The sequence below is a fragment of the Panthera tigris genome, chromosome C1 (genome assembly GCF_018350195.1).
Source record: "Panthera tigris isolate Pti1 chromosome C1, P.tigris_Pti1_mat1.1, whole genome shotgun sequence".
In the NCBI taxonomy this organism is placed as follows: Eukaryota; Metazoa; Chordata; class Mammalia; order Carnivora; family Felidae; genus Panthera; species Panthera tigris.
The window spans coordinates 20,248,241-20,358,567 of record NC_056667.1 but is presented as its reverse complement, the minus strand read 5'-3'; the positions used below and the strand labels follow the sequence as shown (position 1 = coordinate 20,358,567).

The window sequence follows — 110,327 nt, the reverse complement described above, 5'->3', positions numbered from 1 at the left end:
CCCACATCCCCATCCGTCCCCCATCGCTGTTGCCCTCCCAGGAGTCAGTACCGGCCCAGCCTCTTCTGGAACCCTCCTCCTCCCTGCCTCCTGGCCTCCATTCAGCTTCTCCAGCTCTGCCTGTGCACACGGCTGTCAGAGGACCCTTTTAGCACCCCACTTTTATCTGTCATTCCTCAGCTTTGGAAGGTGCTGGCAGACAACCAGGGTGACCTTGTGGCCGGTTCACAAATGTGCTCCCAACCGGCCCAGCCTCCCTTAGACACTTTGACTAACTCTTGGGCTGTCCTCCTCAGGCTGACCCCCAGACACCCCACTGTGATGTCTTGGTCTCCCACATCCTTAGGGCCCTCCCCAAAGACTCTGCTTCCTGTCCCTTCAACACCCCGGTCTGCTGGCACGCCCTGGTCCCCAGCTGCAGGAGTGGTCTCCCCACTTGCCGCCGCTGTCCCTCCAGGGCTCCTTGCCTCCATGCTGTGCTCTGCACTTAGACTGGGCAACTCCCACGGGGAAGAGGCAGGGGCCTGGAGGCCAGTGGGTCTGGCTTAAACTTCTGGCTCTGCCACATGGTCCCCAGTGGACTTGAATCAACGACAATCTCTTTAAGCCTCACTCTCTGCCTTTATAAAACAAGGGCAATGACAGCAGCCATCTCAGGGGACCGCTGAAAGGAGTGTCCCTTTACTCCATTCTCCTTTTTGATCATAGTACCCAGCCCTTTGGAGAACAGCCCCTCCCTACTTTACCCCTTGTGCTCCAGCCAGGACATCTTGTGGGGTGGCTCTGGAACCAGGCTACTGAGCTTGAACACGGTTCCACTATTCCTACCTCTGTGCCCTTGAGCAAATCACTTTACCTCTCTGTGCGTATTTCTTCATCTGTAAAATGGGGACCATAGCACTGACCTCACTGGGCTGTGGTGAGGATAAATGATACTTTATTCCAAGGCCTAGAGCACAGTAAGCACTCAATAACTATTGGTGATTTTTATGGCCCCTTTATATCCTGTTTTCCCAAGGCTAATTTAAAGTTCTGCTGGGCTGGAGCAGGCCTTACAACTTTTTTCTGTTTTGCTGTGGTTGTCCTCTGTACAGGAACTCCCCCCCCCACCCCCAACTCGCAGATGGATCCCAACATGCAAAATGGAGTTTTGAAAATGCAATTGCTCTCAAGTGGGGAGGGAGTGGCTCTGTCTTGCCCTGGAGAAACCCCAGCCCTGCAGGGTCAGGGATGAGTTGACAGAGGCCTCCAGGGCCCTGAGGGCCAGCAGCTAGAGCTGCCCTCAAGGTCATCCTCAAGATGAACACAAAGGGCCCTCAGGATTCAGAAACCAAATCCTTGGCTAGTTCAACTAAAATGATAGATGCCATAGAGCAAGTTAGGAAAGACGTCACTAAGGAAGTGGCTTTTAAGCCAAGCCTTGGCAAGGAGGGCCGTAACTTCAACAGGAGGAAAGCAAAGCAACAGAAATGCTGCCATCGTGCTGGAGAGCAGGGTCCTGGAGGGCCCTGAGAAGTGGGGTGCCATGGGGCAGGGCGGTGACCTGATCGCTGGGGGTCAGCACGAGGAACTCGGCGACATGACCGATGGCTAAGGTAGGGGCCAAGGCTGGGGTGATTCCCAAACTGTGTACCCCTGGTTGCCCAGGGCGCTGGTCTGCACAGCCCCACCTGCCAATCAGTACTCATCTGCATTGAGGAGAAAGCCCACGGATGGTGGACACGGGAGGGTGCAGAGCTCCCACAGCCCCGGGCAAGGGCCAGGGGTACTGGAGGGAGGCGGACATGCCTGCCAGCTCTGCATGAGGTAAGCACTGGACGAGGACTCCACCACGGCCCTGCCAACCAGACGGCTCTCCAGGGGGCAGGACAGCAGGGAGAAAGGAGCTGAAGGGGCAAGAGACCACTGAAGGGAGAAAACAAGGACAAGACACCTTGGAGTCTGGAGTCAAACTGTTTATTGCCCTGCCCAGGGAGCCCTGCACAAGGAATCCACGGAGCAGGAGTGAGGGGCAGCACGTGCCCTTTCTACAGCTTGAAGATAAGGGAAGCTATGGCAGGTGGGAGGACACGGCTCCCCTCCCGCTCCCTGATGGCACTGGCTGCTCTGATGGCTCCCCACATCCTGGATGCACGGGGTGCCCTCACCGATGCGAGGCCCATACCTGGGGCTGGAGCCCAGTTCTCTTTACATTGCTCTGGGGTACAGGGGGTCGCTCTGGACATGTCAGCATCACGCTATCTGTCCAGGAAGGCTGGGGGAGCCCAGGCCCCAAACTGCAGGGGGAGATGGGCTCAAGTGCCGGGAAGCCCAGGGAGAGTAGGAAGCAGGGGCTGCAGGGGCTGGAGGACACCAGGAGACAGGGCACAACCTGCCCCTGGTGCAGCTTCTGGCAGACAACTGATTGGGGGCCCATCCAGCCCTACTAGACCGTTCTAGAGGCTAGTAGTCAAGGTCCCAGAGCAGCTTAGCTTATGAAGGTTTCTCGGTGTCCTCCACCCACCCTGGGACCAGAGTCCTGGCAGGCAGATGTGCTCCAAATCCAGCTCTGGCCCCTTGTGCTGCCTTGTCCGGTGGTCCAAATGTGCTCCCCTCCCCACCGGGCACTGGGCTGAGGCAGAGGGAGCCCCGCAGGCAGTGGCAGGAGCAACGCTACAGAGGGAAGCTAAGGCTTTTCCAACAGATGAACAAAGAGGGTGCCTCAAGGGCGGGGGTCACAAGCCTGGGAAGGAGGGGACAGGGAGCTTCTTAGTGACCAGTGAGACACAACAAACACCCCCGCCCCATGCTCATCTTCAGCCCTTATTCCATCCCATCCAGCCCAGACCCCTGGGTCAAAACCAGCAAACCCATCCCTGCCTTTTGGGGTGAGAAAGAATCTGGAACCAAAAGGGGTGGCGACTGCCTCCTCAGGAGTGTGGTGAGTTCAGGCCATGAGGCAGCCATCACCGAAGGTTAAAGACGAGGCTGACAGTTAGGATGATGCCCAGGAGGAGGACGAAGGGCAGCCAGGTCTTCACGAAGGCCCCGACACTGACGAAGAGAGGGGAGTCAGGATGGGAAGGGCCCGATGAGTGGGAGCACTTCACAGAGCCCTGTCCGGGGCTGCTCCCGCTAAGGAAGCTCCTGGAACCACGACTTAACCCCCAAATTTGGTCAGGTAAGGGAATGGGGCCAGCCCAGCTCGGCACTGACTACACAGGACCACCAATCACAGTCCTATGCGGGGGCCGTTCCAGGTTCCTGGCGGACACCTGACACCTCACTGGGCAGGCGTGTCTACCACCTCTGGGCCTCACTGCTCCATCCACAATCACCCCTCTCTAGGGAGGCCTTCAGTCTCAGCGTGGAAGCCAGGCTGCCCTCTGCCCACAGCCCTCAGAACGAGGCCCACTGGGAGGGAAGGGATTGGCAAGAGTTAGCATAATGTTGTGGCTGGAGCTGAGGGATTGGGAGTCAGGGCTCTGCCTCAGTCTCTGTGTGACCACAGTTATGGTCTTCTCAAGGAGCCTCTAAAAGACTTTTGGACTTAAAAAAAAAAAAAAAAAGACCCCTAAGTGTCTCCTTTTTAGAAGCTCTTAATGATGAGTGCAACTACAGGAAAGCTCAGAGAGGTGGCCAGGTGAGCCCAGGTGAGTGCTGCCTCCCAAGTGGGTGAGTCGCTCAACTTCTCTGAGCTCCCTTTACCTGTGAATTGGAAAATTGCCTTTGACCTTACAGGTTGTCAGGCTCTGGTTTCAAAGGTCCTCCCAGGCCACCACCGAGGCCCACCTGCCCAGAACCCTGCCTCTGCTGAGGGATGGGGGGAAGGGATCCTTGGGGCAGTTACCACACCCTCCTTTGAGGGTCTACCTGTTCACCTGACCTCAGCAGGCTCTGTGGACTCACAGCCTCTCCCAGGAGCCAGAATCATGATCTCCATTTTATCAAGGGGGGTTACAGCTTAGAGAGGCCAAGGCAGGTGTCTGAGATGTCACGGGTGGGACCCAGGTGGAGGTGAACTTCAGCAGAGTCACCTTCCTCTCCACCAGGAACTCAGCTAGTCGCTCTAGAAATTTCATGGCTCCAACCAGCATCTGCTTTGTCCCTGTTGGCTACAGGACTCCACAATGGCCCTGCTGGGGTCCTCGGGAGAGAGCAGCCCCAGGGGTGAGCGGTAGGTGGACAGCTCACCTGACGTACTTCCCATAGAGCAGGCAGAAGAAGCAGAGCGTCACCATATTCCAGTTGGTGCTGTTGTTATAGCGCATCAGGTTCAAGGCCAACGCCACATGTGAGTGGCAGTTGTCACAGCAGAGACTGTGCTAGAGACGCAGGAAGGGCTGGGTCAGGCTGGGCTGTGGGGGCCTTGCCACCCTGGCTCCCGCTCTGAGGAGCAGCTCACCTACCATGCGGTGCTTGTACTCCTCAGAGGCGTCGTGCACGGCGGTGTCCCATGCGTTGGGCCCACTAGCGTAGACCTGAGCGGGGTCCAACTTCCAGTACCTGGGAAGAGAGAGGGAGTTCTGGGCACTGGCTCACCTCTCTTATGGTCACTCAGCTTCACAGATGTTCCCTGACGCCTGCTCCGTGCAGGGCCCTGAGCTGGGTGCTGAGGCTGTAGGGGTGAGGCGAGTCCAGGGAAAGAGCCACACGGTGGACAACTGTAACCCAGTGTGACATGCCCAGTGCCATGTGGATCCTGGGGAAGATACGGACTAGCTGATGTGGGGGGTATGAGAGGCCTCTGGGGTGACATCTGAGTCTAGTTTGAAGGAAGAGGGGTTAGCCACGCACAAAAGAGGAAATGAGCATGCTGGCCAGAGGAAGGAGCTTGAACAGAAGGAGAGGCACAAGACTGTGCGGGGTGCACCAGGAATTAAGTGGCTGGGCACTGCTGGGGGACTCACAGGAAGAAACAGAGCGATGGGACGTTGGAAGGTGAGTTGGGAGATGCAGGTGGGGCCATGTCGTGGGGGACGTGAATGTCACCCTGAGTTTATTCGCAAGCAGCATTCTCCTAGTCCCTCCCTCCCCCAAATGCCCGACGGGGGTGAGGGGGAGAAGAGCCCGAGGAGCTGAAAGCTCACAGACCTCAAACTGAGACCAGCTGTTCCAAGCAAGGGAGTGCCCAGAGGGTCTCAAGTCAGGAAGTGGTGGGAGGGCAGGGTGCCCTCTGGCGGTTGTGTGGGGAATGGCTTGGTGGAGGAGCCTAGAGGCAGGGCACGGACTGGGGCTGCTAGGAGGCTCCTGTCTGGGAACGGGTACCCTGAAAATTGACCTCGAAAAGCAGCCTTGCAGCAGACATACAGCCCAGAGGTCCCTGGCCAACATTTCCACCTGCCTGAGGAAGTAAGCAGGGGTCAGGGAGCCACTTTCAGGCTGCCTCTGCTGTGTGGGATACCAATTCCTCCCTGGGACCTGACCAACCGGGGGCAGCCTCAGACCATAGGGGCTGTTCTGAGCATACTGACTGAGGCACTGTCACTAGGCCCATAGCTGAGGTGGGCCCCCAAGACAGAGAAAATAAAGGGGCGCCTGACTGGCTCAGCTGGTGCAGCATGTGACTCTTGATCTTGGGGGTTGTGCGTTCAAGTCCCAAATTAGGTGTAGAGATTACTTAGAAAAGAAAAGAAAAGAAAAGAAAAGAAAAGAAAAGAAAAGAAAAGAAAAGAAAAGAAAAGAAAAGAAAAGAAAAGAAAAGAAAAAAAAGGAAAGAAAGAGAAAAAGAAAAGAAAAGAAAAGAAAAGAAAAGAAAAGAAAAGAAAAGACAAAGACCCAAAATCCCAAGCAAAGTATAGCAATAGCTCCTAGAGGACCTGACTACTTTTATTTTCTGTAACCAGAATTCCAAACAGTGCCTCCTTACACCTTAAATGGCTTGTTCACTCCTGAGGGGCAGAAGAATCTAGATTTTGGAATGAGACACCTGCGTGTGAGTCTCAGCTCTGTTACTTCCTGTGCAATCTTGACTAGACCTTTGTCTTTCCTCATCCTTCCAGTGGAGCTGAATATGACCTAGCAGAGCTGAGACAAAGTCTCAGAGTGTAGGCAGAATGTAGGTAAAGGACCCAGCCAGCGACTGGTGCAGGAAGACGCTTGGCACTGGCTGTATGCTCTGGTGGGGCCTGGCCACCCTTCCCCTCGCCCCCTCCTCAGGGGGCTGGCTCCTGTTGTGTCTCAGAAGGCCTGCCCTGCTGCTTCGTGCAGGAGCCTGGCCCTAGGGCTAGTCACACGGGTGCTCTTCACTTACTTGGCAGGCTTCCCAAAGGCCATGTTGTCTTCCTGTTGAGGGAAAAGTGCAGAAGTCAGTGGAGAACGCGCATCTAGCCTGGCAGACAGACCTGGTCAGCGGTGGAAGTGCAGGGACTAAGAGGGGGTATGACAGGCGGGCAGAAGTGGGGCTGGGCTCTGCTCTGGGGCTGCCACAGCAGCTGAGGTGCCAGCAGCAGCTTCTCTGTGAGAAGACAGCGCTGTGGCAGGAGTGCACAGAAACCCGAGACTCGGAGTGGCCGCCACAACTGCCCCTCTGTGCGGCTCCCAGGCAATTTTCTCTCCTTCTCTGGCCCTCATTTGCTCCAAGTTCTCCGGTCAACCTCTGACTGATCACAGGGAGGCAGTCCCCTCGGGGGTAAAAATGACAACACCCCCTGCGCTCCTGACCCAACGGTGGTGGCCCACGCAGTGGCAGCCTGCCTGCATTCAGAGCACGACTAGGGGTTGGGGAGGGGGCCTGAGAGGCTTCCTAGGAGGGACATGTTTCACTCAAGTCCTGGACCTGCCGCGTAAGATCTGGGTACGGGAGTTTTGCGGGGACAGATGATGGGTTCAGAATCAGGAAGACCAGCTGACAGAGCTGGTCAAAGATGAATCGCTATAAAAATATACGAGTAAAAGACCTATGTCATATTAAGATGATCACGACAACTATTAATATAAACAGCTTGGTACCACCACATCTCTTCATTCCAGCCCATAACGGAGATGAAGCTGCCACCTGCCAACAGGCAGGATGCTGCCCACTCATCTGGAGGAAGCCCACCGTACCCATCTTGGGCACATCCCCAGGAAACAGACCTAAGAACACAGCGGGTTCACTCTACAAGCCCCACTTCCTCTTCTCCGTGGCCACACCTGGGGAACCATGTCAGCCTCCCCTGTGCCCCCACCTTGTGACTCCCACCTTCTGAAGGTCCAGAGATGTGCTTCCTGGATGATCTGACTCTCCACTCTTGCCTCTAACCCCTACCCATGTCTTGGTACCCCAGGGGTGGGCAAAGGACTGGGTCAGTTAGTTAAGAATCCTTCTGGCCACAGTGCCCTCCTGGCCTGTCCTGGAGGCAAGAGAAGGGGGAAAGGGGTCAAACACTGGTGAAGAGCAGAGGGCCAGGGCCAGGACTGTATGGGGCCTGCATTCTCCTGGGCCTCGGGGAGACTGGAAGGCTGCTTCAGGCAAGACAGGCCATCCTTCCTCTTAAGCCTTGGAGCCCACCAGAGGTGGGCAGAGTGGGAACTCACCGAGACGAAGTAGGGGCCTGCAAAGTCCCGAATGACTCCTGTGGATGTGCAGATGCCCATGTGGCCGATGATGGGGAAAAACCACCTGTGAAAAAAGGACAGGGAAGGTACAGGGCTTAGGGGGTTTTCCAGCTGGTCAGACAGACACTGGGGACACTACATCCGGTGTGAGAATATGTGAATATAATTTTATATAGTGAGTGCCAATTAGGGTGGCCGGGGGGACTGGGGAAGCAAGAAAAGAGGGGCAAGTACAAATGAACAGCACAATGGAACACCACTGCACGCCACGGAATGGCTGAACCCAAAGGACAATCACGTGGAGTGTGATGAGGGTGGGGGGTGACCGGAGCTCTTCTCCGTTGCTGGAGGGCGTTTCTACTGCCTTCAAAAACTGGCAATTAGGCTATATGCCTCAGCAATCCCACTTCAAAAAAAAATTTTTTAACATTTATTCCTGTTTTGAGAGACAGAGAGTGACAGAGCATGAGCGGGGAGGGGCAGAGAGAGAGGGAGACACAATGTGAAACAGGCTCCAGGCTCTGAGCTGTCAGCACAGAGCCCGATGTGAGGCTTGAACTCACGAACCATGAGATCATGACCTGAGCCAAAGTCGGATGCTTAACCAACTGAGCCACCTAGGTGCCCCTCAACAATCCCACTTGAGAGCATACACCCAACAGAAACAAATCCTTATGTCCACCAATGCTGTGTGCATGAACATTCATGGCACCTTCATTCAAAATAGCTGGAAACATTTGTCAAAAGTCACTGAACTGCACACTTAGAATGTGTGCAGTTTATTGTATATACATTATACCCCAATAAAATGGATTCCCCCCCCCCCCGCCCAGTTTTCATTTAAATTCCAGCTAGTTAACATATAGTGCAATGTTAGTTTCAGGAGCGAGATTCAGTGATTCATCACTTACATACAACATCCAGTGCTCATCACAAGTGCCCTCCTTAGTCCCCATCACCTGTTTAACCAGCCTCCCTCCATACCTCCCCCAATAAAGTTGTTTTTTTTTTTAGTTTATTTATTTATTCTGAGAGAGACAGAGCTCAAGTGGGGCAGGGGCAGAGACAGAGGGGGACAGAGGGTCTGAAGCAGGCACTCTGCTGACAGCAGAGAGCCTGATGAGGGGCTCGAACCCACGAACCGTGAAATCATGACCCAAGCCAAAGTGAGATGCTTAGCCGACTAACCCACCCAGGCACCCCAATAAAGTTGATTACCAAAAAAAAAAAAACACCTAGAAATAATCCAATGTCTAACAATACTAAAAGGAGTAAGTAAATTAGAGTATAGTCATAAAATGAAATAGTATGTAACAATGAAAAAAGAACAAACTTTTACACACAACACATATTCTCAAAGACATTAGGCAGTGAAAGAAACCTTACATAAAAGTACATGTATAAGAGGCACCTGAGTGGCTCAGGTAGTTGGGTGTCCAATTCTTGGTTTCGGCTCAGGTCATGATCTAGCAGTTTGTGAGTTTGAGCCCTGTGTCAGGCTCTGCGCTGACAGTGTGGAGCCTGTTTGGGATTATCTTTCTGCCCCTCCTCTGCTCACTCACTCACACACACACACACACACACACACACACACACACACTCACTCTCTCTCTAAATAAATAAACTTTAAAAAAAAGTACATGTATAAATCATTGAGCCATGTACTTAAGATCTGTCCCCTTTATGGTGTATATCTCAGTAAAAAGGCTTTAAAAAAAGTGGAGGGCATTTAAACCAATCTGTGTGCAGGTTTGGGGCGGGGATTGGTGGGTAAGGTTTTAGGGAAGGCTGCTCTACGGAAAGTAACAGTAAGTGGAATGATAAAAGATACGGATAAAAGCATGGTATATTCCAGGAACTTTTAAAGTTCAAATTTTTTAAAAACCAAATTTCAGTTGGACCCCAATATGCAAAACATACAGGAACCCCTAAGCGGTCTGTAGTGTGAGAACCATGGTATTCCGGGCTCTACCTGGGTGCTGGACCAACTGATCCAGTTTAAGGACTCACAGGGGACAAAACAAAGGACTCGTTACAGGGCCAGTGGCCAAGTGCTGGGTTCAAAGCTGCACCTTGCTAGGGAGGTGGAGGCCGAACCTGGAGGGAAGCGATTATTAGGGGCTGGGGCAGTTAGCAAAGACCTTCACGGAGCACGTCACTTTTAACCATGGCCTGTGAAACGACAGGATGTCAACAGGCAGACGAAAGCAAAACTCCAAAGCAGCAAAGTGCTGCACGTGTCTGGAGAACGTGAGGGGACGAGAGTGGAGGGAAGAAGCGTGGCCAGTTCAGAGGCTATTCTGGAATATTGGCCAGAAATGAGATGCTAACTAGAGTATTGCTGGTAGGGTGGTGAGAAAAATGGATTCAAAAGGTCCTTAAAAGGCACACTGGGCGGTTTTATGACTGATGAGACAGAGGTCTTCCTAGGTCTGCAGCCCAGGCATCTGAAAGGGTGGTGCGGCCAGAGTGGTCTTTTGAGAACATAATTCAGGTTCCATCATTCCCTTGCTTAACACCCGTTCATGGCTTCCTATGACACTTAACATGCACTTAAGACTCCTTCCGACAGTTTGGCCCTGCCTATCCCTTGAAATAACCTCACTCCTCTTTCTAGCTGCTGTCTGCTTCTGGTTCCTCAAACACACCAAATCCTCCCACCTCAATGCTCTTTTTGCATTTGCCTCCATCTGGAACACTCTTCCCCTAGATCTTCACACAGCTGGCTGCCTCTCATCATTTAGGCCTCAGCTTAACTATCAACTTGGGAGGGCTTCCCTGGCCAGGCCTTCTAGAACAGCCATATACCACCCCAGATCTCATTCCTCTGCTTTAATTTCTTCACAGGATCTGCTGCTACCCGAAATCATCTTGTTTGCTTACATGGTTACTGTCTGCCTCTCCCGTGTATAGAAGCTCCAAGAGAGCAGGGATTTTCTTATTTACTATGGTCCCCAGAGCAGTGCCTGGCACGCAGCTGGAGCTATGAATTCATTGACTGATAAATGATGAATAAATCAATGTCCTGCATTTAAGAGTGGAGTCAGGCTCTGACGGCAGAGCTGGGTTGCGTCTTTGTTTTGGGCAAGTTACTCATTCCCAACTTTGTCAGTGAGAGGGTGGAGAGGAATAATTACCTCAATGTGGGGCAATTGTTGTGAGGATTAAATGGGCTATGTTTGCAAAGTGCTTGACACACTTCCTTGCATTTGGTAGTTGCTCAATGTTGTTACCATGAGGTGTTTATGATAAACACTTGCTATCTAATTGGCCAGACTGGCATAGAGTAAGTTGCTGAACAGCCACAGTGGCCACAGGATGGACACTGAGAATTCCGGGAAAGTAGCTCCTCTGGCTTCTCAGACCCTGATCTCACCCGCCTAATTCTTTCGGCCAATTCCTTTCATCTGGTTTGACCAGTACCCCACATACCACAGCTGTGTCACAAATCAGAGTAGAGGCTGGAGACAACAACTCTCCAAGTAGTTGTCTGTCTGGAAGCTCCATGAAGGCAAGCTCCAAGGTGGCTTTATGGACTACTGTCTACTTAGACCTAGTACATAATAGACCCTCAATACTATTCATGGAAGGAAGGAAGGAAGGAAGGAAGGAAGGGAGGGAGGGAGGGAGGGAGGGAGGGAGGGAAGGATGAATCAGGTATTGACCCTAGAGGGTTCTACCTGGTAAGGTAGACTGTCTCAGTGGAAAAAGCCCCATACTAGCTTCTAAGCCTTTATTTCCTCATCTATAAAACGGGGATGACAGTATCTATTTTCATTAGGTTGATGTAAGGACTGAACGAGATAATGAATATAAAATGTTTAGAATAGAGCCGAGAACAGAGTTCGTATCCAATCTTAGCTGCTTTTATTAGTAGCAGCAGCTATCATCTGGCTTTTCAGGCAGAATTGTCAACATCTCTGAGGGGGTGGACAAATCTTTGGATTCAGTTGCCTCCTTTCTGATCCCTCTTCCAAAGACACATGACGGTTCCTTGTGCCACATCTATTCCTAGCTCTGCACTCTAGGTCAGCAATCATCACAATGCACTACAATCGTTAGGTCATCTCTCTCTCCCCCTCCTGCTGGAGGTTTGACAGGGAAACTATGGCTTATTTATCTTATGAACGCATGCATATAGATGTGAATAAAAAGGGGGTGTGAGCTGCTTCTAGCCGAGATGACTGGGGATCATGGTGCCTCCACCTTATGTTGCTATCAGTTCTCTGAAGAGCAGAGGACTCTATGAATGTGTTTCTGAGAACCGAGAAAAGCCAAAGAGATCTTAAGAAAACAAGATGGGTTTCAGGGGATGCCTGGGTGGCTCAGTTGGTTGAGCATTCGACTTTGGCTCGGGTCATGATCTCGCAGTTCATGGGTTCAAGCCCCACATCAGGCTCCGTGCTGACAGCTCAGCCTGGAACCTGCTTCAGATTCTGTCTCCCTCTCTCTCTGCCCCTTCCCCTGCTCGCACTCTGTCTCTCTCTCAAAAATAAACACCAAAAAAAAAATAAATAAATAAAAAATAAAAAATAAAAAACAACAAACAAAACCAAGACAGGTTTGTAGCAAAACCAATATATTCCCTACCTCTTCCAGTTATTCTCATGTTGCCATTTTATTTTCTTCATAGCACTAATTATTATCAGAAGTTCTCTTATTAGCTTATTGTTTACTGTCTATCTCCTTCCACCATGATTTAAACTCTATGACAGCAAGCACCATATCTGCTTTGTCTCTTCAAATCTTTATCACTCAGAACTACTCTAGGCACAAAGGGGTCACTGAGCAAATGTGTTACAAGCACACTCAATGAATAAATGAACACTCTTTCTTAAAATTTTTATTTTTAAAGGATTCAGACTTGGATGCTTTAAACAAATGCATAAGCAGTTGAAAACACAAAGCAAGTGAAGCATTTTAACGTGATACAGAAATCAAAGTCATTTTTGGATCAGCAACATATAAAGCCAAAAAACCATCCCTTCTCCACACCACCACTTGGCTCTTTATGATGGAGGGAACAAATTTTTCCTCATCAGGTGAGGGGAAGTAGTCAAAAGAGAGCATGTTGTGGAGTCAGAAGATTGAGTTTGGGATACCCTTGCTTACTGGCATGTGAACCTGATCCAGACCTTTAACGGTGCAGAGGAAGCCCAGCTTCTTCATCAGAGAAATTCCCACCTTAGAAAGTGACTGTGAAATTCAGAGAAACTGTGAGGTTTTGTGTGGTTTTCATCAGTTGTCAAGGCTGAAATAGGACGGCAAGCCAGCTCCCCCCCAACCCAGAAGCTCCCCCACTAAAACAGGCGGCAGAACTACAGGAGCACCTGCTCTCTCTCCTGACAAAAAACGAGGCCACAGAAGGAACACTGCTTTGAGAGGCAGACACTCTGGGACCTAAACTCGCCTTAGAACCGAAATGGTATGTGATCTCCAGGCTCATCATCTTTGAGACAAAGGGTTGGACTCCCAGATCTCTGGGGGCCTTTTCAATGTTGACATCCCAAGAAGCGGTGTGGTCCCAACCACACTCCCACTCTCGCCTCGGGACTCCGTCTTCTTGCGTACAGGAAGTGATCAGCAAGCATTTGCTCAATGAATGAACAAAGCAGTGAATGAATGGAGATGTCTCCTCAGACCAGGTAAGGGGCCCCTCTTCTGCACGCCCACAGGTCCTGAGCTTCCCAGCCACGGAACCTTTCCCGCCAGTCTACAATTGCCTCTCTCCCTGGCTAGACCAGGTGTAACGAGGGCGAGGAGCGTGTCCCATCCGTCAGCAGAAACTGGCTCCGCGCAGGGGGCGAGGAGTGCGGGCCGGACCCTAGAGAAGGGCTTGCAGGGCGTCGGAACCGGAGGCTGGCCTGGGGCCGCCCGACACTCCGCGTCCCCGGGTGGCCGCCGGGGGGAGACTCACGTGAGCACCGGGATGGGCGTCCACACCACGCAGTAGGGGAAGCGGCTCCGGTCCACGTCCATGGCGCTGCTGCCCGAGCCGCTGAACTGCTTCTTGTCCGTCTCGGCCGCCGTCGGAACCTCCACTTCCGCCATCCCGGGCGGGGGTGGCGGCGGCCGCAACAGGAGCGGCGAACTCCCTTCCGCTTCCGCCATGCTGCGCGCCCCGCTCCGGCAGGCCCCTGCTCCGGCGCCGCTCGCCCCGTGGCGTCACTTCCGGCAGGTGAGGTCCGCTGGCTTCGCCTTCCCCCGGGGAATTGGAACCGTATCCCTCCGGGCCGGGCCCGCCTGACTCCCGGTCTCGGCGCCCGTCAGCCCGGAGTGCTTGCGCCTACACTGCACGGCTGCGGAAGGGATGCCCTCAGGCAGCGCGGAGTCTAGCGCGAGAGACTGAACAAGGAATTCATAATTCAGTACGCTGAGGCCTCCCAGGAGGTGTGATATAGTCACTATTTATTGAACACTTCCTAGGTGCCAAGCACTTGACATACAAATGTTTTGTTTTTAATCCCCATAAACTGGTCAAACATGCGAATTTGGGTTATTTCCCTCAGGTTACAAGTGAGAAACTGAGGCTCATGAGGTGAGGTGAGTGGCCACGACTCAAACTCAAGGCTATCTCCCATGTCCTTTTCATTGTGGTCTCTGATGAGGTAGTGGTAGGGTAGAGGAAGGACAGACTAAAACGCTGTGCGTGGTGTGTGTATAAGCAGGGGAGACTTGCCGGGAGATATTGGGAGCTGTCTTGATGTTTGCCAGGTGGCACGGGGGTGGGGGTGCAGGGATGCGTGCAGCGGTGCAAAGAAAGAAAAAGGCTTTGCAGAGCGCAGTGTGCAGGAGTGTGAATATCACCTTGGCTGGAACAAATCACAAACCTTAGATTTGATCCAATCCCTTCATTGTGCAAATGGAAAACTGAGGCTTAGGGAAGTTAACCAATTGTCTGAGATCACACACCAATATAAAGAAGATAGGCTTAAATCATGGATACATTGGGCTTTTTAAAGATGCCAAGATAGCCAAAGAAAACGGAATCTGCTGGGATGGGAAGGGGAAATGTAGGGTCAAGAAGAAAGGCAGCAGCTAAAAATCATGCTAGAGGGAAGTAGGGACAAAATCAGAAAAGCAGGAGCTATGCCTTTTTGGGAATGTATTTTTCTTCCATTGAATTACCCCCCCTCAATGCTGATCTATAAAAAGCCTGCTATCCTTCCTGTTTCTAACAGCTAATATTCTAATACATTTTGGGGGTTATGTCTCATGGAACTCTAAGGTCCTGATTTCAATGAGCTAATAGAGTTTCTAGTACAGATGTCCACTAGATGTTTATTGATTTAATGATTGAATGGGTGTTTTATAAAGGCCTTACAGGGGCGCCTGGGTGGCTCAGTCGGTTAAATATCAGACTTGGTTTCCCCTCAGGTCATGATCTCGTGATTTGTGATATTGAGCCTCCTGGAGCCTGCTTGGGATCCCCTTTCCCTCTGTCTGCCCCTCCCTCACTTGCACTTTTTAAATAAATAAACACACACATTTAAAAAATAAATTAACAAAAAAAGGCCTTACAGAGATCACAGCTGATGATGATTCTAACCTAGTAAAAACATTTTGAGTGGGTTTGTGCTTCTCCCATGATCCACGTGTAGTGTGTGATCCTTGAAGAACAGCAACCAGCATCTAGCACAGAGTTTGGAATAGATTCAGTGTGCAGTATATGTTTGTTGAATGAATAAGTTACACTACTTCTTGATTCAGTCATTATAGCTAATCTCTTCTGGATTATAAGCTCCGAGGAAGGTCTTTGCCTTATACATTCCTCCGTCAGTGATGGTGGGTGCCCTTTAATCATTTATTGTACATATGGAGGAATAAACAATCAAAGAAGTCTTTCTTAGGGTCTGCCACAAATTTGATAGCACTAACACAAGTACCACATTTACACTGACAACCTTCAGTGGCTTCTCATTGCACTTAGGCTAAAACACAAATCTCTTACCGTGGCTTACAAGGCCCCGCGTCATGCCCTTTGTCTTACTTGTTCACTACACTGCAGCCACCCTGGCCTTTTTTTCAGTTCCTCTCATGTGCCACACACTTTCATGCCCCCAAGGACTTGGCACACATTCGTCTGCTGAATGTTCCTCACCTCCTTAAACTGGCTAACTTCTATTTATCCTTCAAGTCTCAGATTAAATGTGGGTTTCTTGGAGAGTCCTTCCCTAAATCAGAAAGTCCCTGTTAATCTCCCTTGGAATACCCTGTTCTTTTCCTTTATAGTACATTTGTAGCTATGTATTGCTGGATTCCCCCACTAGGCTGGAAAGTCTTTGAGGGCAGAGACTATATTTGTCTTGTTTACTTCTGTAAACCTAGTGCCTAGGAGTGTCTAGCACATAGCATTTGCTTAATAAACATTTGCAAAAAATGAATGAATGGCACACACAAGCTTGGTATCATAGGCTGGCTACAGACAGTCCCAGGGCAGGAGCCTAGCTTATCACCTGCTACTTTTTGGTGTCCCAAGCTTCTTAAAGAGGACCATGGAGGCTGCTGGGCACGTAGTTAGGAGTAGTGTCTGATCAGCGGTCCTTAGCTCCTTAGCCTAGGCAGCTACAGAAGCAGAGTCATGAAGAGGGCCAGGTACCTGGAGGAAGAAGCCAGCTCCTATGATTCCTTTGGGACGTCTCTCCCAGGTTTCTCCCCCAACCCCTCAGCCTGTCCACAAGGCCCCCTCTCACATGCACACATCACTTGGGTGTTCTCACCCAATAAAAAAGCCTCCCTGGCCTGTGACTTGCCTCCCTTGCTGCTGCCACCTCTATCACCCACAGACAGATGGGAAATCACCATCAAAGACCAACACTTCCTTCCAGGCTCAGAGGATCACAGCAGGGTCCTGGAAGAAGCTCCTCTAACAGACAGCTCAGGAAAGGATTGACAGGGCTCACAGCTGCCCCTCCCCTCAACACACACACCGACCTAAAATAGGAATGACCATCTGGATCCACTTACAGGGCTGGCTGGGGGAGGGAAGGATAGTAGAGCTGGAACTGCCAAGCTGGGAAATCTTCGAGGGCAAGATGCTGCTTGAAGAGTGAACTCAGGGCACATTCTCTCGGTGGGAGTCACCCACCCCCTCAATTGGCCCCATTTATGAGTCCCCAGGGCTCACATACCACCTCCCTCAGGCGACCTCACTCCTCATCCTGGCATTCAAGGCCCCCATGGTCTGGCTCTAAACCCCAACCTGCTTTTCAAGCCTCATTGCCGTCTCCCTTGGGACTTGCTTGGAGTTAACCTCACTGGGCTGCCCTTCAGAGAATGAGCCCAGCACGTCATCCCTCATGGCATTGCTCACACTGTTCTTTCGGTGGAATGCCCTTCCCCTCCTCTCCTACACTACTTTCAAGGTTTCTGGCAAATGTTCCCTCTTTGCTCCCAGAGCACGAGAGCTGTGTTTTCTACCTATTGAATATTCATGTGTACTTGCATTAGCATTAGCTGTTTACATGTCTGTCTCCCCAGAGAGACTGTGAACTCCTTGAGAAGGGTTCTGACTGGATTTATTGGTCCTTGTAGCCCAAGCACAGCACCCAGCAGATAGGAAGTGCTCGTGAAATGTCACCATTGCTATCCGTTGACCATAGATGGTCTCCTTAAGGGCTCTGTGGAAGAATCACCTCAATCAATAATCCAGGGGAGCAGGGCCAAGCCAGGGGCAATCACTTCTGCAGGCTGGAGTTTCTGCTGGGCATGAGGCACTGTGCCTGGCAGGTGGAAGGGCAGAGTCCTCTCTTCCTCAGTCTTCCTGCTTCTGCTCCATTCACTACCTTCTTTGGCTCCTAGAGACAGGGATCCTCCCCATTAAACCCTAAACTGTCTTCCAGGATGGCTCCAAACCGTTCCATGGTGGGGAGGGGACATCCCCCCCCCCCCGACTCTTCAGACATTAGAGTTTACAAAACGACTTCCTTCTCTGTTCCATTTTATAGATGGGCAAACTTGCCCAAGATTATAGAAAGCACAGCCAGGACCAGAATCTAAGTCTCTTACTTCCAGGTGGCAGTAAAGCACAATGGTTAAACATGAACTCTGGTCAGCCAGCAAGCCCCGTGTTTCAACTTAAGCTCTGACGGTGATTATCATACCTTAGGGAGGTAACTCAGTCTGTCGGCATCAGTTTCCTCATCTCTAAAATGGGAAATGATAATTCACATCTTACAGAGTTCTTGCAAGGTTTATTTGATAGGCTATACCTAAACCATTCCTGGTCCCAAATAAACACTCCATGTTAGCTATTATAGCAGTGAAAACCACACACTACCATTGTAGAATCCTTACTCACTTAAAAAGCACTTCGATGCACCTAATCTCACTATGATTTGGGGCCTTCTTACAATGTGGTAAAGTAACCAGAGCAGGTAACAAGATACTCATTTTACTGATGAGGAAAATGAGCCCAGAGAGGTTCAGGAACTTTTCTGAGATCTAAGCATGTATTAGACTGAGTTGGGGTTTTGACCTTGATCCTGGTCACCTCTGCTGGTGACCCCTCTGAGGTCTACTGACGAGTGATGAGGCTGAAGCCGGCCTGAGATTCTGTAAATCACCACAAAATTGGTGCAAACTACAACCTCATTAGGACCAGGCTATATATATATATATATATATATATATATATAATGAGCTGGGAGCAGGAGAACAAGACTGAACAATAGAATGCCCCCATGCCTGCCCTCTGTCCATCAGGATGCTTTTCTCCCCACATGACCCCTGCCAGACAGAGCACTCGATGGCAGGATGTACAGGGGAGGACTCATGATTCCCAGTGGAACCTAATGTTCAGGGACCATGCACACTCCACATTTCTATTCCACATCTTTCAGATAATGTAGAGGTTCCAATAGGGCAGGAACTAGTCTGTTGTGTGCACTTTCATTAAACCAGTGCTAGGCACATGTAGGAACTCAAAAAGTATCACAGCATTTAAATAAGAAAATGATTTTTAAGGACTTGGACCATGAATCAGAGATTAGGGATCCAGTCCTGGTTTTGCTTCTAACTCACTGGGGTCCTTGGGGAGCCCATTCTTTTCCACCCCTCTTTAGAACTGATTGTCTCTCTTTAGAAAATGTGGAGATTAGGGCTAGATCAGTGGTCCTCAGTTCTGGCCATGCTTAGAATGAATCTGGGATGCTTAAAAATAATGGATGGAGGGGCACCTGGGTGGGTCAGCTGGTTAAGCCTCTGAGTCTTGGTTTCGGCTCAGGTCATGATTTCGCAGTTCGTGGGTTTGAGCCCCATATCAGGTTCTGTGCTGACAGTGTGGAGCCTGCTTGGGATCTCTCTCTGCCCCTCCTCTGCTTGCTCTGTCTCTCTCAAAATAAACAAACTTTAAAAAATGGATAGGTATCTCAGATCAATTAAAACGATCTCTGGGGTGAGACCTTGGTAGTTTTTAAAGGATCCTGGGTGATTCTGATGGTATAGCCAGAGCTGAGAACCTCTGAGCTAGATGCCTTTTAAGTTCTGCAGCCATATTTTAGTACATGCTGAAGCAAAGAGATGGGCAGCAGGCCTCTAGGGCCATGTCTGCCCCCACAAACACAGGAGGTCCACTTCTAATGTGTTTTGCTATACATTCACCGGGCGGGCTTATCTGACTCCAGCCTCTCTTATCAGCAGGGCTGGTGACAGCTCTGGGTGAGTCACACATGTGGAAACATGTAGAAAATGGAGCACCATGCAATCTTTCTTACTCTCTCTCTAGTTTTCTCTTTTCCAGAATGTCATATAGTTGGAATCATACAGTGTGGCTTTCAGACTGGCTTTTTTCATTATGCGATATGCATTTAAATTTCCTCCATGTCTTTGTGGCTTGATAGCGCATTTCTTTTTATCACTGAATAATACGTTGTGTGGCAATACCACAATTTATTGATTCACCTTTTGCAGGACTTCCTGGTTGCTTCAGTTTGGGGCAATTACCAATAAAGCTGCTACAAACATTTGTGCACAGGTTTTTGCATGGACGTTCAGTTTTCAACTCATTTGGATAAATAGGAGAGCGACTGCTGAATCCTCTGGTAAGACTATTGAGCTTTGTAAGAAACTGCCCGCTGTCTTCTCAAGTGGCTGTGCCATTTTGCATCCTCACCAGCAGTGGGCATTCCTGTTGCTCCACATCCTTGTCAACATTTTCGATATCTCATTTTTGACTTAATTTGCGATTCCTTAATGACATAATGCAAGCATCTTTTCATATGCTCACTAGTCACCTGTAAATCCTCTTTGGTGAAGTATCTATTCAGATTTTTTGCCCATTTTTTAAATTGGGTTGTTTTCATACTGTTGAGTTTTAAGAGTTCTTTGTATATTTGGGGGTACAAATCCTTTATCTGACACGTTTTGCAAACAATTTCAGTCCTTGGCTTGTCTTTTTCATTCTCGTAATGATGATTTCACAGAGCAGAAGTTTTTAATGAAATCTAATTTATCAATTCTTTCACGGATTATGCTTTTGATGTTGTATCTGAAAACTCATCACCAAACCCAAGGTCACTCAGATTTTTCTCGTTTATCTTCTAGAAGTTTTATTGTTTGGTGTTTTACATTTGGGTTTATGATCCATTTTGAGTTAACATTTGTGAACAATGTACAGTGTTTAAATCCAGCACCATTTATTGAAAAGACTATCCTTTCTCCATTGGATGGACTTTGCTCCTTTGTCAAAGATCAGTCGATTGTATTTATATGGATTTACTTCTGGTTCCTCTCCTCATTCCATTGATCTATTTGTTCCTTTGCCAGTACCACACTGTCTTGATTATCGTAGCTTTATGAGTCTTGAGTTGGGTAATGCCAGTCCTCCTTTGTTCTTTGACTTCGTTGGCTATTCTGGGTCTTTTGCCTCTGTATATCAACTTTAGAACCAATTTGTCGATATTCTCAAAATAACTTACTGGGATTTTGATTGGGATTTCACTGACACTATAGATCAAGTTGGGAAGAAATGACATTGTAATATTGAGTCTTCCTATACATGAGCATAACGTATCTCTTCATTTATTTTGATTTTCCTTGATTTCTTGAATCAGAGTTTTGTAGTTTTCCTCATATAGATCTGTACATATTTTGTCAGAGTTATTCCTAAGGTTTTTTTGTTTTGTTTTTGGTGCTGAACAGCTGGAGCACAGGGGATTTCTAGGGCAGTGACGCTATTCTGTATGACAGTGTAATGGTAGATACATGACGTTATGCATTTGTCAAAACCCACAGAACTATACAAAGACTGAACCTTACGGACTTTAGTTAATAATGGTATATCAATATTGGCTCATTAATTATAACAATGTACCATGGTAATGCAATAAATTAATAGCAGGGGAAACTGAGCCAGGGAGGGGGTGTATATGGGACTCTTTGTATTATTTGCTCAGCTGAATGTAAGCCTAAAACTGCTCTAAAAAACAAAGTCTATTAAAAAAAGAAAAAGAAAAAGGGAGTACCAACTCCAAATGAAAGGGAACTCCTGGTGAAATCTTCCAGTGACTCCTCCTTGCTTACAGGATCAAGTCCACAGCCTCTCACCAAGCACAGGGAGTTCTCTACAGTTGGACTGCCCCTTCAGCCCATGAGCCAGCCTACCCTCTACAGTGCAGCTGAACTGAATCACTCAGGCTCCACGAGGGAATCTGGGACTTTACACTACTGCCTTGGCCTGGAACACTGTCTCTCCTTTGCCTGGTCTGCAAGTGTCTTGAAGAAGCTTCTAGAAGACTTCAGTTTGGACACAAAGAAATAGTACCAGTCCAAAGCACCTGCTTCATAACACAGCCTATTGTGCTTCTGTTCCTGGTGGGATCTCCTTCCAGTCTCCTGTACTAAACCGAGCATGCCCTGCTGCCTCTCCCTCCAACCCCCCACCCCATTCTTTCCAAATGTACAAACAGAAGAATCACAAAATTCCAGCAGTGAAGCTATTGTTCCCACAATATTAAACCACAGTCCTGAAACTTCACCAACACACCTTAGGGTGCCATAACAAGTTCATAGGGGGCACAGTAGGAGATTTTAAAATTTGAGAGATACTCAACATCAGTTGCTACTGAGAGATCTACTAGCTCAAGGTAGTTCATTGTTTCATCATTAAGTTGTGGCACATTCCTTTGATTATGTCATCTTTGAGAAGCTGGGTTTTTAGTGGTTGCTGTGATAAAAAGCAACTGAAAGTCAATGTGGAATAGGAAATGAGGGTGGTAGTGTCTAATCTGATTAGAAAGTTTGACAAGTTTTATAGTGCCCAACAAGCACACAGATCCCATTAGTTATTGTATTTAAAAATGAAATAGTTTTTTCTAGTTTATATGTACTATTTTTTAAAATGATGACTGACTTGGTAGGACATAAATTCTTATAATGTGATTTCGGTTTAATTACTTGATAAATTGAACTGTTAGGTATTTCTTTTGGTTTAGAGACTCCATGGGAAAATTACTGAGCCACTAATGCTGGGGTGAGAGTGCTGTGAACTGAGAAAGTTTGGGAATCTGGTCTAAGAAATCCTCTAATCCAGAGCACATCAAAAAATTGTAGGGTATAGGGCACCAGGGGTGGCTCAGTTGGTTGAGCATCTGACTATTGGTCCTTGGCTCAGCTCATGATCTCACAGTTTGTGGGTTTGAGCCCCAAGCTCTGCACTGACAGCCCCAAGCCTGCTTGGGATTCTGTCTCTCCCTCTCTGTTCCTTCCCGGCTTACTGCGTACTTGCTGTCTCTTTCCAAAGTAAATAAACTTAAAAAACACACAAAACTGTAGGTTGTTAGGGGTACCTGGCTGGCTCAGTTGGTGGAGCATGCGACTCTTAATCTCAGGGTTGTGGGTTTGAACCCACATTGGGTATAGAGATTACTTAAAAATAAAATCTTAAAAAAAAAACAAAAACAAAAAAACTGTAGGTTGTGAAACCATTTAGTGGGTTATGGCCAGCATTTCCTCTCCTTAATAAAATAGAAAAGTAAATATGGATGATAAATAGAACATATTGCATGTAGCAAGGGTAATAAACATTATTGTATAAAACTTATGTTCATTATATACATAGAAATAAGCATGGGTATCTTGGGTCACAATGTAAAATGTGTATTTCTGGTTTGGGTTCTGATTTTAGAAGTCTGAAAAGCCACTAAGACTTCACCTCCTTATTTTAGAGTTGAGAAAACAGCCCGGAGAGTGAAAGCTGATTATTGCAATTCACAGCCACCAGTGCCAGGCTCTGCTGCGCTTCGCCCTGCTAGGCTGAGTGGCCACTGCTTCACAGGGATCCTCCAAGGCAGGTCTCATTCTACCCAGGAGAGGTATGGTTACTCAGAGTCACATAGCTACACAGGTGAGGGATCAGGTGCCCTCACTTTGGTCCCAAGACCCCCTCGCACCCCACAAATGCCAGCAGCCACACCTAGAACAAAATGGTTTTAATCAATTGCGTCACCCTCACTCTCCTGGGAGCGGAGCAACAAAAAGGCTCGGCTCCTGCCCCCAGAGGACAGTAAGGCTTAATGTGTCTCTCCACACTGCAGGGCCCAGGCTGGGCAGGCTGGGGGAGGGAGGGGGGGAGGGGGGAGGCACGGAGAGAGGAAATGGCAGGTGGCTCCAACACAGGAAAGCAAAGGGGCCCCTGCTGGTCTTTGGGCCCCAGGGCCCAGCCCCAGTACTCCTGCTTTCCCCTCCCTGGCTGGAGAAAGGTCATGGAGAAGAGACAGGGGAGCAAGTCCCAGCAGCAGGAAAAGCAGCAGCAGCTGTTTCCTTCACCAATAAATATACTTCATTACCAAGCTAGAAGAGAAGGGCGGGAGAGGGGCTGGGTGGGGAGGAAGGGGGAGAAGCTGCCACCTGTGTTGCTGGGATTAAAGCAATGACGAGATGGTGCCAGACCCCCCACCACTATCCTCACCCCCCTCCCCCTGTCTTCTTAAAACTGTGAAAAAGCTTTTAACATGGCCCTCCTGTCTCCAGGGCTGATCTGAAGCCTGACTGAGAGGAGGCACCTGGCAGAGACCAGGCGGAGGGAGGGAAGGACAGAGGGAGGGAAGAAGGGAGGCTGCAGCTCCCCAGAGGCTGCAGCTGGAGGGCTGGAGCCAAGTAAGCACTGAGGGGAAAGGGAGGGAGAGGGAGGAAGGCTGAGCAACTATGAGAGCAGCTCCCAGCTGAGAGCCAAGGGGGCAGAGAGATGCTTGGTGAGTGGTGGGGTGACTGCTGTCCAGTGTCAAGCTTGGGCTGCTGAGGAGGGAGGGGGCTGAGTTACGGATTTTCCCATCTGAGTGACTCAGGAGACCCCCCTCTCCCTCCCCCACCCCCAAGAGCAGCAGGGGACAGAGAAAAGCCATCACTTCTTTGGTCTTTGTGGCGGCTCAGCACATGGGGTGGGAGGGAGGGCAGAAAGGGCCCTTAGCAGAGAGTGCCACCTCAGCGAGAGAGAATAGGCCTGGCTGGGAGCTCTGGCAGAAAGGTCACAGTGAGGCCAAGGAGCCCCCAGAAAGAGGAGTGGGAGTGGTTGCAGTGCAGCGCAGAAGGGGATGGTGCGGTGCCCCACCCTCTGCCAGGGCCCTTGGGAAAGGCTAAGCCCCCTAAGCCCCCAGAGATGGCCAGTGAGAGCAGGCACAGGGTCCAGAGCTAGCACTGGGAGAAGGGCGAGAAAGCTCTAGTGCCCAGGCAGGGGCCTGGCCTTGCCTACTGCAGGACTCCCACCTTCCTTCTGCTTCCACCCTGAAACGGGGCGGGGGTGGCGGGTGAAGGGAGCTCTGGAGGGGGGGGGGGGCATCCTTTCTCAGAACCTTCCCTGAAGCCATGGAGGAGCTAGCCTTGCCCGCAGGAGCAAGAGTGGCAGCAGGTCAAGGCTAGCCCTTAGACTGGAAGTCCACTCCCCTTCCTGCCGCCAGCTGAAGGGTAGGACAGTCCTTGAAGACAGCTTCAGCCCTTGTCTCCCACCCAGCCCGAGGCAGGTCAGAGCCCTCCAGGGATGTGGAAGCGGGCATATGGGTGGGGGGCATATGGAGGGGCTTCCCCTCCTGCTCTTCTGCTCGGAGCTGGGTCCAGTCAAGGGGCAATCTGAAAGCCAGCAAGTTGTAGCAACCCCCCACCCCCAATGCCGAACTAACAAACAAAACAGGGAAATGAAAAAAATGTGGGGGGGGGGGACAAACCAAAACAGAACCCCCTGACCTCCTGCCCATGGTGGAGGGTCCAGCCAGCAGCGGGCGCTGGGGACCAAGGCCAGGAGGGTCTAGCTGGGCCGGCACTGAACCTGGCCCTCGGAGCTGTCCTCATCATCGGAGGCCCCAGCACCCCCACTGCTCAGGCCTGTGATCCGGTAGCCCATGTTGAGCAGCATCACCTCCAACGGGTCAGCATTCATGCGCCGCTGGTTGGCCTGGGAAGCGCCCTCCATGTCCTCCACAACTCGGCCTGTGAGGTCTTCACTCTGGGGGTGGGGGGGAAGGCACACATAGTCCTGGGATGGATGTGTGGGGAAGTCAGGAAACACACACACACAGCTGCAGCAATACATGCGGAGAGGGGTGTACAGAGCAGGAGACGCGCAGGGGTGTCCATTTGTACACACGCCCTTATGTGTACATGGGTGCAGGCGAACCCACACACTGGGGTAAGTACAGGACACATGGTCACCAGGATATATATGTGAGGGAGAGGACACACCAGGGGGTTACACACATGGGGGGGCCACATGGTAATATATACAACTGAGAGGGGACACAACATATATATGAGGGGGGTGCACATGCTGGGATACATACTGGGGGGCATACCCATATCAGGATACACATTGCAGGGGGGCCCATACCAGGAAACAATAGGGACTCACACCAGGGTCTGCTGGGCATACTAGATACCCAGGATGGGGGCATTGTCTGTGTCCTCCACCCCACTCTTGTCTGTCATCACTCCCAACAACCCTTCATCCTTTTCCTCTCCCCTCATGGGAGAACCCCTGTAGAGTTCTCTTTAAAATTCACAGTAAATTGCCTCTGTAATTAGATGCACCACTTGACTTCTGTTTTTCTGGCTAGAAAGGGAAGGCAAGTGGGACAGAGGGCAGGAGAGGCCTCAGGCCAGCCTGCCTGACTACCCACCCTGGGAGTAGAGGGGACCACACCATCCTAAGTGTTCCTGTGGGCTGGACACTTTGCATCTGGAGGCATCACTTTATCCTTAAAGTAACCTTTTGAGGTGGGGCTGTCATTCCCATTCCAACGTAAACGATAAAAACCTGGTCAGAGGTAGTTCAGTCCCTCAGGCAGTGAGTGAAGGGACCAGGATTCAAACTTAGGCTCACCAGATGCCGAAGCCCGCACACTTCTCATGTAACTAAGGGACTGGCTTTGCCCAGCTTCTGGGGGACACAACACAGTGGTATAGGAAGGGCAGGGTACCCAGGGAGCCTCTGAGGTACTGCTCTCATGAGATGGTGCCGGAGCTCTGGTACCCTCCCTACCCTCCCGCATCCCTGTCCTTGGTTACTGTTTCCCGTGAGTCTCATCTTCTCAGCTCATTCAGGGATATGACCCCAGAAACCAGGAACCAACTCCTGCTCCTGGAGCTGCCCACTACATTTGGCACTTTCAGAACTTGATGGCTACCACCTTGACATGGTGTTGAGCCCTTTGGTAAGAGCTTCTAGCCTTTGGGTGACTCATGTTCTTTCCCAACCCTCCCAGGCTCAGCTGAAGGCCTTGCACAGGCTCCAACCCAACCTTCTTCCCTGTCTAGTTCTGGCCATCTTCTCTACACCCTCACCTCTGGCCGGGGGTTCCAGAGCCGCACAACAGGGTCAATGCCGCTGGTGGCCAGGAAGCAGTAGCTGGGGTGTGGCTGCAGGCAGTTGACGATGGACTCGTCCCCCTGGAGTACGCGGACCAGGTTGGTGGTCTCCTTTTCCCAGATGAAGAAGGAGCCATCGTCAGAGCCACTGACGATGTACTGAGCGTTGCTGGCAGAGGGGCAAAGGGCAGGGAGGTCAGGTGGGGTACCGCCCTACAGCCTCAAGTAGGGGCTGTGTGGCTTAGGGCAAGGGGGAGCATGGAGGTCTGGAGCTGCTGAGCCCCCCAAACTCTGGGGTCCTCACTTGACTTAGAACTCCCATACACATGGTAATCCTTTCCATACTACAGAGCTCCAGTCGCTGTCCAGCTAGTTTCTTAAACTCAGATCAGGGACTGCTTGGGACCCCCCCCAAGATACTCTCCCTCAAAGTACATTATAAGCTCCTCGCGTGCTGGATCAGATCTTGCATCTCTTAGGTCTCTGGGAACACTCTTGTCTAAGCCTTCCCTCAGCAGTCCTCGGCTTTCGGGGTCCAGTATCCTGATCCTACAGTACGTCTGCCCCCCACACACCGGTGACACTTAGAAGGGATCTTGATGGAGAGGTTCTTGACATTCAAGTGTCTCACCTACCCTAAGAAAGTACACCATCTAAAAGGAGGGTTGGGGGTGATAGGGTCTGATGTGACACGGGCTATGTCCCTCAGTACCTGGGGCACAGTTCTGAGAAGACAACTGTGCCTAGACTACCAGCTTCTGAGGCTCTTGCCTCATAGCCTCAGCAGAGGGAAGCACCAAGCATCCACATAAAGAAACCAAGCTCCAGCACATGGAGACAGAGGAGGAGGAGGTGGGGGCTAAAGGCACGGTCTAGGCCCCTCATTGGGTACCTTATGGATTACCTCATTAATCCTCATTATGGCCCCATGAGTGGGGATGGTTGGTTTCATTCTGTAGACGAAGAGGCTGAGGCCCACAGAGTTGTGAAACCATTTGATCAAGGATATAGAGGCAGAGCTGGGATTTGAGACTTTTTTTAAAAGCATTATGCCCCCACGCCCCCTTCAACCTCCTGTTGCCAACCAGGCTGTGCCCTCCTTCTCTTCAGGGCCTCGGACCTGCCAAAGAAATTGGCCTCCTTGATATCCGTGGTGGTGTTGCAGTGGCCACAGTAGCGGAACTGGTAGTCGTAGCTTCGTTCCCGCAGCACCATCTCATCCTCCGAGATGGAGTCCTTGCGGCTTGTGCTGCGGAGGCGGACGGGGCCGCCACCGCCACCACCAGCTCCCTTCTTCTCTTCTGGAGGCAGAGAGCAAGGAAAGGTGAAGCCTGTCCCTCTCTCCACTCCCCCATTTGTCTCCACCCCGGCCCTGTTTTCAGCCCAGGTGCTAGCAATGTAGGGCTACCTGCCTAAACCTATCTGGAAAACCGGGAATGACTCTGAGGAAGAAGCATCTTTGGACCCAGTCCTTGAGGATGTTCAAGAGGTGACCTATGATGCTAGGAGGGCCTTGGCTCAGGTCCCTGAATAATGTCTAGAAGCCCCAAGAATGCATAGACCCATGCATTCTGTTTCTGTGGAGGTGAGAGGCAGGGAGGGGAAGGTGAAGCACTTCCGAGAGAGCCGTGAGGGGGTGGTTTTTCTAAACAGATCCATAGCTCTGAAGGCAGTACGGTCCAAACCCTTCCCCACTGGAAGACAAGTTATCATGGATCCCAGCTGAGGCACTGATCAGTTAAGTGCCTTGGGTAAAAAAAACAAAAAACAAAAAACAAAAAAACACAAAACACACCAGTTTTCTCGTGCCTTAAAAGTGCCTTGATTCTGCCTGCCTCGGGGCCTTTGCATGTCTGGTCCCTAGGCCAGGAATTCTTCACCTCCCACAGCTACACTTTGTATCCAGTTACCTCTTCCTCCTCATCCTTGAGATCTCAGCTTAAATGTTTCCTCCCCTAGAATCCTAGCCTTCCATCAAGTCCTACCCCATACACCTATACCACATCAGGCCCCCATGGCACATATCACACCCTGTTTCTCCTTCATCACTTGGTTCCTTCACTAGAGCTGTGAATTCCTTAATACAGAAATACCATCTGACTTGTTCACAGCTGTACTCCCAGGACCCAGCACAATGCCTGGCACAAGGTAGATACTTGATAACTATGCAAACAAGTGAATCAATCCCACGGTTAGTAAACTGCATAAGGAGAGAAGTGAGGATCCACGTCTGCCTCCAGAGCACAAATCCCACAAATCCCCAGCTCACTCTCCAATGCTACTGAGGTGAGCTGGGCAGGGCTTCAAATGCTCTCCGTGCAGGTAAAGGCAGTGTGTTCAGAGAGGCTGTGCTTCACCCGAGATCACATGGTTACCACTTGGCAGAGCTGAGGTTGGAGCCCGAGGTTCCACACCCCATGTGTGAAGCATTTCTATCGCCCTGTACTGCTGCCTCTGCCGCAAGCATGCAAACTGGAACGAGTGCAAGCCCCAGCTGCCGCCCCTTACTCAGATGACCAACGGGACAGCCAAGGCCCTGTCTGTGAGCAGGTGAGAATGCCCAGCTGGAGCCACACGGCCTGATTGGGCTCAACTTACTCCTGTCTTGAGTCCCGGGCATCACACGAGGTGTTCGAAACGTGCTATTGCTAATCCTCAACAGAAACTCTGAATGGGAGGTGCGATCACTCTCCCTTTACAGATGAAAAACCTGAGTCTCAAAGAGACTAAGTGACTATCCCACAGTCACATGGTTTCTGAATTAGCAGCTGAATCCAGGCCTCTCTGATCTCAGAACCATGTCCTCTCCAGATGTCATGTAGCACCTCAAATAGAGGAACAGCACCCTCTCCCCAGTGCCCACTCACCACCATCATTTTTGGAGAAGAGGGCTGCTGTGATGTCGCGGCCCAATGCATCACAAGCGCTGCTGTGGGCCTGCTCCGGGAACTTCCCTTTGAAGTCATCCAGGCACTCCAGGGCCTCAGCCACGTACTTGAGCTCAAAGAGGCAGCGGGCCAGGCGGAAGTGTGCCTTCAGGTGGCATGGGTTTAGGGAGATGGCCTTGAGGCAGTCCCTCAGGGCATCGTAGTGGTCACCATCCCTGGGAAGGCAGGGGAGTGTGGCTTGGAGGTGGGGCTGCATGGCAATCAGGAGTCCACTCAGTCTCCCCCGCTTTCTGTGGCCACCTCAGTCCACCTCTGACAGATCTCAGGATAAGGGTACTTGGGAATGAAGAGAACCCTGGCTCAGCCCAGGCTTTGCTCCCCAGGAGACACAGTATATTAAGGAGATAAGTCAGGAATCCTGAAGTCTAAGAGGGGGATGGGAGAAAGGGAATGGGGGAGGGGGGAGGGGGTATGTGTGGGGAGAAAAACAAAAAAAAAAACAGTGCCAGGCTGCCCTCTGCTGGGCACAGAGTGCAACTGCTCACTGGCTCACCCCAGGCACCCGCAGCTCTGCAGCAGAAGGCCTGGCATCTTGCCCACCTCAGGCTCCCCAAGCCCTCCTTCTTTCTCCAACCACCTCCTCAAATCCCCCCGGCTGGTCTTCAAAGCCATGGCCAAGGCAGGGGGCTCTCAAGGACAGTTCTGTGGTCTGGAGAAGCCAGAAGTGCCAGGCTGGGGACTCGGGGTCTGACCAGCAGGCAGCAAGCCCTCAGCCAGACCCCCCTCTGTCCTGGCTGACTGATCCACAGCAGCTGTGGCCTCTACCTCCCGGGGCTGAAGGATGGGGCCTGACAGACTGGCAGAGTCAGCTCTCTGGAAGCTGATGGTAAAGGGGGGTATGCACACCAGGAGCTCCAAATCGTCTCTACTCACTTCTTCCACCTCCCAAAGCATGGATAAAGGGAAGTGGGGATGGTTTTGGGGGGAGAGCAAGCAGGGACGGGTCAAAAGAAAGCCCCCACTCTCCCACCCCATGCCAGAATATAGGGTACACTCCCCCCAGCACCTCTCATCTGTTCCCACCTCTCATTTGGAAAGCCAGACCGGTCACAGGGGCCACTTCTCCTTTGGCAGCTTTTTTTTTTCCTTTTTTTTTTTTTTTCTGCTGGGCTGAGGTGGGCCTAGCAGCACTCCCCAGAGTTGATGCTCCTTCCACCAAAGCACAGCTCACAACCCGCCTGAATAGGGCCAAAGCATACCCAACAGGGGAAATGTCCTCCTGACTCCTCTCCTACAGCACCAGAGGGGGCATCCAGCCCTGGCAGCAGGAACAAGCAGCTCACCAGTGTGGGAGGAGGCAGGGGACAAAGTGCTTTGAAGGCATGGCCTGCGTCAGAACGACTGGCTGTGATGAAGGAGGAGGGACTGTTTGGAAATCCAACTGCCACCTGCAAAGTGCCCCTCAGAGCTCCTGGAGAGAGCCAGACAGAGACCAACCAGGAGCCGGAGGGTGACAGCTCCCACCGCATCCAGGAGCAGATGGCAGCCCTGGAGAGACCGGCCTGGGACAGAATGTGACATTCTAGGGGTCACTGGCAGGCATGTGGGGATGGGGAGAGAGCAGGCTGGCCCCAGGGCTCACCCATCCAGACTCACTGCCAGATCAATCTCCCTGAAAGGACAGCCCTCAGCACATCCCTCTCCTGCTCAAAACTCTTCAGTAGCTGCCCATCATCCCACTGAATCCAGGCCAAAACGCCACCGCTCTGCATTCCAAGTTCTTCCCAGGCCGGCCCCAGGCTACCTCACAGACTCATCTCCTGCCAGTCCCTTCCAGAACCCTCTGCTCCAGCCAAATGGATTTGTTGTTCTGCAAACAAGCTCTTCAGTCAGGCCCCCACCCCCATGCCTTTGTTCACACCATTCATCTCCCTGGGAATGTCTTTCCCCCATAATCCCCTCCTCCTCTTCATCTCCTTGCCTAAGCCTGCCCACACTTAAAGCCCATCAGACTCCTCATCTTCCTGACACTTCCCTGACCCCAGCTAAAGTAACCTAACTTGTCTTAATGCCCATGGCACTTCACCTGACCCCTCAAAGGCTTATTGCTTCTTCGATGATGATGAACCATAATCATGTCTTTGTCCTCGGTCCAGAGGCTGGGCACTCTGGAGCACAGGAACTCAAAGTGAGGAACTCTGTGTCCCTAGTACCTAGCACACAGTGGGAGTTTAGAGAACATGTCGAGGGCACCCATGGATTGGGAAGTCATCAGCCTCCCTTAGCAAGGATGTAGGAGTGAAACAGCTCTCGGCATAAAGCCTGGATGAGGACACCGCATTCTACTCAGTTCCTGGGACAGAGAAGCAAAACACCTTAGGATGGCCCCCAAACCATCACCTCCTGGGTTGGGTTGCCATCTGAGCATTTGGCAAACTCTTGATGCCTGGGCTAAGGCCTGTGGGGGTAGCATCTTCCCAAACCCCTATCTACCATCCTGCTGACTTGGGTGGGTTTCTTAAGCTTCCCTCTCTGGCCTGCCTAGTTGCAGCCAGACGATGGCACACCAGCTGGCCTGTCTGTCTGGGCAGAGCCGACGGATGCCAGACGGAGCAGAAATGGCTGTGGGCCCAGCTCTATCCATCTTCAGTCCTGGCCCCGGCTGGGGGGTGGGGTCTGCCCGCCTGCTTGCCTGCTGGTGCCGTAGGCAGAAGGGCTGGGAGCCCTGATGGTCTCCAAAGATAGCAGGTTCTTCAGGATATGGACCCACTCCTTTACCACCAGCCACTATGACCCAACATGACCCACAGCCAGCTTCAGATCCCTGGTATCTTGTTTGTCTTGGTCCAATGGTCTAAGAGCACAGGAAAGCAAGCCCAAGGTCAAGGGGCTACAGAATCATTTGAGACTGATACCAACTGAATTCACCAAATGCCTCTTTTCTCTCCAGCAAGATTCTACTGCACCTTCATAGTCCAATTCAAGGCCCAATTATCTAACAGCTGGGATTAACCATTCTCTCAAGTTCTACTTGCCCAGTGGCCGCATCACTTTATAACAAAGCACCACATTGAAGCTACTTGTGGACATGTTTCACGTCACTGTGAGACTTCCTGACTTCTAGTCTGGAGGTGGGAGTTAGAAAACAGCCTAAAAAAGCCCTAAGGGGCAGCAGGATGCCACTGCCACCTTCCCTGGAGGCCTCAGGAACTTGGTTCCATCAGGTCCTCTGCCTTCATCCCTCGTCCTGGCTCAGGCCCACTCACCACTTGCGCTTCATGTAGGCAGCAGCTCGGTTCCCATAGAGCATGGCATTGTGAGGGGCCCTCTGCACAGCCTTGCTGTAAAGCTGAATGGCCTGGGTCCACTGCTGGCAGGCAAAGGCCTCGTTGGCTTGCTGTTTCACGCGCTCCAAGTATGGGGGCAGCTCTACCTGGGGGCTGTGGTGAAGGAGAGCCAAGTCAGGCCAGCCAAAGAGGGTCCAAGCAGCCTCTCAGGAAGTCTGAAGCCCTGCCTGAGGGCCACCCATATTGTCTTGACCCCTGGGATCTGCACTGTCATCTAGAAGAGGGGACCACTCTTATCCTTGGCCTAGGTTCCTGTAATAGGTAATAGGCACAATTCCAGATACTCTGAACCAGTGAAAAAACAGAAATGAAGCTGTCATAGACAGGTTAAAGGCAATTCCTTTTTTTTTTTTTTAAGTAAACTCTGTGCCCAATGTGGGGCTCGAACTCATGACCCCAAGATCAAGAGTTGCATGCTCCACTGACTAAGCCAGCCACGTGCCCCAAAAGTGATTTTCCTTTTTTTTAAGATTTCATTTTTCAGTAAATTCTATGCCCAATGTGGGGTTCAGACTTACAACCTTAAGATCAAGAGTTTCATTCTCTACCAACTGAGCTAGCCAGGCACCCCCCAAAGGTAATTCTTAATCATACTCCTGGGCATGATAGTAGCTGACCACCCAAGCCCCTCCCATGGATCTCTCGACAGAGACTTCTATTTCTTTCAAAGTTTAGAGGATTTGAGCACACCTGTATCCAAAGCCCAGTATAGGGCCTGGCAGTGAATAGAGGCCAAAAGATGGTATGGGATGAAGAAAAATATAATGGGGGGAGGCCCCTCTGTGTTTAACACCTTTAAGAGGGAGCTCAGTACTAAGAGGTAGCTGGGTCCCTGGGTCCTGACCTAACTACTGATACCCAGGGACTGGAGCTTCAGTCTGAGTGTGACTGGGATCCTACCAGGTAGCAGAGGTACTGGAACCATTAGCCACACTCCAGATATACTCCATTACATCCCTTGTTTCAGTTCCCAGACTCTGAGGTATGTGCCTGGATGGACGGTTTACAGGACATGCTCCTCCCTCCAAATTACATTGTAAGGTATGTACCATAAGGTGTAATTGGGACTGGGGGGCGCTGAACAAGTCAGGCTGGACTCACCTGACATGTCCCCTACTCTCTGGCAGCCGGAAGCCATTGCTGTGAAGGTGCAGGCCATTGGACACGCCGTTGGATACACCATTGGTGGACATCTTGCCGTTCTGAACTTCTGGCAGGGGTGGGGAGAAAGGAACAGCAACAACTCAGGAAGAGGTCCTCATTTCTTTTCAGCAGCCCTCCAGCTTCCATCACAGAATCTGATGGTTCCACTATGGGCCATCCTCCCAGGTAAGATCCATTCCCAGAAAGTAAGTTCTGACAGACAGGCAGGCAGGCAAGAGCATAGGGAAAAGCCTGTGCGCCCTCTGCTGGTTGGAGAGGGACACAGCTTCAACTTGGCATTACCCTTAGCTGGGGGTGGTTGGAGGGAGTGGGGGGTGAAGAGGTTTCCAAACCAGCTGGAGGCCCTAGGAAGGAGTCAGTGAGGAAACTCATTCAGGACAAGAAAGAAGGGCAACTACTACATGTCCTCAAGAGAAAAGCCACGGAAAGAAACTTTTTCAGAGAGAAGTGAAAAGGGCTGTGATGCAAACCCCTTTGACAGATCTCTCTGACCTATTGTTATCTTCCTTCTTACTGTACAGAGTGTTCTTTCAGAGAAACTACTCCTTTTGGAGGATCACAGCCACAGCACAAGGGAAGGGGCAGCCTCCGCAGCAGAAGTGGCACACATTCAAGCTCCCCAGCAGAGATACCCCTAACCCAAGGGAGAACTTACCCCCTGAGGAGTGGCATTTTCTAGGCAAGAGGAAGGTGTATGGCCGTTGCTTGTAAGTCAGGTCAAACAAATAGACCTAGAGTGGAAGGGTTAAGAAAAGAGATGGCGGCTGTGAGGTAAGAATGTGGCTGGACCAAAGCAAGGCTTTGGGGGTTGGTGGCTCTCAGGAATATAGTAAGTATTGAGCACGGAACCATCAAGCAAGGCCTGGAGGGGTTCCTATGGGGCAAACCTCAGGCAGGAAAATTCTCCTGGTTCTTGGCCTGTAGGGTAGACTGCTTAAAACACTGTCATTAATTAGAATCACATGTTTAAGTTGGAAAGGTTCTCAGAAGTCACAAAGCCAAAGGTCTCATTTTACACATGGGAAAACTGAAGTCTCAGAGAAGGGAAGCCATTTGCCCAAAGTAACACTGCTACTTACTTCTCTCAATAAACATTATCTATATTATCTAACGTTTAGTGAATTCTTACTTTGCTTTAGGAGCTCTGCTAAGTGTTTTATATGACTTACCTCATTTCATCCTAGAAACAACCCCCTAAAGAGGTACTATTACTTTTTTAAGTGTGTTTATTTTTTTTAGTGATCTCTACACTCAACATGAGACTTGAACTCATGACCCTGAGGATCAAGAGTCACGTGCTCTTCCCACTGAGCCAGCCAGGCGCCCTAAGAAGTACTATTATTATCACCCCCTTTATAGATGAAGAAATATGGGCTCCGAGTTTATTTACCCAGGGCCATAAAAGCAGTAAGTGGCATAGTCAGGACATAAAACCAAGTCTGTCTGGCTCCAAACCACTCTGCTAGATGCCTCTCTACTCATCCTTATGCTACCTTTAGGCCAGGTGATGGCTCAGCAGTCTGAAGTCAGAGCCGTATTCTGAGCTCTGGTGCTCGTCTATTCTCCATCCCATTTCTCTTGTACATAATCCACCTTGCCTTGTAATGTCATTAGCTGGTTCACGTGCTATGTCTGCCTTGTCAACTTGGGATGGATCATATTTCACATTTGTCTCCTTCATGTTTATAATAATGCCGGTCTCAGAGTAAGTGCTCAGTGAGTATTTGTAGAATAAGTGGATTTATGCAAGGCTTACTAAATATCCTGATTGAGAACATGCAAATAGAGGGTTTAGTAACCTGCCATTATCAAAAAACACTCCTAAAGCTGGCCTTAAACCACAGCCTGGCTGCATGCTCTCAGCCCCAGGGTTTCCTCCTAGGAAAATAAGAGGATGAGGAAACTGAGGCTCAGAAAAATGAAGAGACTTGTTCAAAGTCATAGCACACAGAAGGCCAGCATTTGAAGACGGGTCTGTCAGTTCTAAAGCTATGCTCAAGAAAAAGACAAAGCCAGGGCACCTCCTGGGAATTCCAATGATGCCACGCTGCTCCTATATTTCACTGTAAAGCCATTTACCATAAGGTTGGTGCTTCTTGTCTGCCTCATGGCAGTGGAAGTGAGGTACAAGCCCTGGATGCTGAATTTGGGTTGGTGGGGGCAGAGCCAGCTTGGGCAGCCACACATACCTGCTCCCCTCCCATATTGACCAGCAGCTCTGTGCCATTGGGGCTGAAGGTCACATAGGTGGCAACCAGCACTCTCAGACGGTTGTTGTAATCAGGCAGCTTCACTGGCAGGTGACCTGTGGGAAAAGCTCAGTCACCCCAATGTGAGACTCCTCGTCTCCCCCAAGAGGAGCAGGGAGTTGTGTGAGGCCAACATGTCAATAACGATAGCAATTATCTTCATCATAAAAGCAGCTCCATGTGTTGAGCATTTACTATATGCACTAGGCCAACTACTTTATATACTTTATCTCATTTAATCATTATGGCCCCATTCTATGGAAAAGAAATGAAGACTCATCAAGGGTAAGTAATTTGCCAAAGGTCACAGGATGGCTGGTAAATGGCAGTCAGGATTAAAGCCTGAATCTGCCTTACTCTAAAACCCATGCTCTTGACCACCATGCCATGTTGTCTCTTTGCACCACCCCAGAAAGAGTCAGCACCCGGCCAAGAACTTGGGGCCAGAGCTGGGCTGAGCCCTACCTGCCACGTAATACTGGGCTGCGCCATCCGGAAGGGGCTTCTGTCGGTCACAGAAGGTGTGGACACCTGCTGAAGGGCTCTGCTTCATGCTCTTCCTGGTGGGAAGACAAACCATATAGGTTATAAGCCCTAGGCATACCCCTGGCTAGACCAGACCATACTCCCTATAGGAAAACCTAAATTTGTATCACTGAAAGGAGGTACCCTTAGCTTCCTTACCTCAGCAACCCTAAAGGTCCATCAGCTAGATAGCCATGCACACATACATTACAGTGCTTTACGAGTAGGTTCTGTCCATTGTCTTGGTCCTCATGACCACCCTATCATCCTCATTTTATAGATAAGGAAGCTAAGGTTTAAGTCCCGTTCCAAGTCAGGTAGTGTGTGAGGAGCAGCAGTGGTTGCCCAAACCCACAAATGAAAGTAAAGCAGGCCAGATGTCCCTGCCCCTGTCCCAGAAGTCCATTGAAAACCCACGCTGGTGGAGCTGTTCAGGTCTGGGACTTCTGTGGAGGTTCGGGGTATATTCTACTTTTGTTTAAAAAAAAAAAAGAATAAAATTACATGTGCAAAAAAGAAATTACATGTACACGATTATAACTCTGTACAAATACTCATAGTAAAAGAACAAGCAGAAAATATACACAGTGATTTCTTTTAGGTAATGGATTATTTGTAGTTTATTATACTTTCCGTATTTTCCAAAACAAGCATGGATTAAATTTTTTTTTAATCACAAAATTTAAGGGGCACCTGGTGGCTCAGTCAGTTAAGCATCTGACTTCAGCTCAGGTCATGATCTCACGGTTTGTGAGTTCGAGCCCCTGAGTTGGGCTCTCTGCTGTCAGCCCAGAGCCCGCTTCAGATCCTCTGTCCCCCCACCCCCCCCCCCCCCCGCTCCTCCCGCACTCTCTCTCTCTCAAAAATAAACATTAAAAAAAATAACAGAATTTTAAAAACCCACTTCAAAAAAGAAGAGGTCATGGCAATGAGGGACAGGGGCAGCAAGTTCCCAGGGACTTGCCCACAGGAGGCTGAACTATTCATACCTGTGGTTATGGATCATGCGAATGTCATAGAGCCTCACAAAAGGCCCACTGGCCCCTACTGCCAGGCAGTTGTTGTCCTGGGGGTTGACGGTGAGGCACTTGGCCTCCACCAGCTGGCCACAGTACTCTGTCAGGTCAATCAGCACCTCCGAGTGTTTGCTGTTCTCCCGAAGGTCATACTGGCTGTGAGAGAGGACAGTGTTAGGGGATGGGGATTGGGTCCTCCTGTGAGGCAGGGGAGAAGCCAAGGCTTTGTTATACAAAGGAACTGGGAAGGGCTTTGACCTGTTCATAAATAATAAGAATGTAAAAAAACCACTCCCATTTCCCGAGTGCTCACTGTGTGCCAGGCACCTGAAATAGGCTTCTCACACAATCTGTTTTATTTTTCATATAACTACTTAAGGTGAATACTACTGTATTTTTTTTTTTTACAGAGATCAGTGATATTGCCATTAAGTACTATTTCTACTGATTCTAACATTGAGAAAATGATTTGTGTCTTGTGTCCCTAAGTGTTGTACATGGATTATCTAATTAAATCCTCACACCAGCCCCAGGTATCGTTAGAACGCTGAGGCTAAAGGCAAGTAGAGAACCTGTCTGGGGTGACACAGCTTCCACTGGAGAGACAGCCTTTAACCACTTGGCTTTGCTCCTTAACTCCAACTTTTAATCTAATTTCTTGCAGGAGACAGAAGTACGGAGGTGATATAAAAGAGAATCTAGAGGTCGCCAAGAGTTATCTAGAAACGCTAAGCGCCAAGACAAGCCTGAGTCCCACTCAGGTAGTAAATGTCATGCGAGACATCCCTGGCAGTAGCACACCCCTCAAAGCAGTCTGGGGGACCGTTGTGCTGCCACTCCACAGGCACAGAGAATGAGGAGGGTGTCCCCATGTGGTCACCCACTTCTTGCCCAGATATCGGCAATGATCTCTACCCTGTCTGCCTCACCTTTCTAAGCCGTCCTCACCAGACTGCTCTTCCTAGAATACTGTCTTTGTTCCATCAGTCTCCTGCTCAAAAACCTGCACAAATTCCTCAATATTTTTAGCATGAGTTTACTGTTAATTTACTTTTACCAAACTCCTCAGTCTGGTTCCCAAGACCTGACTGCCACTAAACTTGTTCCTCAGTTTTCCAACTGCCTCACTCACGATGACAGACAGAACTGTCTATCCCCCATGTGGCACATTTACCCCTGCCTTCACAAACTGTTCAAGCTGGAGAGTCCACTCTGCTTTTCCTTGCCCATCCAAATCCTGTCTATCCTGGAAGGCCCAGCTTATGCTCACCCTCTGCTAGAACACCTTCCCTGACTGTGCCTGTGTCTAACTGCTTAGGCTCCAATCCTACCTAGATGCTTGGCCTCTACCTGCTGCCCTGGCACAGTCTGGTTAGGTAAGGTCAATAAGAGTAACACAGAGTTTTACCTGTCACCGACCAAGTGCTCTCTGTCTTCCAAGTACCATCCAAGGTTTCACAGGCACTATCTCATTTTGATGCTCAGGCCAACAAGGGAGATATTATGATAATTCTCATTTTACAGGTGAAGAAACTAAAGTTCAGGGGTAAAGTTACTTGCCCCAAACACTGAGTGACAGAGGTAGGACTTGATTCCAGGTCTGTCTGACATCAGTGCCCTGCTTCTAACTGCTGTTTTATAGTTCGTGCATGACTTAGATATCTCTCCTCCTTTGTAACAGGGAAGAGCGAATCCTGTAAGATCTCAAAGGAGGCATTAAAGCAGGTTGTGGAGATAAGGTCACCTCTGAAGAAAGGAGTTAAAGAGCAATGAGACCATTTTAGGATGAAGAAAACTAGAGCAAAGATATGACAATCCAGGCCAACGGAGAAGGGGAAAGTCCGCTTTCCCATTTCTGACTGACTATTCCCTTCCCACACATATGCCCACTGATCAATTGTTCGAGAGAAATGTATCAAGCACCACTATGTGCTGGGCAATGTGCTGGGCACTGTGCTGGGCTCTAGGGACACAACTAGGAACAAGGTAGAGATGGAGGTGCTCTGATGGTTCACTATTCAGTGAGTGATACAGACAAAAAGGTAAACCAAGAAGAAAATAAAATAAAAGAACTACAGAAGGTGATTACAGTTACAGAGGATACAATTAGGGTGCTGAGACAGAATGATGGGGGGGGTCTACTTTGGACAGGATAGTCAGAGAAGGTGCTTATGAAGAGGTGAGTCTTGAGCTGATCTTAGGGTAAGAAAGAGTCAAGCATGGAAAGAACTGGGGACAGAGAAAACCAGGCGGAGCAAACAGCAGGAGTGAAAGCCCAGAGGAGGCCGACATTATGCACTGGTGAGAGCAGGCTGACAGGCCCGGATGTAGTGCAGGAGAGGGTAAAGAGTGGGGAAGCCGAGAGCAGACAAACAAATGTTCCCAGCTGTATGTCCCAGACAAGTGCCCTGGGCAGACAAATGAGGCTGGAACTCTGCTGGAGGGAAGGAGCCAGGCCTGTGGAAGGAAGCGGTATGGGAAGATGGGGCGGGGGAGCCAACATGCAGTGGGAGCAGGGGAGGCGCAGGCCCCACTTGATGCCTCAGGCCCTTACCGGATAAGCCCATCTTCAGCAGCGCTCCAGAATGTGTTGGGCCACATGGGCGCTGTGGCGATGCGTTTCACCCGGTTTGTGTGGTCTCCAAACATGTGGATTGTTTCCTTTACTGTCAGGTCGTGGACATGCACTTTGGAGTCGGCTGCCCCCGTGATTAAGATGCGGTCCCCAGCATGAGGCAGGAACTGCTCCAGAGAGATTGAAGAAGAGATTGGCAGGCAGTGGGGGTAGGGTTGGCCATGGAAGAAGACTAGCATGGATGTTAGCACCCTCTTTCCTTCTCCATATCAGGCAGGAAATGAACTCATCCAAGGCAGTCCACTAAGAAAACTTTGGATCTCAAGCATCAGCCCATAGGCCTAAAGGTCAAAGTTGGGACATACGCCTTTACTTTGCCGGAGTGGTCCTGACTTGTGCCAAACCGGACTACCTAAGAAATCTTCCTCTGATTCTTCCCCAGATAAGGGTTGAGTGGATGATAATCATAGTTGCTACCATTCACTAAGCATTTACCATCTGGCTGCCATCTGGGTAGGTATCTTATCTTATCGATACTTAAAATAAAAATTGAGGTTCAGCAGGATTGTGTTCAAACTCAAGTCTGACTCCCCAAATGCATACTGCCTCATGAGGACTGTCTGATAGCCTGAGGATTACCTAATAAATTAGTCTTAAGGTGAAAAGGACTTCCAGTGTTTTAAGGAGAAAGTAGTATTTTAAATTGGTTCAAATATTTCTGGAGAACACTCTGGCAATAGGTAACAAAGTAAAAACTGCTTCTATCTTTTGACCCCAAACTTCCACTTCTGAGAAATAATTTTATTAGAAAAAAGAGACCTGTGCAGAAATGCTCAGAGCAGCACTCTTCATAATAGCAAATACTAGAAATGGCTCAAATGTTGACCCTTGGGGAAGGGCTGAGCATCAGGAAGAAACATCTCCCTACAGTTATCATAAAGAATGAGAATCCCACCATTCTGACGAAATTGAGAAAATATTCCAGATGACATATGGTAAGAGGAAAACAGCCATAAACATAGCTTTAAACAGTAATTTTTAAAAGCATGTCATTTTATCACCTAGCTTTGAGGAAGAAAAATATTTAGTTGACTTTTTCTCTTTCTTGAGTTCAAAAGATTTAATTACCTTTTCTCTTAATTGAAAAGTTTCTCCCAATCCACAACAAGGCTGAATGGGTGCTGGGGGTGGGGCATTATTCCGCATTTAAACAGCTCAAGTCCTACTGGACTTAAATGTTCACAAAAGAGCAATAATTCACTTTCTACATACCATTCTCTATCGGATCACCAGGACAAGGGCTAGATGAAACAAATGAAATTTGATCATTTTTAGGGGCAACCAGTAGTCTTTAACCCTGTCTGGAGACAGAATATACTTCATGCACAACAGTAATAAATAGGCGAGCCCTTGAGGGCTACTGCCACACTCGCCACACTCTGTAGTTGCCACCAGGGGGAGCTTGAGGGCTAAATAAATATCTGTGGAATGTTACTATCTGAAGAGAGAAGAATCCTTTTCTACACTTTCACACAAGAGGAGGCTGAGGGTCTGTAAATGTAAATGCCTTGCCCCAAATCATACTATTAGGAAGTTACAAGACCATTGTCAAATTCTGGTTTCTGAACTCAACATTTTGTGCTCTATAATGCCAAAGTGATGGCTTAGGTCCCTTTCCCAGATCCCACCCCAAAGATTCAGATTGGACCTAACACTTTTCATGGGGCAGAAACCATCTGTTTGCCATGCAAGAGGTGAAGAGGCATTGTTCTGTCTCTAAAATTGCAGAAAATCATCTAGGATTGGTCCCTGGAGCAGGAGGTGAAAATCAGAGCTTGGGAAGGAGGCGGGGTTTAGGGAAGTAAGTAGGTTCTTGGCTCTCAAATCTACCTTCTTCATGTATCTTGTAATTCTTCTTGATATTAATTAGGAAAATATTTCTTAGATTAGTGAGGCTTTCTAAAGGACAGTCTCACTCTCACATATATCCATTATAGAATTACAGGGCTGGAAAGGTCCTTAAAGGTCATTTCCTCCAAACTTCAACCTGGCAAATAAAGTTCCCAGTGTCGAGAGTACCTCAGTGCTAGGACACTTGCTATGGTCTCAAAGGGCCTATTCTACCTTCTCCAAATTGCTCTAAGCATTACACAGTTCTTTACTTCATGAGGTCCACATTTGCTTCTATGGACTCGGAGCCACTAATCCCAAGTCTGTTGCCTGGGACCAAAAGGCACAAAGTTTCATGTCACTTCCATTTCGAGGACTTCAGAGGCCTGAAGACACTTGTAAGTCCCCTTCCCACCTCTCCTCAGCTCAACTCCCTTCCACCAACAAATCAGCAGCTCAAACACAGAACAGCTAAAACACCTGTGGCCAGGTGCCTTTTTACAAATCATCTTATTGAACTATAATATCAAGCCTGTGGATGGCTGCTTCCCTTTTAAAATTAAATGATCTATTTACTCATTTATTCATGGGTCCAGGGGATTTTCCTAAGCTACTTCCTATTTACAGATGAGTAAAGAGGTTCAGGGAGGTCAGGTGACTTGCCTAGGTCACACAGCTTCCAAGAGGCAGATCAGGGAGTCAAACACAGGTCTCCCTGCTATCTAAGTTCATGGTTGGAACCATACCACCCACCATCACCACTCAAATAAATATAAACAGCATTTCATCTAGAGCTGGCCTAGATGCTGTAAGTGAGGAAGCAGAACATGGAAAAGAGACGGGGTTTCAGGAATCACCATCAGATACTCAGATCACAAAGGTGTCTGTGACCCCAGGGAGTACATGGAACACATATGTGCAGATACAACCATGCACGCAGACCAGTCATGCATGCCTTTCACTTGCTCTGTGCCTTATCCAGCTCACCTTGACAGAGAAGATATTTGCAGTGTGTCCTGTGTGCATGGAGAGCAGCTTCTTGTGGTGCAGTGGGTCCCACACAATTGTGTGCTGGTCATCGGAACCAGAGGCCAGCAAGCTGCAAGCAGAATAAGGGGTTCTAGGGGCGCCTGGGTGGCGCAGTCGGTTAAGCGTCCGACTTCAGCCAGGTCACGATCTCGCGGTCTGTGAGTTCGAGCCCCGCGTCAGGCTCTGGGCTGATGGCTCGGAGCCTGGAGCCTGTTTCCGATTCTGTGTCCCCCTCTCTCTGCCCCTCCCCCGTTCATGCTCTGTCTCTCTCTGTCCCAAAAATAAATTAAAAAAAAAAAAAAAAAAAAAAAAAAGAATAAGGGGTTCTACCTCTCCTCTTCCGGCCCCGCTCCCCCAAGCCCCACGTTTCCCACTGATAGGGAGTGAGGCCACACAGAGCGTGAGGAACAGGAGATGTCACAGAATTCAAGCATATCTTGTAAACATCAGTTGATTCTCTTCTACTTTGTCCTAAAGATTTCCCATTATTCCTTAAACACATTAGATTATCAAAAACACAGGGTTTGGATGGTCATCCAATTTATTGTTCGACAGTGCGTTGATAGTGCTGGACTAAACTTCACTGCACAGAAACAAGCAGTAGTCTCTTTTCCCTAGATCTACCAAGAAGGAGGAAAGTCCCCTCTCCCAGCCTCTCCACTCCCCTCTCCAGCACCCTCTTCGGTACTCTAGTTCATACTCACTCTCCTTTCTCGTTCCACTCCAGACAGTTGACACACCCTGAGTGACCCTGGGGAGTAAATGGAAAGGGACAAGAAGACAGCCAGTTAGAGGTTCTCTTGGGGAACTCAATACTGAGACGTGGAACTGAACAGGTGAACCAGCCTTTCCATCATCAGTGTTTTCCAGGTGCATGTGAGTGACCAGAATTGAATTAAACTGCCTGGTACCTTACAATATATAAAGTGCTTTCATATTATGATCTCACTTGATACTGAACAACTGAGCCCTAAAGGGCAGGTTTCATTGATCCTATTTTGCAGAAAAGTAAACTGAAGTTCTGCAGAAAAGTAAACTGAAGTTCAGATGAAAGTAAGTAGTAGAAGTGAGATCCAAACAAATTTCTGCTCCTACCACTGTCCCTTCAAGGGACATCCCCTCAGCCACAGAAAATTTGCCCAGAGAATATCTAACCCAAAGGAAGCCAATTAACTAGAAAGTTGATCTTTTATTCATTTGGCATATACTTAATTTATCAAGCACCCATTGCATACCAGGTGCCGTTCGGACACTGGGGATACAGCAGTATACAAAACAAAGTCCCCGATCTTCTGGAGCTTACTTCAAGTAGGTAGAGCCTGGTATAGTAAGGTTAACTGGGCCAGAGTCTTAAGCTTGGGGATGTGAAATGAGAAACATGGAGAGAGTGAGGCAGTTATCAATAGACACTGAGGTTGAAAGCATGCACAGAGAGAAACCATGGTAAAGCTAGAGCTATGAGGAAACAGAATCCATGAAAAGCAGAAGGCATAAAGTGGCAGAACCAAGTCTTACATGGGGGAAGGAAAGAACAAGTCACTAGGCATTCCTATATACTGGTTTCTGTTCTCTCACCCTCCTTCATTCCTAATGATACCTAGATTTTCATTTATTTATCTCTATGTTCCAAATTAGACCATGGGTTTCAGCAAGTGTAAATCCATTGTCCTTGACACACTGATAGGTTTAGGAACTTAGGCATAAGCCAAATTGGACGTGGCATTTACTTGGGCACAGGGATTGGCTCAGAAATAAGCCTGTGACCCCAATCAGATGCAGGGGGCACAGTGGCTGGGAGGCTTCCTGAAAAGGAGTTTTCTCATTCTCAGGAGACAGTCTATGAAAGAGATACCTTTCTTCTTTCAGATGTTGGGTATACCAATGTGACACTTGGAATTGCCACCACAAGGGAAGCCAGCCTGAGAGTGAGGTCAATACACAGAGGAGTGACCAATACTAATGCCTACTCTACTTATGGACTTCCAGTTAAGCGAGACAATCAGTTCTTTACTGTTTAAGGTCATTTGACTTGGGCTGTTACTTGTGGCCCAAAACATGCTGATAAACTCCCAACTCATTCTTCAGGTCTCAGTTTAGAGGCACTTTCTTCAAGGTGCCTTTCCTATCCTGTAAATTTGGGAAGGAGGCATACCCTTCCTGTGGGCTCCTACTGTCACACTGGATTATGACTCTGTGTTGACATGGTAGTCTGCTTCACCAGACTGAGCCCCGAGAAAGCAGGCTTTGTGTCTTATATTCACTGCATCCTCAAGGTCAGATACAGAGCCCGGCATACATCAGTTGCCTGAATGAACAAATGAGTCCAGTGAGACTAGTGGGAAGAATCGAGAGATATGAACAAATCTAATTCCCCAACTGTCTAGTTAGAACGGCTTTTCCTCTGCCTTCTCCTTCCCTCTTACCCTTTGTCCTATAAAGATTCTTAGCTAGGTTGAACCACATTTCTTTCCAGGTTCTGCACTTAACGTGCATTCACTCTGTTCAGACTTGTCAGACTACTTGTTGACCTGAGCCTCTCACTCTCCCATGGCGCTTGGTTGAAACCCCACACATGGCTCTGATCACTCTTTTAGGGTCAGAATCATTTCTGTCCTCAGCTCTTTCATTTTCTCACCAGGATGTAAATTATTTGTGCCTGGGCCGGGGTGGTGGTGGTGAGGGGGTGGTGGTGGTGAGGGTGGGGGTGTCACATCTATAGCTTGCAATCTCCCTTGCAATACCAAGAGCTTTGAATGATTGCCACTTACCGAGAGCTTACAAAGAGCTGGACACAGTGCTAAGTACTTGTGGTAGCCAGAAAAATGGCCCCCAGATGTCTGTGTCCTGATCCTCTGCAACCTATGAATATGTAATGTTTGGTGGCCAAGGAGACTTTGCAGATGTGATTAAGGTTAAGGTCCTTGAGACAGGGAGAGTATTCTAGATTATCCAGGTGGCCCCATTATGATCATGTAAGTTCTTAAAATCACAGAACCTTTCCTGGCTGCAGAGAACTAGAGAGATGTAGGTGTGAAAGGGATTTGTCTTGTTATTGCTGGCTTTGAAGATGGAAGAAGGGGATTACAGGTCAAGAAATGCAGTAGCCTCTAGAAGTTGGGAATTGCAAAGAAACGAATTCTACCCTACAGCCTCCAGGAGGAACACAGCCCTGTCCAGATCTTGCTTTTAGCTTGGTGAAACCCAGGTCAGACTTCTGATCCACAGAACTGTGAGATAATAATTTGTGTCGTTTTGAGCCATTAAGTCTGTGGTAACTTGTTATGGCAGCAATAGGACACTAATCCAGCACTCTATATCTGTTGTCTTGTTTAAGAAACAGGTATCACTACTCATTTCACATATAAGAAAGACAGCACTGAGAGAGATTCGGTAACCTGCTGTGATACTGTAATTTATAATAAGAAATATGGAATTGGTCTTCTTCCTATATCTGAACCCCTAAAGACCTTGGAATTTCCTAAGTGATAAGAGTGAAAAAGATGTCTTGAGATCTGTAACAAACCCCTTTCAACAACACCTGAGTTTATGTTAATGAAGTGATTTTTGGAAAGCGCCTAAGGATGGGGTCAAGTTGCTAAAGGAACCAACCATATGACTGGAGGGTTAGAACTTTCAGTCCCACCCTCCTGACCTCTGGGGAGGGGAAAGGGGCTGGAAGTTGAATAGTTCACCAACAGCCAATGATTTAGTCAATTGTGCCTATCTATTGAAGCCTCCACAAAAACCCAAAAGAGGAGGTTTAGAGAGCTTATGCATTAGGAAACATGTGGAGATTTGGGGGAGAGCAGTACACTCCAAGAGGGCATGGAAGCTCTATGCCCCTTCCTACATACTGTTTAGGTATCTCTTCTATCTGGGCTGTTCCTGAACTATATCCTTTTAGAATAAATGGGTAGTCTAGTAAGTAAAATATGTTTGAGTTCTGTGAGCCATTCTAGCAAATTAATCAAATCCAAGGAAGAGGTTGTTGGACCCTCCAATCTACAGATGGTTGGTCAGAAGCACAGGTGACAACATGGACTTGTGATTGGTGTCTGAAGTGGGGGGTGCAGGGGGTGGCAGGGCAGTCATAGGACTAAACCCTTAGCCTGTACAATGTAATGCTGTCTCCAGATTGATAGTGTCAGAATTGAGTTAAATTGTAGGGCACCCATTAGGTGTTGGAGAATTGCTTAGTGTGTAAAAATAAACAAAACCCCGCACATATTGGACCTGCCAAGTGTGGCACCGCTAACAGTGGTGACATGAAGCAGGATTTTAACTTGAGAGCCTGAGCTCTTACGTATTGTCTGAGAAAATGGATGAATGCTTCTAGAATTATTGTCTTGTCCGCAAATCAGTAATCCATCCAAAGTATGGAAGACAGAGGCCACAGTAGACAAATATGATACTTATGACTAATTTTCACATGGTAGAAGCTAGTTTAGAGGTAGGTAAGTTGAAGAGAGTATAGAGAAAAAGCTCAAACCAGATTCTAACAAAAATACAAAGTAACTATTGACAAAAAATATTAATAAAGAGCTTTATAAGTTAGAACACATGTTTGGGAAGCTACTTAATAGGGAGCAGAGTAAGGGGGGGGTTACTTTGGGCTTGATAACTAAGACTGGCTTAGATATTGGGTCACAATCTATAATTACGTTGTAAAATACAATGGAAGGAAATATGCCTATGATCTATCAGAATTAAAAAGTGGGTAAAAAATGAAGAGAAAAAACCTTAAACTTTTAAGAAACTGGGAGCAAGGATGTTTAGAGATGACTCCTAGAGAGGAACAGACCTTTGTGTGCCTCCCTGGACCCTTGGAAATACTGCTGTTTAGGGTAAGCTTTGCACACTGGGGACCTAGAGGAAACAGAAAGTGCACAGAGATAGAACCTGTAATAAAACTTTTAAATCTCACTTAAATTCCAACCTTTTAGATCCTGCTTAACTTTGTTAAATATTGATTACAATTACTATTTGTTGTAAGTCCCTATAATTTGCTGAGTAGCATGGTGTATAAGAGGAGGAGGAGGAGGCAGGAAGAAGTATTTTATCACTGACACTGCTCAGAATTTTAGGTGCATAATGATGATAAAAAGCAAATGGACTTTTAGTGGGTTTTATTACTGCTTTAAAATTCTTTACAGACTATGTACCCCTTATAGCCTGCACTGCAGTCCCCACCTTGGTATGCCACTACTAGGTAGAATGCTAGTTAGTAGTATACACAATCTCATTATTACTCCCTTTTCACAGGTAAGACCAAGTCTCAGAGATAACTTACCCAGGGTTGCACAAATTATAAATACCAAAGCCCAGATGGGAACCCAGGTCAACATAACTCCAAAGTATTTCTCTATGCTGGACTACCTCAGACACCACGTTTATTACTGCCTGTATTAAGAAGAGATCTCGGGGCACCCGGGTGGCTCAGTCAGTTGAGTGTCTGACTCTTGATGTTGGCTCAAGTCATGATCCCAGGTTCGTGGGATCAAGCCTCGTGTCAGGCCCCGCTCTGAAGTGTGGAGCCTGCTTGGGATTCTCCTGCATTCTCCCTCTGCCCCTCCCCACTGCTTGTGCTCTTTCTAAAATTAAAAAAAAAAAAAAAATCTCATTGCTACCATCACCTTAAAGACTGGCAGTTTCATGTAAAGTTAAGCTTGTATTTACCCTATGACCTAGCAATTCCATTCCTAGGTAATCACTTGAAAGAAATTAAAACATTTGTCCACACAAAGACTGACATAAGAATATCCATAGATGCTTTAGTTTTAAAAGCTCCAGAGGCAGCTGGCTGGCTCTGTCAGTACAGCATGTGACTCTTGATCTCAGAGCTGTGAGTTCAAACCCCACATTGAGTGTAGAGATTACTTAAATTACTTAAATAAAAAAAAAAAAAAGATTTTAGTATCTTAAAAAAAATCTCAAAATTTAAAAAACAAAGGCTCCAAACTGGAAATAACCCAAATAGTCATCAACAGGAAAATGGATAAATAAAATGTAGTCTATCCACACAATGGAGTACTACTCAGCAATAAAAAGGAACGGACCGCAGATACATGCAACAACATGGATGAAACTCAAAAACCATTATGCTAAGCAAGAGAAGCCAAACACATACAAAAATATACTATCTAATTCCATTTACAGTAAGCCTCAGAATAAGCAAAACTAATCTCTGAAGACAAAAGCCACAAGGTGGTTGTTCTGAGGTAGGAGGGTTGACTGGAAAGGGTACTGTGAGAACTTTCAACCATGATGGTACTTTCTTTTTTTTTTTTAATATAATTTTTAAAAAATGTTTATTTATATTTAAGAGAGAGAGACAGAGAGACAGAGCTGTCACCACAGAGCCCGATATGGGGCTAGAACCCATGAACTGTGAGATCATGACCTGAGCCAAAGTTGGACTCTCAACTGACTGAGCAGAGCCACCCAGGTGCTCCAGTGATGGTATTTTCTAACTTGTTACAGATGGTTGTTACACAAGTGTCAAACTCATTTAACTCAATACTTGAGACCTATGCACTTTATTTTTGTGTAAAGCATACATCAATAAAGAGAGAAAAAAGGTAATAATAATATTAGCAATAGTAGCAGCTGATATATACTGAGCACTATCTCACTATGTACCAGGGACACTATTGTGCCCTTCATATATAATTTTAATTTTTACAACTGTCTTATGATGGAAACATCATTACTATTCTCATTTTTCAGAGGAGGAAAAGGTTAATACCCGACCCCATACTGTATAAATAGTGTAGCCAAACGATGAACCCATGTCTGACAGATTCCAGAACTCGGCTGTTAACCATGATGTTAGACTGCCTTTTTAAATTCTAAACTGTCTCTCCTAAAACTTAAATGCTTGCTATGTGCCTGCCAGTATTATACCGGGCTCAGAGAGACATAACTGAGTCAGACAGACGCGTCTCCTGTCCTCATAGAGCTGATGAGTTTTGTTTTCTCTTCCTCTACACTAAATATATAACATTAGCCTTTCCCCATGTTATTATAAACTCCTCATAAGCATCACTTCAAATGGCTATAGAATATTCCTCCAAAAGTTAAACTGTATTCACCTCCACCTTAGTGTTGTACATTTAGGTTAGTTCCAAATTTGGTGAGTTGATGGATTTTAAAATTCCAGTGGGAAAAGAACATTTACAGGTGACTGGTCAGCCCAGAGTAGGCATAATGTCGTGTTTTTTATTTTTATTTTTTGCATTTGGCTGGAAATATATAATATCTGTGTTGTAATGCTAGATATAGCCCATGCTACTTAGGAGCCTGATGAGCAGTCGTGGTGTGGGAAAGTGTACTTAAATGGAAAACATTATTAATAAATACAAGTTAGTAGACAGCAATCTATCAAGATGTGGGATCCACAGGGGAAAAATAATAAAAGTCATTCTAGTCATTCAGTTCTAGAGGGAAAAAAATGGGACCCACCATACATGGGAATAATAAAAAAAAGAGAGAGAAGCAAAGAGCTAGGAAGTCTGAAAATCAGTGTGTATACTGGTATAGCCAAAAGGACTAGGGAGCCTTTTGTCTAAGTTTACTTTTTACAAGAAGCTGAGACTGGTTAGTGAGAATCAGAATTGTAAAGTGAGTTGTCTGGGTTCAACTCTGGCTTGACCTCTTCCTAGGTATATGGGTAGTCACTTAAGATTCCCAGAACCTCTGAGTTTTCATTTGGAGATGGGGATGATGATAATGTAAACCTGACAAGATCATTGTGAAAATCACGTGGTATAATACATGCAAGCACACTTGGGTAAATGCTGGCTCCCATCCCTGGAACTAGTCCTCAGGTATATTCTCTCACCAATCTGTGTGTGTACCTTCCAGATGCTACTTTCAAAGACCCCTCCCACACAGCTAGGATACTCACATGGGTACACACCTTGAACAACTGGATTCTCTCCTATCTACTTACTTTTCCAAAAGGGTTTATTTCTGCAGCTATTAAATTGCTACCCTAAACTACGACCAAACAGAAAATTCATTTATTCAATACCCATTACATATAGGGTACTGAGAGAGAAGGGAATAAACTGGAAGATAAACAAAAACAGGTCCATGTCCATGGCAACATGAGACAAAGATCTACCATAATAAAGGAGAGAAATACCCCAAAACCTAGAAGAAGATAGGAGCATCAGGCTTTAGGAACAAGCTTAAAGGATTTTTGAGGATACCAGCTTGCACATCCACATGCAAAAGGATGAAGTTGGACCCCTACATCACATCATATACAAAAAATAACTCAAAATGGATCAAGGACCTACATATGAGATCTAAAAGTATGAAACTCTTAGAAGGAAACATGGGTATAAATCTTTGTGACTCTGGATTAAGCAATTATTTCTTTTCTTCCTTTTGTGTGTGTGTGTGTGTGTGTGTGTGTGTGTGTGTGTGTGTGCTGTAAATAATGACTAATGGTTTCTTAAACATGACACCAAAAGCACAAGTGATAAAAGGGAAAAAAATAATTTGGGCTTCATTAAAATTAAAAACTTTTGTGTGTCAAAGTCACTATCAAGAAAGTGAAAAGACAACCCCCAAATGGGAGAAAACATTTTAAATCACATATCTGATAAGGGTCCAGTATCCAGGATATATAAAGAATTTTTACAGCTCAACAAAAAGACAAAAAAAATTCAATTAAGAAATGGGCAAAGGATCTGAATAGACATTTCTCCAAATAAAATATTCAAATGGCCAATAAGCACATGAAAAGATGTTCAAAATCATTAGTCATTAGGGAAATGCAAATCAAACCACAATGAAATACCACATTACATCCAATAGGATGGTTATTACAAAAAAGACGGGTAAGTTTTGGTGAGGATATGAAGAAACCAGAATCCTCACACATTTCTGCTGGGAATGTAAAATGATGCTGCCACTTTGAGAGTTTGATAGTTCCTCAAACAATTAAACATAAAAATAAACAAAAACCGTATGATCCATGAGAAAACTAAAAATGTACACCCCCACAATATCTTGTACAGAAATGTTCACAGCAGCATTATTCATAATAGACAAAAAGTGGAAACAAGCAAAATGTCTACCAACTACGAATGCATAAACAAAATGTGGTATGTCCATATAATGGAAGGTTATTTGGCCATAAAAAGGAATGAAGTCCTGATTCATGCCACAACCTGGAGGAATCTTGAAAACATCATGTTAAGTGAAAGAAGCCACATACACAAAAGCCATATATTGTATGATTCCATTTTTGTAAGATGTCCAGAATAAGAAAATCCACAGACGCAGAAAGTAGACTAATGGCTGCCAGGGATGTGGAATAACTGCTAATATGGGTAAAAGGTTTCCTTTGGGGGTGATAAAAATGTCTTGAATTTTATAGTGGTGATAGTTGCACAACTTTTTTTTAAAAGTTTCTATTTACTTATTTTTGACAGAGAGAGAGTGCACAGGCAAGGGGCAGAGAGAGAGGGAGAAAGAGAGAATGCCAAGCAGGATCCATGCTGTCAGCACAAAGCCCAACGCAGGACTCTATCCCATGAAACCATGAGATTGTGACTTGAGCTAAAATCAAGAGTCTGACGCTTAACTGACTGAGCCACCTGGGTACCCCAATAGTTGCACAACTTTGCGAATATACTAAAAGAAAAAAAAACCCAATAAACTGTAACCTTCGATAAAATAAAAAATAAACTAAAAACAAGCCTACAAACTAGCGGCAAGCTGCATTTGGCCCACAGGCCATAATTTGCTAACCCCTGATCTAAAGTATATTCTTTGAGGGTGCCTGGGTGGCTCAGTTAAGCATCTGACTTGGGCTCAGGTCATGATCTCATGGTTTGTGAGTTCAAGCCCTGCATTGGGCTGTGCACTGACAGTGTAGACCCTGCTTCGGATCCTCTGTCTCCCTCTCCCTGCCCCTCCCCAGCTCATGTGCGTGCTCTCTCTCCAAACTAAATAAACATTAAAAATAATAAAGGATATTCCTTGAAATCTCTCCCAAAGTCAGGTCTTACTTCCATCTTTTTCTTTGTGGGTAACTAATAAAGTTGGCTTACAACTTACTTCTCAAAGACAACACTGTAAAAAAACTCTAACAAGTCTTTGTTAGAATAAGGTTATGTTATGAAACTTCCCTGGTCTCCTAACTATATTAAAAAAAAACCAATCTAATTTGATATGATTTGTTTCTAGTGAATTTATGCTCAAATTATGTAAGAAACAAAACAGAAACAGAAAAGCAATCAAGCCAGACCATGAAGGTGAGATACATGTTTGTAACTTATTTAAGGAAAATATTAAGAAAATTAATAAAGCAAGAAAATAAATCCACCAAGCCAAGAACTATTTGTTAAATCTATCTATTATCTATCTATCTATCTATCTATCTATCTATCTATCTATCTATCCATCTATCCATCTATCCATCTATCCATCTATCTATCATCTACCTATCTTTTTAAAGTAAGCTATATCCCCACCATGGGGCTTAACCTCACGACGCTGAGGTCAAGAGTCACACACTCTACCAACTAAGCCAGCCAGGTGCTGCTAAGCCCTTTTAAAAAAGTAGACACATGAGGCAACTGGGTGGCTCAGGTGGCTGAGCGTCCGACTTTGGCTCAGGTCATGATCTTGCGGTTTGTGAGTTTGAGCCCCCATCAGGCTCGCTGGTGTCAGTGCGGAGCCTGCTTCAGATCCTCTGTCCCCTCCCTCCCCTCCTTCCCTGCTTGCGCTCTCTCAAAAAAAAAAACAAAACAAAACAAAAAAAAAACATTTAAAATAAAAAAGTAAGTAAGGAGACACAAGACTGAGGTAGAAAGAATTATGAACTGTGCGGCCAGACAGGCCTGACATAAATCTTATTAATCTTATTTCTACCACTTTTGTGACCTTGGAAATGCTCAATTTTACTCCCCTTATTTGTAAAGTGAGAATCCTTTCCTCTCCCTCTGTCTACCACGTGTGGAACAATGTTCCACAATTGCCAAGAAAACCCACAAGTAAAAGAAATAGAATGGATCAAAGTGTGTTCAAAACTCTAAGGTGGGGGGTGCCTGGGTGGCTCAGTCAGTTAAAGCATCTGGCTCTTGATCTTGGCTCAGGTCATAATCTCGCAGTTCATGGGTTTGGGCCCCACGTCAGGCTCTGTGCTGACAGTGTGGAACCTGCTTGGGATTCTCTCCCTCTCTCTCTGCTCTTCCCTGCTCGTGCTCTCTTTCTCTCTCTCAAAATAAATAAATAGAACTTTAAAAAACCCCAAAAAACCAAAACTTTAAAGTGGCCTTAGAAGATCCTGGTGATGCAACCAAAAATGAAAGTGGCCCCCCAAAAGTGAGGCCTGCAGGCTATAAACTGAAATCCCAGGATATTTGGCTCCTGTCTAGTTATGACATTAAAAATCATTAAGACAAGATGAGTTAGCAAAGATGTCCAAGGGAAATATATAGCAGAACATCTTAGAATTAATCCTAGTTAATATTAAATTTAAATCCTCCAATCTCAATTTCTTTTCTGCCTATCTTACTCAGTTGCTGCCAACACATCAGTTCTTTGTATTTTCTCAATGAACATTTTTAACTTTCTATTTTGAAACAATTTCAAACATAAAAAAGGTACAAGAATAGGACAAAAACAAGCATATATACCTGTCCCCTAATTCATTAATTGCTAATATTGCCATATTTGCTTACTCCCTCTCCCTTCCTCTCCTCTTTCTCTACACACACAAACATGAACACACACACACACAAATTTTTTCCTGAACCATTCGAGAAAAAGTTGCAGACTTCAGGGCCCCTTACACACTTAACTACTTCAGTATGTATTTCTAAGAAGAAGATCATTCTTTTATTTCACCAGAGCACATCTATCAAAATTGAGAAATTTGACAATGATATAATACTATAATTTAATATATAGTCCATATTAAAATTTCACCAAGTGTCCAATAATGTCTCTTTGATTTTCCTGATCCAGGATCCACTGGGATGACACAGTGGTCAGCTTCTTTTCGGTCTCTTTTATTTTTTTATTTTATTGAAAAAAATTTTAATGTTTATTTAGTTTTGAGAGACAGAGAGAGACAGAGCATGAGCGGGGGAGGCACAGAGAGAAAGAGGGAGACACAGAATCTGAAGCAGGCTCCCGGCTCCAAGCTGTCAGCACAGAGCCTGATGCAGGGCTTGAACTCATGAGCTATGAGATCATGATCTGAGGTGAAGTTGGACGCTTAACCAACTGAGCCACCCAGGCACCCCTGGTCTCTTTTAATCTGGAACAGTTCCTCAGTCCTTCTTGTTTTTTATGACATTGACATTTTTAAAGAAGACAGAAGCTATTCTGGAGAAATGTTTCACAGTTTGGATTTGTCTGATTATTTTCTCATGATTAGATTTAAGTAATGCATTTTGACAGAAATACTACCTAAGTAATCTTGTATCTTCCTCAGTGTACACTATTAGGTGACATATGTGTACAATTTGTCTTGTTTAAGGTGGTATCTGACAAGTTTTTCCACTATAATGTTACTATTTTCCTTTTGTTATCTGTGAGGGAATACTTTTCCATTGTGCAAATAAATGTCCTCCATTCACATTTCCACTCAATAGTTTCATTCACTGATTATTCTTGCCTGAATTAATTACTAGGATGACGTGGTATGATGGTTATAAAATGGCAATTTGTCCAGCTCTATCATTTCTTCATTTAGGAAATGGCAATCTACTGGAATAAAGGGCTTTTCTCTGTCTCTCTCCCCCGCCGCCCCTCTCTCACTAGTGTAAACTCAGATTTTTTTTTTTTTTTTTTAAGAGAGAGAGAGAGAGCATGACTAGGGGAGACGGACAGAGGGAGAAAGACAGGATCTCACGCTCAATGTGGAGCGTGACACAGAGCTCAATCCCATGACCCTGGGATCATGATTTGAGCTGAAATCAAGAGTCAGACACTCAACCTACTAAGCCCCCCAACTCAGATATTTTTTACTCAGTGGGTTTTAATTCATTATTGTCACTATTCATCCTGATGTTCAACTTGTCACAGATTTGGCCAGTAGCATGTCTTTTGAGCTAGGTTCTGTGTCCTTAATGGTACGTTTCTTTCATTTTTCATATATTTTTTTACTTTTTGTTTATCTTCTGCTTTAAGATGTTGTAGGCTCATCTTGTACACTCCTTGTCCCAGAGCTGGAATCAGTTATTTTTTCAAGGACTCCTGGTTCTTTTTAGTGGGGAATGCTATTTGAGAAACCAGTAACTTATAGCCATTGAGGTATTATTACTTCTGGACCCTATCAAAGACAGAGTTGGAAATAATGTATAAATATATATGAATATATATGTATTTGTTAAACCATGAGATCATATTGATACTGCTAATTCCAATCGAATACCTCAGAGCTATTCTTTGCCTTTCCATATTCCATATCTGAATCTCCCTTCTCCCACATTGAGAAGGGAACAACACTCAAATATCTATTATATCAATATTATATTTATTATTAACATTAATATATTTATCTCAACAACACTGATACATTTACTCATTTGCCCAATTCTCCAATACAAAATAGTTATGTAATTGCTACAGCGATACCACTGCAAATGACAAATCTACTATCTAGAGTTCAATCAAGATTTCTTTAAAGTTTGTCTTTAAAATACATATGGTCAAAGAATACAAAGTACTGTGTTCAAAAATTACTTGGATTAGTTGGCATCCTTCTCCCCAACTTTGTTCATTTTATTTTACTTTTTTGAATGTGCAAAACCTCAACATGGTTCTAAAAGTAAAACTCTGCAAAAACGTCCAGAAAAAGGTTACTCCCTTTTCTCTACCTCTCTACCCTATATCTTCCACTCCCTAGAGGTTTCATTAGTTTCTGCTTACCCATCTGGGCTTGTGTTTGCAAAAATATGCAGGTATCCATATAAACTCTTCGTTAAACCAAAATTGGCAAAAATTATATTAAAATATCCCTTAAACATATGGAAAAGATACTCAATTTCTCTCATAAGAGAAATGTGACTTAAAACTATATTGAGATACCATTTTTCATCTGTTAGAATGGTAAAATTCAAAAGCTTAACCACACAGTCCATTGCTGAGTTGTGGAGAAACAGGCACTTTCATGTATTGCTACTGGGAAGGCAAAATGGTGCAACTCTCATGGAGGGAAATTTGGCAATATCTAACAAAACCACATATATATTTACCTTTTGGTTAGCACTCAAACCTCTAGGTTTTTACCCTAAAGATACATTTCCAGCAATACATGTACCCAAGGTTATTCATTATGGTATTATTGTAATTATGAACGATTAGAAACAACTATAAGAGTCCATACATGGGAAATTCATTGAATAAATATTGGTTCATCTACATAATAGAGTTGTAATAAGAGGTCTATGCACCTATGAAAAGGACTCTATGAACTTATACAAGTGATTTCCAAGATATATTGGTAAGTGAAAAGAGAGAATATATATATATATCTCAAGTCATGTTTCACTCATTCTTCATCATCGACAAGTCCTCCACGTCTAGTCATTCCCTCTATTCTCTCTTCACATGCTGCCTTTATGTCTTTACTTGCCTTCCCATTCCCTTAAGAATTCATGACTCATTCCTAAAATCATTCTCTTGCAACATTCATCCGACAAAACCCCAACCCTGGATGATATTCTCCTGTATCTTCAACTTTCCCTTTCTCTACTGATTCCTTTCCCTTGGAATTATACATGCCCAAGTTTCTCTAATCTAGAAAAGTACTTCCTTGATGCCAAATCCATGTTGAGCTATGCCTTCCATTTCTCTTCCCCTTCACAGAGAAGAATGAAAGAGTAGTCTATACTCAGTATTTTCACTTCCTCACTTCCAGTAGTTCCTATTATCTATACCACACACCACAAAAATGGTGCTTGCCAAGGTTACCCTTGCCCTAAATCAATGTAGCTTCCCTGACCTAAATCAATGGACACTTCTTAATCCTTACCTTACTTGGCCCCTGGTAGTATTTGATGGTGCTGACCACTTCCTCCTCAATGAAACTTTCTTCTTCAGGGTTCTGTAGCATCACCGTCTCTCTGTTTTCCCTTCCTACTCTTCTAGCTAGTCTTTCTTGGTATCCTTGCCATATTCTTTTTTGTTCACATGGCCCTTATGTTTGTCTTCTTTATGGCTCTATCCTAGGCTTTCCTCCCGCTCTACACATTCCCCAAAGGCAATCACAACTCACTTTCATTGCTCCAATCTCTATACTGCTCACTGCTCCCAAATCAACACCGCCAGTGTGTACCTCTATCTTAAGCTCAGACCCAAGTATTCCAACTACCTATCCAGAAAGTGCTAGACAACACATAACATACAGCTCCAGAGCCTCCATACTGAGCTTGTTATCTTTCCCCTCAAACCTATTCCTTTTCCAGTGCTCCCTAAGGCAGAAATTTGACCTTCACTCTTGATTCCTCTTTTCCTAACGTTTCATATCAAGTCACCGAGAATTCTATTTATTTTATCTCTTAAATGTCTTTCAAATTCACTGACTTCACTCTATCCAAATTACCATTATCTTGGTTCAGGTAACCCATCACGTCTTCTTGAATCACTGCCACAGCCCCTTAACTGGTCTGGTATATTTAGACCTATGCAATATTAATTTTGAAGCCAAGATCATTTTCTTTAAAACTTAATTCTGATCACATTGCTCCCACCGTAAAAACTATTCAATGGTTCTCCATTGCCCTTGGGATCAGACTCCACGCTGAGCATCATGACCTAGGATCGTGACCTGAGCCAAAATCAAGAGTCAGACACTCAGGTGGTGGAACCTTTAGGGCGCCCCTTGGATGCTTTTTCAATAGGCATCTCTGTGGATATAAATTCTACATACACAGGAAAGGTAACAAGACACCAGAGTGACTGAACTCTGAAATTTCAAGTAACTCACAATGCAAACAACAAAGTCAAAAAATAAAAATAGGGCCAGGTTACTAAACTGGAAGGTAGAGAAATAGTATGGGTGAACAGGGATAAGATTTAAAAAGTGAATTTTACTACAGAAAATTTAAAAAGCCAATCAAACCAAGAGGTTTTTAGTGAACATCCACTAACTGTTCAGCACTATACGTCCTAAAAGTATTTTTTTGCATTTCCTTTTGCATTTTTCAAAAGCATACAAAGTAGCAAGTTAGGAAATCCAGGGGGAAAAATCTTCCTCAGATAATAAAGAAGAAAACATTATAATCAATAACCACAAAAAGGAGATTTTACCTCTTTTATCCCATCTCCAGTCTCCAATAATCCCCTCTTTTTAATGCTAAAAATAAACTGCTGTTAACCAATGTGCAGTCCATATATGACAATGGGTGGGAAATAAAACAAGGAAAGGAAACGACTGTCAAGTGTTTTAAAAAGTTAGATGCCATCAAACTGGCATCTCAGGAAACTTTAAGAGCTTTCTACAAATAACAACAACAATATCAGCTAATATTTGAGGGCTATATAACATGACTTTACAATATGCTAGGCATTGTACTAAGTACTTTAGATAAATTAACTTGTTTACTCCTCCTCATAAACCTAACAGGATATGTGTATTATTTTATTGATGAAGAAATGTGTGCTAGAAGATAGACTTACTCAAGGTCATATGACTCACAATGGCATTTCAATTACTATTTGGCCAAGGGGAGGTGTGAGATACTCACAAAAAGATACACTTCCAACCTCAAACTAGGAAAGAAGGAAATAAGATAGCCTTTTTTGGGGGGGGGAGGGGGGAAGACAGCCTTTTAGGAGTTAAGATTCTAAAACTCATCATGGCTTCCATCATAGCACACGTTCTCCCACCTCTATGCCTATTCTTTCTATTTCCTGTGGCTAGAGGAAGAACAGGAATGGATAATCTCTGTATGTTGAGACACCTTGGCTCTTGATCTTGAGTTCTCCTCTCTCACTTCCTACTTTATCCCCAGGAGACATTATCCAGTCATCTTGTTTCATGGCTCTTATAGACTGGTGGTTCTTGAACTTTTGTCTTAATGCCCTTTACATTGTTAAAAATTACTGATAGGGGGCCTGGGTGGCTCAGTTGGTTAAGCATCCGACTTCAGCTCAGGTCATGATCTCACGGTTGATTTCAAGCCCCACATCAGGCTCTCTGCTGTCAGGCACAAAGCCTGCTTCTGATCCTCTATCTTCCTCTCTCTCTCTCTCTCTCTCTCTCTGCCCCTCCTCTGCTCACTCTCTCTTTCTCTCAAAAATAAATAAACATTAAAAAAAAATTACTGAGGCTCTCAAAGAGCTTTTGTTTATATGGGCTTGCTTTATGTATTTACTTATTTAATTTTATTTTTTTTAAGTTTATTTATTTATTTTGAGAGAGACAAAGACAGAGTGAGAGGGAGAGGGGCAGAGAGAGAGGAGAGAGAGAAAATCCCAAGCAGGCTCTGAGCTGCCCAGCACACAGCCTGATTCAAGGCTCGAATCCACGAAGCTGTGAGATCATGACGTGAGCCAAAACCAAGAGTTGAATGCTTAACTGACTGAGCCACCCAGGTGCCCTGGGTTATATTTATTGATATTTACCCTATTAGAAATTAAAATGGAAATCGTTCATATTATTTCATTTAAAAATAACAAAAATGATAAGTTAATACATTTTAAATGAAAAGTAAATATATTTTCTAAGACAAAACAATTTAATGAGAAGAGTGGCATTGCTTTACATAATGTCTAGCTTAATGGAAGATAACTGGGTTCTCATACCTACTTTTGTATTCAGTCTGTTGCAATATGTTATTTTGGTTGAAGTATATAACAAAAATACATCCTCACAAAGATATGTAGTTGCAGTAGGAAGGAGTATTTTAATTCCCTTTTCAGATAACTGTAGATATCATTCTTTGATATTGCACCCAAACTCCACAAGTAATGAGTTCTTATATTACAATGTAGGATCTGAAACCACATAAATGAACTATTGGTACCCTCCTACATTCAAGTGCATTGGTCTAGTTTGCATTATGCATATCTCTTTTATGCATGTATGAGTCTGTTACATCATATGTTGGTCATTTTGACAACAGTGACTCACTGAATTTAAAGATCTTCAATGCTAACATTCATTATACAATATTGTTGACATTTGTTTGTATCACCACGGATGGAAAAAGCCTTTTAAGTATTGAGAAGTTACCACGCTCATGGTGGCAGATACAAGTTTTCCTATATTCTCATTCATTCTCTCTCTCTCTCTCTCTCTCTCTCTTATTTTGCCTAAAAGTTCAAGTTTTATCCTTGGCAACAAATATTGTCAGTTGTTTTTCTTAAAGTGACAGCTCATTTCATTTAAAAAAATTTTTTTTAATTATTTTATTTATTATTTTGAGAGAGAGAGAATCCTAAGCAGGCTCCACGCTATCAGTGCAGAGACTGATGTGGGGCTCAAACTCACCAACTGTAGGATCATGACCTGAGCCAAAATCAAGAGTCAGATGCTCAACCGACTGAGCCACCCAGGTGCCCCTCAGTTCATTCATTCTTAAGAAAATGTCTGCCATGGGGCTCCTGGCTGACTCAGTTGGTAGAGCATGTGACTCTTTTTTAAAATTATTTTAAAAAATTTATTTATTTATTTATTTATTCATTTTGGGAGAGAGCATGCACACACAAGTGGGGGAAGGGAAGAGAGAGAGGGAGACAGAGATTCTCAAAGCAGGGTCTGTGCTGTCAGCACAAAGCCCAACAAGGGGCTCAATATCATACACCAAGAGATCATGACCAGATCAGAAATCCAGGGTTGGATGCTCAACCCACTGAGCCACCAGGTGCCCCTAATCATTACTTTTTAAAGTTTATTTATTTATTGGAGGGGGGTGGGCAGAGAGAGAGAATTCCAAGTGCCCTCTGCATGCAACTCTTGATCTCGGGGTCGTGAGTTCAAGCACCATGTTGGGTGTGGAGCCTACTTTAAAAAAATAAATAAAATATTGGGGCACCTGAGTGGCTCAGTCAGTTAAGCATCCAACTCTTGGTTCATGGGATGGAGCCTCAAGTTGGGCTCTGTGCTGACAGCATGGAGCTTGCTTGCAATTCTCTCTCTTCCTCTCTCTGCCCCTCCCCACTTGCTCACACTCTCTTTCAAAATAAATAAACTTAAAAGTAAATAAATAAATAAAAATGTAAAAAAAGAGAAAATGTCTGCCCAAATACTCATATGTGAATAACCCCAGTTTTTGTCTGGTAGTCATTATTTAAGATGGCACTTCATGAAAAAAGTGGCTAGTAGGGCTTGCAACTCAAACAACAGCACAAGTGCTTTTTCCTCAAGACAACCACCATGGTGCAGTACTTCCCATCCCAGAATACAGAATACGAAAGAGATGTGTACTTAAAGGTTGAAATTTAATAAAACTACTACCTTCTATTGCTTCACATCAAGGACGTTTTAAGTAAAATTTGTTGTTTGTTTTTTGTTTTTTGTTTTTTTTGGTTACTGCAAATGCATGGTGTTAATAAGTCATCGAGTTTGATGCAATATTTGCCTTGATTCATGCAACGGTGCATCACTTTTTTTTTTTTTTTGGCAAATTTTAAATGAGCTAATTTTTGTTTTTGCTTTTGTTTTGCAAACAATTTCTTAATAATACTATGAAAGTAGTTTGGGCCTCATGGATTCCCTTGAAAGGTCAATGAGGATCCCCAGGGGCCTGCAGACCACACTGAAAGATGCTACTATAGACTATCTCTCTGTCAGTCACTCTCTAGTGTTTATTCCAGTCTATGCCTCTCTCCTGATCCCAGACCCACTGGACCCTGTAAAAATGATAGATATCTTTGCTGTTACCAAGGCCCGAACTGCTTGAACTCTGAATCCTATCCCCTCCAGCATTCCCCAGGACTTTGTTCCTTCAATTATTCTGTCCTCCTAAATCAGCAAACTTTCTCCTGCCATCAACATACAATCATGTGCTAGTATTTCTTCCCATTCTTATGAATCCCTCCCTTAATCCCACAGACCCTCCTAGCCACATCTCTAGTTCTCTGCTTCCTTTTGTAAATAAATTTCTTCAAGAGTTGTCTACACAACTCAGTAAAGCTGAAAACAAAAACAAAATGACTTTGAAGGAAAGAAGTGAGGGGGATAAAAAAGATGTCATTCTTCCTCCAATTTTCTGAAATGACTCCCCATTGGTTAAAGCCAACCCGAAGACAGAGGACAGAGAGCTGAAGAAAAGAAAGCTGAATAGTAGACACAGAGGGGCAAGAGAAGAAACTATCTTTTACGGTTTATCCTTTTTACTGCCTACATCCTGTCTCCTTTCACCTAGGGGCAATTTTGTAATAAATAAATTTCCATCACCTTCTTAAAAAAAGAGAGAGAAATTGGGACCTCATCAAAATAAAAAGCTTCTGCACAGTGAAGGAAACAAGCATCAAAACTAAACGGCAACCGACAGAATGGAAGAAGATATTTGCAAATGACATATCAGATAAAGGGTTAGTATCCAAAATCTATAAAGAACTTATCAAACTCAACACCCAAAAAACAAATAATCCAGTGAAGAAATGGGCAAACGACATGAATAGACACTTCTCCAAAGAAGATATCCAGCTGGCCAACCGACACATGAAAAAATGCTCAACATCACTCATCATCAGGGAAAACATAAATCAAAACCACAATGAGATACCACCTTACACCTGTCAGAATGGTTAACATTAACAGCTCAGGCAACAACAGATGTTGGTGAGGATGCGGAGAAAGAGGATCTCTTTTGCATTGTTGGTGGGAATGCAAGCTGGTGCAGCCACTCAGGAAAATAGCATGGAGGTTCCTCAAAAAACTAAAGATAGAACTACCCTACGACCCAGCAATTGCACAAATAGGTATTTATCCAAGGGATACAGGTGTGCTGTTTCAAAGGGACACATGCATCCCAATGTTTATACCAAGCACTATCAACAATAGCCAAAGTATGGAAAGAGCCCAAATGTCCATCGATAGATGAATGGACAAAGATGTGGTATATGTATATAATGGAATATTATTCTGCAATCAAAAGGAAAGAAATCTTGCCATTTGCAACTACATGGATGGAAATGGAGGGTATTATGCCAAGCAAAATTAGTCAGTCAGAGAAAGACAAATATCATATGACTTCACTCATATGAGGACTTTAAGAGACAAAACAGGGGCGTCTGGGTGGCTCAGTCATTTAAGTATCTGACTTCGGCTCAGGTCATGATTTCGCGGCTCGTGGGTTCTAGCCCCACATCAGGCTCTGTGCTGACAGCTCAGAGCCTGGAGCCTGCTTCGAATTCTGTGTCTCCTTCTGTCTCTGCCCCTTCCCTGCTTATGCTCTGTCTCTGCCTCTCTCTCTCTCTCTCTCTCTCTCTCTCTCTCTCTCAGAAATAAATAAACATTAAAAAAACATTTTTAAGAGACAAAACAGATGAACATAAGGGAAGGGAAACAAAAATAATATAAAAACAGGGAGGGGGCAAACCATAAGAGACTCTTATATATGGAAAACAAACAAAGGGTTCCTGGAGGAGGGTGTGGGAGGGGGGATGGGCTAAATGGGGAAGGGGCATTAAGGAATCTACTCCTGAAATCATTGTTGCACTATATGCTAATTTGGATGTAAATTAAAAAGTATAATAAAATAATTTTAAAAACAAGAGAGACAAAAGAGAGTTCTCTACACTGTGGTTGCCACTTTTTTACCTCCAATTCACTCTCACAACCCCTCCAGTCTAGCATCTACTCCCACCATTCCAATAAAACTGCTCCAGTAAAGACCACAGTCACTGTTCTATCCTCATCTTACTGAACCTTTCAAAAGCATTGAGCAGAAGCGACCATTCCTTTCTTGTAATATTCTCATTATGTGGGCTTTCCACTCTCCTGGTTTTATTTCCTTTCTACTTCACTGACCACCCCTTCTTGGGTAACTTTCTTGGGTAGCTGGTAATCAACTCCTGAAAGCTGGAGTGTCTCCACAGCCAGGTCTTGGGCCCTATTCTCTAGAGGTCCATAGACATTTGAGTCTCCGGATTTCTCCCTACAGTCCACAGCTCTCTCTCCCAATTAGTACCATCACTTCCTACTTGACATCTCCACAAAGCTATCCAACAGGCTTCCAAATTTAAAATGTCCAACCCCTGAATCTTTCCCAAACCTATTTTTCTCCCAGTCCTCTTCTTTCCATCTGCTCTCACTTCTCTAAGTCTCACAAGTGGCAAAGCTGGGATTTAAACTAGAGTTTTTGTTTCTTTTTTGTTTTGTTTGTTTTTTACATCTGAATCTGTGCATTCCTGGGCACCTGGGTGGCTCAGCTGGTTAAGTGTCTAACTCTTGATTTCGGCTCAAGTCACGATCTCACGGTTGTGGAATTGAGCCCCATGTCAGGCTCCATACCTCCGCGCTGGGCATAGAGCCTGCTTGGGATTCTCTCTCTACCCCTCCCCTGCTCATGCTCGCGCGCTCTCTCTCTCTCTCTCTCTCAAAAAAATCTGTACATCTGGACATTCTTTCATACTATGCACTGCTACATAGGTTAGGGAAGTGAAAATTGAAATAATTCACCTTAATGTAATTTTGTATTTGAGTTCCAACCTTTGGGAAACAATAGATGGGATCCTTTTTTGTGTTCATAGAAGTTTCCAAGTCTATTCTGAACAAAGTTATTTAACTACGAAGAGATGGAACAGAATATGGGTTGGATGGAGGTACAGCTAAAAGAAACGGCTGAGCCAGTCAGTGATCACGGTCTACTCAGCATCCACCAGAGCAGGGCTTCTCAACCACGGCACTGTTGGCACTGGGGCTGCATATTTCTCTGCTGCGCACTCTCTGCTGTCCTGTGCACTGTAGGAGGTTTAGCAGCATCCCTATCCCCTTTCTGCTATATGCCAGTAGTACCCTTCGAGTTTGGACAACCAAAATTGTTTTCAGACGTTGCTAAAAATCCCTTTGTAGGTAAAATCATCCATGCCCTACCCCCAACTGCACTAGAGGGAAGTACTTTGACTTATATTCCAAAGGAAATATAGAAAGAAACTACAGAACAATAAAGGATAAACAAATTAGTAGAAATTATGCCTTCAAAGAATTTTTAGAAATATGGGAAAGCAATCAAGATATAAAAAGTATAAAGCAGTTTACCCAACTGTGTAAATGGTATGAGCCCAATTTTGTGGGGGGAAAATTTATATAAGCATGGAAAAAAACTGGAAGACTTAAGAATCATAATTGTTATTTATTGAACTAGTTTGCTATAATCCAGGCACTGTGTTAGTCCTTCACACAAAACTCATATAATCATTACAGCTATGCTCAGTTATTGTTCTAGTTTACAGATTGGGAAACTAGGGGTAACATGCACAAGGCTATATAGCTGGGGAAGAGATACGTTTTTGTTTTTGTTTTTTTTAATGTTTATTTATTTTTGAGACAGAGAGAGACAGAGCATGAACGGGGGAGGGTCAGAGAGAGGGAGACACAGAATCTGAAACAGGCTCCAGGCTCTGAGCTGTCAGCACAGAGCCCGACGTGGGGCTCGAACCCACGGACCGCGAGATCATGACCTGAGCCGAAGTCGGCCGCTTAACCGACTGAGCCACCCAGGTGCCCCAAGAGATAGGTTTTAAAACTAAATTTATGCAGCTCTAATACCCATCTCTTAACTAGTATTCTGCTTCATAATACACAAAGGCAGTATACCAAAGGTTAACAATGTTTATCTCTAGATGATAGAATTTAAGGTAATTTTGTTTTCTTTTCTATATTTTTCTGTCTATTCCATATTTTCAACTATGGTAATATTTATTACTTCTATAATCAGAAAAATTGGGGGGCACCTGGGTGGCTCAGTCAGTTAAGTGTCTGACTTTGGCTCAGGTCATGATCTCACGATTTGAGTTTGAGCCCTGCCTTGGGCTCTGCACTGACAGTGTGGAGCCTGCTTCGGATCCTCTCTCCCTCTCTCTCTGCTGCCAACATCGTCCCCCCCCTCAAAAATAAATAAACATTTAAAAGAAAAAAGAAAAATTTTAAGTAAAAATTGTGAAGACTACTTGGTAACATGGAGAAAAGACTTATTATATGTTAATCATATGTTAATATGTATCTTAATTTAAGATACAAAATTCAATGTAAAGTAGGATTACAATTATGTGAAAATATGCAGGAGATAAAAGGAAGTACACAAAAAGCTAATAATAATTGTTTTAGGGAGATGGGACTAAGAAGTAATTTTTACTTATCTTTTCCATATTACCATTAATGTAGTTATATTTTATTTTTAAAAAATTTTTAATGTTTATTTAATTTTGAGAGAGAGAGAGAGAGAGAGAGAGAGAGAGAAAGCACATGCGCACCCATGGGGGAGGGGGCAGAGAGAGAGGGAGACACAGGATCTGAAGCAGGCTCCAGGCTCTGAGCTGTCAGCACAGAGCCTGACACAGGGCTCAAACTCATGAACTGTGAGATCATGACCTGGGCCAAAGTCGCATACCTAACTGACTGAACCACCCAGCCGCCCCATAATGTAGTTATATTTTAAAATGGATAATAGTTTATAATTTAAAAAAGCAGTAACAACCATCTGTAATCTCACTACCCTAAGATAACACTGTGAACATTCAATAAATTTCTTTCTAGTCTTTTTCTAAGATCAACAGGATCACTTATATATACTAACTTGAAGGAACCAAAGAGAATTCTTACTCAACCTGCAGGTAATGCGAAGTTGGGACAGGACAGCTAAATGTTGGATTCAAAACATGATCTGGAGGAAGGAAAGGGCCTGGAATTAACACTATGGAGTCTCTCTGTTGGACACAACGAAAGAGTTGAACTTCTGGATTAAAGGCCTGGCTCTCCATGGACTGGACAGGACAACACTGGACAAGATGCTTGGCCTTACTAAACCCTTTTTAAGAAAATACCCATTCCCTATATACCTCCCCACAGCATTTCTTTGAAACTAAAATGAGAAAACACTATGTAAAAACACTTTGTAAACTTTAACTTCCTTTGCAAAGGTAAGAATAATTACTGTCCAAGTCAATAGTAAAAACAGTGGTATGCACCTCAACAATATTTTTCCAAACACAAAGCAAATAATATGACCAAAAAACAATTTCTGTGTGACCATGTCAATCGCTAACCTTGATTTACCTGCCTACGTTTACCTGCTTAATAAAACTGCTAGAAAGGACAGGAAACCATTAGGTATGACCTGCAGAGAAAAACTTGTTTTTGCCTTGAATAATGCCAGAAGGGTTCTCTACATACAGGCAGAGAATTAAGAGCCAGCCATCTGCATGTAAGGTGCAAACTTGATTTCTTACCTGTAGCTCTGCTTCCAGGCCCAGTCGTCTGATAAAGGGGTCAGTGACATGGTAGCGACGCTCAAAGCTCAGAGCACCCCGCTCCTGCGGGACAGAAACAAACTCAGTTTCATTGATTCAATTCAATATGATTTACTACGTGCCTATTATATATCCAGCACTGTCCTGGGCACTGCAGGAGCTACAAAAGGCAGTAAGAAATTGGGCTGCAGGAGCCTGCACTATACTTGGGCAGGGATTAGAGAATAATAAAAGAGTATAAAATTAAGCATAGGGTGCCTGGGTGGCTCAGACGGTTGAGTGTCTGACTCTTGATTTTGGGTCAGGTCATGATCTCACAGTCCATGAGATCGAGCCCTGCGTCAGGCTCTGCGCTGACAATGTGGAGCCTGCCTGGGATATTCTCTCTCTCTCTCTCTCTCTCTCTGCCCCTACTCCATGCATGCTTGCTCTCTCTCTCTCTCTCTCAAAATAAATAAATAAACATTGAAAACATAAGCATTAAATTGTGCTTGTTGGGTTACAAAAGGCAGAAAGAAAGAAAGAAAGAAAGAAAGAAAGAAAGAAAGAAAGAAAGAGGAAGGAAAGAATGAAAAAAAAATTGAAAACAACAAATAAAGGAGTTTCCATCTTTAGGTTAGAGAGAGAGGGTGGGCATCACCTTTAGGACACATAATGTGGGGGGTATTCAAAGGAAAAAAATAATTTGCATGGTCCCTCCAACTCTATGATTCTGTGCCTCTAGGAAATGGTCCTTGCCCTTGAGGGCCACCCAGTCTAAAAAAATTACAAACAAAACCTCCCACAAATGGACAAAGCCCCTAAAGGATTCAGGGATGAAGGGAAAAATATACAAAACACAGATTGATGTGCTCCGTGCACTAAGCACATAGCTCATGTATACACTCAATCCTTTTTGATGATCATAGCTTATGCTGCATGCCACTTAATTTTTTAAAGATTTTTAATTAAAAACATTTTTAGCACTTAACCTTTTCAAAGAACTTCCTGTGTTCTTTCAGATTTCATTCTCTATGATCAGCCTAAAGGCAGACACTATTATCATTTAACAACAGAAAACACAGGGAGGTAAAATGATTCAAGTCTTATAGGTAATTAGGGCAGTGGTAAGATTAAGCTCCTGACCCAGCTTGGGGTTCTTACTATAGGAGCACATCAAGTCCTGGTAGAATTTCTTCCATTAAATCTCTGTGTTCCTTTACTGCAGGTTCCCCTGACAAAGCCTGGGCTATCTTGCTAAATGAACTTGACAGCCCCATCATCCATTCATCTCACAGAATGTACAAACTGCACAGGACAGGTGCAGAAGACCCTTAAAGAAAAGAAAAAAGAGTCTAAGCTGAACCGGGACTAAGACTCTTCTAGGGTCTGTTATATGCACAGCTTAGCAGCTGGAGCAACATGAAGATGTCATATTTTCTTCTGCTACACCCACACCCCCCCCACACACACACCTACATATGTACACACAGTTGTGTACACACATGCACAACACACATGCACAGTACACTGATAGCTCCCCTCCCCACCGACCTCCATTAATTTCAGCAGCCCAAGTACAAAGCACTGGGCTAGAGGAGTCTCCATGAATTCCATATTCTTGGGCAAAGAAGATGGGAGTCAAGAGACCTTGATTTTAGTCCTAGGTCTGCCACTAATTAGCTATGTGACTTCAGGCAAGTCACCAACTCCAGACCTCAGTTTCTTCAGCTGTAAAATGAATCTGTTAGGAAGAAAGGACTTCATGCTCTGGTTCAAAGGGCTGAGCTGCTTACCTTGATCTGCCTACGGATGAGGTCTCTAGTTATGTTGACTTTTGCCATCTTCTCTTAATGAATTCAACAGCAGGAAGCTATAGAAGGATCTTCAGGACCCTTGAGCATTCCAGCCAAGCCCAGGTCCACAAGACACACATTTAATTACCTGGGGGGAAAAAAAAATCATCAAACCTTGGGGGATGGAATAAGGTGGCTTCAGAGTCCTGGTTCCACCCCTAAAACATCCCACCAGCCTACCCAGTGAACTGGCTATTGCCTGTGATTTATGACATGGTGGGCTGGCTCTGCTCCATAGTGTTGAAGAACTTTTGGAAGGTAAAGAGGGTGGGAGGGGGGAGACAATGACTCAGAGCTACAGGAAGTATTGGAACAAACATTGAAAGAGTCATGCATGCTTCACCAGAAAGTGGGGGGTTGGATAGGAGTATGAAGGAAGATCCTAAAAGTAAGAACAAGGCAAGCAAGAAAGATGTCAACTTCCACTTGCTCAATATGCAACGTGGCAACCAGTCTTTTAATTATATTTTGAATCCTTGCTGCTCAGCTTGGCTCTCTCCAAAACCAAATCAGTATCACAGACAGAGCACTCAACCCTTTAACAAATTGATAGAATCAAAGAGTGGACCGGGAATGTAAAGGTGATCATGTCCACAATCCAATCTAATAAAGATATTCCTCTTCAACATCCTGATAGGTAGGCTTTCAGTCTCATCTCCTGAAGCAACTTATTCCTTTGTTATAAACTCTGATGGTTAGAAAGACCTACTAATCTCATTTCTGATAACTTACATAAGAAATTACAAAATATAAGAAATACAAAAGTCTATACCCAAGCATATTCATCACAGATTTTGTAAAAACAAAAAAACTGAAAGTACCAAATTTTTCAATGATAGAGGAATGGCTAAACAATGTATAGCCATATGATATTAAGCAGCATTAGAAATGTTACTTATGAAGGAAAAATGCTTACATTATACCAAATGTTTCCAAGATAACATGATGCTTTTTCAATAAATACTATTATCAAAGCTGTGTTTAAAAAGGAATTACAAGGGGCACCTGAGTGGCTCAGTCCATTAAGTGTCTGCCTTTGGCTCAGGTCATGGTCTTGCGGCTCACAGGTTTGAGCCCCGCGTTGGGCTCCGTGCTGACAGCTCAGAGCTGGAGCCTGCTTCGGATTCTGTGTCTCCCTCTCTCTCTGCCCCTCCCCCGCTTGTGCTCTGTCTCTCAAAAATAAATACATGTTACAAATTTTTTTTTTAAAAAAGGAAACATAAAAAATAATAATAGCCATCTTTAAACAGTAGTGTGACTGATTTTTTACCTTCTGCTCTTTGAGGTTTTCAATTTTTTTTTCTACAAAAGCACATTAATATTGCAATCAGAAAAAAAAAATGCTTGAGAAAGAAAATAAATGCAGAAAAAAACTCCAAAGCTTTTAAAAGAAAGTTCTACCTCCTGTTATTTCCAACCTTTGGTCCTGGTTCCACCTCTGAAGGCATGCAGGAGGTCTAGTCTTTCTTCCCCATTTGGCCCTTTGTGCTGTGATGATGGCTCTCAGGGCCCACCAGACCTCCCTGCCACCTCTCCCAAGCCAGCAGGATTCCCAAGACCACTTCTGGATCTCCTGGCCCTGCTTTTCCATCATTTGCCCTCCTACAGACTCCTAGCACACCCTCCTGAAATCACACTCTCTCCACCTGTTCTGTGAGCAGACTCCTTCTTTTCCTTTGGCATTTAATCACAAAAAGAAACTCTCTATATAAACACTATGTTATCACAGATTTTTTTCTTTAGTGCTAGGCACAGAATAGGACAATAAAAATCTTGCTATCTAATTAGATGTTCTCATTCAGCCTGAGTACTTTGGGGCTTATGCCTCCATGATTGATTTGGGGATCATAAGCTCTTAAAAGGGCAAGAGCCTTCCCTCACAATGTGGAAACCATCCAGCATTGCATCTTTGTGAGCATTACCAGGGAGATACGGAAGCCACCGGCACTGTTTAGGATCACAAAACCTGTGAACATGAAGAACAGGTAGGGATGCCAACTGTAAACAACTATGGTTTCATGAGGACTTTTCCAGGGGCCTCTGGCCATCAAATTAAAAATGTGAATTTGGACAAACTGGCAAAAACTAAACACTGGCCTGCAATTATGTTTATGGCTCTGGTTTGTGATATACTGGTCAAGCCTCCCTGCCCCCCCCCAAAACAACAGTAATTTCCCCCACAATCACCAAGAATATAGAGTGAGACTTATCATAATGGAAAGAACACCAAAGTCATGGAGTATACCTGGTATTAAGTAGGACCAGCTATGTGGCCTTGGTAAACTCTCAATCTCCCCAAGTAGGTTCTCATTCCTGTGTCTCATAGGCACAGGAAGAAGTGGAATAAACACTGAAGGGGCCACAGATGCCTCACCAGAAAATGGCTCATTCTTCACCCCCAACAGCATTATTCTTGGAAGACTACTAGAAAGGTCAAATGAAATAATGTAGGTATAAAGTTTTTTCTTTAATTTTATTTTTAAAAGAATGTAAGTACTTTTATCTACTAAGAAATAGTAAATTGCCAAATATACACTTATTATGTACTAGGAATTGTGCTAAGAGCTTTATATAGTTATTCGTTCAACAAATGAGTGCAAGAAGGATCTCCTCTACGTCAGGTACTATTGCAGACCCAGGGGATACAGCAGTGAACAAAACAGGCAAGTTCCTTACTCTCACAGTACTAACATTCTAGCAGGAGGGAATAGATAATAAATGTCACACAGGTAATAAATGGAGGTGGAGCAGGGAGAGCTGTATGCACACTCTTAACCATTTTGTATGTATGAATAAATTACTATGGTACATAATTTCCCAGACTAATATCACTATGACCACCCATAAGGGTCAACTAATCTGTTACTACTCACTCTTTAATTTTCTTAAAACGTTAACTGGGTTTTTACCAAATACCAGGCACTGTGCTAGACGTGGAGGAATACTGACTAGGATGAAAGACATAGCACCTAAAAAGCAGAGAATCAAAGGCAAGGGACTTAAGCTAAGATTGGTGTGTGCTTGAAAAAACAAAAAGGAATAAAAGAGGGAAAAAGCAGAGAAAGCAGACAAAAAAACCCCATACTACAATTCAGGTAAATGGTAAAACAGAGAGTGGGATTCAAAACAGTATCAGACTAGGGGGCGCCTGGGTGGCTCAGTCAGTTGAGGGTCCGACTTTGGCTCGGGTCATGATCTCTTGGTCTGTGAGTTCGGGCCCTGCGTTGAGCTCTGTGCTGACAGCTCGGAGTCTGGAGCCTGCTTCTGATTCTCTGTCTCCCTCTTTCTCGGCCCCTCCCCCACTCATGCTCTGTCTCTCTCTCTCTATCAAAAATAAATATTTAAAAAAAAAAACAGTATCAGACTAATAGGTAGAGGTTAAAAAACCAAAATGTCAAATTTAATATAACTGCTGCTCAGTTAGCATTGTGGTAAACATTTCTGTTCCCATCCTGAGAAGAAATGACAGCACACTGGCCGATAGCTCATTCTGGAGCACAGCCCACCTTCACCACCCCCTCCCAGGAAACAGGGATTCAGCATCTTCCACAAACTTTTTAAGGCAGGCATGTGTAACTGAAAAAACATTTCTAAGTAGAGATTATTCTAAAGGTTCACATCAGGAGGGAAATACCCCTAAATCTGCAAGAAGTATAATTAGTTTCAGACTTCAAAAATTTCTCAAATATAAATAATTAGATCAATAAATGAATAGTTATTTGAATATGAGGAGATTTAATTATGGTCAAATTTTAAAAGCATTATTTTAAGGAGTATCCTGGAATAGTCAATTCTATGGAGCAAAAAGAACTCACGGATATAGAATGACATGATGGAGACATTTGGAATTGAAGAAAGGAAGTTATATATTTATGATTAAACACCAGAAAAGACTACATCAAGGGGATTTCTCTCTGGTGCAGTATGCAAATTGTATGTTCAGTTCTGCCGAGATGCAAAAAGACTGAAATAAGTGACTTCAAGAATCCATAAGGTAAAATTTTCAATGCCTAGTATGCTAGGCACTGCACTAGACTTTGAAAATCCAGCAAAGAACAAGCCAAACACAGACCCTTCTCTTCAAGAGCACACAATATAGTTGTCATGAATTGAATACCAATGGTACCAAGACTATTGTAACTAGGGCTCCTCAGAGGGACTGAAAAAGGCTAATTTAACTGAATGACCAAAATGAACAGCCAAGACAGTAAATTCAGAAGGAGCAACAAGGAATAATAAATTAAATCTTATTTATACTCATTTATTCACACACCTTAGAAGAAAGAACAAAATGACAGTGGTGGGAAACAAACTAAACATAGGGCAGTAGAGTAAGAAAGGTGACTTGGAAATCGCTAACAAAAAACTAGAACTGTAACAGACCCAAGCAACTTTAAATGTGCATTCTTCATTCTAAAGGTAGCACAGTGAACTGAGTATACCCTTATGTTTGCACTTAAAGCTCTAGTAATATTGAGGGCTAATTTTGCAGAACATGAAAGTTCAATAAAAAATCTCTCTAGCTAAAGTACAAAGGGTTGAACGTGGCATCTTCTGTCATTACAGGCCAGCTCTAGTTGATACTCGATGATAAGGAGGAAGAAGGAAGCCAGTTTCTGGGAGTTGGGAATGTGAAAAATATAAAATGCCTATGACACCGAGGAAAATATATGACATAATGTTATAAAGAAAACATGAACTGCCATGTATATCGATACACTGCCCAAAAGGTATTCCATTCCTAGAGCCTAGAATGTCTAGCATGTCGCCACTTAACCCTATCCCTTCCACAGACCTTTAACTCGGGCTACTGGGAAACTTTTTTCCACGGGCATCTCTGCTATTACAAAGGAAGCTAATAAGAAAATTCAATTAACAGCTCAATTCGGAGGAATTAATCTACTCCATAATGCAAAGGGTACCAGTAATATAATAGCCTGAGGTTAACAGGCCTTAGAACAAAGTACGCCTGGCAAATGTTACTCATCTGGAACCAAAGATTGAACAGTAACATCCAAATAAACATGAGGAAACACCCATTTCAGGTGTGCCACAGTCCTTGTTTGAGTTAATGTAGCAGAAAGGGAAGTGGACTTAAAATACTTAGGCACTTGGGCCTGCAGTCCAGCCCCCTCACTGTACCCATTAGTACCTACTTAGGCAGTTATTCAACCTTTCTGAGTTTCAATTTCCTCATTTGTAAAACGGGGATACTCATTTACTTCAATTAGTTGTTGTGAGGAATAAATGATGAAATATATATGAAGGTACAAAATAGGACCTGGATTACAGCAGGTGCTCAACAGATGTTATTAGCCAAATCTGAATTCTAGTAAGACTTGATAGCTCCTGATCTATGCTCAGTGGCATGGTTACAACATTTCTCTCTTACTTCCTTCCCTACCAGAGAGACAAAGCTGACATTGGGGATTCCATTGTAGGATGGTGGGGCACAGAGAATGGGATCTTTCTCACCTCTGCTAGCTTTGAATTGCAAGATCAGGAGGCAAATGGTGACTTTGCTAAAAACAAAGAAACTCCATTCAACAGTCTGTACAAGAATGGTTAGGGCAGGATTATTCATAACAGCTAAAAGGTAGAAACCCAAATGCCCATCAACTGATGAATGGACAAACAAAATGTGGTGTTTATTGTGTCTATACAATGCAATGTTATTTGGCCATAAGAAGCAATGAAGTGCTGATTCGTGTTACAACATGGATGAACCCTGAAGACATTATGCTAAGTGAAAGAAAGCCACATGTCGTATATAGGTTTCTCCTGCTATCCAAAAGCAAAGTGTTCCTACGAAACCTATCCTAAGCTGCAAGGGCATAAAGCGAAGAAGCAATTACCATCAGTTTATTAAATGGAAAAAATTTTTTGGCATTTCCAGACCCCAAAAATAACTTCTCTTAGGCTTTTCCGCTACCATCTTGTTAAAGGATGAGCAAAATAAATAAATAAAGCACACTTTATTTTATAAAGCACAGATGCTCACAGACACAGTTCAAAGCTGTGGTGGTTGGATGCTGAGTGTAGTTCCCAGGGTGGAAGCTGGGAGGAGCCACTCTCGCCACTCTCGCCAGGGTGCGCACTGCCACTATAATAGGCTCACCGCAAAACAAATGCTGAGCACTATATTTGATTTTCACCCTTTTCATAAAAGCAAAAATCCCCTTTGGATTCTCTTCGGTTGGTGTAAGAGGTACTGATGTAGATCTTTCGTAAAAGTGAAGTGGCATAACACGAACTTTCAAGAATCGAGGGATATCTATAATTCCATTTATATGCAAAGGCCAGAATAGGCCAATCTATAGAAATAGAAAGTAGATTTATGGTTTCCTGGGGCTAGAGAGGACTTTAAAGTGTATAATCCAGTGGTATTTAGTACACTCACCATGTTATACAACCATCACCTCTAGGTAGTTCCAAAACCCTTCCATCACACCGAAAGAAAATCCCATACCTATTAAGTAGTCAGTCCCTCTTCCTTCCTCCCTCTGGTATCTGGCAACCACCAATTTACTTTCTGCACCTGTCAATTTACCTATTCTAGATTTTTCATATAAATGAAATCCTACAATATGTGACCTTTGCGACTGGCCTCTTTCACTTAGCACACTATTTTGAGGTCTATCCATGTTGTAGCATGCATCGGTACTTCATTCCTTTTTATGGCTGAATACTATTCCATTGCACTGCTATATCACATCGTGTTTATCCATTCATTCATCTATCTGTTGGTTGTTACGAATAGTGCTGCTACGAATGTCCACGTACAAGCATCTGTTTGACTACCTGTTTTCAATTCTTTTGCGTATATACCTTGGCGTGGAATTGCTGAGTCATATGGTAATTCTATATTTAACTTTTTGAGGAATTGCCAAACTGTTCTCCATAGCAGCTGCACCATTTTACAATTTCACCAGCAATGTAAAAGGTTCCAATTTCTCCACATCCTTACCAATACTTGCTTTTTAAAAAAATGTATTTATAGCCATCCTCACGGGTATGAAGCAGTACTTCATTGTGGTTTGATGTTTCTTTTTGAGGTGATGAATATGTTCTAAATTTGACTGGTGATTGTTGCACATATCTGTGAGAATACTAAAAACCACTGAATTATACACTTTAAATGAGTGAATTGTATGGTATGTGAATTATATCCCAATGAAGTTATTATATTTTTAAAAAGGAACTATTGATACCAGCACCAATATGGATAAATCTCACAGATTCTGAGCAAAAGAAGCCAGACTTAAGAAAGTACATACTGGGGGGCCTGGGTAGCTCAGTCGGTTAAACGTTTGACTTTGGCTCAGGTCATGATCTCGCGGTTCCTGGATTTGAGCCCCATGTTGGGCTCTGTGCTGATGGCTCAGAGCCTGGAGCGTGCTTCAGATTCTATGTCTTCCTCTCTCTCTGTCCCTCAGTACCGCCTCCCTTTCAAAAATAAGTAAACATTTAAAAAAAAAAGTATATACTGTATGATTCCATTTACAGTTGACTCTTGAACAACACAAGTTTGAACCGTGTGGGTTCATTTATATGTGGATTCTTTTCGATAAATACAGTATAGTACTGTAAATATATTTTCTTATGATTTTCTTAATAAAACTATTTTCTCTAGCTTACTTTAAGAATACAGATATAATACATATAACATACAAAATATGGGTTAATTATTTGTTATCAGTAAGGCTTCTGATCAACAGTAGGCTATTAGTAGTTAAGTTTTTCAGGAGTCAAAAGTTATATGCCAATTTTTGACTGCCTGGAGGGGGTTGGGCAGAGTGGGTGCCCCTAACCCCCACACTGTTCAAGAGTCAACTATATATGAAGTTCTAGAATAGGCAAAAATACAGTTAAAAAAAAAAAAAGTGTTGCCTGAGTGCATACAGATTAATGAGAAAAGGAGCCCTGAGAACTTTCTAAGTGACAGAAAAGTTCTATATATGAGGGGAATATGGCTATATAGGTACTGGGGGTATGGGTGACATGAGTATATCCATTTGTCAAAACTGTACAATCAAGATTAGTGAATTTTAATGTTGGTAAATTTTACTTAAAAAATAGAATGGAGGAGGGGCGCCTGGGTGGCTCAGTCGGTTAAGTGTCCCACTTTGGCTCAGATCATGATCTCAGGGTTTGTGAGTTCTAGCCCCGCATGGGGCTCTCTGCTGTCAGCACAAAGACCACTTTGGATCTTCTGTCCCCACCCTCTCTCTGCCCCTTCCCCGTTCATTCCCTCTCTCTCTCTGTCAATAATAAACACTTAAAAAAATAGAATGGAAGTGGAAAGCAAAGGAGGTATAGATAAAATAAGAATGGCAGAATGTTGACAGTTATTGAAATAGGATGACAGATAAATGGGGGTTCATTATTCTGTTCTATTCTGTTTACTTCATATATATTTGGAATCCTCTCTTATCAAGTCCTTTTAAAAATCTTTCTTTCCTATTAAGAGTCATTCAAAACATGGAAGACTGATTAATGAAACAGAAAACTGTTAATCATATATAGTTAAAAAATCACGTTCAAGACATATATGTGACCATCTTAGCCTTGAAGGGAAAAAAAAGACAAACCAGAAGTGTACATATCTACAATGCTATAACAAGAAGGATATGTGTTTGGGGTGCCTGGGTGGCTCAGTCAGTTGTGCATCCAACTTCGGCTCAGGTCATGATCTCATGGTTCACAAGTTCGAGCCCCACATCGGGCTCTGTACTGACAGCTCAAAGCCTGGAACCTGCTTTGGATTCTGTGTCTCCCTCTCTCTCTGCCCTTCCCCTGCTCATGCTCTGTCTGTCTCAAAAATAAATAAAAACATTTTTAAAAATTAAAAAAAAAAAAAAGAAGGCCAGGCATTAAAAATATGCCAGTGGTCTTCTCCCTGGTAAGACAACAGGTAATACACACACACACACACGTGTGTGTGTGTGTGTGTGTGTGTGTGTGTGTGTGTGTGTTACATGCATTTTTTTCCTGCCTCAAAATCAGAACTTATGAAAAAAAAATATATATTTTTTCTTTCTGTTTCTCTGTATTTTCCAAGTATTCTATTGTGAACATTTATTGTTCTTATAGTTAATATAGAAACAGCCATTAGGAACCAGCTTTGGACTGAAAGAAACCTGAGTCTAAATCTGGCTCTACTATATACTAGGTTGTGTGATCTTGGGTAAAATTATTTACCTTTAAGCTCCCGGGTTTTGTTGGTCTGTTTGTTTGTTTTTTACCTGCCATGTAGGTATATGAAGTAATATCTACATCATAGGGTCACTGGGAACATTAATAAGACAATGCATTGCAAAACACTTAGCACAATACCTGGCATATGGTAAGTGCTCAAGAAACACTGGCTACTTTTCATTTGTTACACAAAGATAATAATAGCACCTACCTCAGGGTTGTTGTGAGGATTATATGTGATAACTGGCACACTGGAAATACTTATTAACCGTGAGTGACAGTATTATTTGCAATAAGAAAAATTGTTTAAGAAAAGTCTCCTCTCGGGGCGCCTGGGTGGCTCGGTCGGTTGAGCGTCCGACTTCAGCTCAGGTCATGATCTCACAGACCGTGAGTTCGAGCCCTGCGTCAGGCTCTGGGCTGATGGCTCAGAGCCTGGAGCCTGCTTCCGATTCTGTGTCTCCCTCTCTGTCTGCCCCTCCCCCGTTCATGCTCTGTCTCTCTCTGTCTCAAAAATAAAAAATGTAAAAAAAAAAAAGAAAAGTCTCCTCTCAAAAAATTAAACATAGAGTTACCATATGACCTAGAAATTCCACTCCTAGGTATAACCCAAGAGAAATAAAAACAAATGTCTACACAAAAACTTGTACATGAATGTTCTCAGCCCCAAGGTAGAAACAACTCAAATGTCTATCAATGGATAAATGTCCATAAATGGACAAAATGTGATATATCCATATAATGGAGTATCAATCAGCCATAAAAAGGAATGAACCACTGATTCATGTGACAACATGGATGAAACTTGAAAACATAATGTTACTTGAAAGAAGTCAGTCACAAAAGGCCACATATTGTATGAATCCATTTACATGAAACATCAAGAACAGCAAAATCTACAGAGAAAGAAAGATTAGTGGTTTCTTGGAACTGAGGAAGATGGGAGTGACTGGGGTGGTGGTGACAGCTAAAGGGTATGGGTTTCTTTGGGGCATGATGAAAATGTTCTGGAGTTAGATAGTGGTGATGGGTGCACAACTTTGTGGATATATTAAAAAGTGCAGAATTAAAAGGGTAGACTTTATGATACAAGAATTATATCTCAACTATAAGAAGAAAAGTCCTCAAACCCTTTTCTTCTTTTCTCTGCCTCAAAATCAGAACTTACAAAAATTTAGCTCTCACCGTTTCCTTCGTCTGTCTCCTGCCTTGAACTATAATTATTTTGTGGCTTCTCTTCTTTAAAAGACTAAAAGCATCCTGAAGGCCAGCTCTTCATCTGATTCATCTACTGAACCTCCTAGGTCTCCAAGGAGTGATGTGGGCTTAGCAGGTGCCAATGAGTTTTGCTGAATGAATGACAGCGTGGACTGTCTTGCATATGTACAGCACTTTGTAACTATCAGAGTACTTTTGCTCATGCTTTTAACTTGAACTTCGTAACAATCCAGTGAGGAAGCTAGAAAGCTATTTTCACCCCCGTTTAACAAGGGAGAACTGAAGCACAATGCTACTGAGGAAGAAACACTGGACCGGAATCTAGGGTCTCGTGCTCCAGGCCAGGCTCTGCCTCTAAGTGTCTTAAACACCCTGAGTGAGGCGCTTCACTCTCTCAGCCTATTTCCCCATCTGCAAAGTGAGAGGCAGACTCTAAGATGAGCTACAAAATCCCTTCCACTATCCTGTGATCCTAAGGACACACTGCCAGGTAGCAGTAGAGTGGAGATGGAACCCAAGTCATCTGTATTCTTTTTCGTCTGGACAGTGCCTCCCACTGTAGAGAGATGTCCCCAGCTAGAGAGACCACTGGCCCCCGCCCCCTTCCAACATTATGAATTATGCAAAGGATGTATGCAAGTTTCCTTTCACTCTATTTGCAGTGGTTTACCTACTGGAGCAATCCTACAGAAGAGAAAAACATGCACTTTCAAAGCAAAAAGGTCACTGGAGGTGGCATAATGAAGTAAAGAGTTGGGTACTGGAGTCTGGCAGACCTAAAGTTCAAATCCCAGTTCTGCCAACTATCTTCTGTGTGACAACATTTCTAAATCTCAGCTTTCTAATCTGCAAAACAGGATGATAATGCCTATCTTCACAGAGTGAAGAGCCACACACATAAAATGCCTGATATCAAGCCTGGTAAAAATTAAAAAAAAAATTTTTTTTAATGTTTATTCATTTTTGAGAGAGAGAGAGACAGACAAACAGAGCATGAGCAGGGGAGGGGCAGAGAGAGAGGGAGACACTGAATATGAAGCAGGCTTCAGGCTCTGAGCAGTCAGCACAGAGACTGACATGGGGCTTGAACCCATGAATCACAAGATCATGACCCGAGCTGAAGCTGGATACCCAACCGACTGAGTCACCCAGGTGCCCCACCTGGTAAAAAATATTTAGTGAACATTCAAATCATTTCATAAGTGTTATCCAACAGATTCCTCATAAACCTATGAAGGTAGGTACTATTATTATCCTCACTTTACAGATGAAGGATCTAAGGCACAGAGAAGTTAATTTCCCTAAAGTTAGTTATTAAATGGAGAGTCAAACTAAATAGTTCGACCCTAAGACCAGGTCACTGGCCACTGAAAAATAGTTATTGTCTTTAATTAGATCATGTGTAAGCAGTCTTACCATCTCTTAGCATTTAGGTTTTAACTAAGCATTTAACTTAGCATTTAGGGTTTAACTAAGGAAGCAAAATCACCTAGACTCTGACGGTCTCAGACACAAATTTCAAAAGTATATTTCAAGGTCATGGACTAAGTTGGTGCAAGGACAGCATCTGGGAAAGGTTTGGTTGGTGGAACAGGCCCATCAGCAAAATGTCTTTGGAAAAGTTCTTTGCCATCTTCGAGGATCCTGTTTCACTTTGGGTGCCTAGGTGACTCAGTCGGTTAAGCGTCCGACTCTTGGTTTTGGTTCAGGTCATGATTTCATGGTTTGTGCGTTTGAGCCCCACATTGGGTTCTATGCGGACAGTACAGAGTCTGCTTGGGATTCTCTCTCTCTCCCTTTCTCTCTGCCCTTTCCCTGCTCTCCCTCTCTCTCTCTCAAAATAAATAAACTTAAAAAAAAATAAATGCTTCACTTTGTAGGAAACTCTGGATGAAAACTCACCTCAATGGCTTCTCTGCATGAATGGGCTCTGTACTGCCATTCAAGCTTTGTGAAAAATCTTTCTTGATGTTTTCAGAACTTTGCTTTGCAGTGATTATAGCTAATTTATCTGCCTTCTCCTAGGGCCACCATTACCTTAAGATAGTGGAGGGGAACAGAAAGAGAAAAGACAGCATATTTGGATAATGCTGTCTTCTCTCACTGTATTTATGAGCATCTGCAGTCTTGGATTTTGCCCTTAACTTGCATCTTTCCAAACTCTGCCTGATTCAAAGTATGCCTCATAGGGAAGCCTTTGAAGTTTTACCCTCTAACTTTCCTCCTAGCAGAAAGGTTAAGGAAAAGTAAGCCAATCAATGTGGAAATGCTTCCTTTCCAATTCAATTGCAGCTGTGTTACATCCAGATGTCTGACTCAAGAAGGAACCAGGTAAGCCACTGGCACCCAAACACTCAGGTCTCAACTGGTGAAGTTCCAAGACCAGAAATGCCTGATTCCCATTCTGAGAAAGGCTCCCTAAAGGTTCATGGATAAGCACAGTTTAGAGCTTTCTGAAAATAGAATCTTGGGGTTACGAACAAGGATAAAATTTTGCCACCATCCTGATCCTAACACTGCCTCCGGAGAGCCCCTAGACAGCTACCTGGGTAAGGTCGGATCCTGCTCTGCCCCACTCCCCAAGGAAATGGGGTTAATACCTCCCCAGATGGCTACAGGGAGGATTAAGGGTTATTATTCTTGGCATCCAGCTCTATCACAGCTCTAGCAATTGTGACCTTGTCCATTCTAAAATAAGACATTAAATGTAAAAATGCAAACAGTGATCTCTGAATCTGACCGTATAGTGGGGTAAGGACTTTTTTTCCCTACAAGGCCTTTGACACTTCCTCCTATACTCCAATGTGTTGGCTGAATCCTCCTCTCATTCAGGCCTCAAGTTTTTAAGGTATTAGTCACTAATGCCACAAAGCCCTTGAAGGGGTTAGCAGCTATTACAAATAGCACAAAGAATGAACCCCAAAATTCTCAGCCCTGAATTCACCCTAAAGAAATAAAGTGGTACCTTTTTATCCCAAACCCAAGCTCTCAAGGGCAGTCAGTGACATTTAGTGAAAAGTGTATGTTATATCATTTAGTACTCATAAACCCATCGTAAGGAAGGTACTGTCATCTCGTTTCACAGATGAGGAAACTATAGCTCAGAGAAGACACACAACTTACCCTATGTTACACAGCGAAGATGGTACAAAGGTTCAAATATCAGCCCTACTACTACTAACTGCGTAACCTCTAGCATGTTTTTTTTAACTTTCTGGAGCCTCCACTGCCTCATTTGTAAAGTGGGAATAATAATAATTCCCACTTCATAGGGGATTTGAGGATTAAATGAAGGATTGTAGGAAAAGTGTCTAACAAGTGCCTGGCACACAGTATGTATGCAATATGCGTTAGTTTTTTTACAGATCACAAAAACAGGAGTTTGACTCCATTTCCATATAATAATAGGGTTTAAAATACTGAAAGACTACTCAGTCAAGTTACCTAAATAAGTATGAACTCCTCTAGTATATCCTGGATAAGAAGTGGCGAAGCCTCTGCTTGAATACCTACAATGATGGGTAACTCACTCCCCCACAAGGTGGCCCATTTTGTTTTTAGAAAACAAATTCTCTCCTATCCAGCCAATATGCACCCTCTTTGAATTTCCATCCCTTGATCCTAGTGCTACACCCTGGTTTGAATTCTGAACATTTCCTTTATTAGCTGTGTGACCTTAGACAAGTTATTTAATCTCTCTGAACTTGTATCTTCACATGTATAATAGGGAAAATGATTTCTGCCTACCAGAGCAGTGATGAGGGCTAAATTAGATAAAGTAAAAACACCACCCAGCACACAGTCCAACATACCAGGCCCTCAATAAATGTCAGTCACATTTTTTAATGTATTCTAATTGGCAAATACCTCTTAAAGTAAGTTATTCATAATTAAATGTACCACCAAGGGATTGGTTTCTGATGAAAACCATCAGGAGTTTTGAAACTCAGGAGTTATGGGAGTCCCTCTGCAATGGCGGCCCAAAGATGCAGTGGAATCCAGAAAGGTAAGGATGAAAGAAGAAAGGAGTCAGGATCACTCAGTGACCCAAAAGAAAGATAAGTATCACCATATTACATGTTGTCTAGGATTCTCTCTCTGAGACCCAGGACTGCACACATGGGCCACATTCCCTAACTTAAAAAGAAGAGAAGAAAATAATTAAAAAATAATTAAAAGTCACAGTTCGGGGTCTTCGTAGCAATTGGCCCCTCAAAATCCAAAGATGTTTAGCAGAGGGCTTTAAGATCTTCAGTCGTATACTTCCAGATCCTAAAGTCTACATGTGTGAAAAAAAAACCCTAATATGATGTCCCATGAGTCACTACTGAGTTCCTTTAAGCTAGGAAATTTGTCAGCTGCATGACAACTCTAAAACCCAAAAGTGGCAAATTGCCAATGTTAATACCATCACCACAATCATTACACATATTCTCTTTCTTTCAGTAACTCCAAGGTAAAGAGTCTCGGGCAGACATATGAGTTGTTGTTCAATTATTCTTCAGAGGTGACCCAAAGCACTGCTTCTACAAATTGAGATGTGGCTTGAACATAAGTGCCCCCCAACAGGTCAAAAGAGGGAAGGATAACAGGACCCCAGTATTAAAGCAGCAGGATCACAGACTATGGCAGAAAAGGTTGTTTCCCATCTGCCAATGAAATCCAACAACCTGTAATGATGATTCACTGTTAGTCTCAGAGTTAGCCCAAATGAGCCTTACCAGTTACTCTTTGGTCTGTGATAAAGGATCAAATTATTATACTCAACAGCCAAGATTCAATTCAATCTCTTTAAAAATATAAGAATTACAAGGAAGAATAGGCCAAAACTCAAACCAGAAATAGCCTTAAGTAGTTCCTTCACTTAGCGAAGAGACTGGCCACTCCGGAGGGACTTTAAGGTATAGAAAAGCTTTGTTCAGACCACTGAGCATATCTGTGCCCTAGGTAGAGATTTCATAATGTTTTTGAGTCAGGAGGTGTCTTCCGAATAGTTTTCTTCTCAAAACTGTTCCAGGCTCTGTTAAAAGGGAACACTTAACTGCCACTTTACTCTGATCATCTACCCCATCCTTGCAAAGAATGGGGAAGTTACAGCCACCCGATCAGGCTTCTAAACTCACAAACCTAAGAGGAAAACTTTAAAGTTGCTCTACCACTACCTCAGGAAGTTAAGGGAAGTCACCGAAAAAAAGGACTTTGAGGAAAACAGTCAAATTAGGCAGTCAGACTTTAGTCATAAGTCCTGACACGTCTTTTCTAGAGACCCTGGTAGTACACCTGCAGAGGAGAGTCAGAGGTCACTAAGCAAATTCAACCTGGCTGGCAAGGGGGAAGGGGGGTACGACCCACTGCAGCTTTCAGTGACAAGAATCACTGAATCCTACAAGAATCACGGATCCTACTGGTTCAACCTCTCTTCTTTTCCACACTTCCTATTTCCCTTTGAGGTGGGTACTGAAGAGCCCGTTCCCAAGTAAAGGCCCTCTGTATGGGCGTTGCAGTCGCCTGGTGGAAACACCTTGGCAGACTTCAGCTTGGTGCCAGGATGGGCCACTGAAGGCATCTGCAGCTGCAAGAAGCCTGACCACGGACGGACACACGGGACGGACGGACGGACGGACGGACACACACACACACACACACACACACACACAGAAAGAGAGAGCGAGAAAGAGCGAGCGCGAGAGCGAGCGAGACAGAGCGAGAGCAGGAGAGCAGGAAACTAAGAGAGCAGGTCAGGTCAACGTAGCCCTCCCAGCACTTCCACCTGCCCCCTTCTTCCTGAGACCCGCGCCAGATCAGATGTCAAACAAAAAAGTCCGCAAAAAAGTCCCGTGATGGGACGACTTCCACCTCTCCCTTGGCAGAGCCTCCCTGAGCCTCCCGCACCACCCACGTCCCGGCCAGCCCTCCATCCCCACCCCGCCCCCGGCCCACTGTGCCCTTCGCCCCAGCGAGGCCTGCCCCCTCTCGGGACACCCCGGAGCCCCGAGGCAGGCGGGCTCAGGCCCCCGGGCCGGCAGGGCTGCGGCCGGCCCAGAGCGAGCGGCCCGTGTGCCGGGGCTGCGGGAGCCGGTTCTTGCTTCGGCGCCCGGCGAGGGCAGGGGGCGGTGGCTACCCGTACCTGTCAGGCCTCTTCCCAGGACCGGCGGCGGCGCAACTTCAGGAGCCCATGTCCGTCCGGGGGGCCCGGCCCCTCTCCCGGGAAGGGGGGGCGCGGATCCCGGGGAGGGGGCTGGGGGCCCGGGCAGATCTAGCCCCTTCCCATGCTCCCCGCCCGGCGCCTGGCCCGGGCCGGACAGCGCCTCCGCCCGCCCCTGCGCACCGCCTCACACCCGCGCTCACACACACTCACACTCCCTCGCGCGCTCTCACACACGCACTCCCCTCCCTCCTCCTCCTCTGTTTATCTCCTCCAGCTGTCTGGGGACCCGGGAGAAGCCCAGCACTGCGCCTGCGCCACGCAGTCTCCGCCCCCGCCCCGCGCCTCACAGCCGGCGGCTACGCTACGGAGAGAGCGTCCGGCGGTTTCCAGAATAGCTAGACGGGCCCCTCCCCCCTCGCGCGCCCGGTCAACGTCTGCTGCCGGCGGTGCCTACTAACCTGCTAGTGGGGGAGACCCGCACCGCCGCGACCAATCCGCTCTTGCGCTCTCCGGACCGGCAGCCAGTGGGCAGGCGGGAAAGCCGGGCTGAGCCCCGGCGCATCCTGGGAGTCGTAGTTTCTCTCCGTCGAAGAGCTCCTGCCGGGCGGGTTCACCCCGCCCAGTTGCCATTAGTTACCCTGACGCACCGCCCACCCCACATCCACGTAAAATGCTCCTTCGCGTTGCTTCTGGGGCACTTCTCACACTCACCCAAATGCTTCTCAGAGCCCGGCGCAGTCTCCTAAGAGCCTTACCGAGACTTCCTCAGATCCCCTGAATTGCGAGACTTTTCAGGCTGGGGCCCCAGTGCCCCCCCCCCCCCCCCCCCGCCTCCGACTCCCACCCCCTAAAGCCGACCTTCATCTTAACTCCTCCCTGACCTGGGTGGCTACTGAAGAGGCGCATTCCTCACTCTTGTTCCTGGGCCTCAAGGAAGAGGAGAAAAGGTAATCAGTCAGTTCTACGCAGAGTGGCTTGGAGGGGAGCCAACCACACACAACTCTGGAAACCCTCAGGCTGACAGAGACAAGGTCCATCTGAGACTAACTGGTGGAGGCACTACTGTTCCCACCTCGAAGGAAGAGGAAGTTCCAGCCTAGTGGAGTGCCAAGTCTGACAGAGGAGACACCCTCCTCTCTAAGGAAGTTGCCAAGGTGACAAGGGAGGCATCGTGCCTAACTTATGAAGGCAGAGACCGGGCCCCACCCATGAAGCGCCTAAAGTCAGAAAAAGATATTGTCATCTCTTGAGAATGGAAACTTGTCACTCACCTGTAGGGTGCCATTTGTCAGATAAAAATAATTCACTTTTATTGAGCATTTACTATGTCACCACTGTATTGAGTATAATTTTTAGATACTCTTACTATCTGGGTTTTGCAGAAAAGAAAGCTGAGACACAAAGGTTAAAAGCTGCTTGCCCAGGGTCACATAGCTGACAAGGAACCAAATAGGGATTCAAACCTAGATCTGTATTACACCAGAGTCTGAGCTTTTGAACACTACCTGTCCCTCCAGTGAGAACCAGGCAGTACCCACTCTCAGAAAGGAATATACATATTTAGCATTTATAGTGTTTGTCCCATGTTTATCACTCCATGACTTGCTTGTTTTTTTCCTGCTTCTGCTCACATCAAGTGTATAAATTAGTCTGTGAGCTCCCAAAGGGTGATTTCTTCCCATTTGGAGGAGTTAGAACCTACTTGCAAATTCAGCTTTGTGAAATGCCTATAAATGTGGGTCATTCTTCCTCATTTCTCCCCCACAGATGTTCCACTGAATATAAAAAATCATAAACTTTAGGACTAAAAGAGAGCTTTAAGATTATCTATCCGTAGCTCTCCAGGCTCAGGCTGAAACCCTGGCTAAGGTCACTGGCTCAATTAAATTGAATAATAGCTAACATGTATTGAACATTTACCATGAGAGATAAGTTCTTATCAGCGAATTAAGCAATACTCCCACAAATCACATAGTTGATACAGTTGGGATTAAAACCCAGATTATTTGAATCCAGAACTTCCATTTTAAACCATTGCTCTATGCTGGCAATGTCACAGAGACTCTTAGAAATACTGACAGAGGGGCACGTGGGTGGCTCAGTCAGTTTAGGCATGGGACACTTAATTTCAGCTCAGGTCATGATCTCATGGTTCATGAGATTGAGACCTGAGTCAGGTTCTGCCCTTGAAGCCCAGAGCCTGCTTGGAATTCTCTCTCCCTCTCTCTCTGCCCCTTCTCTACTCATGCACATGTGTGCATACTCTCCCTCTCTCTCTCAAAAATAAACAAAACTTAAAAAAATAAATACAGAGAAGTGTGGGTGATGTTTCTGTGATTACTAGCACAGTCTTTGTTTGACACATAGTAGACACTCAGTAAATACTTGTTTAGCAGAATGAACTTTGTTGTTACGGAATGGATGATAGGATGAAAAATATTAATAATAGCTGCAGCTACAATTAATTGATTATTTTCTGCCAAGAGCTCGCTTGCCCTCTCATGCACTCTCTTTCTCTTTTCTACATATATGAATATATATGCATATATGAGTATATTGCATATCTATACATGTATATGCATATATGTATGTTCAAGTGTATATATTTATCTATGTATACACACATACATTCACACACTATCTCATTTGATTCCCACAACCACCTTATGATTTAGGTATTATTCCTACTCCCATTTTTTAGAAAAAATTTTTTTAACATTTATTTATTTTTGAGACAGAGAGAGACAGAGCATGAATGGCGGAGGGTCAGAGAGAGGGAGACACAGAATCTGAAACAGGCTCCAGGCTCTGAGCTGTCAGCACAGAGCCTGACGCGGGACTTGAACTCATGGACCGTGAGATCATGACCTGAGCTGAAGTCGGCCACTTAACCGACTGAGCCACCCAGGTGCCCCTCTACTCCCATTTTTAAAAATATGTTTATTTTGAGAGAGTGCGAGCACGAACCGGGGAGGGGCAGAGCATGAACAGGGGAGGGGCAGAGAGACAGGGAGAGAGAGAATCCCAAACAGGTTCCAAGCTGTCAGCACAGAGCCCAATGCAGGACTTGATCTCACGAACCTGTGAGATCATGACCTGAGGCGAAATCAAGAGTTGGATACTTAACTGACTGAGCCACCCAGGTGCCCCCCCCACTCCCATTTTTACATAGAAAAAACAGATTCAAAAAAGATATTGTCATCTCTTAGAATGGAAACTTCTCATTCTCGCTTCCAGCCATAGATGTTTGAGAACTTTCTAATCAAGAGAGCTGGGCTACTTTGGGAGGTGGTAAGCTCTCTGTCTTTGATAGTATTCAAGGATAGGATAGTTCAGCATACTGCAGAAGCAATTATTCTATTGGGTAGATATTTAAGTGATACTTCCAATATTCTCTTGTTTGGCTTTTGGAAGCAGACAAGGATTATTCAAATAAGGCTTGTGACAATGAATGTAGCTCCTTTTTCTCTCCTAGGTGCACTAGATAATGCCCCAACTGAGCAGCTCTGCAGAGGCAGTCACTGATACAACCATTTTCATTTCCTGATTGGACTCCTGGGAAAAAGTGGGTATATTCAACCTAAAACTGAAGATTCTCTTATTCTACAACCCAGAAATTTTACTTCTAAGAGTTTAGAGGAAACATTACATGTGTGCACAAGAAAACACGGCAAGGAACACTACTTCTGGCCCGTTATGATAGCAAAAAAAGTCAAAAAAACCTAACCTATAGGGGAATGGATGGATGAATCATGGTTTATTCATACAGTGAAGCACCACACAACCATATTTTTCTACGAAAAACACACGTCAACTATCAACACGTAAGATGTTTATCAACACGTAAGATGTTTATCCATGCGTCAACTAAAATCGCTGAGTACCCCTGCTCTTCCTGTACTGCCTCCCACTTCCTTCACTGATACTTTGTGTCTTCATCTGTAACTAGGGCTAATAAATCCCTCACAGGATTGTGGTTTAAAACAGATGAGGAAGGGGCGCCTGGGTAGCTCAGACGGTTGAGCATCTGACTCTTGACTTCAGCGCAGGTCATATCACAGTTCATGAGATCGGACTCTGCGCTGACAGTTTGGAGCCTGCTTGGAATTCTCTCTCCCCTTCTCTCTCTGCCCCTCCTCTGCTTGTGCTCTCTCTCCGCAAATAAATAAACTTAAAAAAAAAAAAACCAAAAACACGAGGGGCACCTGGTTGGCTCAGTCTGTTAAGCGTCTGACTTGGGCCCAGGTCATGATCTTGCGGTTTGTGAGTTCAAGCCCCATGTTAGGCTCTGGACTGACGGCTCAGAGCCTGGAGCCTATTTTGGATTGTGTGTGTGTGTGTGTGTGTGTGTGTGTGTCTGCCCCTCCCCCACTCTCTCTCTCTCTCTCTCTCTCTCTCAAAAATAAATAAACATTTTTAAAAAACATTAAAAATTTTTATAAAAAATCAGGGAGATAACTTCTGATACTTAAACTCAGAAAGAAAAAAAAAACAGATCAAATAGAATTCCAGTGTTTTAATGTACATGAGGAATAGTTAACCTTGCAGGCAATAGATCAAGTTTCCTTCCCCAGGGACTGGGTTAGTGCATCAAGGCACTAAAAAGCCAAGACTCTGTTACCTGTTGGAAGAACAGGTTATTTAGCCTCTTTATGCCTCTGTAAATAGAGTATACCATATGCCGCTATCTACTTGACAAGAGTTATAAATAGAAATTAGCAGTATGTATGTGGGACACACTGAAATTATGAAATTCAAATTTTAAAACACCAGTGAATTGGAGGACTGACACTACACAACGTCAAGACTTATTATAAAGCTATAATAATCAAGTCAGTGCAGTATTGGCAAAAGCACAGACAAGTACGTTAATGGAACAGAATAGAGAACCCCAAAGGAGACCCACGCAAATATAATGAACTGATTATTGACAACGAAGCAAAGACTATTCAATGGAGAAAAGGTAGTCTTCTCAGTAAATGGTGCTGGAATAACTGGACATCCACATAACAAAAAAAAAATCTAGATACTGCCCTTACTTACATCTTTCACAAAAATTAACTCATATGGATAATATACCTAAATGTAAAGCACACAACTATAAAACTTCTTGAAGATAACTCAGGGGAAAATTTAGGTAACCATGAGTGGGGTGATGAGTTTTTAGATCCGTGAAAGAAAAACATGGAAACCTGGATTTTATTAAAATTAAAAACTTCTGTTCTGCAAAAGACACTGTTAAGGGGATAAAAAGACAACCTACAGAGTGTGTGGGGGAGTGTGGATTTGCAAAACACATATCAGCTAATGGACTTGTATTCAAAATATATAAAGACCTCTTAAAACTCAACAACAACAGGGGCGCCTGGGTGGCTCAGTCGGTTGAGCGTCCAACTTCGGCTTAGGTCATGATCTCACAGCTCATGAGTTCGAGCCCCACGCTGGGCTCTGTGCTGACAGCTCAGAGCCTGGAGTCTGCTTCGGATTCTGTGTCTCCCTCTCTCTCTGCCCCTCCCCTGCTCATGCTCTGTCTCTCTCTCTCAAAAATAAATAAACATTCCGAAAAAATTTTTTAAAAAACCTCAACAACAACAACAACAACAAAAAAACCCAATTAAAAAATGGACAAAGATCTGGACATCTCACCAAAGAAGATGTACAGGTAGCAAATAAGCATATGAAAAGATGTTTCAAGATGCTCAGCATCAGATGTCATTAGAGAACTGCAGCTCAAAACAACGTACCACTATACGCTTATAAGAATGTCTAAAATCCAAAAAACTTACAACGCCAAATGCTGGCAAGGATGTGGAGCGACAGCAGCTTTCATTCATTGCTGGTGGGGATGTAAAATGGTACAGCCACTTTGGAAGACAGCCTGGCAGTTTCCTATAAAGCTAAACGTAGTCTTACCATATGATCCTGTGATTGCACTCCTAGGCATTCACTCAAATGAGTTGAAAACTTACATCTACACAAAACCCTGCACACACAGATTTACAGCAGCTTTATTCATAACTGCCCAATACTGGAAGCACCCAAAATGGCCTTCAAAAAGTGAGTGGATAAATAAGCCATGGTACATCCACACAACAGAATATTAATCAATGATAGAAAGAAATTAGTGGGGTACCTGTGTGGCTCAGTTGGTTAAGCGTCTGACTCTTGATTTCAGCCCAGGTCATGATTTCACATGAATGAGTTCTAGTCCGTGAGTTCTAGTCCCACATCGGGTTCTATGCTGACAGTGCAGAGCCTACTTGAGATTATCTCTCTCTCTCTCTCTCTCCCCCTCTCTCTCTGTCCCTCCCCTGCTGTGCTTTCTCTCTCTCAAAATGAATAAATAAACTTTAGGGGCATCTGGGTAGCTCAGTGGGTGTAGCGTCCTACTTCGGCTCAGGTCATGATCTTGCCGTCCATGCGTTCGAGCCCTGCGTTGGGCTCTGGGCTGACAGCTCAGAGCCTGGAGCCTGCTTCGGATTCTCTCTCTCTCTCTCTCTCTCTCTCTCTCTCTCTCTCTCTCATTCTCTTTCTCTCTGCCCCTCCCCCTCTTGTGCTCTCCTTCTCTCTCTCAAAAATAAATGAATAAACTCAGGTAGGACCAATCAGAGCTAATTCAGGGGCTTTTCCTACAATGATGGCAAGGGGGTGTCTGTTTGTTCTCGACTGGTAGCTGTGTCCAGGTCCTCTAACCCTGGAGCTGCAGTGACCAGCACTGGGTGAGAGGTTGGTCATCTGAGGATGGATCAACACGGAGAAGAGTAGAAGTGAGTTGGAGGGAGACAGAGGGAGGAAGAGGAAGAGAGAGAGAGCTGCCGGATCCAGCCTGAAGACAGACAAATACCCGGGGACTTTTCAGTTGCAAGAGCCAAAACATTCCCTTTTATTCTTAAGTCAGTTAATTTAATTTAGTTATTTAACAAGCACTTAATAAATGCCAGGAACTAGTCTAAGAGCTCTACAAATATTAACTAGTTTACTCTTTGTGACAACCCTATGAAGGCAGGTAATAGAGTATTTTCATTTTAAACATGAGAAAACAGAGGCATGGGATAGCTAAACAACTTGGCTGGCTCTCTCTTGGGATGTTTGTCCTTAGAACCTGGCCACGATTTGACCTGACTCCAGACAGATCCCACACTTACTCCTTTGGCCGTAGTTTTCAAGTTCTCCTCGTCTACCTCCAATTTTCTCATCAGTACCATAGTCACAGACCCTCTATACTATTCTGCATTTAATAGTTTCCCCTAAGTTCACTTTAAATCAATTCACTTCTTTGATTTGTCCCAAGCCATAATGTCAGTGACATCATGAGCTTGATGCCCTAGACCTATCTTTCTATGAAAAACACATGTTAACTATCAACACGTGAGATGTTTATCAACACGTAAGATGTTTATCCATGCGTCAACTAAAATCGCTGAGTACCCCTGCTCTTCCTGTACTGCCTCCCACTTCCCTCACTGATACTTTGTGTCTTCATCTGTTAACTAGGGCTAATAAATCCCTCACAGGATTGTGGTTTAAAACAGATGAGGAAGGGGCGCCTGGGTAGCTCAGACGGTTGAGCGTCTGACTCTTGACTTCAGCTCAGGTCATGGTATCAGTTCGCGAGATCTGACTCTGCACTGACAGTTTGGCGCCTCCTTGGGATTCTCTCTCTTTCCCTCTCTCTTTGCCCCTCTTCTGCTTGCTCTCTCTCTCTTTCTCAAGATAAATAAGTAAGCTTTAAAAAAAATGAGGAAATAACTTAGGCACTGCTTTGTTGATTGTAAATCATGAAACACAGGGAGGTACGATAGCTGTTGAGATGACTAACTCCCCAAGGGCAGGGATGAGGGTTTTGGGGTTTTGACCTCTTATGTTTCATCTTTATACCAGTCTCTTTCTCTTGGCTACATGCCAGTCTTACTAAGTTGTGTTTATGTCTTCGGATGGGCTCTGTTTCTCTCATTGGAAGATTTTTGCCCGAGCATTCTCTACACTGTCACACTCTTCCCATGGGGGCAGAGTGTGTTTTTCAAAACTGGCCACAGTGGTCTTTTTTGTCCCATGGTTATTCTATGCCAGTAAGGTTTGGGGGAATTTGATTTGTGCCCATAGTAACTAGAACACCTCCTCTCTTTGCCTGGCTCGCTCCTACTTGTTCAGCTCTCAGATGAAATGCCTCTTCTTCTAGAAGGTCTTCCCTGAGCAAAACTGGGGTAGGTCCCTGGTCATAATCTCCCATAGCATCTTCTACTTCCTCTTTTGTGACTCTTATTTCACCTGCCATGATTTTTTTTTTTTCACTGTAGGCTTTTCCTATTCTGTGAGCCCTCTGAGGGCCAGGACCGTGTCTGCCTGCAGGATTTCCAGCAGCTAGCCTGGTGGATACCTGCACACAGGGGCTCTCAGTACTTATTGAGGGAGTTAATGGATATAGAACTAAATGAGACCAGTGACAGGATGCAGCTGTGTGAGGGAGGCTGGGACAAAGATTTTAGAAAGAAAGGCAAGGTAGTGTGAACAGCGCCAAGCTAGGGAAGTGTGAGGAATGATAGAGGCCAGAAGAGCCTTCCTACTCTAGTTTTGAGGATCAGGAAGAATGGGCTACCCGGGAGTGAGATTTGAACCCAGGCTTCACAGGAAGATCCACAATATGAACACACAATGTTTTAGTTGAATCACACATGCCCATCTTGTCCTGCCACAAAATTCTCCAAATCCTTGCTACTTAAAATGGGCTCTGGGACCGACCACAATGGTATCACCAAGGAGCTTGTTAGAAAAATGCAAGTTCATGGGCTCCACCCCAGACCTACTTTTTAGTTTATTTTTTTTTTTTTAGAGAGAGAGAGAGAGAGCAGGGAGGGACGGGGCGGGGGCGGGGCGGAGAGAGAGAATTCCAAGCAGGCTCCATGCTGTCAGCACAGAGCCTGATGCAGGGCTTGAATCGACGAATTGTGAGATCATGACCTGAGCCAAAATCAAGAGTGGGACGCTTATCCAACTGAGCCACCCAGGTGCCCCAGATACTGTGTTTTATCTAGATAAATAAACACATCAAAGCTTAAGGCACTGTACCTTGATTGCAGAAGCTGTAATTTTTGGACTTAGTACCTTACACGCATTCAAATGTCAGCTCCATGAAGGGAGGATTTTTACCCACCTTATTCTCTTCTGTATCCCGCAGTGCTTGCATATGATTAAAAACCCAAGCTGAGAGCTAGGAAACCTTATGCACTTAGTGTTACACTCTCCAGTGCTTTCACAGAGGATCCATAGAATACTGAAGCTGGGAGGACCTCAGTTACCAGCCAATGCTGTCTGTTCAAACTACCTGCAACAACGGGGTGGGGGGGGGGTGCTCTATATCTGTGCTGTCAAATATGATAGCAGCTACCCACAACTGTCTATTGAGAGCTTGAAACGTTGGTTAGTATGAGAACTGAATTTTAGGTTGTAGTTTTAATTAATTTAAATTTAGTCACACGTGACTAGTGGCTACCACATTGTCATCACAGGCCCAGACAAATCCTTTGTTCAATGGACAGGAAGACTGAGGCTTAAAAAAAAATATCAGTGACTTGAGTAAGCTCACCCCGCGAGTAGATGGGCACCTTGATGTGATTTGATGAGTACCGAAGGTGAAGCGCACAGAGCTTAGAAAGAGACAGGTCTAGGTCTCTGGTAGTGGTTTCAGGCCCAAGAAACTGGGCAACTCAAATAACTTCTCTGGGCCTCACAACTCTTCTGTAAAAGGAGGCTTTTACGTTGCATTTGCTTGCTCTAAAATCCCTTCTAATTGTTCGCGTTGAAACGTTCCAAAGGGCTCTTTTTGTGCCCTCCTTGCACAGTGCCACCTAGTGGCGCTCTATGAACCCTGCATCTCCTCCTCCATCAATTTCTTGATGGAGGATGGAAACTCTTGTGAGTTGACCACTCCCTTACTGTGAGTGATTTGGCCATCAGATCCCACTCCAGTCTACTCTCCTCACAGACTTGGGCAGCAGTTCGGTGCTGGCACTGCTAGATGTCCCAGGGCTTTTCCTGACCACCTCCCACACCCTTCAACCACAGGAACAAGCTTTGTGGCTTTGTTCTTGGTGAAGCCATACCCAACTTACATGTCAAAAGTCCCTGTGTCTGGTCCGTGGCATGGCAGCCACCTCCTCTGCCAAGCCCCCGGTTTGATTTTTTCTCTCTCTCTGGACACAGCTCAACTGGTGACCAAGAAAAGAGCCAAGCAGGTGGAAATCCATGAGGTCCTTAACATCAATCTGGAGACCAGTGCAAGAAAGATTCTCAAGGTTCTTACCCCCAGGATCATGTGACCTTGAACAAGTTATTTAATTTTTCTGAGCCTTAGTTTGCACAGTAGAAATAAAAAATATCTATTTCTTGGGTAGTTTTGAGAATCAGAAACAATATGTACTTAGTGCATAATAGGTGATCCATAAATGGCAGTTGGTTATAATCACAGTAATAATATACACCTTCTGTTTGGTTGGGGCTGATATCTGAACTCTAGGGGATGCAGAAGAGTTGTAGAAGATGTGATCCCAGGAGGATGCCACAGCAGTTGTAAACAGCAGCCTGCCACGCGGAAGCAAGAATAGATAATTGAAGGCAGGGTATAATTAAGTGCAAAATGGTGGGTCATGGCCTGAGAGTGCTGCAGGAACACAGAGCCAGGAAAGATAATAATCATCCTCATGTCTCATCACACTTCAGTGTTTACACTGTTCTTTAACATCTATAATTTTACTTATAACAGCTGTGAAGTGGATATTAATGTTGTCATCCCCATTTTACAGAAGGAACTGAGGCTCTGAGCAAAGAGGGGACTTGAGCTAGAGGCATCCTGACTCAGTCACATCCTTCTTTCCACTCCCCAGAAGGTTTTCTGGGTAAGTCTGGACTTGGGATGGTCTTAAAAGTTGACAGGCATCAGAGAAACAATGGAGGTTCTTCAAGCAGGGATACGGATTGGGGATTCAGGGGAAGAGAGTATGAAATTGGCCCAGATGAACACCAGGATCCCTCTGAGTGGGGAGAAAGCCCTGATTCTATACACTAAGGATTCCTAACCCAGCCTGGTGGGGCAGAAGAGGTTGGAGAGGGCTTCCCGGAGAAAGTGGCATCTAGGCTGAGACCTGAATGATGAACAGGTGTTGGCTAGACCTCCCAGGGAGAAGAAATATGAGCGCATTTGGGGAACTGGAATTGGTTCAACCAGGCAGGAGCAGAGTGTGTTAAAAGTAAAGCTGTGGCCAGATGGGGCAGAGCCTTGTAAGCCACATTAAGATCTTAAACTTTATTTCAGGCCACTGAGGAATCAATGGGATGTTTATCCAGGTAATTTGAGCTTTAGACAAATCACTCTGATTGCAATGTGGAGACTGAATGGCAGGGGACAAACTGGAGACAAAGACTGGTAAGGAGGCTGACGCAGCACGCAGGCAAGAAAGGAGGGCTGCCTGGTGGAGAGAGCATAGCAGGGACTGAAGATCTTGCAGATTTGGGAGACAATTTAAGAGGCAGAATGGACTGGAGTTGCTGATTGATTGGAAACTGCTGGTGTGTTGGGGGGGCGGGGAGAGTCAGGCAGAAAGAGAGGAGGTGAGGGTGACTTCTGGTTTCTAGCTGGAGCAGTTGCGTGGGCGGCTGGGTTTATCCCTGGGCTGGGGAAGAAGAGGGAGAAGCATTCCCTTGCAGGGAGAGCAAAGGGGAGGGGCTTTGAAGGGTGAGGGGATTTAGCAGCAGATGGGGATGAGGGGGTACTCTTAGTGGAAGAAAGCAGAATTTCCTCTTTTTATTCATTCAGTACATTAGGGACCTACTATGTGTCAGACACCAGGAATGCAGCAGTGAACCAAACAGACCAGGTCCTTGTCCTCATGAAGTTTACATTCTAGTGGGTAGAGACAGACAAGAAGCAGATAAATAAGTAAATATGTTAAGGTAGGGCAGTTGCTATGAATGACAAAGAGTAAAGGGAGGTGGGTGATGGAGGCTGCCATTTGGATGGGGTGATCAGGAAAGGCTTCTCTGACTTTTAGGCAGAGATTTGAACAAAGCGAGGCAGTGATATGGGGAGCAGCGGTTCACCCTTCTGGGTAGAAAGAAGGGCAGGGCTTAAAGGGAGAGGTTCTCTGTATGCTGGGGCCACGCTAACCATGGCAGGGGGTGAGTTCAGAAACTGGTTTTGCTTTCTCCCTATTCTGCCACTTACCAGCTGCATGATCTTGGGCACGTCACTTACCTTCTCTGAGCCTCAGCGTTCTCATCTACAAAATGGGTATACTACTACAGAGTTTCTAGGAGGACCAAACAAGGTTATGCATAGTGCCTGGCACAGAACAGATTTCTCAGTAACTGTAGCCTTTTGTTTTCTTTTTCCGTGGAGGGATTAAAAGTTATAGGATGGAGAAAACCGATTTCATTGAGCTGAGGTGAGAATCTGATAAATTCTGTCATTGAACTCTCATGGCTACGACTGGCTGGTGCACACCAATATGTTTTGTCACTTCCTTTTCCTCTCCCAGCTTCTGACCTTGATGTATTTGTTTCCAAGCAAGCCTGCTGAAGAGACACTGATATTGGACAATTCTCCTGACGGCACGGTATCCTAGATTCAATCTAGAAGTCCCTCTTTTGCACCCGAGCCCCCTGTCCCAACCGATGACTGGTTTCAGTTTACTCTGGGAGAAAGGAATAAACAGAGAGGGTGTGGTGGAAAAAATGACTCAACCCAGAGCTTGGTGATTTTTACAAGAAAGCTCCACCCTGCCCAGGGGTCTCTGTGCTAGGTGGGTGGCTCCAACCCTTACCAGGTGTGACATGTTGAGATTCTAAATGCTGAACCTCCAAGGACCACTGAACCAGCACCGAGTAGGGGTGGCAGGGTGGATCTTGGAGGTGGCCATCTCTGTGCTAGTGACTTGGATTCATGCCAGAGCTTGGCCTCTGCAGGCAAAGAAGGAAGAGCATGTGGAAGGAAGGAGCATCAGAAGGGGAGGATTGTAGGGGGCCTCAGGAAGCTGATCTGTGTGACCACGGCTGAGTCATTGTGTAATCAGTCACACCCTTGCTCAATAGCCTTCAATGGTTCCCCATTGCCACAGGATAAAGTCCTAAAGGCTCAGCCAGAACCCAGCCTACAGTCTCAGGCGGGCCTGCTACTCTACCCCTTCACATGCTTCCTACAATGCTTTCTGCTTAGAATAAGCAAGACTGTCTTTTTTTTTTTTTTTTCTGATGCTTTTCTCCATTTCATATATATGTGTAGTTGTATATATGTCTATATTTCAGTATGCACACATATATACACACACACTCACACATCATATATATATAGGGTATATAAAACCAAACTTTTCCTTTAGAATAATTTTAGATTTAAAAATTTTTAATGTTTATTTCAGAGACAGAGTGCACAGTGCACATGGGGGAGGGGCAGAGAGACAGGGGGTCAGGGGACCCGAAGCGGCTCTGCTCTGACAGCAGAGAGCCCAATGCAGGGCTTGAACTCATGAACCGTGAGATTATGACCTGAGCCTAAGTCAGATGCCCAATGGACTGAGCTACCCAGGCGCCCCAGAACCATTTCAGATTTAAAGAAAGATGTAGGGGCAGCCCCAAAGGTGCAGCCTGGGTGGCTCAGTCTGTTGAGTGTCTGACTCTTGATTTCATCTCAGGTTATGATCCCAGGGTCGTGGGATCGAGCCCCGCTTCAGGCTCTGCGTTGAGTGTAGAGCCTGCTTAGGATTCTTTCTCTCTCTCTCTCCCTCTGCTCTCTACCCCACTTGCACTCTCTCTCTCTCTCTCTCAAATAAAAAAAGAAATAAAGAAAAGGTACAGAGATAGTCAAGAGAGTTTCTATATACGATTTACCCAGCTTCCCCTAATATTAACATCTTGTATTACTGAGGTGTATTTGTTAAAACTAAGAACTCGACATTGATACATTTCATTAACTAAACTCCAGACATACTCAGATTTCACTAGTTTTTCCACGAATGTCCTTTTTCTGGTCCAAGATCCCATCTTGTAGGATACTATGTTGCATTTACTCCTCATGTCTCTTTAATCTCTTCAAGTCTGTGACAGCTTCTCAGTCTTTCCTGTCCCTATGACCTGGATAGTCTTCAGAAGCACTGATCAGATCTTTTGCAGAATGTCCTTAATTTGGGTTTATCTGATGACTATGGGTTTAGAGGAAGAATAGCACGGAGGTGAAATGCCCTTCTCATCATATCCCCCTATCAGAGTGCACGTGCTACCCATGTGAATTATTACTGGTGACGTCACCCTGGATCACTCCGTGATATCTGCCAGGTTCCTCCGCTGTAAAGATACTTACACCCACCCGCATACCCTACTCCCCCCCCCCCTCCCTCTGCTATTTCCATACTCTATTCTTAAGCAACTCACCAAGACCAGCCCACACTCAAGGAGTAGAGAGCGGGACTAAGGTCTACTTATTTGTAATTCTTTAAAGATCTGTCTCTTCTCCCCTATTCATTCATTCAATCACTTATTTATGTCCTAATGAACTCAGCTCATGTATATTTATATTATATTTTGGATTAAAATCCAATACTATGCTGTCGTGGTTTTTTTAAAGATTTTATTTTTCTAAGTAATCTCTACACCAAAGTGGGGCTCGAATTTACATCCCCAAGATCAAGAATCACATGCTCCTCTGACTGAGCCAGCCAGGCACCCCTCCCTCAATACTACATTATTTATTTTGTTGCTCAAATTGTGACTCCCAGCTTTAGCCACTGGGAGCGCTGTCAGGATGATTCTTGTGTCCTTTGCCACACCTTCATCGTTTTGTTTTTTGAGCTGTACCCCACTGCCACAGGATAAAGTCATTAATTATATTCATTCCTTTGTATCTTCCTCCTGAAACCTTCCCCTGACCTGCAAGGCCGGGATTGGGTGCCCCTCATATGAGCATTTGTAGCACCTAGTACTTATTCCTGTCCTGATTCTATATTGATGCATGTCCATGGAAAACAAGTTAGAAGATGCAGATGTTTAAGGAAGAAATCAAGCTAGCATTTCCACGGTCCAGGGAAAACTGTCTAATGACCACAGTGGTATGAGAATATAATGGGTTCTCTTTCAGATTTGTGCTTCATTCACTAGCCACATGGGGCCAGTGAGCACATGAACTGTGGCTGGATCGGAGTTGGGATGATTTAGTACCAAAAAAGAATGTAAAATACCTCATTAACAGCTTTTTATATTGATTATATGCTAAAAGGATAATGTCTTGAGTACGTTGAATTAAAGAAAACGTTATTGGGGCGCTTGGGTGACTCAGCCGGTTAAGCATCTGACTTCAGCTCAGGTCATGATCTCGTGGTCCGTGAGTTCGAGCCCCGCGTCGGGCTCTGTGCTGGCAGCTCAGAGCCTGGAGCCTGCTTCGGATTCTGTGTCTCCCTCTCTCTCTGCCCCTCCCCTGCTCACACTCTGTCTCTGTCTCAAAAATAAATTAAAAATTTAAAAAAAATAAAGAAAACATTATTAAAATTAATTTCACCTGTTTCTGTTGACCTCTTCCTCCTCCTCCTCCTCCTCCTCCTCCTTCTTCTTTTATTATCTGGTATTTAACAGAAAAATTTAAATTATATGTGTGGCCTGCATTATATTTCTGTCAGACAGGGGTGCCCCTTGACCAGATGTATTTGAGCACTGAGTGGATTTTGGTAGAGTGGTGATGGCAGCAGTGGAGGTTGGATTAGGTGACATTTATTTATTTGTTTGTTTATTATTTTTGTATTGAAGTATAATTAATATATAATGTCCTACTAGTTTCAGGTATATAATAAGTCAACAGCTCTATGCATTACTCACTGCTCATTAAGATAGTGCCCTTGATCCCTTTTCCTATTTCTCCCTTCCCCCTCCCCACCTCTCCTCTGGCAACTATTAATTGTTCTCTGTACTTAAGATTCTGTTTTTTTGTTTGTTTGTTTCTTTTTTTCTTCGTTTTGATTCTTAGATTCCACATATGAAAGAGATTATAGGGTATTTGTCTTTCTCTGATTTATTTCACTTGGCATGATACCCTCTAGGTCCATCCATTTTGTTGCATGTATATATGTATATATATATATTTTTTTTTTTCTTTATCCATTCATCTATAGATGGACAGTTGGGGTTTACTTGCATACCTTGGCAATTGTAAATAATGCTGCATGAACATAGGAGTGCAAATGTCTTTTAAAATTCATGTTTTTGTTTTCCTCAGGTAAATACCCAGTAATAGAACTACTGGGTCATATGGCAATTCGGTTTTTAATTTTTTGAGGAACTTTCATGCTGTTTTCCACAGTGGCTACACCAATTTACTTTCCCACAAACAGCGCACAAGAGTTCCTTTTTCTCCACATCCTCGTCAACACCTGTTATTTCTTGTCTTTCATTTTAGCCATTCTGACAGGTATAATGTGCTGATTTGTGACTTATGATTTGCATGTCACTGGTGATCAGTGGTGATGAGCATCTTTTCATGTATCTGTTGACCATCTGTATGTCTTCTTTGGAAAAATGTCCATTCAGTCCTCTGCCCACTTTTAATCAGATTGTTTTTATTTTTGTTTCTGTTTTTGGTGTTGAGTTGTCTAAGTTCTTTATATATTTTGAGTATTAGCTCCTTGTCAGATATATCATTTGCAAATATCATCTTCCATTCAGCAGGTTGCCATTTTGTTTTGTTGATGGTTTTCTTAGCTCTGCAAAAGCTTTTTATTTTGGTGTAGTCCCAATAGCTTAATTTGCTTTTGTTTCCCTTGCTTCAGGTGACCTACACATCTAGAAAAATGTTTCTATGGCTGATGTCAAAGCAATTACTGTCCACATTTTCTTCTAGGAGTTTTATGGTTTCAGGTCTCACGTTTATGTCTTTAATCCATTTTGAATTTATTTTTGTGATTGGCATAAGACAGTGGTCCAGTTTCATTCTTTTGCATATAGCTGTCCAGTTTTTCCCATACCATTTATTGAAAAGACTTGCTTTTCCACATTGTGTATCCTTGCCTCCTTTGTCATAGGTTAATTGACCATATAAGCTACTACTGGGCCGCTACTCTGTTCTACCGATCTATGTGTCTGTCTTGGTGCCGGTACCACACTGTTTTTGATTACTACAGCTTTGTAGTATGTGTTGGGATTATGACACCTCCAGCTTGGTTCTTCTTTCTTAAGATTGCTTTGGCTACTTGGGGTCTTTTGTGGTTCCACACAATTTTTAGTATTATTTGTTCTAGTTCTGTGAAAAATGTTGTTGGTATTTTAATAGGGATTGCATTTATTTATTTTTTTTTTTTTAATTTTTTTTAATGTTTATTTTTGAGTGAGAAAGAGAGAGCATGAGCTGGGGAGGGGCAGAGAGAGAGGGAGACACAGAATCTGAAGCATGCTCTGGGCTTTGAGCTGTCAGCACAGAGCCGGACGCGGGGCTCGAACTCACAAGCTGTGAGATCATGACCTGAGCCGTAATGGATGCTTTACTGACTGAGCCACCCAGGCACCCCAGGGATTGCATTTAAATCTGTAGATTGTCTAGGCAGTATGGACAGTTTGACAATATTGGTTCTTCCAATCCATGAGCATGGAATATCTTTTCATTTCTTTGTGTCATCTTCAATTTATTTCGTCAGGATTACATGATCTTTTTTTAATAGGTTTTATTTATTTGTCTGTTTATTTTTATGTAATCTCCACACCCAGAGATTGAACTCACAACCCTGAGATTAAGAGTGCACACTCTTTCAACTGAGCCAGTCAGGGACTCCATGATTATGTGATCTTTATTTTTATTTATTTATATATTTTTGGCATTATCTGATCTTATTTATTTTATATATTAAAAAACCCTTTTTTAATGTTTATTTATTTTTGAGAGACAGAGCACGAGCAGGGGAGAAGGAGAGAGATAGGGAGACACAGAATCCCAAGTAGGCCCCAGGCTCTGAGCTGTCAGCACAGAGTTCAACCAGGGACTCGAATTCACGAACTGTGAGATCATGACCTGAGCTGAAGTCAGATGCTTAACCAACTGAGCCACCTGGGCACCCCTAGGGTTACTTGATCTTTAAAGTAGATTTTATCCTTGAGAGCTTATGATTCTATTCCTCTAGTCATTCTCCCACTCTTTGACTATACCTACACTCTGCTTGTGCCAAATTGTTCTCTTTTTTTTTTAATGTCTATTTATTTATTTTTGAGAGAGTGAGAGCAAGTGGGGGAGGGGCAGAGAGAGAAAGAGAGAGAGAACCAAATTGTTCTTATTCCCCAAACATTCCCTTTGGTTGTTTCTGAGCCTTTGTTTACCCGATATGCTCCATCTAGAATGTCTTCTCTACTATCTCTTCTGTCAGAATCCTACCAAACCTGAAAAGCAACTTACATGCCACCTCATCCATGAAGCCTTTCATGGCCCCTCACAGCCAGAAGTAAATTCTAAACATCTCCAGCTCCACTATCCACCACCCCCCTCCATACATTCTGTACTTTGGCAATTTGCTGACTTCCATCCCCCTACTAGATTGGAAGCACGTTGAGGGCAGGGGTAGATGGCACAGATACTTGTAAGAACCAATGTCCAGATCCTCAAACTTTACTTATGCTCTTTCTGAAGACCCAGCTTTTGGAGAACACACGCTGAGGTCCAGGGCCATTTTCTTTCCCATCTCCCCAGCTTACACTTTACAAAAGCCACTCACCCAAGTTTTTACCCACAGCATTGGGGGGTGGAGATGTTGCACTTCAGGGCACCAACTAAAGATGAAGGATTCTAATGACTGAATAATAGGCATTTTGCAAATCGGGCAGTTGTTAGTTCTTTGCTTTCAATAAAGTTGAAAGAGGTTCTAATTTTGTTGTCATTAAAAATAACTTTTGATAACAGACCACTATGTGATTTTTGTCTTGTAACCCAGAAGGAATTCAAATAATTAGGTGACATGATTATATTATTGTAACGAAGCTCTCTCCATTCTCTTCTGCTTATTTATGTGAATATGGTTTCTCAGTGATTCTATTTATAAACATAAAAAATAGACATAAAATTGTAGTTGAACCCAGCTTTATTCCAACAATAATAGTATTTATCCAGAAATATATGAACTGGGGAGCCTGGGTGGCTCAGTCAGTTAAGCGTCCCACTCTCCATTTCAGCTCAGGTCATGATCTCCCAGTCATGAGATCAAGCCCCGCAGGCAGGCGTGGAATCTACTTAAGATGCTCTTTCCCTCTCTCTTTGCCCCTCCCCCGCTTGCACATGCACATGTACTCTCTTTCAAAAAAAATTTTTTTTTAATAAATAAAAATTAAAAAAAAACACAGAAATACATGTACTAATTACAAAAAGTCTATTTCAGTAAAAAATGCATTTCCAGTATTATTTTCCTGTTGGCTTAATAATTACTTAGGTTAAAAAACAAAATTCAACTGAATAAATTTGATGATCATGAATCAGGTAGGATCCCATCTCGCAAGTAGAGAGGTGCTTGGAGGAGTTGTATGAAATGGAAGGTTTTTATAGGAAGGAGCACAGGCCATGAAGGCTTATAAAAAAACAAACAAAAAAGAAAGGCAAGACCACCTTCCTTGTTGCAGGCAAGATCTTTTTCCTTTTGGGGAAAAGGTCTTGATATGCAGACTACTTCCTCTTCCTTTATGGGATGGAGAAGGCCTATGCATGGATTACCCCAAGGGTGCTTATCAGAAAATTCCTGACTGACTGATTAGGATTTTACATTTCTTAGGGAGGTTGAAAGAGCATTTCGATTAGATATTAAGCCCTGGTTTGGTGACTTGGTCTGGCTCAAGTAATGCCTTGTGGGACCTGTGGTTTTCTTTTCTTCTTCTTCTTCTTCTTCTTCTTCTTCTCCTTCTTCTTTAATGTTTATTTATTTATTTGGGGGGGGAGAAAGAGAGAGAGAGAGAGAGAGAGAAAGCTTGCACACACGCACAGGGAAGGGGCAGAAAGAGAGAGAGAGAGGGAGGGAGGGAGAGAGAGAACCCTAAGCAGGCTCCTCACTGTCAGTGCAGAGCCCAGGGCTGGGCTTGATCCCACAAACCATGAGATCATGACCTGAGCCAAAATTAAGAGTCAGATGCTCAACTGACTGAGCCACCCAGGCGCCCCTGTGGTTTTCTTTCCTTTTTTTTTTTTTTTTTTTAACATTTATTTATTTTTGAGACAGAGAGAGACAGAGCATGAACAGAGGAGGGTCAGAGAGAGAGAGGGAGACACAGAATCCGTAACAGGCTCCAGGCTCTGAGCTGTCAGCACAGAGCCTGACGTGGGGCTCGAACTCACGGACCACGAGATCATGACCTGAGACGAAGTCGGATGCTTAACCAACTGAGCCACCCAGGTGCCCCTGTGGTTTTCTTTTTAACATGTATCAAAAGATGTATATTACGTTGCTTTGATCAGTTGTGTAATAATACACATAATAATAATAATAATACCGGTAATCTTTGTATTATTTAAATTTCAAAAATTTTCAAATTGTAATTTATATGTAAATTTCTCTTGAAGTATGAATTAGGTAATCAATAACAGACTTTCAAGCATAAAATACATCATCCTAGGATAACAATGTGTGAGAGGAAGCAAAATGTAATTATACATTCAAGAAGAAAAAAATAATGATATAGCATTTCTGTCTGTTAAAGTAGAGTTTGTTCCAGTATGTTCTCAAAATGAATGATAGTATATTGATGATTGGGACAGTTTTATTTAAAATATTGATATTTACAGTATTCTAGGAAGTATATTCTTTACAATGATTTACATTTAAGATGAACATTTTAGTTGTCAATTAAAAACTATGCCAGGGGCACCTGGGTGGCTCAGTCAGTTGAGCATCGGACACTTGATTTGGCTCAGGTCATGATCCCAGGGTCATGGGCTGGGATCCACACTGAGCATGGAGCCTGCTTAAGACTCTCTCTCTCTCTCTCTCTCTCTCTCTCTCCCTCTGCCCCCTCCCTTGCTCACGCTGTTTCCTCTCTCTCTCTTAAAAAAAAAAAAAAAGCCAGATATCCTGCCTGTGCTCCTGCAGACCCATTCTTTGCCCTCCCCCCCACCTCTACTCCCCTAGTTGTCTGATTTTGATGGAGGACATCAATGGCTCTGTGTCTTCCGGTCTTGGTTTGGGTTGGGCCAATGCGGAGCCTTAGCAGGAGACAGAGGGGGAAAACAAAGTGAGGTCAGTGACTCTATGGCTCTAGTTCCTACTCTCTGGAGGTCTAGTTTATCTGACCCTGCCCCTGGACAGAAAGTTAGTGCTTCTCTCAAGCAAAGAACTTGTCCCTCTAGGCCTCAGGTGGTAACAGCCTGGCTGCTGCCTATCCCAGCTTCCTGCAGGATCCCTTGTGATTTTTCTCTACCTCGACCACACCTTCTAAATTACCCCTTTGTATATGGTATAACTGTCTTGAATTGTCTTAATTTGAGTGTGCCATTCATTTTCTGTTAGAATTCTCACAAATGCAGAAGGGATGCAGAATTTGAAAAAAATCCCCTGGGGCGCCTGGGTGGCTGAGTTGGTTAAGCATCCAACTTTTGATTTTGGCTCAGGTCATGATTTCACTGTTTGTGAGATTGAGCCCCATGTCAGACTCAGTGCAGAGCCTGCTTGGGATTCTCTCTCGCGCTCTTTCTCTCTGTCCCTCCCCTGACTGTGCGCCCTGTCTCACGCACACGTGCTCTCTTTCTCAAAATTAAAATAAATAAACTTAAAAAAAATTAAAAACCTCTTAAGGGAGCCAAAAAAGCAAAAATTCTGAAGACCACTGATCCACCCTATAGCCTCATCCAGTCATTCAATAAACATTAACTGCATCATACCTAGTGCTCCAGTACAGAGATGAATTACATGGGGTCCCTCTCCTCAGGTAATAATAATTGAGTGGGACAGAAGACACACACATAATTAAGCAAAAGGCAACATAATGGAGAAGGATATGTGCTTTATTTTTTAATTTATCTTTTATTTTTTTAAGTAAGCTTCATACCCAACCCACAGCCCAATGCAGAGCCCAACACAGAGCTTGAACTCACGACCCTGAGATCAAGACCTGAGCTGAGATCAAGAGTCAGATGCTTAACCCACTGAGCCACCCAGGTGCCCTGATATGTGCTTTAATAAAGATATGGGCAAGGGGTGCCTGGGTGGCTCAGCGGGCTAAGCATCCGACTCTTGATCTCAGCTCAGGTCTTGATCTCAGGATCATGAGTTCAAGCTCTGCGTTGGGCCCCACACTGGGTGTGAAGCCTACTTAAAAAAAAAAATAAATAAATAAAAGTATGGACAATAAGTTGTGGGAGCCCTAATTCTACCTGGGGGAACTGGGGATAACTTCACGGGGAGGTTTCATTTGTTTTATGGCTGCAAAGTTAAGTAAGAGCTTGCTGGACGGAAAAGGGAGAAAGGGCATTCAAGGCAAAGGGGCAACGTGAATAGAGAACCAATGGTTATCAAAGGATTGCTGAGTCATGGCTGTGTTTCCAAAGGTGGTTCAAAAAGCACAAAGAATAAAGGAAATAATATGTAAGTATGATTAGGTTAAAATAAAGAACTTCTACATGGCAAAAGGCGTTATAAACAAAGTTAAAATACTAAATGGCTCCCAGGAAGAAGATAATTGCAATTCATGTATAAAGAACACCTAGAAATCGGTAAGAACTAAAGATAAACAAGCAAGTTGAAACATAAGCAAAGGACAGGAACAGACATTTCTGTAAGAGGAACTCCCGAAGGCGGAGAAATGCAGATCAACACGATTAGATAGCACTTCCAAAGAACAAGTGTAGAAAAGGGAAAAATAATAACTTTCCAGTGGAGAAACCTGGAAGCACCATATGAACCATGTGGTTGAGGGTAATCATGTCACCAGTAGTAAGTCACGTGGGTAGCACGTGCCCCCTGATAGGATGTGATGAGAAGGGCACTTCACCTCCATGCTATCCTTCCTCTACACCCATGATCATGAGGAAAACATAGATAAGCCCAAATTAAGGACATTCTGTAAAATATCTGATCAGTGTTTCTGAAGACTATCCAGGTCATAGGGCCAGGAAAGGCTGAGAAGCTGTCACAGACTTGAAGAGACTAAGGAGACGTGAGGAATAAATACAATGCAGTCTCCTAGATGGGATCTTGGACTAGAAAAAGGACGTTATGAAATCTGAATTAATCTGGAGTTTAATTAATAGTAATAATCTGAAGCACTCTTGATCACAGGGTTGAGTTTGAGCCTCACATTGGCTATAGAGATTGCTTTGGAAAAAAAAAAAAAACAAGTAATAAGCCAATGTTGGTTTCTTAGTTTTGACAAATCTGTCATGGTAATATAAAATGTTAATAGTAGGGGAAATTGAGTGAGGGGTATGTGGGAATTCTCTTGACTTGTTTGCAACTTCTCTTTTGATTTAAAGATATTCCAATGTAAAAAGTTTATTTAAAAAAATGCTGAGACACTATTTTATACCCATCAAATTAATGAAGGATAGAAAGTCTGACTCA

At 44.7% G+C, this 110,327-nt stretch overlaps 2 protein-coding genes and 2 long non-coding RNA genes across 7 annotated transcripts; 2 read left to right on the top strand and 2 right to left on the bottom strand.

Annotated features, from left to right (window-relative positions):
- Nucleotides 1–1,947: 1,947 nt before the first annotated feature.
- TMEM222 (transmembrane protein 222) lies at nt 1,948–13,690 on the bottom strand. Its single transcript, XM_042995744.1, has 6 exons — nt 13,436–13,690; nt 7,498–7,582; nt 6,233–6,264; nt 4,389–4,485; nt 4,174–4,304; nt 1,948–3,033 (listed from the first exon to the last, which is right to left on the bottom strand). Exons 1-6 carry the CDS (start codon nt 13,627–13,629, stop codon nt 2,946–2,948), a joined length of 627 nt encoding a protein of 208 aa, XP_042851678.1. The 5' UTR covers nt 13,630–13,690; the 3' UTR covers nt 1,948–2,945.
- A 9,241-nt stretch (nt 13,691–22,931) lies between these two features.
- On the bottom strand, nt 22,932–87,019 carry WDTC1 (WD and tetratricopeptide repeats 1). 3 transcript variants are annotated; one of them, XM_042995741.1, is made up of 16 exons: nt 86,764–87,018; nt 70,161–70,308; nt 68,365–68,448; nt 43,698–43,744; nt 42,952–43,063; nt 40,054–40,241; nt 37,473–37,655; nt 36,424–36,518; nt 35,899–36,014; nt 34,365–34,440; nt 33,647–33,755; nt 32,465–32,638; nt 29,178–29,413; nt 27,431–27,611; nt 26,287–26,479; nt 22,932–24,952 (listed from the first exon to the last, which is right to left on the bottom strand). In XM_042995741.1, the coding sequence occupies exons 2-16, from the start codon at nt 70,206–70,208 to the stop codon at nt 24,755–24,757; spliced, it is 2,040 nt and encodes a 679-aa protein (XP_042851675.1). In that variant the 5' UTR covers nt 70,209–70,308; nt 86,764–87,018; the 3' UTR covers nt 22,932–24,754. The 3 variants fall into 3 exon arrangements, with proteins under 3 accessions (XP_042851675.1, XP_042851676.1, XP_042851677.1); XM_042995742.1 differs by having other exon boundaries at nt 24,792–24,952; nt 27,396–27,611; nt 86,764–87,019; XM_042995743.1 differs by having other exon boundaries at nt 24,792–24,952; nt 26,287–26,421.
- Nucleotides 87,020–87,617: 598 nt separating this feature from the next.
- On the top strand, nt 87,618–97,664 carry LOC122241072. 2 transcript variants are annotated; one of them, XR_006221022.1, is made up of 3 exons: nt 87,618–87,731; nt 90,260–90,349; nt 97,584–97,664. It is a non-coding gene; the product is annotated as an uncharacterized LOC122241072 (long non-coding RNA). The 2 variants fall into 2 exon arrangements; XR_006221021.1 differs by lacking the exon at nt 97,584–97,664 and having other exon boundaries at nt 90,260–90,755.
- Nucleotides 97,665–98,111: 447 nt separating this feature from the next.
- On the top strand, nt 98,112–99,479 carry LOC122241073. The gene is made up of 3 exons (XR_006221023.1): nt 98,112–98,203; nt 99,176–99,221; nt 99,315–99,479. It is a non-coding gene; the product is annotated as an uncharacterized LOC122241073 (long non-coding RNA).
- Nucleotides 99,480–110,327: the final 10,848 nt, after the last annotated feature.

Coding starts and splice junctions, on each gene's coding strand:
- TMEM222 (XM_042995744.1), bottom strand. CDS start 13,629: ATGGCGGAAGCGGAAGGGAGTTCGCCGCTCCTGTTGCGGCCGCCGCCA. Junction 4,486..6,232: donor GCCTTTGGGAAGCCTGCCAA/GTAAGTGAAGAG, acceptor CTCTCTTCCCAG/GTACTGGAAGTTGGACCCCG. Junction 3,034..4,173: donor CTCTATGGGAAGTACGTCAG/GTGAGCTGTCCA, acceptor TCTCTTCGTCAG/TGTCGGGGCCTTCGTGAAGA.
- WDTC1 (XM_042995741.1), bottom strand. CDS start 70,208: ATGGCAAAAGTCAACATAACTAGAGACCTCATCCGTAGGCAGATCAAG. Junction 43,064..43,697: donor GAGTGGAACGAGAAAGGAGA/GTGAGTATGAAC, acceptor TTCTGCTTGCAG/CTTGCTGGCCTCTGGTTCCG. Junction 26,480..27,430: donor GAGGCCAATTTCTTTGGCAG/GTCCGAGGCCCT, acceptor CCCCTCTGCCAG/CAACGCTCAGTACATCGTCA.